The sequence below is a fragment of the Saimiri boliviensis genome, chromosome 14, assembly GCF_048565385.1.
Source record: "Saimiri boliviensis isolate mSaiBol1 chromosome 14, mSaiBol1.pri, whole genome shotgun sequence".
NCBI lineage: Eukaryota > Metazoa > Chordata > Mammalia > Primates > Cebidae > Saimiri > Saimiri boliviensis.
In genome coordinates, this window is record NC_133462.1 from 6,570,927 (window position 1) to 6,674,371 (window position 103,445).

The 103,445-nt window shown below is 45.8% G+C and overlaps 4 protein-coding genes and 1 pseudogene across 11 annotated transcripts; 2 read left to right on the forward strand and 3 right to left on the reverse strand.

Annotated features, from left to right (window-relative positions):
* The first annotated feature begins 9,761 nt into the window (after positions 1 to 9,761).
* LOC101041421 (sialic acid-binding Ig-like lectin 14) lies at positions 9,762 to 14,209 on the forward strand. 4 transcript variants are annotated; one of them, XM_074386019.1, is made up of 8 exons: positions 9,762 to 9,844; positions 9,926 to 10,306; positions 10,499 to 10,786; positions 11,135 to 11,233; positions 12,945 to 13,202; positions 13,312 to 13,447; positions 13,571 to 13,770; positions 14,130 to 14,209. In XM_074386019.1, exons 1-7 carry the CDS (start codon positions 9,808 to 9,810, stop codon positions 13,611 to 13,613), a joined length of 1,242 nt encoding a protein of 413 aa, XP_074242120.1. In that variant the 5' UTR covers positions 9,762 to 9,807; the 3' UTR covers positions 13,614 to 13,770; positions 14,130 to 14,209. The 4 variants fall into 4 exon arrangements, with proteins under 4 accessions (XP_074242120.1, XP_010330421.2, XP_074242121.1 ...); XM_010332119.3 differs by having other exon boundaries at positions 11,180 to 11,233; XM_074386020.1 differs by lacking the exon at positions 13,571 to 13,770.
* An 89-nt stretch (positions 14,210 to 14,298) lies between these two features.
* Positions 14,299 to 45,711, forward strand: LOC120360098 (sialic acid-binding Ig-like lectin 5). Of its 2 annotated transcripts, XM_074386018.1 has the most exons (10): positions 21,429 to 21,518; positions 23,675 to 28,463; positions 28,545 to 28,925; positions 29,119 to 29,406; positions 29,720 to 29,758; positions 31,102 to 31,359; positions 31,447 to 31,731; positions 31,944 to 32,043; positions 33,622 to 33,703; positions 44,814 to 45,711. In XM_074386018.1, the coding sequence occupies exons 2-10, from the start codon at positions 28,427 to 28,429 to the stop codon at positions 45,003 to 45,005; spliced, it is 1,662 nt and encodes a 553-aa protein (XP_074242119.1). In that variant the 5' UTR covers positions 21,429 to 21,518; positions 23,675 to 28,426; the 3' UTR covers positions 45,006 to 45,711. The 2 variants fall into 2 exon arrangements, with proteins under 2 accessions (XP_039322035.2, XP_074242119.1); XM_039466101.2 differs by lacking the exon at positions 23,675 to 28,463 and having other exon boundaries at positions 14,299 to 21,518.
* Positions 45,712 to 54,196: 8,485 nt separating this feature from the next.
* LOC104650304 (cytoplasmic tRNA 2-thiolation protein 1 pseudogene) lies at positions 54,197 to 54,750 on the reverse strand (annotated as a pseudogene).
* A 6,320-nt stretch (positions 54,751 to 61,070) lies between these two features.
* Positions 61,071 to 73,252, reverse strand: ZNF175 (zinc finger protein 175). Of its 3 annotated transcripts, XM_074386015.1 has the most exons (4): positions 69,935 to 73,252; positions 68,038 to 68,164; positions 67,676 to 67,771; positions 61,071 to 64,165 (listed from the first exon to the last, which is right to left on the reverse strand). In XM_074386015.1, exons 1-4 carry the CDS (start codon positions 70,070 to 70,072, stop codon positions 62,640 to 62,642), a joined length of 1,887 nt encoding a protein of 628 aa, XP_074242116.1. In that variant the 5' UTR covers positions 70,073 to 73,252; the 3' UTR covers positions 61,071 to 62,639. The 3 variants fall into 3 exon arrangements, with proteins under 3 accessions (XP_074242116.1, XP_074242118.1, XP_074242117.1); XM_074386017.1 differs by having other exon boundaries at positions 67,676 to 68,164; positions 71,272 to 73,252; XM_074386016.1 differs by having other exon boundaries at positions 61,071 to 68,164; positions 71,272 to 73,252.
* A 13,876-nt stretch (positions 73,253 to 87,128) lies between these two features.
* Positions 87,129 to 97,624, reverse strand: CEACAM18 (CEA cell adhesion molecule 18). 2 transcript variants are annotated; one of them, XM_010332142.3, is made up of 7 exons: positions 97,445 to 97,624; positions 95,565 to 95,912; positions 93,953 to 94,225; positions 92,058 to 92,333; positions 90,497 to 90,632; positions 87,496 to 87,556; positions 87,129 to 87,208 (listed from the first exon to the last, which is right to left on the reverse strand). In XM_010332142.3, exons 1-6 carry the CDS (start codon positions 97,494 to 97,496, stop codon positions 87,538 to 87,540), a joined length of 1,104 nt encoding a protein of 367 aa, XP_010330444.3. In that variant the 5' UTR covers positions 97,497 to 97,624; the 3' UTR covers positions 87,129 to 87,208; positions 87,496 to 87,537. The 2 variants fall into 2 exon arrangements, 1 of the variants encoding a protein (XP_010330444.3); XR_012513760.1 differs by having other exon boundaries at positions 87,173 to 87,208; positions 87,496 to 90,632.
* Between the last annotated feature and the right edge of the window lie 5,821 nt (positions 97,625 to 103,445).

Below are 103,445 nucleotides of genomic sequence, written 5' to 3' on the forward strand. Positions count from 1 at the left end.
ATATATATATATATATATATATATATATTTTTTTTTTGAGACAGGATCTCGCTCTGTGACCCAGGCTGGAGTGTAGTGGCACGATCTCGGCTCACTGCAACCTCTGCCTCCCATGTTCAAGCGATTTCAGCTAGAGGAATTTTTATTTCATGGCTCAGTGCATCTATTTTCCCGGGAGTTACACAATCAAGCCTCAACAAGAGGAGGGCAGTTAGAGTACATCAGTAGGTCTGGGGTAAACAATGGGGGTGGCTTTACCCTGTAATGGTTTGGTGGCTCACACCTGTAATCCTGTAGTGGATTACAGGATTCATTAATCCTGGCTCACCCTGTAATGATTATGATGGCTCACACCTGTAATCCCAGGGCTTTAAGAGACTGAGATGGAGGATCGGTTGGGCCCAGGAGTTTGAGACCCACCTGGGCAATACAGTGAGCCTCCATTTCTACAGAAAAAAAAAAATTAGCTGGGCATGGTGGCACATACCAGTGGTCCTTACTACTCAAGAGGCTGAGCCGGAGGGAGGATCGCTTGAACCCAGGGGTGGGAGGCTACAGTGAGCTATGATTGTGCCATCGAACTCTAGTCTGGGGGACAGAGCAAGACCTCGTCTCAAATGACAACAACAGAAAGATAAACAATGGGGTAAGATGTTGACAAAGCTTTGTCAGTATACTTGTTCTGGCCTCAGCACGGGGGAGACCCTGGCACTTGGTGGGGAATGTAGCATAGTTACGAGGGGCAGCTCCTGCTTCCTCAGGCTGACTGCTGTCTGGTGGGCATGCAAGATAGTTATGTCAAGAGAAGTTAGGCATTCAGATTACTGGGAGAGAGCGCCACATTTTAAACTGTGACCCGTGAATTTAAAATATTTTTTTAAATGGCTGAGCGCCGTGGTGGCTTGCACCTGTAATTCCAGCACTTTGGGAAGCTCAGGCAGGAGGATCGCTTGAGTCCAGGCTGCAACGAGCTGTGCTTATGCCACTGCCCTGAAGCCTGGGCAACAGAGCGAGACTGTTTCTTAAAAAAAAAAAAAAATTAAAACACTGTCTATATAGTTCATGAATACAACTATGAACTAGAATTCTATAGGTAAACGGTGCTGGAGTTACTGTATTTATGTTGCATGGACTTCCAGTTATGCTGAATAGTGAAAATTAAACACTTTTTCCCTAAGGTCAACAAAACCAAGGATGTCTATTATTACCATTTTCATGCAACACTGTAATAAAACTCCTAGAAGGTGCAATGAAGCAGGAAGACTAAGAGGCACGGTGATTGGGAAGGAAGAAATAAAACATCATGGTTTTCAGTGACAAGGTAACATACCTCGAAAATCCAAACTATCCTCTAATCTGATATTACTATGAGAATTTCGCAGAGCAGCTGCATCCAAAGTCAGCACACAGAAATCGTTTCTATATGTCTGGTAGCAACTATCAGAAAATTTAATTTAAGATACAGTATCTTTAAGGGTTCCAAGACCTCTACACTGAAAGCTAGAGAATGTTGTTGAGAGGAATTAAAGTCTCAAATAATGGTGAGCTATACCATCCTGAGGAATTAGAACATTTGATAATCTTTTAAAATTTTTATTTGATTTTTTGAAACGGAGCCTCACTCTGTCGCGAGGCTGGAGTGCAGCAGCATGATCTCGGCTGACTGCAACCTGCACCTCCCACGTTCAAGCGATCATCCTGCCTCAGCCTCCAGGTATAGCTGGGGTTCCAGGCACACACCACCATGCCTGGCTAATTTTTGTATTTTTAGTAGAGCCAGGGTTTCACCATGTTGGTCAGGCTGGTCTTAAACTCCTGACTTCAAGTGATCCACCCGCCTCAGCCTCCAAAGTGCTGGAATTACAGGCGTGAGCCACCGCGCCTGGCCAGAACATTTGATCATTTAAAGAAATCCATTCTTTCCCAGCCCAGTTGCTGAGGCCTGGGAGTGCTCAGGGCTTTTCCTTCCTAGGCCCATCTTGTTATTGTGGGTCCTGGTTACCCTAGAACGCGGGCTGTCTCCTGTTCCGAGTCATGAAGCCGATATGTGAACCTGGCAGTGAGTATGAAGCAGGGCAGGCTACATTCAACAGCTACAGGATTGGGGAAATGGGAGCTGGGCTTACAAACCAGCTTCTCCGTTGCTGAGAACTGGGAAGTTACAGATATAGGGTATCTTTCATGAAGGGGCTGGACGTTAAGAGCAAGGGGAAGAATATTCGTGTTTTGTCTTGGGAAGGGATGAAGATTTTCTTGGAATCAAGGAGCCACCTCTTTTTTGGTCTCTTTAGGTCGTTGTCATGGTGATGGTCAACTGTCATGGCACCAGTGCGCGTGCCATTTAGCGTAAAACTGGGACATAATGAAGCTAGTTTCTTCAGAGGTCGAGTAATTTGCTTAAGAAGGAACCTCAGACCACAGATATCTGTTTCCTAAAAATAAGCAGAGTTAAAGCTGAGGGAAGATTTGCCTATGGGCTACACACGGTGGCTCATACCTAAAATCCCAGCATTTTGGGAGGCCGAGGTGGGAGGATTGCTTGAGGCCAGGAGTCTGGACCAGCCTGGGCAGTATGGCAAGACCCCGTCTCTACAAAAAATTTAAATAAATTAGCCGAGTGTGGTGGCATGCACCTGTGGTCCCACCTGCTTGGGAGGCTCAGGTGGAAGTATCACTTGGGTCCAGGAGATCGAGGCTGTAGTGAGCTGTGTTTGCACCGTTGCACTGCAGCCTAGGCAACAGAGTGAGACCCTGTCTCAAAACAAAAGCAAACAACAAAACAAAATAAAGAAATTTAGCTATGTCACATAGGCATTGCCTTGGGCAACAAAAGCATGATGGGGCTTCAGCTAAGTCACATAGTCACTGCAATGGTAACAGTGGCGTTTTGGCAGGGTATGAAGAGCAGTTTGCCGTCAGCCACGCACGCCAGACATTCTTCATTTCTGTTAGTGTCTTTGATTTCTGGCACTTCCTCTTTTTTTTTTTTTTTTTTTTTTTTGAGACAGGGTCTTGCTCTGTCTCCCAGGCTAGAGTGCATTAGCTTGATCTTGGCTCACTGCAACCTCCACCTCCTGGATTCAAGTGATTCTCCTGCCTCAGCCTCCCGAGTAGCTGGGATTACAGGTGCCTGCCACCACGCTGTAGGAAGCGCTGCTTCCTTCTGGAACCTTCAGGGGAGAATCCTTTTTCTTGCCCTTTTCAGCTTCTAGAGGCCTCGTGCACTCCGTGGCTGCGGCCCCTTCCTCCGTCACTCTGATCTCTGCTTCCATCATCATTTAGTCTTTCTGTATCAAATCTCCCTCTGCCTGTCTTTTAGGGAGCCCAGCAGTTACATTTAAGTTCCACTTAGGTAATTCAAATTGGTCTCCGCATCTTGAGATTCTTAATTACACCATCAAAGTCTCTTTTGTCACAGAAGGTCACATCGTTATATTTTTAATAGACATGATTGTTATATTTTTAATAGGCATGGGGTTTCACGGTGTTGGCCCAGCTAGTCTCGAATTCGTGAGCTCACGCAATCTGCCCACCTTCGCCTCTCAAAGTGCTGGGATTACGCGAGCCACTGCTTCTGGTTGCCTTGCAGTTATTTTATTGAAATCCAGGTGTGATGCGTGGAGGAAGAGGAGAGGGGAGCAGGCCTTCAGCGTAAGGTTTTATGTTAACCTGGAGAGGAGTTGGACTTATTTTCTGGGACCCTAAGCGCCTGACTTCAGATTTCTCTAGTGTCTTTGTTTTTGTTTCCTCTGTTGACTTTGGACGTCCCTAAGAATTATTCCTCAGATAAAATCTGCAGTGCGCATCCCTTTCCATCTGTCATCCACTGTTATTTTATTAGAACCTTGCTGGTGTGGGCAAAGGGAAGAATTCTACAATCTTATATGTTTGTTTCCTATGGCATCAATAAATTACTGCATAGTTTGTGGCTTCAAGCCACACAAACGTGGCCAGGCGTGGTGGCTCATGCGTGTAATTAAACAACACACATGTGGCTCGGCGTGGTGGCTCACTTTGGGAGGCCAAGGAGAGCGAATCATTTGAGGTCAGGAGTTCAAGACTGGCCTGACCCACATGGTGAAATCCCGCTTCTACTAAAAATACAAAAATTAGGCCGGGCGCGGTGGCTCATGCCTGTAATCCCAGCACTTTGGGAGGCCGAGGCAGGTGAATCATGGGATTAAGAGATCAAGACCATCCTGGTCAACATGGTGAAACCCCTTCTCTACTAAAAATACAAAACATTAGCTGGGCATGGTGGCACGTGACTGTAATCCCAGCTACTCAGGAGGTTGAGGCAGGAGAATTGCCTGAACCCAGGAGGCGGAGGTTGTGGTGAGCCAAGATCGCATCATTGCACTCCAGCCTGGGTAATAAGAGCGAAACTCTGTCTCAAAAAAAAACAAAAACAAAAACAAAAAAAAAAAACAAAAATTAGCCAGGCGTGGTGGCACGCACCTGTAGTCCCAGTTACTTGAGAGACTGAGGCAAGTTCTGAATCGCTTGAACCTGGGAGGCGGAGGCTGCAGTCAGCCGAGATGGCCCCACTGCACTCCAGCCTAAGAAACAGAGTGAGACTCAGTCTCAAGGAAAAACAACCAACCAAGCCAACAAAAACCCACAAATGTGTTTCATTCCGGAGGTCAAAAGTGCTAAATCAGTTTTGCTGGGCTAATACCGAGGGGTCAGTAGCACTGCTTCCTTCTCGAGCCTTCATGGGAGAATCCTTTTTCTTGCCCTTTTCAAGAGGTCTCGTGTGCTCCGTGGCTACGGCCCCTCCCTCCGTCACTCCGATCTCTGCTTCCATCATCATTTGGTCTTCTCCTCTTTTGTATCACATCTCCCTCTGCCTGTCTTTTAGGCACCCCTGCAGTTCCATTTAAGTTCCACTTAGGTAATTCAAATGGATCTCCCCATCTTGAGATCCTTAATTAAACCATCAAAGTCTCTTTTGCCATGGAAGGTGACATTCACAGGTTCTAGGAATTACGGTCTGCATAGCTTTGCAATTCATTAGGAAACATGCTGTGATTAAATATCAGTCTTTGAGGGGGCCTGTGTCTGGTTATAGCCTTCACAGTGATTCTCAGCTTCTCTCCGTTCATTTCAGGTGAGACAGGAAGTCTAGAATGCGCTGTGCTGGATCCAGGAGGAAATGCCTTTTTTTTTTTTTTTGAGAATGAGGTAATTCCAGGGCAGGGTCTCCTCCAGCCTAGAGAGGCTTCTGGCCTCTTCGTCACTGACTGGGGCAGCAGCCAGAGGGTGGGAGGGAGAGTGGGGTTTTCTGCACTCGACTTTCATTCCCCTGGACAGAGCCTGGGGGTGTGCAGAAAGAGTGTGACCACGAACCCTGTACCTTCCCCTCCACCTGGTGCGTAGTCTGACTCTGATCCTCAGGTCCAGGAAACCCCAAATTCAAGTTCTCCACATTCAGAATTCCTGAAGGGCACGTGTGACTTTGGTGCTCTGGTTCCGTCTCTTGGTTCCTGCCATCTCTTACAGTTTTGACTGAAAATTCTTCTCTCTCATCAGAACTTCCATGGTTTTAAGATGTGCATTAATTATCTTCCCTGTATTTTTAGTTATTTTCAGTGGGAAAGTGAGTCTGATATCCAGATCACAGAAGCCCTGGAGATGGTGTCTGTCCCTTTTTCACTTAAACTCATGCCCTGGCCGGGCATGGTGGCTCACAGCTGTAATCCCAGCACTTTGGGAGGCTGAGGCAGGAGGATCACTGGAGCCTAGGAGTTCGAGACTAGCCTGTGTCACATAGTGGAACCTTCATCTTTACTTTAAAAAAAAATTAGCCAGGCATGGTGGTGTGCACTTGTAGTCCCAGCTACTCAAGTGACTGAGGTGAGTCTCACTTGAGCCTGGGAAGTTGAGGCCGCAGTGAGCTATGACTGCACCATGCACTCCAGCCTGGGTGACAGCTAGAGCCTGTCTTAAATACATATGTACGCACGTATGTACATACATACACACACATGTACATACGTATACACAAGTACATGCATACGTACATACATACACACACCAGTACATACATATGTACATGCATGCATACATACATGCATACGTACATACATACGTACATACATGCATACGTACTCTCATGCCCTTTGTGATGTCGCTCAGGCTCACAGCTGCAGACACTCTCTGAACATGAATGACTCCACTTTTCTCTCCAGCCAGAACTTTTTCCCGAATTCCAGACCCACAGATCTAACCCTTTCCTTTTCTCTCCACTTGTATGTCTAATAAGCTCATCTAACCCGACACGTCCCAAGTGGAGCTCCCGATTCTTCTCTTCAAGTCTGTTCCTCTTCTGGCAATGGCAGCTTCAAGCCTGCAGCTGCTCGGGTGGAAAACACTGGCATTATCTGTGGCCCTGTTCCCTCTCTTCCCATGTGTGTCTGATCTGTTGACAAATACCGTTAACTCCCCCTCTTCTCACCGCCTCCACTGCGTCCTGGCAGACCTGAGCACCCTCCTCTCACATCCCAAGCATTGCAACAGCTCAGCAGAGTCTGGTCTCAGGAAAGCAAGCAGAGTGATCAGGTAAAAACAAACAAAATCCTGCCCCTTCTCTGTTCAACCCTTGTCATCACACTTTGCTCAGTGTCATGGTTAATTTTAAGTCTCCACTTGACAGGGCCATACAGTGTCCTGGCATTTGCTCAAATACTGTTCTGAGTGTTCCTGTGAGGGTGTTTTGGGGATGAGATTAACATAAATCAGTAGACTTGGCTGGGTGTGGTGGCTTACACCTGTAATGCACTTTGGGAGGCTGAGGCGGGCAGATCATGAGGTCAAGAGATCGAGACCATCCTGGCTAACACTGTGAAGCCTCATCTCTACTAAAAATACAAAACATTAGCTGGGCGTGGTGACATGCGCCTGTAGTCCCAGCTACTCGGAAGGCCGAGACAGGAGAATGGCTTGAACCCGGGAGGCAGAAGTTGCGGTAAGCCGAGATTGCGCCATTGCACGCCAGCCTGGGCAACAAGAGTGAAATGCCATCTCAAAAACATTTTTTAAAAAAATAAACAAATCAGTAGACTTTGAGTAAAGCAAGTTGTCCTCCTCAGGATGGGTGAGCCTTGACCAGTCAGTCGAAGGCCTGGCTAGAGCAAAGAGGCTGGCCATCCTATGAGGAAGGGGAACTCCTTTTGCCTCGCTACCTACAAGCCTGGACCTGAGTGTCCTCCTGCTTTTGGACTTGAGCTGAAACTTCGGCTCTTCCTGGATCTCCAGGCTGGAAGCTTGTGGGCCGGAGCTACAGTTTCAGCTCTCCCAGGTCTCCAGCTTGCTAACTGAGGATCTTGGGACTTGTCTGCTTCCATAATTGTTTGAGCCAATTTCTTTTAATAAATACACCCACACCCACACCCACACCCACTCAGCCCCCACAACAGCACACACACCCCACAACTGGTTCTGTTTTTCTGGAGAACCCTGGCGGATACACTCAGCAGAAGTCAAGTTTTTGTTTGTTTGAAAGCGGGTACTGCTTAGTAACCGACCAGATTAGAAAAGTCATCGTGGTAGACACCTTAGTTTATTCTTCTAAGAAGCCTGTTGATCGGGTCCTCCCTGTTGCCAGCATCTCCGCCTTCTACAAAATGGGTGGTCTCTTTCCTCATTCTTCCTTGTGGAGAGCATAATCTGAAGGGCCACAGAAAGTTATTTGCTTCTTCAAAGCATTTTCCAGCAGCACAGATCTCATGAATCAGATCATCCTGGCAGATGATGCTATATTTACATATTTATCAAACATTCAAAGCCTTATCTGTCAAAGCAATTTGCTTCTGATTGATTTTGTCATAACCACACTTGTGGATTAGTTCATGTACTGACTTCAGGTTTGGGGCCCCCACGTATATGTGGTTCTGCCCTCCTCAGAGCATGTTAATTGATCCTTTGTTGAGCCTCACAAAGGTCCTATTGGAGAGTCGACGAAGGAGCAGCTGCAACAGCTTTTGGGCCTCTAGGCTCACACCATTGAAACCTGATCCTGATGACAAAGGCCAGTCTGGGTTCTGCAGGTGCATAGACCCTGCCAGCTTTTCTTGCCATCCCCGCTTTCAAATTTCAGTTCTGTGCATCTGCCTGTATTCCCTGGGATAGCGCTTAGCTTTTTCCGAGATACGCTTCCTCCTTGTCTGTCGAAACATCTTTTGGGCAAACTTCCTTCTCAGGTGCATGATCTTCAGCCCTGTGAAATGCCTTAACTTTTTCTTAAGGGTTTCTGGCCCAGCAGGAACCTTCTTCTTCCTTTCTTTGACAGCCTCCTGGGCCTAGCTGGACAAGAGAAAAGTGAAGTTCTTTTGACAGCTCCCACATCTCTTCATGATCAGACCCAGGACACCTCCCAGACCTTCCCTCCTCCCACGTTCCCCACTGATCACTTCTGCATGCTGCCATGTGGCTGTTTTCCAAGCACACCACGTGTGTTTCTAGCTTGGGACTTTTAAACGTACCATTCCCTTGGATTGGACCCGCCTTTGCCCAGATACCAGTGGACTCATCCCCACATGCCCTTCGCATCTTTGCTCAAATGTCGTCTCTTCCAAGTGCCCCCCAAGCCATGTCGTAAAACATTTTATCAGGCCCAATGATTCCTCTTCTGTGTGCCTGTTTTTTTTTTTTTTTTTCCTTAGACTATATCATTCTTCAGCAGACTGTGTATTTTAATTTCATATTAAATGTCTGTCTTCCCACTAGGATTTTTATTATTTTCTTTTTCTTTCTTTTTTTTTTTTTTAACTGCTCTTCGCGGAGCAGGGGTGCCCTGGGCATTGTGCCCAGAGGAGTCCCCACTAGGATTTTCGACTTACCTTCTCAATCGAAGAATGTATCCTTTGCTGTATCTCCAGCTCCTAAAACAGGGGGCCTGGTGCACCACAGGGACCCCTGAAGCATCGGTTGAATGGGTGAGTTCTCAGGGCCAGGCACTGTCCTAAGCACTTTACACAGGAGACCTCACTGAATCCCCACACAGCAACTCTAGTCTGGTCTGTATTTTTCAGCTAAGCACACTGAGGCACAGAGAGGGTAGGTAACTTTTGTAAAGTCCAACAGCTGGTAGGTGATGGGTCTGGCTCCACACTGGGCATTGCATGTCCTCAACTTCTGAATTTCAAGTGCCTGGCTCACGTGCCTCACCTGGCTGTCAGCACCAGGGCTGGGGTGTGACGCTGCCTGGGACAGGGACAGTGGTGAGATCAGGGACCCAAATCCAAGGGGTGGTGGGAACCAAAGGACCCGGTCATGTCCACCTGACGTGTTTGTCCCTGAGAACTTGGCTTCCCTCTGGAAGGAGGAAACTCTTCCCCACCTGAAACCCCCAGCCTGTGCTACCCTTACCACCGCACCTACCATGTCATAAAGAATTTATTCTCCCATCTCTCTGGGGGTCTAGAGGCCCTGACTCCCAGGGAACTGGCCAGGGGGCGTTCTCCTTCCTGTGTAGACAACAGGAAAGTGCACAAGGAAAGTGCTCCAGCTAAGGGACTTGGGTCCTCAGGAGTCTAGACTTACAAGTCTGGACAAGCCGCTCTGGGGACCTCCGTATCTTCACCTGTGGTGTCCAGTGGGGGTGGGAGGAGGATGGTTTCCCAGCCTCTGCTTCACCCGACAGCACGTGGTGCTCAAGTTCCCCTTCTGGGAATGACCACAGCTCTCACTCAACCACCGGCTTCCTGTTGGGGCTTTCTCAGCCCCACCCCACATTTGGACATTTGGGGCGTTTCGTTCCCTGACAGAGGGGTCTGGGACCCAGCTGGGGCCCCGGCGGAGGCAGACATGCTGCCCCTGCTGCTGCTGGCCCTGCTGTGGGGGGGTGAGTGAGCTGAGGGAGGAGGAACAGCCACGGGGGTGAGGAGGGGGCTGGAGCCGAAGCTGAGCCTCTGTGTCCCCCCAGGGTCCCTGCAGGACAAGGCAGGGTATGAGCTGCGAGTGCAGAAGTCGGCGACGGTGCAGGAGGGCCTGTGCGTCCTGGTGCCCTGCTCCTTCTCTTACCCGGGGGACTCCTCGAATTCCTATCATCCACTCTACGTCTACTGGTTCCGGGAGGGGGAGAACGTATACCATGGTGCTCCTGTGGCGACAAACCACCCACACAGAACTACGAAGCAAGAGACCCGGGGCCGGTTCCATCTCCTTGGGGACGTCCGGAAGAATGTCTGCTCCCTGAAAATAGAAGGTGCCAGAATGGAGGACACGGGAAACTATTTATTCCGCATGGAGAGAGGAAAGGCAAGATATACCTACGAAGAGAATAAGCTGAACTTGGAGGTGACAGGTATGGAGGGGCCCTAGGAGAAGATCCTGGACGTGGAGACCCCGAATGAGAACAGGGACGGGACTTGGGCAGGGGCGGTTGGAGGAGGCGCAGGACTCGGGGCAGCTCGGGGCCTGAGGCCTGGCCACTGTCAGGGCCACACCGTGCGTCCCCACGCCCTGGGGCCCAGGCGTCTCCCTGTCTCCTCCTCAGCCCTGAAACCCGACATCCACTTTCTGGAGCCCCTGGAGTCCGGCCGCCCCACGAGGCTGAACTGCAGCCTTCCAGGATCCTGCGAAGCGGGACGGCCTCTCACATTCTCCTGGACGGGCGATGCCCTCAGCCTCCTGCGCCCGGAGACCACCCGCTCCCCGGTGCTTACCTTCACTCCGAGGCCCAAGGACCACGGCACCAACCTCACCTGTCAGGTGAAACTCCGAGGAGCTGAGGTGACTGGAGCTGAGGTGACCACGCAGAGAACTGTCCAGCTCAATGTCTCCTGTGAGTGGTGGTGGGGACACAGCTGGGTCCCCAAGGGCAGTGGGAGTGAGGGGCGTGTGTGGTGTGTGTGTGCATGTGTGTGTGTGTGTGCGTGTGCATGTGTGTGTGTGCGCATGTGTGTGTGGTGTGTGGTGTGTGGGGTGTGTGCGTGCGTGTGTGTCTGTGTGCATGTGTGTGCGCATGTGTGTGTGTGCGTGTGTGTGTGTGTGCGCATGTGTGTGTGTGCATGTGTGTGTGTGCATGTAGAAGAGAGAGAAGGATAACCTGGGAAAACTGGTGTGTGGGCAGGAAGGACAGCCGTCCCCACCTATTGGGCCCCTCTTTGTGTACCTCCCGGGCCCACGCCAGTCCCACTCGTCACCTCTGAAGCTGGGGCTGTGTCTTTCTACCCAGATGCTCCACAGAACCTCGCCATCCGCATCTTTTTCAGAAATGGCACAGGCACAGGTAGGAAAGACCCTCTTCCCTCTGGGGCTGTGATGGGCGCCTTCTATAAGCTCAGGGTTCAGCAGTGGGAGAGGAGACCCTCCCTCAGCCCTCTGTCCCGAACCCCCCAATCCCAGTCACCAAGATCTTGCATGAACAGACCTAGTACTGCTTTTGGCTTCTCCCTTTTCTCCGCTCTGCTTCTCAAATTTATATTTTTCATTGTGATAAAATACGCGTAGCACAGAATTTGTCATCTTAGCCATTTTAGAGAGTGCAGTTCAGCAGTGTTAAGTCTGTTACATTGTTGCAAACCAAACTGCAGAGCTCTCTTTATCTTGCAAAAGTGAAACTCTGCACCCATTAAACAGCAACTTTCCACTTCCCCCTCTTGCCACCAGGCACCCAGCATTTTAATTTCTGTCTCTGTGAGTTCAAGTAGTGAGGACACACTGTTCCCTTTTCTTGAATGACTGCCTGCCCGCAAGTCCTCTGATGCACGCCCTGCTTCGTCTCTATCTGATCGTCCTTGGTGGGAGCCTTCAACGTTCTCACCTCCCAGAGCTCTGCCCCGGAGCCCTGTTCGCCCTCCACATTCCTGCGTGATCCAATCTCTCCTTGACGCTGTCCTGATGCCTCCCGCGACTTTACATCCAGCCCTTTCTCTGAGGCACAGATCCGCACATTTAGCTGCCTCCCTCGGACGCCTCTCAGCTACTCCTTCCCTCTAGATCCCCGGGCTGTTCTGGACCGTGCTCTAGACAGCGCCCTTTCCCACCAGCTGCTCCGCGAGTCCGCAAGTCTTGAGACCTTCACTCCACCCACCATCACTTCCCTCCTCTTCCCCTTGGTTCCAGGCCCAGCTCGAGTCTCGTGCTCAACCTGGCCCATTGCCCCAGCCTCCTCCCGTCCCACTTCCCTGCATTCGGGGACCTTCTTGGCTCCAGCAGGATTTGTCTAGGTCCAGCGCTCACTCTGTGTCCCCTACTCACAGCCCCCTACCGCTTTCCAGGATAAAGCCCGAGGCCCTCAACCTGGCACCCAAGGCTCCAAAAGATCTGAGTCTGCTTCCTCTACCACCATTATCGTGTCTTGGGAGCTCCGGGTCCTCCCTGCCAGGTTGCAGAGACAGGAGCCTCCTCCTGGTCTGCCAGGCTGTCTCAGTTCTCAGCACATCTGCACCTGAGCTGCCCATCCGCTTCTCCTTAATGTGAGAACGCCTCATCTCTCCTTTCTCCGTTCAGGCCCCTTCTTTCTGATAGCCTGACCTGATCACCAAGTCCTCACCCCTTCGCCGATGGCTAGTCCATTCACAGCACTCACCACATGGTCTTGGTTTTTTTTTTTTTTTTTTTTTTTTTTTTAAACGGAGTTTTGCTCTTGTTGCCCGGGCTGGAGTGCAACGGCGCGATCTCGGCCCACTGCAACCTCTGCCTCCCGGGTTCAAGTGATTCTCCTGCCTCAGCCTCCTGAGTAGCTGGGATGACAGGCATGCACCAGCACACCCAGCTAAATTTGTATTTTTAGTAGAGACAGGGTTTCCCCATGTTGGTCAGGTTGGTCTCGAACTCCCGACCTCAGGTGATCTGCCCGCCTCAGCCTCCCAAAGTGCTGGGATTACAGGTGAGAGCCACCGCGCTCGGCCGGTCTTTCTTCTTGCAGCTCAGCGGGAGGAGTCAGGGAGAATCGGGCCTCTCAGCTCCACTGAGCGGGCCATGAATCTCTTTCCCAGCCCTGCAGATCCTGAGCACTGGCATGTCACTGCCCATCCTGGAAGGCCAGTCCCTGTTCCTCGTCTGCACAGTTGACAGCAACCCCCGTGCCTCGCTGAGCTGGTTCCGGGAGGGAAAAGCCCTGGATCCCTCCCAGACCTCAGTAGCTGGGACCCTGGAGCTACCTGACATAGGGGCTGGAGATGGCGGGGAATTCACCTGTCGGGCTGGGCACCCGCTGGGCTCCCAGCAGCTGTCCTTCATCCTTTCTGTGCAGAGTGAGTTGCAGGGCAGGTGCTGAGGGTGGAGGGCCGGATCAGGTATTCAGGTCGGTGGGAGGGACTGAGGCCTGGGACCAGCGTCTTACCTTCTTCTCCTTTCTCCCAGGAAGCCCCTCTTCCTGCATGTGTGTGCCTGAGAAACAGGACGGCTCCTGGCCCCTCGTCCTCACCCTGATCCGGGGTGCTCTCATGGGGGCTGGCTTCCTCCTCACCTACGGCCTCACCTGGATCTACTACACCAGGTAAGCAGGCCCGCTTCTCTCCAGGAAGCTCCTGAGTGCCGGGTGCGGCTAAGCTGACCTGCCCCACCTGGAATCAGAACTGGAGTGGCCGGCGCTGATGTGAGGCCTGTGTTGGCTCCGCAGGTGTGGAGGTCCCCAGGGGAGCAGGGCAGAGAGGCCGGACTGAGCCCCTCCTGCTCAAGACAGAAGCGAGGCGTGAACACCCAGCCCTGCAGGACAGACGCAGGACATCACTGTCAGCTTCCTTCTGGAAGCTTGCATCCCACTGACTACCCCTGTTTTCCTGCCTGCCCCATACCCCATCTACTTATCCCCCTCTGCCTGTGAGTCCTGCCCCACCACACCTGCACCCCATCCCCTCCCCACCCACCCTTCTCTTCCCTCTCCATCCCCAGTTCTGTGAAGGGAACGAACTTTCAGTCTTATAACCCCAGTATCCAAAAGTTACCTCTGTGTGTGTCTGTGTGTGCGTGTGCGTATGCGTGTGCGTGTGTGTGTGTGTGTTTGAGACAGTGTTGCTCTGTTGCTCAGGCTGGAGTGCAGTGGTGCCATTTCCATTCACTGCGACCTCCACCTCCTGGGTGCGAGCGGTTCTCCTGCCTCAGCCTCCCTAGTAGCTAGAATTACAGGTGCCCACCACTGTACCTGGCTGATTATTTTATTTTATTTCATTTTATTTTAGTAGAGCTGGAGTTTCACCATGTTGGCCAGGCTGATCTTGAACTCCTGACCTCAAGCAATCCACCGCCTTGGCCTCCCAAAGTGCTGGGATTACAGGCATGAGCCTCGGTGCCTGACCACCAAAAGTCACCTTCTTAACACTTGAGTTTCTGGTCTCCTCACCTTCCCTATCCATGGAGGCACGGACACACAGCATTCGGTTTCCACTTGAAACCCTACCTCGTTGTGATTGTTTATAATACAGTTATTATAAGATAAGTAAAACTTTTATGAAGCAATACAACATAATTGATTTTACTCTTTAATGCCTCTGTTTGTAGAGAAAAAATGTCTTAATCTATTCTTTGTCAGATGTCTTAATCTATTCTTTGTCATCAAAGGCTGTCGTGTTTATTCATTTTTTGAGGATGCATAATTTAAATAGAAGAAAACATGCAAATGTAAACAGTACAACTAGGCCAGTCGTGGTAGCCCACACTGGTAATTCCAGCTACTTGGGAGGCCGAGGGGGGAGAATCACCCGATCCCAGCAGGTCCAGGCTGCCGTGAGCTATGGTTGCGCCACTGCACTCCAGCCTGGGCAACAGAGCGAGACCCTCTCTCTTAAAATACATAAGCCAATAAAGAGTACAACTAGATTAACTTTTACATATGTACACCCTCTTGCTTCCACCACCCAGCCTCAACATGTAGATTCTTCCCAGCCTCCCCACAAATGGGTCTCTGTGCCCTTCCCAGTACAAAGCCTCCATCGTGGGTCCCACCGTTCTCTCTTCTGTCCGTATAGATTTGTATTTTCAGGTTTTGTGCACCATATAACTGGAATCAAACATTATATATGCTTTAGAGTCTGGCTTCATTTCTTCAGTATGGTTTTCCTGGTTTATCCATGCTGTTACGTGTATCAATAGCTCATTTTTCGTTTTGGTATTTATTGTTTTTGCTTTTCATATCATCCAGTCAGCTTTCTATATCCACTGGTTCTGCAGCTGCAGATTCAACCAACTACAGATGGAAAATGCAACACTATTTTTGGGATATGCAGGATCTGCAACTGCAGAGGATCAATTTTTTGTATCTGCAGCTTCTGCAAGGCCAGCTTCAAGACCTGAGCGTCCTCGCTTGAGGTCGGAGCTCAAGACCAGCCTGGCCAACATGGTGAAACCCTGTCTCTACTAAAAACAAACAAACAAAAAATAGCAGGGTGTGGTGGCACATGCCTGTAATCCCAGCCACCTGGGAGGCTGAGGCAGGAGAATCAGTTGAACCCAGGAGGTGGAGGTTGCAGTGAGGTGAGATTGCACCACTGCACTCCAGCCTGGGCAACAAAGCAAGACCCCATCTCAGAAAACAACAATAACAACAACAACAACAACAACAAAAAAACAAAAAAAACCCCAAAAAAACAGACTTAAATATTCAGTTTCCCTTGGACACCAATGGATGACTAAATTCTATGTGTGAATATATCTCCTGTTGCTTTTTCAATTTTAATTATTGTAATCTCTTTGAGGTGATATTTTCTTATATTTTTGTATTTTAATTTGCATTTCCCTAATAATAATATTGAGCACCTTTTCCTATGTTTACTGGCAATTTGAATATCTTTCATGAAATGCTTGTTCTGATCCCTGCTCATTTAAAAATAAAAAATGGGCTTTTTCTTCGTATATATATGTAGCGATATATATATATGTGTATCTGAAGATATAAATATGTATATGTATATATATATACAAATGTATATATATATACATATATATATATAAATCTATATACATATATATATATATATTTTTGGTTCCTTGTTCTGGATATGAGTCCTTTAAATTGTGCTGCTTTTCCTACTTGTCACTCTTTTTTTTTTTTGGATAAGCAAGAGTATTTAATTTTTAGGAAATCCCATTTGTCCATCTTTTCATGGATATATAGTACTTTGGCAGTCCGAATTGTGAAATCTTTGCATGTACCAATATCTTAAAGATCTAATCAAATATTTTTCCCATTAATTTAATTTTAAAATTATATTGTAAAATTAATTTTTTTGTATATTTTGATGAGATTTAATGGATATATATATTTGTTTAACCACCATCACCCCCACAACAATCAAAATACAAAATGGGCCAAGTGTGATAGCTTACGCCTGTAATCCCAGCACTTTGGGAGGCCGAGGCAGGCAGATCACTTGAGGTCAGGAGTTTGAGACCAGCCTGGCCAACACGGTGAAACTCCATCTCTACTAAAAATACAAATGTTAGCCAGGCGTGGTGGCAGACACCTGTAATCCCAGCTAGTCAGGAGGCTGAGGCAGGAGAATTGCTTGAACCTGGGAGGCGGAGGTTGCAGTGAGCCGAGATCGTGCCATTGCACTCCAGCCTGAGCAATGGAGTAAAACTCCATCTCAAGAGAAAACAACAAAATGATTTCATCATCCCCAATATTTCTTCATGCTATTCATTGACAGTCACACTGTCCAGCCAGTCTTCACTTCTGGCAAACACTGATCTGTCCTGCATAACTAATTTTGTCTTTTTGAGAACGGAGTCAACAGAGTGGAACCTTTTGAGACTTGCTTATTTGCACTCAGCGTGATGCTTTTTTTTTTTTTTTTTTTTTTTTTTTTGAGACGGAGTTTCGCTCTTGTTACCCAGGCTGGAGTGCAATGGCGCGATCCCGGCTCACCGCAACCTCTGCCTCCTGGGTTCAGGCGATTCTCCTGCCTCAGCCTCCTGAGTAGCTGGGATTACAGGCACGCGCCACCATGCCCAGCTAATTTTTTGTATTTTAAGTAGAGAAGGGGTTTCACCATGTCAACCAGGATGGTCTCAATCTCTCGACCTCGTGATCCACCCACCTCGGCCTCCCAAAGTGCTGGGATTACAGGCTTGAGCCACCGCGCCCGGCCGATGCTTTTGAGAGTGATTATAGTCCATTCCTCTTTACTGCCGATAATGTTTTATATACACGTTCTATATTTACCCATCCAGCCACTGAGAGACATTTGGGATGTTTCCAGATTTTGGTGATCACGAATAATGCTGCCACAAACATTCATGTGCCAGTTTTGACATGAACATATGTTTTCATTTCTCTTGCATAGATTCCTAAAAGGAGGATTGCCAGGCTATAGGCTAAGTTTATATTTAATTTCATAGGGAGCTCTCAAACTGTTTTTCAAAGAGGTCATACTGTTTTGCATCACCACCAACAATGTATGAGAGTTCCAGTGGCTCTGTGGCATCACGTACAGTTGATATTGTCACTGTTTCAGACATACTAATAAGTGTGTCATGTTATCCCCTTGTGGTTTTAATTCACATTTTCGTAATTTGCACTGGTTAGGACATTCAATATGATGTTGAGTAAGAGCAGTGAAAGTAGACATTCTTGTCTTGTTACAGATCTTTGCAGGGGCTAGGGGAAAAATGAACATTCAGTTTTCCACCATTAAATAAGATGTTAGCTGTAGATTCTCTTTAGCTACCCATCCGCAAATTGAAGTTCCCCTCCGTTCCTAATCTTATAAGAGTGTTTCCCTTATCATGAATGGATATGGAATTTTGTTAAATGCTTTTCTATGTGAGTTGATATGATCTTGTAATTTTCTTCTTTCAACTCTTCGTATGGTTAATTACATTAATAGATTCAAAACAGGCTTGCAAATCCAGGATAAACCCGAACTTGGTGGCAGTGTATCCCTCTCTTTAGGTATTGCTGCATTCTATTGATTAATTTTAAGAATATTTTGGTATCTGTGTTTATAATAGAAATTGGTTGGTAGGTGGGGTTTTTGGAGTATTTCTGTCTAGTTTTGGCATCAGGATGATGCTGGTTTCATAAAATGAGTTGGAAAGTGTTCCCTCCACTTTGATTTTCCAGAAAAGATTATGCAGAATTGGTGTTATTTCTTCTATGAATGTTTGGTAGTTTTCCTGAGTGAAAGCATCTGGGCATGGAGGTTTATTTTTTCAGAAGGGTTTAAGCTATGAAATCAAATTATTTAACAGGTCTAGAACTTGTCACGTGATTTATTTCAACTTAAATTTTGGTAGTTTGTGATTTTTTTCTGGAATTGGTCCATTTTATCTAAGTGCTGTTAAATTTATGTGCATAGAGGCACTTACAGTAGTCCCTTGTTATCTTTTCAATACCTGTGGGGTGTGTAGTGATTTGATATTGATGATTTGTATCTTTTAACCTTGTAAATCTTATTAAGCTCACTGATTTTTAAGGTACCAATATTTGCATTGTATTCGTTTATTTTTTAAATTAAATAACAGAAATTTACTTTCTTGCATGCAGTTCTTTTTGTTTGTTTTTGTTTTGTTTTTGAGACATAGTCTCCCTCTTTCACCCAGGCTGGAGTGCAGGGTTGCCATCTCGGCTCACTTCAACCTCCACCTCCTGAGTTCAAGCAATTATTGAGCCTCACCCTTCCAGAGGGTTGGGATTACAGGCACGAGTCGTCCCCCCAGGCCACACTTTCTCACAGTTCAGAGGCTGAAAGTCCAACAAGACCAAGGTGTTGGCAGGGTTGGTTTCTTCTGAGATCTCTCCTTGGCTTGTAGATAGCTGCTTCCTCCCTGTGTCTTCACATGGCCTTCCTGCTCTTTTCCATTCATGGCTTCAAAAGTGATTTTCTGTTTTTGTTATTGATTACTACTTTAACTTTATTAGGTTTTCCTTCTGTTTGCTTAGGGTTTGTTTTGTTTTTCATTTTCAATGATGTAGAATCTTAATTATTGAATTGAGACCTTTCTTTTTCTTAATTCCTGATTTCTAAGCATTGAATGCTACACACTGAATTACCATTAACCCAGAACCAGTTCCTTCCTCTCCCATCAGACATCAGGTCTGATGAGCAGCTTGCACATTCCTTATTGGACATGAATATCGTTAGTTTGTTAGATGGCGTTGGGAACAATTTATGTCTTTCAGTGTTACACACTTTACCAGCACTGGACATCTTCAGATATCTAAAAGGTTTCCAATTTGGAGAGTGTGTAATAGCATTTGGCTAATGGTTTGAACTTAAGTTTACCCACTTGCTAATGAGATCGAGTACTTCTTCATCCATTTTGTTGGAGCTGGATATTATTTTTATGAGGGATTGCTTTAAGTCTTTGGTTCCCTTCATGTCTCTACCAAATTTAGGATGTTTTGGACGTTTTATTCAAATATTTTTGTCTGTTCCATTCTATTTTTCCTTTTTCTTCAGGCCTCCAATTACAAATAGTTAGACTTATTTGTATTGTCTCACAGGTCCCTCGATCTCTGTTCCCTATTATTTAAAATTTTTTTTCTCTGTTTTTACAGGTTGAATAATTTTCATTATCTGTCTTCACATTAACTGAATCTTTCTTCCGTTATCCATTTCCTGCTATTAAGCTCAACCTGTTAACTTTAAAATTTTAGATGCTGTATTGCAGTTTTCAGTTTCAAAATTTTTATTTGCCCTTTTAAAATAAATACGTTCTATATCATGGCTCAGATTTCCTATGCCTTTATTCATTAGGATTTCCCCTTTACTGTGTGTTGTTACCTTCAGATAGGTCCTATTTTCCTGTGTTTTCACATGTTGAGTAGCTTTGGATTGGATCCTGTTCTTTAGGTTATGTTGTGGAGACTCTGCAACAAGTTATATTCTTTTAGAGTATTTTTGTTAAGCAGACAAATACTTTGGTTCAAGTAGAATTGCAGACTATTCCTTGCCTGTGATGGATGATGGCTCAAGTCTCATAGCAACTCTGTCATCTCTACTTGCAACATTTGTGGTATGACCTGCACATACATGGTTCTGAGGTCAGTCAGAGACATGGAAAGCACTTATACTCAGAAGCCAGAGTTCCTTTAACCTAGCTCTCTCCTTTCCAGAATTCTCACCTCATGTCCCAGTGTTCCTAGTTGCCCTGGGCTTCAGCCCTCGTTTCTCAGTCCAGAAAGATGGAAGGAGTTCTATGAGAATTTTAGTGGCCCATTTCTGCATTGCAACACTGGCCTACCATTGGAATAAAGCTATTAATTTCTTGCTGGTCCCTTTCCCCAAATTTTGACTCCCTCCAAGATCTATTTTCTTTTATCCCATTTCCCAAGTAGTTTTTTTTCCCCATTCAAAGCTTCTAACTTGTAAGGATTTATTTTGTTTGTTTTATTTTGTTGTGGGGGGTTCACTCTGCTAGGAGCTTACTCCTTCATAATAAAAGCACTACTCTTCTTTCATTTTGGAGGATAATTTTCCAACATTTAGAATTCTAGCTTTGCATTTTTTAAAAAAAAACCTTTGGGAGATGTCATTCCACTTGGCGGGGGCGATGAGTTTCTCATGAAAATTCAGTCATCGCTTTCTTTTTGTGTTTCTACCTAAGGTAATATCTGTTTATGTCCTGCTGCTTTTATAATTTCTTCATTCTTTTTAACGAATTTAACTTTTATATACTTCGGATATTTTTCTTTTCTTTCTTTCTTTCTTTTTTTTTTTTTTGAAACGGAGTTTCACTCTTGTTACCCAGGCTGGAGTGCAATGGTGCAGTCTCGGCTCACTGCAACCTCTTCCTCCTGGGTTCAGGCAATTCTCCTGCCTCAGCCTCCTGAGTAGCTGGGATTACAGGCACGCGCCACCATGCCCAGCTAATTTTTTGCATTTTTAGTAGAGACGGGGTTTCACTATGTTGACCAGAATGGTCTTGATCTCTTGACCTCGTGATCCACCCCCCTCGGCCTCCCAAAGTGCTGGGATTAGAGGCTTGAGCCACCGCGCCCGGCCGGTATTTTTCTTTTAATTTTCGTAAGTGCATGCAGCAAAGAGCGTGCGATATTTACTTCTTTTCTATATGCTTTAACTCTTGATGTACTCTATTTAGGCTATAATAGAAATATTTTCCTAAAATTTATACGTTGAAAATTTTAAACCTCGAGGTGATGGTATTAAGAGGTGGACCTTTTGGGAAGTGATTAATCCATAATGGTGCCATCCTCATGAATGGGATTAGTGTCCTCAGAAAAGAAATAGAAGGAAGTGTGTTTTCCTCTTCTGCCATGTGAGGTTACCACAAAAATATACTATCTGGGAAGGAGAGAATTCTCTCCAGACACTGAATCCACTGGCTCCTTGATCTTGGACTTCCCAGCCTTCAAAATGATGAGAAAATTCTGTTGTTTATAAATTTCCCAGTCTAAGGTATTTTGGTATAGTGGCCCAAATGGACTAAAACAATTTATCTTTTCCATCCTATGTTTTTCCCCCTCTTTATCGTTTGGGTAATCTTTGTCGGAGGAGATAGCTTGGACCACCACAGTAGAAAATATGGCAAAGTGAAAGAGGCAGTTCCTGCTCGTCCCCAGTTCATCACTGTCATAAGGGGAGTGCCAGATCTCCCAATTTTGAAAGGTAAGTTCAGTAAGTTTGTATTATTTTAATACTCAATATCAAAATATTGAAAACTAATTTATAATTTCCAACACATAAATATTTATATAATTTTATACACAGTAATAATTATAGGAATGCAGATCAAAACCATTATGAGATACCACTTCATACACATTAGAATGACCACCATTAAAAAACAAAACCAAATATTGGTACCAAATACCAAATATTGGTGATAATACCAAATATTGGTGAAGATTTGTAGACAATGAAACCCATGTGCATTGCTGGTGGGATGTAAAATGGTGCAATCTCTATGGAAGGTGGCATGAAAATTCCTCAAAAAATGAAGCATGTAATTACTATATAGTTCAGCAGTTCCACAATTCTACTTCTGAGTAGATACCACAAAGAATTGAAAGCAGGGAGTCTGATATTTATACACCCATGTTCATGCAGCGTTATTTACAATAGCCAAAACATGGAAGCAACCTAAATGTCTATTAATGGATAAATGAATAAACAAAATGTAGTATGCATCAGATAAAATCTTATTCAGCTTTAAGAATGAAGTTCTAACAAATGCTTTAACGTGAATGACTTTGAAGATATTATGCTAGGTGAAGTAAACCAGATAGAAAAGGACAGATGTCATATGAGCATACTTACATGAGATACCCAGAGTAGTCAAATTCATAGATGCACATTGCCCCTGGCAAGCATCATGCTACTTTCTGTATGTATGAATTTGACTACTCTAGGTATCTCATGTAAGTATGCTCATATGACATTTTAAGGTATAAACCAGTAGTTCCCAAATATTGCATCCTGTTCAGATTTTAATATCCCCAGAAAGTAACTGGATCTTCCATGCTTAATAATCACAGAGAACCCAAAGCTGCCAACTTACTGCAATATATGGGAGAGTTTTTGAGGGTGATGGGTGATTGCCATATGCAAGCTGGTATCCCTTCCCCAAACATGACAACAAAGACTTCTTTCCTGCCTACCCCAGCACTTTGTACAAATATATTTTGGGTAGCACTCTTCATTCAAGGTTTGGGAGCAGCAGAAAGGAATAGCCCTTCAGGATAAGAAGTAGGTTAAATTGGATGCTAGACGTCATGTTGCAAAAATTCACCAATCATCCCCACCACAGAAACTCTTTCACTGCATTTTCTCTCTTATCACCATGTTGTTGAGTCCAAGAGATCATGCCCCGAATCCTCAAATCATTGCCACTCAATCTATAACTTTTAAAAATGCTTTCCCTATCCTCCACAAGGGGGAGCCTTAATGTTCATGTTTCTTTTTTTCAATCCAGTATCGTTTTAGCTTCCTCTTCACCTCATCCTGCAAAACTTGATACATCCAAAATTACCCTTAGTAATTTCATGTTGTTTGAATTTCACCTGAGTAAAAAATATTATCACTAGTTTGATTCGAAAACAAGGTAGTGATAAAACAAACTATATACACACTTCTCTCTTGAGGCAAACTCTGCAGCCCTTCTTGAATGTGAAAATGGTTCTTTCCCCCAATTCTCTATTTTGTCTTACTTTACTTTTATTAGGATGGGCATTGTGTCCCTGAGGCGGCCCAGCCTGGCATCTTCCTTGCCCTTGGGGCCCAGCTTTCCTGCTAGAGGTTGTGGGGAAATTTCCTCTTCTGACTTTCTGTCTATATCTTGTGGCTTCTGTTTGCAATTTCCTCTCCCCTCACCCCATCCGTTTTTAGCTTTTAATAGCACAGAGGATGGGGGTTGGGAGAATGGGTCCCTGGGCAATCTCTGGGATCTCCAGCTTGGGAGGTGCCTCTAGTGTGGAGTGGAACAAATGCCAGAAAGGACCAGGGGGTGGGAGGCTTGGGGCTGGCACTACAGGTATCTCTGTCTCTCACCCAAGGAAACAAGTGACCTAATGCTCTGTACGTTCTCCTCACCTGGGGTCCTGGAATGTTAAAACTCAGTGTAGCCAGGCACATGGTAACTGTGTTCTAGTGGTCATACAGGAGAGGGTGAGAGTAATAAATATAGTTCCCAAGATCAATGTCACCTCCTCCTCAGTTGCCCCCAGGACAATAACTCTTCTCTGAGTACTGGGGGATTCCAGATGGGAGTCAGTGGGAGATGTATCTTAAAAGGATGTGGTATAACATATACCTTTTACCTACAGAGTCACTGTGAGAGTGACGGGGGTGAAAATTCTCCAAGAGCGAGCAACTTTGGAGACCAGGGTGGGACCACACATGGAGTTAGGATGAAATCTCCTGTTACTCACTGCTTGGAAGGGACCTTGGAGCCCAATGGAGAGGAACCACCCATTACCATCTCTCAAAAAGGTGCTGCCTTCTCCTCTCAGGGACCTGAGACCCAGGACGGCTACCTCACTCTTTGTCTCGGTGGTCACCTTTACTTCTGGGCTTCAGGTGCTCTGCAGGGGCCCTTCAGCTTTCCCCTTTCAAAGCCAGAGAAACATGGAGAGAACCAGCCTCCTTAGCATGGCTTGTGGGAGCTGGGGTAAGATGTCAAGGTCCTGGGGAGACAAGACCTTTGAGAGGTAGAGCTCAGGTTCTGGACCAGGGGCCAAGTTTTCAGTCTTTCTCTTTATAAAGTGTTACTTATGTTTTGCTCAGACATCCCTTCCTACCTCAAGTTCATGATGGTTTCCTGCTGTATTATCTTTCAACAGCTCTATTGTTTTCTCTGTCATATTTAGGTCTTCAAGCTACCTGTACTTGGTTTTGATGCATGAGCTGGGGGTGAAATTTCATTGCAAACTTACTGCAGACTTGATTGCATTAAGTTTTCCCATATATATTTTTGAAAAGTTGGCCAGACACAGTGGCTCACACCTGTAATCCCAGCATTTTTGGGAGGCTGAGGTGAGAGGATTGCTTGAGCCCACGGGTTTGAGACCAACCTGGGCAACATAGTGAGACCCTCTCTCTACAAAAAATTTAAAAATTAGCCAAGCATGATGGTGCATCCCTGTAGTCTCAGCTACTCGGGAGGCTGAGATGGGAGGATCAACTGAGCCCAGAGAAATAGAGGTTGTGGTGAGCCCTGATCACACACACCATCGTACTCCATCCAAGGTGACAGAGACACTGACACAAAAAAAATTTAATTAAATGAAAAACAAAAATAAATAAAAAGAAAAATGTATTGTTTGCCACTTCCTCAATCACACATGATGTTTCCTGCGGTTGAGGTCTATTTCTACGTACTCAATTTTTTTTTTTTTGCTTGGTCAGTGCATAATGGTCTTTTTTTTTTTTTTTTTTGAGACAACCTCTCACTCAGTCACCCTGGATGGAGTGCAGCGGCGAAATCTTGGCTCATTGCAGTCTCCACCTCCTGGGCTCAAACGAACCTTCCACCTCAGTCTCCTAAGTAGTTGAGACTACAAGCATGAGCCACCATGCCCAGCTAATTCTTGTTGTTTTTTTTTTTTTTGTACAGATAGGGTTTCACCATGTTGCCCAGGCTGGTCTTGAATTTCTGGGCTCAAGTAATCCTCCTGCCTTGGTCTCCCAAAGTGCTGACATTCAGGTGTAAACCACTGAAATGGGCATAGTTTTTCAACATTTTAAAAAATGTGAGACAGTCTCGCTCTGTCACCCTAGATGAAATGCAGTGGCACAATTGGAAAAGCAGCTACCAGGGGCCTGAGGGGAAATCTTGAGAAATGCCAACAGTCAGAGTGGAATCCAGGGCAGTAGGGCTTCTGGTAGAGGGGAGAGCTTGGGGTTTCCCCAGTCCTCTGAGGTCAGGAAGTCCTTCTTGTTATCTGCCCTCAGTCCCTACAGCTGCATCAGACACCTCAGGCTGGGCCATAGGGGCAGAGGAGAGAGGGAGGTCAAGGGCTCTTCTGCCATCTGGGTGCCCTGGGGGGTCTTCCCTTGGAAGATTGTGGTTAGGATGCCAGAATGGAAAGGAGCCCTGATTTCTCTCTCTCTCTCTCTCTCTCTCTCTCTCTCTCTCTCTCTCTCTTCGAGATGGAGTCTCACTCTGTCAACCAGGCTGGAGTGCAGTGGCTCGATCTCAGCTCACTGCAACCTCCACTTCCTGGGTTCAAGCAGTTCTCGTGCCTCAGCCTCCCAAGCAGCTGGGATTACAGGCACATGCCACCACGCCCAGCTAATTTTTGTTATTATTATTATTTTTTTAGCAGAGACAGAGTTTCACCATGTTGGTCAGGTTGCTCTTGAACTCCTGACCTTAAGTGATCCACCTGCCTTGGCCTCCTAAAGTGCTGGGATTACAGACATGAGCCACTGTGCCCAGCCTGATATGGTCATATGTTCTATAATGTTATGATACATCTTGATATCTGGCAGAGCTATTCATTTTTCTTCATGGTTGTCTTGACCATACTTGAACATTTCTACTTCAGTATGAATTTTATAATAGAGTTATCAAGTTGCACAAAAATCACCCAGAGGATTGTATGACATGTTTCTCCGACACTGAAGATTGTTGGGTAAAATTGACGTTCATACAATATTGTTCTCAAACTCATCAACATGTCCTCTTTTTTGATTAATTTACATCTTTAATGTCCTTCAGTGCAGATTTATAATTTCCTCCATAGAGATGACATATGTATTTTTGTTAGCTAACTCTCTAATAGTTAGACATATTCAATATATTCAAAAATGTTATAACATAATTTTTTATATTGATAAATTATATAATAATTGTTGAAGCTATTGTCAATGGCATATTTTACAAAATTCCATTTTTATTTATTACTGTGATGTGGAAATACAACTGATTTTATAATTTGGTTAATCTATGGCAGTCTTGCAAATATTTTATTAGGGCTTCAAATGTGTCTGTATATACATTTGGATTATTCCATATATGCAATCATGTCATTGATAAAGATCTCTCTTACAATTTCATTGTAATTGCTGTACCATTTACTGATTTTTATTGCCTTATTATGTTAGCACTGGAAGCTATTTCATTAGATATAGGATGTTTGCTGAAGACACCCTTTATCTTGTTAGGGAAATTCTCTAAAGAGAATTTCTAGTTGGTTATGAATTATATCATAAAGGGATTTGAAATCACCCAATGCTCATTTATTCATCTCTTGAGATTTAATCAGTTAAGGGCTGACGTAAAAACAGAAGCCATATATGTATTTTAACGGAGGGAATTTAATATAAAGATAAAAAATGTTATGTTCCTACATAATCGAGTCTTTATCTTTAGATCCTACTAGATAGGATAGAAGGAGAAGGTGGTATTTCTTCTGGCATGATTGGTTGAAATTTGTTTTGGTCATGGATAGTTTAAGAAACTGTCTTTACTCTCACAACACGTTGGAAACAGGTATTCAGTGCCGTAAAAAAAAAAAACTAGCACTGAGACAAAGGACCTTTCAGCAATGCAATTTTTACTTCCTGGACCGCAGGAAGGGGACTCTGACTAGCCATCTTGTCACAAAAGTACAATCAACAAAGGAAAGGCAGACAAATTTATCCCTTACGCATTTGGGGTTGTCCTTACTGCTGGGTCTGCTCTCCATTGATTGGAGCCAGACTTCACAATCTAAACTAAAACCCAACTGGATAATAACTTAAAACTTTTCTAAACAGGCAAAAGCAAAGGAGAGCTGGGACATGCCTTTGAGCACGTCCAGCACAGATTATCCTGGTTAAAGTACAAGGACATAGAATGTACTATGTGCCTGTAAGCGTGGCATGTCTAACAGCTACAGAGGACGGGGCTTAACGAAGAGTTATTAGCACACTTAGGATTTGTTGTTTAACAAGAAAGGAAACTTAAAAGAGGAACGTTTTTACTTCCCACACACATTAATAGGAATGTCTAACATATTTTAAGATCATTGTTCATTTTTGGGAACTGTTATGAAATTTCTTTTATAAAAGAGCAGTAACAATGAAGGTTATTTCCACACATTGCTTGGGCCCCTCCTGAGATCCGAAAAGTGGACCCTGCAAGGGAGGGCACTGAAGACTGAGCTTCATCAGCCTCGTGGTGGCAAATTTGCTTCTGGAGCTCCGTAATAGGGCTTTAGAAGGGGTTTGTGTTTCACTGCCGTCCCGCAAGACCCTAAGTTCCATCAAGACCCAAACTGGACTGTTCCGTGTGCCAAAACGCCACTTAACATAAGAGTGCTTCAGCTCTCTCATGTTCGGACTCCCCACTGAATTTGGGTCCAAAAAAAATTGTTTTTCCAGCACTTTTGAACTTTATTTTTTAAAGACAGGGTTTCACTCTGTTGCCCAGACTGGAATGATTATGTCTCACAGCAACCTCAAACTCCTGGGCTCAGGGAATCTTCCTATTTCAGTGCCCTGAGGAGCCGAGACTATAGATGTGCCACCACACTGGCTAATAGTTATTTTTTGTAGTGATGGGGTCTTGCTGTGTAGCCCAGGCTGGTCTCAGACTCCTGGGCTCAAACAGTCCTCCCTCAGCCTCCCAAAGTGCTGGGATTGAAGGCATGAGCTACCATACCTGGTCACTTTGAACATTTTAAAGCAAAGTAAAATTATACATATCCAGAATGTTTCATGGTTTTCAGCTGGAGGGTGGTTCTGACATCTCACCTCATCTCCAGGACACGCCCTCGTCTCTCTTTTAGTTCTACATTCACTCCCTTGGGGATCTCACTTGTCATTTGAGGGATCCCCACCTGGACAAGCCTCCCATCTCCGGGGACCTCAGTATCTCCAGCTGCAGTGTCTAGAGGGGGTGGGAGCAGGATGGCTTCCCAGCCCCCACCTCACCCTAACAGCACCTCAAGTTCCCCTTCTGGGCATGGCCACAGCTCTCACTCACCCACTGGCTTCCTGTCCGGGCTTCCTCAGCCCCATGCCATGTTTGGGGCGTTTCCTTTCCTGACAGAGGGCCCTGGGACCCAGCTGGGGCCCCGGCGGAGGCAGACATGCTGCCCCTGCTGCTGCTGGCCCTGCTGTGGGGGGGTGAGTGAGCTGAGGGAGGAGGAACAGCCACGGGGGTGGGGAGGGGGCTGGAGCCGAAGCTGAGCCTCTGTGTCCCCCCAGGGTCCCTGCAGGACAAGGCAGGGTATGAGCTGCGAGTGCAGAAGTCGGCGACGGTGCAGGAGGGCCTGTGCGTCCTGGTGCCCTGCTCCTTCTCTTACCCGGGGGACTCCTCGAATTCCTATCATCCACTCTACGTCTACTGGTTCCGGGAGGGGGAGAACGTATACCATGGTGCTCCTGTGGCGACAAACCACCCACACAGAACTACGAAGCAAGAGACCCGGGGCCGATTCCACCTCCTTGGGGACGTCCGGAAGAATGTCTGCTCCCTGAAAATAGAAGATGCCAGAATGGAGGACACGGGAAACTATTTATTCCGCATGGAGAGAGGAAAGGCAAGATATACCTACGAAGAGAATAAGCTGAACTTGGAGGTGACAGGTATGGAGGGGCCCTAGGAGAGGATCCTGGGTTGTGGAGACCCCGAATGAGAACAGGGACGGGACTTGGGCAGGGGCGGTTGGAGGAGGCGCAGGACTTGGGGCAGCTCGGGGCCTGAGGCCTGGCCACTGTCAGGGCCACACCGTGCGTCCCCACGCCCTGGGGCCCAGGCGTCTCCCTGTCTCCTCCTCAGCCCTGAAACCCGACATCCACTTTCTGGAGCCTCTGGAGTCCGGCCGCCCCACAAGGCTGAACTGCAGCCTTCCAGGATCCTGCGAAGCGGGACGGCCTCTCACATTTTCCTGGACGGGCGATGCCCTCAGCCTCCTGCACCCCGAGACCACCCGCTCCCCGGTTCTTACCTTCACTCCGAGGCCCAAGGACCACGGCACCAACCTCACCTGTCAGGTGAAACTCCGAGGAGCTGAGGTGACCGGAGCTGAGGTGACCACGCAGAGAACTGTCCAGCTCAATGTCTCCTGTGAGTGGTGGTGGGGACACAGCTGGGTCCCCAAGGGCAGTGGGAGTGAGGGGCGTGTGTGGTGTGTGTGTGCATGTGTGTGTGTGTGTGTGTGCGTGTGTGTGTGTAAGGAAGAGGGAGAGAGAGACGAAACAATAACTTGAGAAACCTTGTGTGTGGATCTGAGCCTCGGGATCTGGGGGGCGGGCAGGGAGTGCGCCAGAACAATCTTCCCCACTTGCTGGGTTTCTGTGGCCCCTCTTTGGGTGCCTCCAGGGCCCATGTCCATCTCACTCCTCAATCCTGAAGCCAAGTTTCTATCTTTTTATCCCAGATGCTCCACAGAACATCATCATCTACAGGAATGGCATAGGTAGGAAAGACCCTCTCCTCTCTGAAGCTGGGACCTGCCTCTGGGTCCGTCTCTGAGCAGAGGTAGAGAATCAGAGCTTGAACGGAATCCGATTTGGGAAGAGTGAGAATGAGAATTACCACTCTCTGGCTTCCTACTTCTGTGAGCACCAGGTGCAGGCACACACACACACACACATGCACATACACCACACATGCACATACACATACAATACACATGCACATATGCTCATACACCACACACGCACACACATGCACATACACCACACATGGTCATACACCACACACACACGTGCACATACACCACACCACACACACACATGCACATACACCACACCACACACACATACACACACACACACACCCCACATGCACACACGTGAATATACACCACACATGCACACACATGCACATACACCACACCACACACACATGCACACACACCACACATGGTCATACACCACACACACACACGTGCGCATACACCACCCCACACCCACACATGCACATACACCACACACGCACACATATGCTTATACACCACACACACAAACATGCACTTACACCACATATGCACATATGCTCATACACCACATGCGCACGTATATACCACACATGCACACATACTCATATACTGCGCACACACACATGCACATACACCACACACATACGCATACACCACACACGCACACATACTCATACACCGCACACAGACATGCACATATACCACATATGCATACATACTCATATACTGCACACACACACGTGCACAAACACACGCACACATATTCACCACACACACACAGATGCACATACACCACACATGCACACATACACACATGCACATACACACGTGCACACACACAGGTGTACACTCATGCACTCTGCTCAAAGCGGTGAACAGACTTTCCACCCCTCCCATCTCCCACCCTCCTGTGGTCTGGTTCTTCCCACAGTCACCAAGGATCAATCGATGCCCCCCTCATCCCAGTCAGCCCAGCTCTGTGGTTCTTTTCGTCTCACCCTTCAGGAAACTCCAGCATCCTTAGTCTTAATTCCCGCTGCATTAGCAGACTGTATTACCCAACATCACGACGGGGTCTGACCTTTCTCCACCTCAGTCCAGGCGTATACCAGTGAGATGCTGAGCCTCCTCTGGAGACATGAGACTCAGATACTTTTGATCCATTTCCTGAGTGTGCAAAGGCCCAGCCTTTGAATCAGGATGGAACCAGCGTGGGCCAGGGGAGGAGAGGGAAGTCCTGGATCCTGGGAAGGAGGGAAGGATGGGGACCGTTGGCCTCCCTGGCCCCATCTCTCTCCCTCTCTCTCTCTTCCCCAAAGCCCTAGAGATCCTGCAAAACACCTCGTTCCTTCCGGTCCTGGAGGGTCAGGCTCTGCAGCTGCTCTGTGATGCTGACAGCAACCCCCCTGCACACCTGAGCTGGTTCCAGGGCTCCCCTGCCCCGAACGCCACCCCCATCTCCAATACTCGGATCTTGGAGCTTCCTCGAGTAGGGTCTGCAGAGGAAGGAGGCTTCACCTGTCGCGCTCAGCACCCGCTGGGCTCCTTGCAAATTTTTCTGAATCTCTCAGTTTGCTGTGAGTGTGGGGGCAGCTGGAGCAGGAACTGCATGGCGTTAGAGAAGTAAGAGGCTCCCTGCTGAGTCCGGTCCTCCCTCCCCACAGATTCCCCACAGCTGCTGGGCCCCTCTTGCTCCTGGGAGGCTGATGGTCTACACTGCAGCTGCTCCTTCAGAGCCCAGCCGGTCCCTTCTGTGCACTGGTGGCTCGGGGAAGAGCTGCTGGAGGGGAACAGCAGCCAGGCCTCCTTCAAGGTCAACTCCAGCTCGGCCAGGCCCTGGGCCAACAGCTCCCTGATCCTCCACGGGGGGTTCAACTCCAGCCTCAAAGTCAGCTGCAAGGCCTGGAACATCTATGGGTCCCAGAGTGGCTTCGTTCTGCTGCTGCCAGGTCAGGGGGTATATTTCAGAGGGCAGGGGCCTGAGGGGAGGGGCATGGGTCCCAGAGTGATGGAAGTGGGAGAGAGAGGCTGGACTGGTGCTGGGAGGACATGGTTCTTCATCTCCTGGCTGAGTAGGGGCCTGGAGCAAGTTGCCCAGGTGGTGGGAGGACAAGAGTCTCAGTCCTAGGAGCGAGTTATTGCATGACCCTCTTTTCTGCAGGGAGATCAAACCTCGGGGCACGGGTGGTTCCTGCAGCCCTTGGAGGTGCTGGTGTCATGGCCCTGTTCTCTCTCTGTCTGTGCCTCCTCTTCTTTTTAATGTAAGTCTGGATCCCAGGTAAGGGACAGGGTGGTGTTGGTAGGGAGTAGGAGAGACTGAATCTCAGAAACGCAGAGCTGAGGCCATAGGTGGTGATGTGTGCTTATGGTCCCAGATGCTCTGGAGGCTGAGGCAGGAGGATCGCTTGATCCTAGAGGTTGGGGCTGCAGTGAGCTGGAATTGTGCCGCTGCACTCCACCCCGGGCCACAGAGCAAGAGACCCTGTCTTAAAAGAAAAACAAAACAAAACAGAAAGCAGAACTGAGTAGATGCAGAGAGGCTTTTTCTTCTTTCTCTTTCTCTTCCCTTCCTCTCTTCTTCCCTCCCTTCCTCCCTCTCTTCCTCCCTTCTTTCTTTTCCTTTCTTTTCTTTTCCGTAGCTTTATTGAGATACACATTTTGTACGATTCTTACACTTAGTGTACAAGTCAATGGCTTTAAGTATATTGACAGAGTTGCGCATCCATCACCAACATCAATTTTAGAACTTTTTCGTTAGCCTAAAGTGAAACACAAAGATATAAAGAAACTTTGCACCCCTTAGCTGTCGTTCCCCCAGCCCTAACCTATTCTCGGTCTCTGTGGGTTTGTCTGTCCTGAAGTTGCAGTTGTATTTCATGTGAACGGAATCGTACGCTATGGGGTCCTTTGTGGCTGGCTTCTTTCACTCAGCGTGGCGTTTTCAAGGTTCACCCACGTTGTAGCATGTATTGCTACTTTATTCCTTTTTGTTTCCAAATAACATTCCATTGTATAAATGGAATACATTGGATTTGTCCATTTAGCCATTGATGGGCATTTGGGTTGCCTTTCTTCTTGGCTATAATGCATAACACTGCTGTGACCATTCCTGCATATGTTTTTGTGTATAAGGTGGGTATTTATGATGGAAATTCAGTCCATGGCCACCCTGACCAAATCCTTGGTCATCTAAGAGGATGGAACTCTCACTCCCACCTCAGGAATGTCTCCGAGTTCAGTTCCGGGCGGGACCTGGATGCCTCTCTTGTCCTTTTCTCTTTCTTTTCTCTTTTCTTCTCTTTCTTTCTTTTCCTTCCTTCATTCCTTCCTTCCTTCCTTCCTTCCTTCCTTCCTTCCTTCTTTCCCTCCCTCCCTCCCTCCTCTCTCTCTTTCTTTCTTTTTTATTATACTTTAAGTTCTGGGGTACATGTGCAGATCGTGCAGGATTGTTACATAGGTATACACATGCCACGGTGGTTTGCTGCATCCATACCCCCGTCACCTACATTAGGTATTTCTCCTGTTATAAATGGGATGTAATTAAACTTTAGAGCTTCTGCACAGCAAAAGAAACTATCATTAGAGTGAACCGGCAACCAATGGAATGGGGAAAAAGTTTTGCGATCTACCCATCTGACAAAGGGCTCATATCCAGAATCTACAAAGAACTTAAACAAATTTACAAGAAAAAAAAAACAAACCGCTCCATCAATAAGTGGGTGAAGGATATGAACAGACACTTTTCCATGGTCATTTTCACCATCTTGACGGGGGATGGGGCAGCCTGGTAACCCGTGCCTCAGTGGTCCCAGCTGCACTGTGTTGGTCTCTTTCCTTAGAATGAAAGCCCGCAGGAAGCACGCAGCCGGGAGATCAGAGAGAATAAGTGACGAAGACCCCGTTATGGGTACAGTCGCCTGGGTGAGTGGTTTAGGGATCCTCTCATGTTCATGTCCACTCAGAAAGTCTGGGCTGAGCTCCTCAGCATCCCACCAAACCCACTCCTCCCTCATCACCTGGGAGTTCTCTCTTGTTCTCCCCTTTCATATCCCGGGGCCAGGAAAATCATTATGTCCCGTCCAACCTTCTTTCATTTTTTTCAAAATGGAGTTTCACTCTTGTTACCCAGGCTGGAGTACAATGGTGCGATCTTGGCTCGCTACAACCTCCACCTCCCAGGTTCAAGAGATTCTCCTGCATCAGCCTCCCAAGTAGCTGGAATTACAGGTGTGCACCACCACGCCTGACTAATTTTGGATTTTTAGTAGAGACGGGGTTTTGCCATGTTAGGCAGGTCTTGAACTCCTGACCTCAGGTGATCCACCTGCCTCAGCCTCCCAAAGTGCTGGGATTACAGACATGAATTACCATGCCTGACCACCAACTTTATTACTAAAAGTAAAACTAACCTGTCCTCTGCTCATCTTCCCACCCCACCTCTACTGACCTCAGAACCCGCCTCACCTCCTCCCTGCCTCCATCTCTCATTCTAAACATGAGGCTGCCAGAACCATCTCCTCAAAACTATTACTTCTCAGCCAGCCTGGAGCTCAATGTTGTTTGTTCCCATTACTTAGAGAATCAGGGCCATGTTCCTTGTCCCACAGGGGCCACTTCAGCCTGCTTCCTGACCTCTGATTCTGCCCTTTGGCCTGGCCACGCTGGCTTCCTGTCTCCGTACAGACTTGCTGTCTTACAACTTTGAGCCCTTGCAAGTACAGTTTCTTCCACTCTGCCTTCCCCATTTCCCCCAGACTACCTCATCCAATCCTTCCAGCTCTAATCTCAGTATCTGCCACTCTGGGAAAACCTCGTCATTTCCATTCCCATTGACATCTGCCCCTTCTCTTCCGTGTTTTCAGCCCTACACGTATCCGTGTCCCCATCACACATCACCCCTGCCTTTACCTGTCTCCACCCCCTCATCATATCTGTGGAATTCTTGAAGGACAGGGCCTGGGGCTTCTTCAGCTCCTGCGGTTTTTTCTCACGCCGTTTCTGCCCAGCATGTCTCCTCTCCTCTTTTATAAAATTGGTCTAGTGTTGTCCCAGATGGAATTACCCAAAATGCTTAGTTCATGACCAAGCTGTTATCATTCGAACAAGCCTCATTTACCGTACTTCTTCATTTTTGTTCCTAATACGATAAAGAAATGCCAACCCACCATCCAACCTAAGACCTAACACGTTGATGACAACTTACATCCACCTGTGCTCCTCCCCGATCCATTCCCAGTAACTACGGTTGTGAATCTTGTCTTCCTAGCGTTGTCACATATATGTAGATTTAACATAGACCACTATTTAGTTTTAATTGCTTATGAATCTGCAGAGGGTATCGTGTTCCATGCATACTTATCGGACTTGCTTTGTAGACTCAGTGTTGTATTATGATTTAGCCAATTGAAGTTGCAGTTGTATTGACTTTTTCTGCTTATAATATATATATACTTTTTGAGATGGAGTCTGACTCCATCGCCCAGGCTGGAGTGCAGTGGTGCAGTCTTGGCTCATTGCAGCCTCTGCCTCCTGGGTTCACGCAGTTCTGCCTCAATCTCCTGAGTAGCTGGGATCAAGGCATGTACCACCGTGCAAGGCTCCTTTTTGTATTTTTGGTAGAGATGGGATTTTTCCATGTTGACCAGGCTGCTCTCAAACTCCTGACCTCAAATGACCCACCTGCCTTGTCCTCCTAAAGTGCTGGGATTACAGGTGTGACCACTTAAAATATTTTATTTGATGATTGTATCTATTACCTAACCACATACTGATGAATGCACATTTGAATTGTTTCCATCTGAGCCATTCTGAACATTCTTATTCCTGTCTCATTGTATCAACACGCGAGAGTTTTTCTTTAGCACTACCTAAATAAAGATTGAGTTGCCAAGTCACTGGGCATGTGAATGGGCGTCTTTACAAGATCATAAAAAATGGCTTTCCAAAGCCATTGTATCCATTTATTTATACTTATCTATGCCTAGGAGATCTTGTTGATCTGCAATCTCTCCAGCACTTGCTCTCCTCAGTTTTCTCAATTTTGGGGGTTATTTAAATATCTCTGTATGGTATTGATTTGCATTTCCTTGGTTAGCAATGAAGATGAAATCTCTCTCTCTGTTTTCGTCGGCATAAGCGCACATCCTCTGTCAAATGTCTGGTCACATCTGGATCCCATTTTCCTATTGGGTGTTTGACTTTTTCTGATTGAATTTGTTGGAGGGCTTTATACATTTTTACACTACTTTTCTCATTATATGTGTTATAAATATTTTCTCCAAATGTGGAGCTTGTCTTCGCTACTTCTTCTTTTATTTTTTTAGACAAAGTCTCACTCTGTCACCCAGGCTGGAGTGTAGTGGGGTAATCTCAGGTCACTGCAACCTCCACCTCCCAGGTTCAAGCGATTCTCTTGTCTTAGTCTCCCAAGTCGCTGGGATTACAGGCATCCACCACCATGCCCGGCTACTTTTTGTATTTTTAGTAGAGATGGGGTTTCACCATATTTGCCAGGCTGGCCTCAAACTCCTGATCTCAGGTGATCCTCCTATCTCGGCCTCACAAAGTTCTGACATTATAGGTGTGAGCCACCATGCCCGGCCTTGTCTTCACTTCTTAAAGTGATCTTCAATGAACATAAGTTCTTAGTTGTAATATAATCATATTCACAATTCCTTTTTTTCTACTGAATACCTTTTCGGTCTCATTTTAAAAAAATTTCTCCCATCCAGGCCGGGCGCGGTGGCTCAAGCCTGTAATCCCAGCACTTTGGGAGGCCGAGGCGGGTGGATCACGAGGTCGAGAGATCGAGACCATCCCGGTCAACATAGTGAAACCCCGTCTCTACTAAAAATACAAAAAATTAGCTGGGCATGGTGGCACATGCCTGTAATCCCAGCTACTCGGGAGGCTGAGGCAGGAGAATTGCCTGAACCCAGGAGGCGGAGGTTGCGGTGAGCCGAGATCGCGCCATTGCACTCCAGCCTGGGTAACAAGAGCGAAACTCTGTCTCAAAAAAAAAAAAAAAAAAAAAAAAAAAAAAAAAAATTTCTCCCATCCTAAGATTAGAAAGATATTCAAATATAGTATCTACTAAAAGTTTTATGTTTTTCTTTTTAATTTTTTTTAATTTTTTAATGTTGTGGGTATATATTAGGTGTATATATTTATGGGGCACATGAGCTGTCTTAATACAGGCATGCAGTGTGAAATAAACACATGAAGAATGGGGTACCCAGCCCCTCAAGCATTGATCCGTTGAGTTGCAAACAATCCAGAAGCACCCTAACTGTCCCTCAATAGATGAATGGATAGAGAAAACGTGGTGCCCATACACCATGGAGTACTATTCAGCCATAAAAAGGAATGAGATCCTGTCATTTGCAACAACATGCGTAGAACTGGAGATCATTATGTTAAGTGAAATAAGCCAGGCATAGAAAGACAAACTTTGCATGTTTTCACATATCTGGGGGATCTAAAAGTTTAAAAAAATGGAACTGATGGACATAGAGAGTGTGCTTTCTTTTGATGTTTAAGTACTCAGTGTACCTAGGGTTGATTTTTGTGTGTGGTGTGTAGTGTTGATCCATATACGTTTCTCCTTCATTTCTGAACAGTCCTCCTTCCTTCTCCATTGAGCTCCATGCCAATTCTGCCATGTTTTAAAATTCTACACATATCTGTGAGTCTCTTTCTGTGGCCTCTATTCTGTTCCAATAGTCAGTTTTACTGTCTCTAAGTCATCACTGTCTATAAATTCAAAAATAAGTTCTGATATTGAGTACAGCAAAACCCCTTCCTTAATCTCCTTCACTGGTATCTTGACTATGCTTGGCCCTTTATTTTTCACTTAAATGTTAGCATCAGGTTGTCAAATTCCAAAAAATACATTGACTCTATAGCTCAATCTGGAAAGAATTTGTTTACAAATTCATGCCTTCTTATCCACGACAGTAACAGTAGATCTCTCCCTTTAAATCTTAAGTGGGTTGTTTTTTGTTTTTTGTTTTTTGTGTTTTTTTTTTTTGTTTTTGTTTTTTTAAGACGAAGTCTCTGTTGCCAGGCTGGAGTGCAATGGCGCGATCTTGGCTCACTGCAACCTCCGCCTCCCGGGTTCATGCAATTCTCCTGCCTCAGCCTCCTGATTATCTAGGAATACAGGTGCACACCACCATGCCCAGCTAATTTTTGTATTTTTAGTAGAGACTGGGTTTCGCCATGTTGGCCAGGCTGGATCTGCGCACCTCAGTCTCCCAAAGTGCTGAGATTACAGGCATGAGCCACCGCACCTGGCCCTTTAAGAGATATGTAGCGTTTCTTCACATAGGTCTTACACATCTTTTGTAATTTTTCTTCCTAAATACCAGTTTTTGTGGCTATTGTAAATGCTATCTTTTAAAAGTGCATTTTCTGATTCCCTATCAGAATGCACTTCATTTAAAAATAGATGGGGTTGAATTTTTTGTAATTAAAAAAAATCACAAGTTGATTTTTCATGTGTCCTTTAGAATCTTCTTGCTTTGGTAGCAGGAGAATTCTTAGATCTTATTTATAAGCCTGCTGATCTCTTCTTTTTCAGAAATATAGATGCCATCTGAAAAATCAGTGATATTCCCGTTTTTTGTTTTTTTTTTTCTTTTTTTGAGACGGAGTTTCGCTCTTGTTACCCAGGCTGGAGTGCAATGGCGCCATCTCGGCTCACCGCAACCTCCGCCTCCTGGGTTCAGGCGATTTTCCTGCCTCAGCCTCCTGAGTAGCTGGGATTACAGGCACGTGCCACCATGCCCAGCTAATTTTTTGTATTTTTAGTAGAGACAGGGTTTCACCATGTTGACCAGGATGGTCTCGATCTCTTGACCTTGTGATCCCCCTGCCTCGGCCTCCCAAAGTGCTGGGATTACCGGCTTGAGCCACCGCGCCCGGCAATATTCCTATTTTTAAGTGTCCTGGCTTTTGCTGAGTCAAAGCAGCTGGATTTGACGCAAATGTAATGCTATTTTCTTCAAGAATCAACTCATCCTTTTGGGCTTCAGGTACTGAACAAGAAATACCTATCCTCCTGTATACTCTGCAGATGCATTTTTCTTCTAAGAGATTTCAGATGTCAACAAATGACGCGCTGTCCTGAATCATCAGTTTCATGAGGAAGTGAGGACATGCAAACCTAACCTCATCTGGCAGCGGAAGTCTATGTAGCACCTCAGGCTTGGGGCCGTCTACAGAGGGTTTGAATAATAACCAGTTACTTTTCATTTCCCCACCATTAGGCAACACAGAACTTCTCCTTTTTCTTTCCTTCATTGTTGGGGTTGAATGTATAGGCTGAGTTCCTCTAGGGGCTTCACGCTTCACTATAACTGCTCATCTCTTCATAGTGACACCCACCTCCTCTGGGGTATCAGCTGTCTGGATTTAGAGAATTGTCTTAATTCTTTTGGCAAATGCAGCAAATGAAGCTCAAGTACATTTTTAATTGATTTCATATCTTTCCAACTTGCTAAGCTCCCTTATTAGTTCAAATAACTCAAATAACTTGTATATAAAAAAAGAGACCACAATTAATATCTTGAAGGTATTTCAACTTATTTTTAAAAAAAGAGAGAAAGAAATTGAAGTATTTTAAATAAATTTCTTTTTCAATTAAAAAAAAAAATCACAAATTAGGCCAGGTTTGGTGGCACATGCCCATAATCCCAGAACTTTGGGAGGCTGAGGCAGGAGGATCTCTTGAGGCCAGGAGTTTGAGGCCAGGGGGTAACATCGTGAGACTCCCTCCCATCTCTACAAAAAGAAAAAAAAAAATCACAAATTGGTCTTGGGTATTATTTAGAATCTTTTGGGATTTCAAATTAGATAATTGTATCATCTGCAAAATAATAGCCTATTTCTTCCCTTTGTCCCTAAGCCCTTTCTTCCTTTTTCTTGTTTCAGTGTGCTGGGTGAGACGGTAGTGAAAGTTGAATAGATATGGTGACCCTGGGCATCTTTTGCTACTGCTGATTTTGAAGGAAATGCACCCAATATCCTCCACTTAACTTGGTTTTTGTTAACTTTCATCAGGTTAAAGAAGTTCCTTTCTATCACTAAATAAGTTTTTATCATAAATTTCTGTTGTATTTTTTGAATGCATCTACTGAGAGGATGTTTTTCTCCTTCAGCTGTAACGATGAGGCATGACAGCTAAAGATTTTCTAATATGAAACTACTCTTGCATTCCTGGGAGAAGCCCATATTGTTCAAGGCATGTTTTTTAAATACCCCGATAGGTTCAGTTCGATGATCTTTTGCATCTGTACGCATGGGTCAAATATACCTGCCATTTTCCTTGTTCCTCCTATTTCTTTTGTTTCGGCATCAAGATAATATCAAGAAATTGGAGATTAGTCTCTTTTTCTATTATTTGGAAGAGTGTGTATAAAATTGAAATGACTTGTTTCCTGAATGATTGATAGGTGTCACTTATCAAACGACCTGGGCCTCGTGGTGTTGCTATGTGCAAGTTTCCTCATGTAATCATTTTATGTATTCTTCAGCGAGCTTTATTCTAGAGACGTGTTCATTTCACCTAAGTTTTATATATTTTTTTGACAAAAGGATATGGGTGGCATTCTCTTGTCTTTATTTGTTTTTGCCAAGATTACTTCCCATTTTAAAAATATTCCTGACATCAGTTATTTGTGACGTCTTTCTTTTTTTTTCTAGCTGAATCTTTTTAATTGCTTTCCCTATTTTATTATCAGTTTCAAGGAACCAACTTTTGAGATTGTAGAATGTTCTCACTGTGTCTTTGTTTTCTATTTTATTGATTTTTACTCTCATTTTCTCAGCACTTCCTTCTACTTGTTTTGGTTGATTCTGATGATTTTGATAAATAGTTAAGCTGGATACTTAGTTTGTTAGTGTATATCTCATTCTCTATAAAAAGTAGTCAGGGATAAATTTCTTCAAGAACGTAATTTTTATTCCATTCCACAAATTTTGATATTTATTATTTAAATAGCATTCAGTTATGGATATTGTTTAAAAAATTGTGATTTCTTCTTTGAATCTTAAATTATTTGACATTAAAAATTCCACAGGTATGAAGATTTTAAACATTCTTCATAATTAAATTTGAAGTAGATGCTTTCTGGTCAGAATACCTGGTTCTATGATATCTATTTTAAAAATTTGTTGAGACTTGATCTGTGGCCTGTACATAATGAATTTTCTTAAAAAAAATACACACCTACACGTTTTGCTGAGGTATTTTGACACCTTTCTCTCCCACACTTACCACAGATTTCCTGTATTTCTTTCTCTTTGTCTCTTTTTATTTGAATTCTTCCTCCCAGTGGGTTTTCAATTTGGGTTCCTCAAGGCTTCTGAAGATTTAAATCCCTGAAAATTTATTTTATGCCTTTATATTTGAATTTTATTTGGCAGGATATAAATTCTAGAATTAAAGCGATTTTTCTTTGGTGCTTTAAACTCCACTCCACTGTTTCTTTCATCTAGTATTGCTGTTAAGACATCTTATGTCATTCTTTTTTTTTTTTTTTTGAGACGGAGTTTCGCTCTTGTTACCCAGGGTGGAGTGCAATGGTGCGATCTTGGCTCACCGCAACCTCCACCTCCTGGGTTTAGGCAATTCTCCTGCCTCAGCCTCCTGAGTAGCTGGATTACAGGCATGCGCCACCATGCCCAGCTAATTTTTTTGTATTTTTAGTAGAGACGGGGTTTCACCATGTTGACCAGAATGGTCTCGATCTCTTGACCTCGTGATCCACCCGACTCGGCCTCCCAAAGTGCTGGGATTACAGGCTTGAGCCACTGCGCCCGGCCTTTCTATTTCTTTTTTATCTTACTTGAAAATTATTATTATCTAAATGTTAAAGTGGGTTTTTTTTTTTTTTTTTTTTTTTTGGACAGTCTCACTGTATTGCTTAGGATAGAATGCAGTAGCACAATCTCAACTCACTGCAACCTCTGCCTCCTGAGTTCAAGTGATTCTCGTGCCTCAGCCTCCCGAGTAGCTGGGATTACGGGCACATATCATCATGCCTGGCTAATTTTTGTATTTTTTTTAGAGCCAGGGTTTTGACATGTTGGCCAAGCTAGTTTGAACTCCTGACCTCAAGTGATCTGCCCACCTTGGCCTCTCAAAGTGCTGGGATTACAGGTGTGAGCCACCATGCTCAGCCATAGTTTTCTATTTCTATCTTCCAGAAACAAATAATATAAAGACAAGACCTTGGAGAAGCTAATGAACCTCCTTGGGTTTTTTGTTTTGTTTTGTTGTCTCTTATGGAAATAGGGCAATTAATATGCTAGTATCTGTCTCAGATTGTTACAAGGAGTGTTTAGTAAAGTCACAAGCTCACAGGGAACTCACTTATATTACTTTTCCTTCTGTCTAACAAGGAACTACATGAAGGGGAAGTATTTGGGTGGTTTCAGTTCACTTTTTGTCCTCATTTACAAGAACAGCATCTATCCCATAGCAAGCACTGGGCAAAGAGTTACCAAGTGACGGGATGAACATATTGCATTATCCTATTTATTAATCTGAGCTGTACCTTGTCTTTCAATTGTCAATGTAACCCTTTTTATTTCAATACCGCAAACTTATTGATAGACATATGTCTTTATTTCTTCCTTGGGCTGCATAATGCTGGTGTGCATAGCCACCTTTTCATTTTATTTCATCTTTCTTGCACATAATATAGGCAACTCTCTCCAGAAAGTCTATTTTTTTTCTGACACAATGATGCCATTTTCCCCCTAACTCTGGAGTCCTTTTAAAAAACTTCATGGCTGGGTATGGTGGCTCACGCCAGTAATCCCAGCACATCAGAAGGCCAAGGTGGGCCAGTCAGTTAGCCCAGGAGTTTGAGACAAACCTGGGTAACATGTCAAAACCCCATCTCTACAAAAATCAAATCAAAACAAAACAAAACAAAAATTAGCTTGGGAGTGGTGGTGTGCCTGTGGTCTCAGCTACTCAGGAAGTTGAGGTGAGAGGATTGCTTCAACCAGGGACGGGAGGTTGCGGTGAGACAAGATCAAACCACTGCACTCCAGCCTGGATGACAGAGTGAGACTCTGTCTCAGAAAGAAAATTTCTGAGTTACTATTTGAAGGCTCATTGCTTTCAAGATGCTTTTCCATAGCATGATGAGTAGGGATGTGAATGAAGGTGGGCGAAGGAAGAAATTACTTACTCATGTCTGGGCACCATCTTTGTTGGGGGACTTAGGATCAGTTCCATTTTGTTTCTGTTTTGTGGGAGCCAGGTCCAGGATCAGAATTGCTGTCTCTCTTCTGGTTTGCACGTAAGATACCTTGTAATATATGCTGCTGGTAGACATTTGCTTCATCTATAACCGTCTCCTCCTAGCAGGCCACAGGCTGCCTAGGTCAGGATCTATGTCTGATTTCTCACACTGTACGTGCCCAGGACCTGAAACAGGGGAGACAGGACTGGGTTGGAATCCTGGCCTCACCATGTGTTAGATGAATAACCCTGGGTAAGCTACTTAACCTCTCTCCACCTCAGTTTCTTTTTGTGTAAGGTGGGGATAATTAGAGTATCTTTCATACTCTTACGATTTTTTTTTGTGATGATTCAGTGTGGTTAGTAAGTCCTCAATAAGATCTAATCAATCACAGTTTTACAAAATTTTGAAAGAATGAGTGAATAGTTGAGTTCACAGGAAATGCATATGGACAGGTGGGGCCAGGATTTGAACCCAGCTCTGTGTGCCCTGTGCCAGGTCCTGGGCACGTACAGTGTGAGAAATTAGACATAGACCCTGACCTAGGCAGCCCATGGCCTGCTAGGAGGAGTGGATTATAAAAGGATGAATTGATAAATGTCATATCAGCCCAACTTCCCCATGGGAACCATTTGCTGTATTTTCCTCTAATTCGGTGTTGAGGTCTCTCTCTGGGAGTGGTCATAAACTCTGGCCCTGCCTTGAATAGGAACCCCAGGGATTTGGTCATGATGTTCACAATGTGACTTTCACAGAATACTCCTTTATCCTGGCACACAGCCTGCTGCGTAAGTGCCCAGCCTGTGACCAGATGTCCCTTGCACAGGAATCTTGTTTATCCTGGCAGATGCCTGTAGGTAACCCCTCATCTGGGCACCAAGGAAGGAGAGCTAAGCAGATCCCCAGTTCTCCTTCCTTGGTGCCCAGATGGAAGGTTACCCACAGATGCCCTTGCGGCTCTCATATGACCTGTGTCCAGTTTATTCCTACCAAGACGGTTATTCTCTAGGAGAGCCTTGACCAGAAGAGAAGTTAGGTTCAGGTATGTCAGTCGGGTGGGACACAGAAGAGACAACACAACGACACACATAAAATAACAGAAGCAGTTTATTACTCACAGGTCCCAGAGAGAAGCTGGCATAGCAAGCCTCGAAGGGCAAATGGAAAGGAGAGAATGGACAAGGATACCAGTGGTCATCTAGTGGTAGGGAAGGAGAGAGGGAGAGGGAGGAAGGGAGGGAGGGAAACGGGGGGGGGGAGAGAGAGAGAGAGAGAGAGAGAGAGAGAGACAGACAGACAGACAGACAGACAGACAGACAAAAGCCTTAGTAGCCAAAGCCTTAATTAGAGTCCAGGGGATTACCCAAGCAGGCTTCCCACAGGTAGTTCTAACTGGGGGTTTAGAGCTGGCAGGCAGGAGTTCTGCAGAGCCACACTGTGACTGACAGGTCACCACCAGATATCTGTGCAGCCCATGAGGGACACAGGAGTCAGGATACCAGTGAGTTGAGTAGGTTGCATCTGTATGCGCCACAGGGAGATGGTCATAGGAGGTGGTTGTATAAGGCAGACATCTGGATTAACCACCTTGGGCAACTGGGAGGAGGTAGAGACTGGAAATTGTGTCCATGTGACTAAGCCCTGCTTCTGGCATGAGAAAGTCCAACCTATGGTCAAAATAAATCCCAAGGTAACATAAAAATATAAGAATGCATTATACTATGCCTGCCTCTTTATTCCTACGGTGACACCTTTCCTTCCCCTTTACTCAGGGTTCCAGGAAGAAGCCTTGGCCAGACAGTCCTGGAGACCAAGCGTCTCCTACTGAGGATGCCCCTTCTGTGGGGGAAATACAGGAGCTCCATTATGCCTCCCTCAGCTTTTCCGAGATGAACTTGAGGGAGCCTATGGACCAGGAGTCTCCAAGCAGCACAGAGTACTCAGAGATCAAGACAAGCAAGTGAGGACTCACCCAGAGCTCAGTCCTGGCCGGGGGAACCACAGCCTGTCTGGGAGAAAGGACAGAAGTCAGGGACCACTTGCTGAAGCACCAAGAGCCCTTGTGACAATGCTAACATTAACTGATGTGTACGTGCTCCAAGCAGAGCAGAAAGAAGACAGATGATGGAATTAGACAGGTGGGCTCAAATCTGGGCCCTGGCACTGTCATCAGGCAATTCACTGCATCCCTCTGTGCCTCAGTTTCCCACTCTGTAAATCAGAGATCATGCATCTTACCTCAAGGGTTGTTGTGACCATTAAAGAAATCCACACTGGAAATCAGTCAACATGGGTCCTGACACTAGGCGGGTCCTCAGTGCTTGCTGGTCTCTCTTCCTTAAACAGGAAGTTCTCTCAAGGCTGGGGATGACCAGGCACAGAAAACAGGGCAGCAATATGTTGGTGTCAGTCCGCTTCCCAGAACTCTTCAAAGACTCCTTAGGAAAGGACACACACAGAAAATAAAATATAACATGGGATATTTATGTTAAATATAATTGGATAAATGCTTCAGTTAAAAACAGAGTCCACTTGGATGGATTCCAAGTTTATAATCTTTACAATACATACATGTAAAGTACAAGGATAGAGAAGGTCAAAAGTGAAAGTATATTATGCCAACATTAATAAAAGGAAAGCTGGTGTGGTCCTATTTGGCCATACAAAATACACATTACTATCTTGTTCCATTTGTACGAATGCTTAAAGCAATTATTCTTGCTTAAGAATATATACACAGGTATTATGCTTATGGGCAAAGGCAGGGAAAAAAGGTAATCCCAAAGATCAGTAATGTGGTAACTCATAAGGAAGGTCGAGGAGGGTGGGAAATGGAGGGGTTCTAAGGTTTCCAGGGTGCCCACATGTTCTATTTCTCAGCATAAGAGATGATTACATAGTATGAATGGTAAGTTTATTTTTGGTAACACAAATATAGAAAAATATTGCAGACTAGGAAATGTCTGGTGTTCTGATAGTCATCTTTTCTTAAAATTTTTGAAGAAAAAATAATTTTCTTTAGAAGATTATGACAAAAAGTTAATAAAATCATCCTTCTTACCAAAAATCTTGATAGATTTGACAACATCAAAACTGAAACTATCACCAGGCTCAGTGGCTCATGCCTGTAATCTCAACATTTTGAGAAGTGAGGCAGAAGGATCACCAGGTGTCTGAGACCAGCCTGGCAACATAGTGAGACCCTGTCTCTACCAAAAGAAAAAAAAAGTTAGTGGGCATGGAGGCACATGTGTGTGGTCCTAGCTGCTTGGAAGGCTGAGGTGGGAGGATCACTTGGGCCCAGGAATTAAGAACAGCCTGGGCAACATAGTAAGATCCCACCTCTACAAAAAATAAAAATTAGTTGGGCATGGTGGCAGGTGCCTGTGGTCCCAGCTCTAAGGAGATGGGAGGATCCCTTGTGCCTTGGAGGTTGAGACTGCAGTGAGTGAGATCACAACACTGCAGTGCAGCATGGGCGACAGAGTGAGACTTTCTCTCTCTCTCTCTCTCTCTCTCTCTCTCTCTCTCTCCCCCCTCTCTCCATATATATATGTGTATGTATGTATGTATATGCATCAATAATGTGAAACCCGTGAAGTCAATTATACATCCAGTCTGTTTTCCCCTCTGTCAAATGAGAATTATTAACGAAATCTCTCTTAGGTTGGTTATAATGAGGCATACATAGAAAAGCACAGCCCTGAGTCTGGAACTTGGGGAGCTTCAGTGAATGTCCATCTCTTTCCTAAACCCTTATCCGAGAGGAGATCCAGGCATGGACTTGCTATTTAAAGCGTGGTCCAAGAACCAGCAACAGCAGCATAATCTGGAACCTCAGAAAAATACCTTGTTCTTCTTTGTCCCTTAGCCAGGCCAGCACCATGATTCAAAGGAATGATCCTTAGGCCAACAAGCGGAGTGAGAGGAAAAGCACAGCAGTAAGTCCTTTTCCCTGACCTCTTTTTCCCAAAAGGGACCCAGCCTTTTCGAAGCCTCTCAGACTTAGGTGCCCCGCTGGACTACAGCTCAGAACCTTGTGCCTGTGAATTTGTGTCCACGGCAGAGTTGGGAGCTTCCCGAACTCAGAGCACAGTTACAGTGCAGAACCATGGACAGAGCCAACCCAGGGCTGGTTCCCCAAATCGGCCATGGTGGATGGAGCGCCCCCTGGGGGTAGAACGCTGGCCTGTCTCAAATGCAGAGGTAAGAAGGTTGGAGAGTAGAGTTGGTGACATCCTGTTCCGCAGGACAGAGGTGCTGGTCAGAGGGCATCCAAGCTCCTCTGCAGTCTTCCTATGAAGGCCCCCTCATTTTAGGGAAGAGAAGACAGCTTTAGAGAGAGAGTGCATTTCTCATAGGCCACTGGGATCCTTGCCTCTCCGGACTGACTCTGCCCTCACTCCTTCCAGGAAACCTTCTCTGTGGCAGGCTCCATCTCGTCCTCCCTTCCTTTTCCAGTGGGTTGATAATTTACTCTTGCTTTGAATCCCTTATTTGTCCTGTCATGGTATTCTGAACAACAGAACATGATACGTGATCCTTTTCCATACCTGACTCTGTGCAAATCCTGAATCAGCTCAAATGAAGGAATGAAGTATCTATCAGAAGGCTGGTTGTGAAGTTATATTTGGAGCTGAGGGGTCGCAGAAACAAATTCCAAGCTTTCCTTCATTCTACATGAATGGTAAGTCTTTATACTGGGAATAGGATCCTGGGGCCTCAGTGGACCACAGGATGGAGAAGGTTGTCATGAAGGACAGAACAGGCAAAGCAATGTCAGAGTTAAATGGATGTGTATTAAGAAGGAAGAGATCTGATAAATACTGTGAAGATGGGAGGCCTATGGGGCTGAAGGAACTGTTGAGAAGTCAAAACTCACTCTGAAGGTGTGAGTTAAGGGCTTAGCAGAAACCCGAGAATAAGCGGGGAGAGATATAAAAATTCAATGACTTTCTAAACTCAAATTGACACCAGAAAAACCACAGACATCACATCCAGGTCTGACGCTGGAGCCAGGTCCTCAGTTCTGAGTCACAGTCTCAGACCTTGCAGGTGAGTTTCAGTTCAGCCATCCCTTCTTATGACTTCTTGTGTGATCAGGACTAGGGGGTGAAGGGGCAGAAGAAGATTGTTTCATGGATCCTGGACTCTTCTGGTCTGAGAGAGGTCTCCAAGAGTTCTAAGTGAACAGAGAAGAGTAGGGGCATGTCCCATTCATGTTCTGAGGAGGGGTAGGAATGGACACCTTGAGGAAGCAACATCTGAGTGAGGAACGAGATGGCAGGGTCCACTGAACAGGTTATCAGTAGGCCTGGGGTGAAAGGAGGTCAGCCTTCACTTCCCTGGTAGTTGTTTGAGTGAAGAGGACTCCTAATAGAGAGAGGAACTTGGAGCAACTCAATCCAGGAAAAGTCTCTAGAAAAGTCTCTAGCTGTCCTCTTTCTGCAGCTGCCTTGATCTCTAGACAGAACAGACTTATCAGGTGCGTCAGGAGTCATCCCAGACTCACCATCCTCCAACCTCAAGATGCTGCCGTTGCTCCTGCTGTGTATGTGCAGGGGTAAGAGGACCGCAGGAAATGTGACTTCACAGAAGGTCCTTGGTCTTCATTTTGGGGTACAGCTTGGAGAAATACGCAGGATAGAATCTGTGGGTCTGAGATCTGAAGATGTGGTACAGGACAAAGCACCTCTGTATCCTCAGGCTTTGACTTCCATCTTGAAATTTTTGTGCTTACTCTAGAATACCCTGTCTTCTGGTTTGTGGAAGGGGTCAACATTTCCTATTTCCACAAACAGGTTAGGTCAAAAGCTGCAGAAGAGGCATCACAAACTATAGGCTGATTCCACCTCCTTGGAGACCTCCGGACCAACTCTTCACTGAGCAACAGAGATGCCAAGAAGGAGGGGAGCAAGACATTTTTCCCTCATGAGGAGAAGGCTTCTTGTGAGATAGTGCCACAAATAGAAAACATAACCTCTGAAGGTGAATGAAGGGTAGAGTAGGGCCCTCATCCAAAGAGTTGGGTTGGGGAAGGCATGAAGGACCCTAAGCTGAGAGCAGAGGAGCCAGCTCAGGGGCTGATGCAGAGGCCACTGCTGGTACCATACCCGCCTCTAGGCTCCAGGTCCTCCGTCTCCCCCAACCCAGTGCTGACCCAGATACCTGACATTCACATCCTAGGTATGCTGGAGTCTGAGTGCAAGGAGGATCTGACTTCCCCATGCCAGACACTGCTGAGGATATAGGACACCCAACAACTGTTACTGGCAACGGGTCACCCTGAGACACACCTCCCACCACTCACCCACCCACACTTACTGTGGTTTGATGATCAAAAGAGCTTGCACCTTGCACCTTGCACCCTCCTCACTCCAGGATCCCCAGATAGAATCAGATTCAGTTCGTGGCTGTTGGTTCTGGAAAGGGGCCATCCTCACCTGGATGCTCCACTACCAAACATAACAGAGTCTAAATTTTAAAGAAGAAGGCAATGGCAAACCTACCTTCTCCGAGACCTCCAAACTCACAACTGGCCCCCAAGCATGACAGGTGCCCAGAGGTGGAACACAGGAACACCTAAGCTCTCTGTAAGTACGACAGGTATGGAGCTGGCTCTAGGAAAGGATATGGTGGGCGGAGTTTGTGGGGCCCAGAGTAACAAGGGCATGGGGACTCCTGACTCACCTGTTGGATAATATTCCCAGTGTTGCCAAGAACACAGAGAAAGCAATCCTGGGGTGTATTTCAGAGAAAGCAATCCTGGGGGGTATCTCATGAGTTGGGGGCAGTTTTGCTGATCCAAAAAAAAAATAAAATTAAATTAAATAAGGCCCATGGGGAGCTCCTCAGTGGATGTCATCCTAGAACTGTGGAGGCAGTGGCACTAGAAGAAGAAGGCTCGGCAAATTCTCAGGTGAGATTAGTTTAGGTGACATGATTCTGATGGTGACTGGCCAGGTCATTTCAAATAAACTTTCCTCATGGAAATTTTTTTTTGAAAGCCTAAAAAAGTTGATAAAATTTTCGAAATGTTTTGTGTAATGGAGAGAAAATAAAAGGCTTGAAAGAAGTAGGAAGCCAAGGCCGGGCGCAGTGGCTCAAGCCTGTAATCCCAGCACTTTGGGAGGCCGAGGCAGGCGGATCACGAGGTCAAGAGATCGAGACCATCCTGGTCAACATGGTGAAACCCCATCTCTACTAAAAATACAAAAAATTAGCTGGGCGTGGTGGTGTGCGCCTGTAGTCCCAGCTACTTGGGAGGCTGAGGCGGAAGAATTGCTTGAACCCAGGAGGCGGAAGTTGCAGTGAGCCAAGATTGTGCCACTGCTCTCCAGCCTGGTGCCTGGTGACAGAGTGAGACTCTGTCTCAAAAAAAAAAAAAAAAAAAAAAAAAGAAAAGAAGTAGGAAGCCAAGACAGATGAGCCAATTATTTGGCGACACCATTTTTCCTGAAACAGGTTGCTGATTCCAAGCAGACACTGAGAAGCTAAGCAGAATGTTGGAGTCTCATAGGGACAGAATGATAAATGTTATGGCTGAGGGCTTGCCAAGGAAAATGGGCCCTGGTAAACACTGCAGTGCTGTGGTTGGGACCTTGTAGAGTAAAGAAGAGCTGGAACTAGATGATATCTCATAAGGATGAAAGCCAGACCAAATGTCCTCAATATCTGATCAAACTGAAGACGTCTGCTTACCACAAGCAAGAGTAAACATGCCCTGAAAAAGATAACGTGACTCAGGGTTTAAAATTATCTCTGTAGGTTTTCACCACTGCAGCAGACAAGAGTGTGGCCAGGGAAACAGCCACCAAGAGTTTTATGAGAATAAGGGGCTCACTAGAGGAACTAGAACTTAATGCAAATGTGGCAGACCTGGAAAGTGACGCTTTGGAGAAAGCAGGATGACCGTGAGAGCATCATTAAGCAGTTCAATTGAAGACAAGGTGTGGGTGGGCTTGCGGGGATATATGAAAAGCCAAGCATGTCCCCTGTTACCATGGGACCTCAAAGGGGGATGTCACAGAAAGTTCTCCGGAAAACTGTTGCCTATGTAGCTACTGCCTCTGTAAGCACGCAGCCAAGCAGGTGGCGGTAGACTTGAGGCTGGTGTTGGTCATCTCCAGGGCTGGCAATTGGGAAGATGACCTACACGTGGACCATAGTAGGGAAAACTGCCTAATACATTATGCCGTTTTATAGTTGTTTACAGGAGGAGGGTAAGTCTGATACTAGTTACTCCATTCTGCCTGGTTCTTTATGATTATTCATCACATTCAGTTTTAACCGTTCTTTTAAAAATGTAATCATCCGTCTTCACGCTACTAAGATATACCTGAAAGAGAGAAATTTTTTTAAAAGTATCAAATACAATGGTGAAATTCTGCATTTTAGCATCTATTTTCGTATGATGACAATTAAAGTCCATACCTAAAATTCATATCTAGAACACCTGCAATCACATCTGGGCTCTTGACGCCCAGCCTCTTGGTATTCAACCATTTTGTCATCTCTCCTGGCATGCTTGTTAAACTTTTTAATTTTTAATTGATTTTCCAGGAGTTTGTTTGAAAAACTAGAGATTTTCTGGAACTCTGAAACTTTCTTCCTCTGAATTCTAGAATAACCTAGAATAGCACTGCACAGTGGAATTTTCTGATGATGCAAACATTCTTTCTGCATTGTTCAATATGGTGGTGTGGAGCACTTGAAAAGTATTTCAGGTGACTGAGGATTTAATCCTTAATCTTAATTAATTTAAAGGTAAATTGGCTCATGTGGCTAGGGCTACCCTATTTTTGCTTTCTGGCAAGTAGAATAGAGGCAGATCCTTTAATCCAGCCCCAGATTGAGTGAGTTTGAAGATGGATTTTACTTTTAATTTGTAACCTTTCTTGAGTCCTAACTAAAGGTTTGGGGTGTTTACTGGGCCTTTCCTTATCAGATCTGGAACATCAAATTCGGTTTAGCCAGTTTCATCAGACTGCTGAGCAAAGTCGAAGCATGTTGGGCTCACCTCAATGATCTTCCCTTCCTTCCAGGATGTTGGTGCCTCAAGTCCTGTCTACCTCGGTAGCCCCAGGCTTCATGATCTATTTGTATTTATTTAATTTTATTATTTTTTTTTTTAGAGACAGGGTCTCGGTATGTTGCTCAGGCTGGCCTCAGACTCGTGGGCTCAAGTGATCCTCCCATGATGGCCTCCCAAAGTGCTGGGATTACTCTGGCCACCACGACTTCTGTCTCTAGCTCCAACCGTGACACTGCGAAAGCTCAGCTCAGGTTCCCATCGTCCTAGTTTCTGCTGTCTGCTAGCCTCCTTAGCCTTTTGAACCCTCAGGGAGAATGAGCTTCCCTTTTCTCTGGGATCCTGGGCGCAACTTGGTAGCCCGCCAATGTCATCAGATTGTTTTTGTCCGGGCCGGATCCCCGGGCGTCCCCGGCGTCGCCTCCTCGTCCAGCCCCCGGCGGCCCTTGCCGATGGCCAGGCGGGGCCGGCCGCGGTTCAGGCCGTCCAGGAGCGCGCAGGCCTGGCAGAGCGCGCGGCTGGCCAGAGGGAGACTGGGAGGGAGACCCATGGAGACCCAGGGCACAGTGGGACCGCCAGGACCCAGAGAGAGACCGGGAGAGGAGCGCGGACCATGGAAGCCCAGGACACAGTGGAGCTCCAGGACTCAAGAGAGAGAGGGGCAGGGAGAGGGGAAGAGGTACGATGGGGGAAACCCTGCCATGGAGACTCCCGGGCACCATAGAGCAGCCAGATGGAGACTGGAGGTGGAAAGGAGACTTGAAGGGAACACAGATAAGCTCCTTGAGCGCCCCCTCATTTGCCCTCCACCTACTGTATACCAGGCCCTTCACTAGCTGTCCTTCCACATAGGGAGCAAAAGTGCTTTCGCTGCAAACCGCATTTCAGCCTCAGTTAAAACTGTATTTCAGACTACACAAGAGAAAAAAGGGCCATTTAATGAGGATTCTCAAGAGCGCGGTTGACAGTGCCACTGGGAATACAGATCACCGGATTTAAGAAAGGCCAGGAAGAAAGTTAGTGGATACGTAACACACCAGTCACCATAAAATTTAAGTGGAAACCATCCTTATTCTGCATCTTATCTTATACTTGAGTCTGTAATTATGTCATTAAAACCTGACAAGTGCTACTAAGGAAAATTACACAGAATGTGTGGATTTCTGTCAGCGGGGTCCTAGTGACAGGGAAAAGGTGGGGATTAAGGAAACCTTTCCTGAGTGAAATGAAACCCAAAAGCTCAGTGAAGAACCAGGTGAAGAATGAATTGGAGTCTGTATTTCAGATTGGCTTGGTCTCTTGTGCATCATCGTAACAGCAACATTTACATAATGTTTACTGTTTTTCAGCCTCTACTCTAAGTGCTGTATATATAAAACTCATTTAATTCCCAACTTGAGGCCCCAGATGTCATTAAAATCCCCATTTTACAAAGGATGAAACGGAGCTTAGGTAATTTTGCTCTAGGCTGCACTGCTTGTGTCTGGTAGTCAATGGACGATAATTACTTATTGAAGTAATCACTGGGAGAAAATAAGAGTTAATCAGAGAGAAACCTCTAAAGAGAAGGGGTTAAGAGAGACCGTAGGGTTTCAGACTGTATGGCTTATGATGGGAGACGTTTCTTCACATCTCTCGCTTTGTGACGGGAGATACAAAGGAAGTCATTTCTCTCTACTAAAAATACAAAAATTAGCCGCGCATGGTGGCAGGCACCTGTAATCCCAGCTACTCAGGGGACTGAGGCAGGAGAATCGCTTGAACCTGTGGGACGGAGGCTGCGGTGAGTCGATTGCGCCACTGCGCTCCAGCCTGGGCGGCGGAGTGAGACTCCGTCTAAAAATAATAATAATAATAGCAGAGGACTCCAGCGTTAGCTCCTCCAGGGTAGCCCCTCTATTTGCCAATGTGTGTACTAAGATGATGGCAGAGACGCTGAGGCCAAAAGTCTGCCCTGCTCCATCCTAGGGAGGAACACGTACTACCCAAAGGAGCCTTCAGAGGGCTGCGGCCCCAAGTAGGAGGATGCTCATGTATTTCCCCAGTTGCTTTCTGGGATCCTTCCGCTAAGCCACGCCCAGGGTCTCCTCTCCGGCTTCTGGAGCATGCGCCCCAGTCCCCCTTTCAGGCCCGCCCCTCGTCCGCGCATGCTCCCCACTCCCTCCACCGCACTGACCTGCGGCCGCGCTTGTTCTCAGCGGTCGCGTTGTTAGTGGCTCCCGCGCGGCCCGCAGCTTATTCCGGCGCCCCGCGCCGCAGCTCCCCACAGAAGGTGCAGCAGTAGCGGCTGCGGCCGGAGCCTGCTGTGCTGCTGCCACGGCGTCGTCAGGCCCCTGAAGAGATCCTCGTACGCCAAGATGGTGAGCGGCAGCTCCCAGCGCGCCGCCTGGCGACGCGTCCCGGTAGCCGCCCTCGTCGATTGCCACGAGCTGCAGTGAGATGCCCAGGCGCAGCACCAGCGCGCGCAGCACGTGCACCAGCACCGTGGAGTCCTTGCCGCCCCAGGCGCCCACAGCCACCACCGCGCCGGGCGGCAGCAGGCGGCCCGCGAGCACCGCGTGCAGCACCTCGGCCTTGAAGGCGGCGCGGAAGCAGGTACCGTACGGAGCTTGGCCCGAGCACTGACGGCGGAGGGCGGCGCGTGCAGCGTGGCAGGAGGCACACTACGAGGTGGGCATTGCGGGAGGGGTCAGAGGAGGCGGGTTACTTGTGGATTCCGGATTGCAGCGTCACTGCCTTTGAGGAGTTCCCTGGATAGCACCCCTGCGTGGAATAGACTAGGGGCAGCTGTGCACAGCTGCTCCTAGCGCTGGGGACACTGCCTCCAGGAAGGAGTGCACTAGGCCGGTCCAGTCCGCTTTCCGTCTGCGCCTGCGCAGGCACCAGCGCGGCGCGGGAGTTCTTTGCCAGTGGTGGTTCGATGCTCTCAGTGTAAAGATGCGATGGACTTGTTTTATTTTTTATTTTATTTTTTCCAGATTTTCTGCTGTTGTGGGAATATGGCAAGAGTTTAAGGGGGCGGAGAAAGGGATTAGGAGTGTGAAAAGGGAAGATCGGCGCTAAGCACGTTCCTAGGATTGGGCCGCGTCTCAGGAATGCAGAGTAGGCTTTTGCGCGCCTTGGAGCCGTGGGAGAAGACGCATGCCCAGGTGGAGGGTCAAGGCTGTGGGGTCTCTGTGCATGCACGGAGCTGAAAGGTAGCAGTTTCAGATAAACACGCGTGCCCGATTATCGGGACGTGGACATGGTGAACAGTTATGCACAATCCTCGGTCCGACACAAACGCCCACCCGCCCACCCCCCGCCAGGTGGAGGCCAGGATGGAGGGCAGGTAAGACCCGTGAGGCAAGCTCCCAAAACCAAGGAACGGAGCAGTCTTCCCACTTGCTCCCCATATCCAAGCCCTCAACCTCCTTCCAACGCCCCCCTTCCCGAAACTGCTCTTTCCTCTATAGTCTGAAATCTTGTCTCTACTCCTGTGAGGCCATTGATAAGGAAGATTGAGAGGGAAGGGTGATGGTAGACACACCTTGCGCGTCTTGTGACCACCTCAAGCGTTGACCTTTGGTCGTTGGAACTTATTCATTTGTTAATCCTTTACCTATGTGCCAGGCCCTTTGACCCGCTGGCCAGATGCACTGGGACGCAGGTGTATCCAGCCTGGTCCAGAGATAAGGATGATAAATCTTAATGTGGAGGTATCAGATGTTAAGGGCTGCAGGAGCCCAGAGGTTACAAGTGCTGCAAGCCAGGACATGTGAAAACAACAGCGATTAAGCCATTAGCTTGTGCCAGACGCTGTGCCCTGCACTTTCCACCCGTCGTCTCAGGTTCTTCGTCTGTAAAATGGAGATAATAATAGTATCTCCCTCAAAGTTTGAAGATTAGTGGAAAGTGTTTAGAACAGTACTCTACTAAACAATAACACTTATTATTTTCATCTCATTTAACCCTCATAATCAAGGGTGGCTTCCTTTACTGAGGTAGGCCTAATTTTTACTTTAAAGCAAGCAAGGGTAAGAGTTTCAAAACGTCAGACGTCCTAAACATAATGTTAGTCAGTGGTTCCCAGCTGGGGCGGGTAGGAGTGATGTGGTCTCCCAGGGAAGACAAATTACATCTGCAAAGATCCTATTTCTGAACATAAGGCCACATTTTAAAGTAGACAAGAATTTTCGGGAGACGATATTCAACCCAGTACCACTGAGTTGTGGGGTAGGCAGGTCTCTGACCACTGGAGGACTCTGCCCCTTCAGATGGCCTCTTGAAAGTGATCATTCCAGAGAACCTGACAATGGAGAAGGTGGTAGAGAAGAACCCACTGGTGAAGCTGGGAGGCCAATACCAGCCACCAGACTGCTGGGCACAGCACCACACAGCGGTAGTGGTGCCCTGCTGTGGGCAAGTCCAGCACCTGAAGTACCTGCTTTTCCACCTGCACACCTTCCTGCAGAGCCAGCAACTATACTACACCATCTAGGTGGTGAACCAGTCAAGGCAGGACTGGGAGGGGCAGAGGTAAGAGGACAGAAGGGTCCCAGCATGGTAGGGTTGAAGTTGGCACTTTTTTTTTTTTTTTTTTTTTTTTTTGAGACAGAATCTTGTTCAGTCACCCAGGTTGGAGTGCAGTGGCAAGATCCTGGGTTACTGCAACCTCTGCGTCCTGGGTTCAATCGATTCTTCTGCCTCAGCCTCCCAAGTAGCTGGGGCTACAGGCACATGCGACCACACCCAAATAATTTTTGTGTTTTTAGTAGAGTGGGAGTTTCACCATATTGGCCAAACTGGTCTCGAACTCCTGACCTCATGATCCACTTGCCTTGGCCTCCCAAAGTGCTGGGATTACGGGCGTGAGCCGTTGCGCCTGGCCTGAAGTTGGGACTCTGTAAGGTGATAGTGGTCTGGGTTGGATATTGTCTGGGGGGCTTAGTTTGTGAGTCAAGAAGAACTTGAAGTAGAGGATGTTGGAGCCAAGGACTGTAGGTTTGGTCTAGACTTGCCAACTCTGAGATTGGCTTAAAAGGCTGTCTGAGGCAAAGGCTCAGTCCTGCCGAGTGTGGGGCTCCTTGAGACCAGGGTTGCCCAGATTTTACGGCAAACCTAAGGGGCAAGTTAAAATACTGGATTTGGGGACAGTTACGGGATTGTTTAAATCCTAGCCTTGCCTATTACTAGCTGTTTTGTCTGAGTGTGGAATCATTCATTCATTCAGTCATTCAGCATGCTGTTATTCAGTATAACTGTATGAACTTGGAGCACTTATGTTCTGTGCCACAGTTTTCATTCACCATAAAGATGATAATAACACCTCCGTTGTTACATTATCGGAAGGAGTCATACCAAATGGAATGCCTTATATTAACCAATGTAAGACAGTTAGGCCAATGCCTAGCACATAGTAGGTACTCAATAAGCGATTTCAATTATGGTGATTATGAATGGCGATGGTGATGATTTTGAGAATGATGGTGGTAGTGCTGCTGCTGACGTGATGACGGTAGTGATGTTGATGGTGATACTCAAGGTGGTGGTGGTGGTGGTGATGTTAGTAATGATATGGTGATGTTAATGAAGGCGGTCATGATAATGATTAAAGTAATGGTGATAGCCGGGCGCGGTGGCTCAAGCCTGTAATCCCAGCACTTTGGGAGGCCGAGGCGGGTGGATCACGAGGTCGAGAGATCGAGACCATCCTGGTCAACATGGTGAAACCCCGTCTCTACTAAAAATACAAAAAATTAGCTGGGCACCGTGGCACGTGCCTGTAATCCCAGCTACTCAGGAGGCTGAGGCAGGAGAATTGCCTGAACCCAGGAGGCGGAGGTTGCGGTGAGCCGAGATCGCGCCATTGCACTCCAGCCTGGGCAACAAGAGCAAAACTCCGTCTCAAAAAAAAAAAAAAAAAAAAGTAATGGTGATGATGGTGGTAACAATAGTGGAGGTGAGGTGATTATGTTGACAGCGTTGAAGATGATGAAGGCAGTGATGTGATAATGACGGCAATGTTGATTATAATGATGAATAGTGATGATGGTGATGATGATGAAAAAATAATGATGATAGACGAAGGGGAGGGGGAGATGCAAACCCCATAGGGATTCCTGGGCTTCTGAGCCAGTCTTTATCTAGTAGGAGCCGAAACAGAGACAGAGGTGGTCCCTTATCATCCCTAACCTCTGCCTCTCTTCGATGGCCCCTCAGAGGTGATGATCCTCGAGAACACTGCAGATGGCCAGAGAAGGGAAGCCGAGATGCTGAAGTTACTGACTTTGACTTGGATGAGGGTGGGAAATACAAGAGCAGTTTCTCAGGGGAGTAACCTTTGCATTGCATCGTCCTTGACAAGTCTGGGTTTTCCAACTACACAGTGGGAAAGAGAAGGCATTCAAGGTGGGGGAATGGCACTTGAGAAGGCGAAAGAAGATTGGCCTAGTAGGTAGGGGAACGCTGCTGCCTGATGGTGAAGACAGCTCTGAGCATCTGTGTCCACCCCCGGTAAACAACATTGCCTTCGATCAGGACAGGCTATGCAACGTGGGGTTCTGGGAGGCTATGCAGGAGAAGGACTGGGACTGTGTCTTCTTTCATGATGTAAGCCTCCTAGAAGAGGACCACAACGTCTACACCTGTGACATCTTCCCTGCCCATGTGTCTGTGGCCATTGACAAGTTCAACTACAAGTAGGTGGAGGGAGGGGACCTCCTGTGGGGGACTATCGGCCAGGCCTTGCCTTTCCTTGCATCTCACCCCACCTATCTGTGCAGTGAGGTTAAAGTCAGGTGTCCATCCCTTGGTCCCTAGGGCTGAGGTAGGGAGGGAGTGTGTGATGGGACATGGAGAAACCCTTACAGATGGTGAAGAAACTTCCTTTGAGACATAGGTGTCAAGTGGGGGTGGGGGTGGTTATTGACAGAAGACTCAGAAGATGTACTTAATCAAGTGGTGAACTGAGAGGTTGTTTTGGGGTTCAGAGGAGGGGAACATGGGCGAGGTGTGACTGGGGGTGAGGAAGGAGCTATTCTAGGGTTCTGGGGAGAAGGGGCCATCAACACAGTCACAAGATGGCCCTGCCAGATGACTTAGAAGAGGGGATGTCCTAAGAGTCAGGTGAGGGCCATCCCAAGGGTCAATGGGTTACCCTGGGGTCAGAAAAAGGGACATCCTAGGGTAAAGATGGGACTGTCACAGGGGTCAGGGGAGAGGTCATCACAGGGTAAGTGGAAAAGGGCCACCTAGAAACAGACCTTGTAGAACGTGCTTCCGACTTTCTGCTTCTGTAGTCTTCCCAATCCAGGCCACCTTGGAGGGGTGTTTGCCCTGCGCCCCATTCACTACCTGAAGATGAATGGCTTTTCCAACAGGTAGTGGGGCCGGGATGATGATGACGACAACATTGCTGCTAGGTGGGAGGCCCTGCTCCGAGGAGCCCAGCAGAAGGGGCTGCAGGTCCTGACACGATGAGGCAGGTATGGGCCACCCTGGACCGCAGGGAACACGGGCTACCCTGGACTGGAGGGCTTGCCTGTGGCATGGGGACCCTGTCAGAGACAGATGTTTGGCCTCCATGCCCTCCCATGTCCCTGAAAGGGTATAACTAAGCAGGATGCTCCTCTCCCGGCCCCACTTTCTCTTCCGACACTACCATATGCCGGAGGGGCTCCCAGAGTGGGATCCCCAGGTGATGCTTAGGAATAGGGGAGGCCCAGCTCTGAGAAGGGAGGCACCTCCCAAGGAGTCTTTGGAACCTCTAACCGGTGTATCTACACTGTAGGCTCAAGTTTTTACAATACCTGTCTGGGGCCCTGCTACCTTCCTCCCTGCAACTGAATAGGGTGCCACTCCCAGGACCCAGGTGCACGCTGTTTCCCCCCACACCAAGTAATACCCCTCACCCCCATGGAGAGGCCTCTGAGGCCTTTCTACCCCACACTAGTCACATCTATGGCTGGCCAGCCCTTGCGCCTGGACTCCCCAGGTGTCACTATTCCACTTTTCTCAGGAGGTGGGACATGGTGACTGATACTACACCCCTGGACAGGGAGAAGCCAGTTAGACACAGAACAGATTTGCTCTCCAGAGCCCAGCACAGGCTCAGGCCTGTGCCTGTTCCTGACTAGCTGTGCAGGCCCCTGTCAACATTGAAGGGATACGGAGACTAAAGCTATGGGTGCCCGTCTCTAACACTCTCCCTTTTCTGGAAAGAACTTCCAGCTGACTGGAATCTCCCACTGCAGTCCCACGCCCATCCCATGCCCAGCACAAGGGAACCCAGGCAGTCTCAGGGATACAAGGTCCCACTAAAATTCATCAGCACTTGGTCTGCCTGTGCAGTTCCAAGGACTTAACACATACCCACTTCTCACATCAAATGCATGGGGGTTGGGTACTATCACAGTCTCCCTTTGTAGGCGAGAAATCTTTTGTAGATGAGACCAAATAACTAGCTGAGCAGATGTAGAGGGTAGAGAGTGGAGCCAGGAATAAATACATAAGCCTGGCTCCTGAGCCTGTGCCCTTAAAAGATTATGCTGGTCTGCTTCTCAGAAATATCTGTAACAGTCCTCTCTCTCTCTCTCTCTCTCTCTCTCTCTCTCTCTCTTTTTTTTTTTTTTAGCAAAAAAAAGTGTGTGTATGTGTGTGGAGGGGAAATAAGTAATCAAAACTGGGAATGGCTAAATAAATTATGGCAGGTCAACCTCATGGAATATGTGTGTGTGCAATCCATCATAGATTACAGAATGAAAAAAAACATGCACATACATGTAAGAGATCTGAGTTTTATAAATCAAGGAAAGAGTCCTTCCACAGGTAGATAATTATGAGCATAGTAATATATGTGTATGCGTGTGTGTTTGTATCAAGTGTTGGCAAACATTTTCTGTCAAGAGCCAGAGAGTAAATCTTGGGGGTCATCTGATCTCTACCAAAACTACTCAGTTCTGCCAATGGAGCATGAAATCAGCCCAGAGAGTACATGTCCAAATGAACATGGTCTGTATTCCAGTAAAATTTTATTTAAAACAAAACAAAACAAAACAAAAAAACAGTTGGTAGGCCATAGTTGGCTAATGGCCACAGTTTGTTGACTCCTGGTGTGTATGTTTAGGGGCCTGTGTAAAAATATGAACCAGACTAATGGGTGGCACTGATTATGCAGAGACTTGAAACAGACTAAAGGTTGGCACTGGTTATTTATGGAGAGGCTCACTATAGATGATAGAGATGGAAAGGGAGGGCCAAGCTGAGCTCATCCTAAAAGAAGAGAAAAGCTCTAATATAAAGATCAGTAAACATTATAGAACCTCATTTATGCATTTACCAAAAAATGTACTTTCATGTGTATGTATAATAAAGGAGTTAATCATTATTGATACAATCTCATGATAGAAATATTCAATAAGGAATATTTTTTAATATAAACAATTAGATTAGATTCTTTTAAGAAATAACTGTAATCTACCTACACCTGCTATGCAGTGAATTCTGCAGCAAACCCCACTGCACTGAGGGCATACATATATACATATACATATATACATATGCATATATACACATATGCTGACCTGACCATATACGTATATACACACACAGATACATAAATATACATACATACAGGTTGGGTATCCCTAATCTGAAAACTGAAAATCTGAAACTTTTTGAGCTCTCACATGACACTCAAAGGAAATGCTAATTGGAGCATTTCATCTGGATTTTCAGATCAGGGATGCTCAACCAATAAATATAATGCAAATATTCCAAAATCTGTAAGTATCTGAATGCTTCTGACCCCAGGCATTTTGGAGAAGGGGTATATGATATATATGGTTATATACATGAAGCACACACACACATAATATTGTCCTGTTATTACGCTGTTGGCACTTTAGAACTATTGATATCCCACAATAAACAGGGTTATTATTAATATAATTTCCTGCAAACTTTACTTCTGGTAACAACCTGCTTGTACCATTCTTTACAGAAAGGCTTTTCTCAATGCATTAGTCCGGGTTTCTTCTCAGGATGAAAATTTATAATCCTTAATGAGGCCAGTGCTAAGAAGGACATTTCTGCTTATTATTTTTTCAGTAATTTCTCTCACATAAAATAAAGTGTGAGTTTGTCATGTGTTCACACATGCAGTGCATTCCTAGAGTTTTTCTGAAGCATGAATTCAGTAACATACAATTAGACCCAATTCTGAGATTTTCTCTTATTCAAGAAACTTAGGGAGTATATTTATGAATATGCTGATGAACTAGGAATTCATTTCTTGGTAAAGCCCTTCACAGAATAACTGCATTTGTAAGATTTGTCTCTGGTATGAGTTGTTTGATGTTTATTGAAATTTGATCTGTTGTTGAAGGCCTTTCCACATTGAGAACACACGTAAGGTCTTTCTCCTGTGTGAATTCGCTGATGCACCTTGAGTTGTGGTTTCCTACTGATCAATTTCCCACAGTCAGGGCATTCATAAGGTTTCTCTCCAATGTTGAGTTCTTTGATGGGTAATCAATTCTGATTTCTGGAGAACAGCCTTCCCACATTTGTAGCAGACAAAAGGTCTCTACCTAGTGTGAGTTATTTGATGTTTATGGAAATTTGACCTGCCATTGAAGGCCTTCCCGCAATCGGTGCACACATAGGGTTTCTCTCCTGTGTGGATTCGCTGATGCTCTTTGAATTGCGACTTAGAAGTGAAGGCTTTTCCACATTCGCTGCATTTGTAAGGCTTCTCTCCGGTGTGAATTCTCTGATGCATGTTGAGTATTGACTTCTGATTGAAGGCTTTGCCACATTCACCACATACATGGTGTCTTTCTCCAGTATGAATTTTCTGGTGTATATTCAGGTGTGACTTTTGGGTGAAGGTTTTTCCACAGTCACTGCATTCATAAGGTTTCTCCCCTGTATGAATTCGATGATGTATATCAAGTTGTGACTTGGAAATGAAGGATTTTCCACAGTTGTGGCACTGATAAGGTTTTTCTCCTGTGTGGCTTCTTTGATGGACAGTCAGGTGTGCCTTCTGGATGAAGGCCTGCCCGCATTCAATACACATGTAGGACTTCTGCCCTGAGTGGATTCTCTGGTGCAAGCTGAGTGTTGACTTCTGGGTAAAGGCTTTCCCACAGTCACTGCATGCATACTGTCTCTCACCAGTATGAATTTTCTGATGTATAATGAGGGTTGAGTTTTGGGAGAAGCTTTTGCCACATTCACTGCATTCATAGAGTTTTTCTCTACTGTGAGTTCTCTGATGTCTGAAGAGAGATAACATCTGGAAAAAGGCTTTTCCACAGTCATGGCATTTATAGGGCTTCTTTCTAGTGTGAGTTTTCTGGTGTGTAACCAATTCTGATCTCTGAATAAAGACCTTCCCACATTCTTTGCATATATAGGGTATATCACCTGTATGATCTGTCAGATATACACTGAGTTTTACTTGTGGGGTGAAGGCTTTTCCACATTTGCCACATTCATGGAAGTTTCCTACACTATGAATTCTCTGCTGGGCAAAGAGGTGTGACTTCTGGGTGAATTTCTTCCCACATTCAGAACATCCATCTTGTTTCTTCTGAGTATGAATTTGATGTTGTGTGAGTGACTGTTTATAGCCACAGACTTTTCTACACTGATTACCTTTGCAAAATGTCTCTCCTGTATTGCAAGCATCAGAAGAGCTGTGACTGAATAGCTGACCAGATCCAACAACTTCATTAAGTTGTTTTGTGTCATTGTTTTCATTCTGACCATTCACTTCTAGGTTCAGCTTCAAACTTGTTGTAAATAGGCAACATTTCTGAGGTGGTTTTTGTGAAGAAACAAGGTGGGGCTTCGTGTGAACCATTTTCCCTCGGTCCTTATATTCACGATTGCTTTCTGTGTTTAATGTTTTCTTGTTGAAGAAAGCGCTGTGACTCGTGGGTTGAATTTGATTTTGCTCATCTCGCTTTCTATGGTCAGCACCCAGCCTCTGTTCTTCTAAAATGGAATACCACGAACCATTTGTTGTGGACTCACCTACCATATCCTTTTGAAATGACGCTTTCTTAGAAATCTGTTGTGGGATTTCAAGCCCAAACTCCCCTTCTGAAAGGAGAAAGAGAAGATGAAATAGACACAGTGAACAGGAAAGAAGAGACATTGTATAAGCTGATTGACAATGAACACAAGGAAATTGCTGAGCCATGTAATAATGGTGCTAATGATGTTGACAATGAGCAGAAACATACAGCCTTTATTATATGCTGAGCACTTATCTACATAGCACTTAGCATGTGCCAGGCAATGGCTACATGGCATACACATACTCATTTAATCTGCATAATGACCTCAGGAGGTAGCAATGATGTGTGTTCCTGTTTTACAAAGAAAAGGAAGCACATAATGGTTATGTAACTGGCCAAGATCACTTTGCTAAACTGTGGGCATTAGATTTGAACAACCTGTAAACACTTACACAAGCAGTCTAGACACCCAGATCTAGTCGAATAAGTAGGGGATAAAACAAGAATGTTGCAGGGCACCATCTCTGGACAGCCAAGACTTGAAGGATGGGGCTCAGCGTGTAGGTGTTCATTAACTTGCAGAGACAAATCCTCACCAGTCTCCCTACTTTATCTTACTTGTAAGAAACAATGCCAAGCCCATCAGCCCTGTATATCCTCCTGAAAACTATTAAAGCTTCACCTGTCTTGACATGGTCAACCAGTGAAAGAATGACTATGCCCCAACTCTCCATGAAGTTACAGTTTTTTTTTTCCATGAACTTAAGAATACACCCATATCCCCAGAAAGCTATTCTGAAAAACTGGACAAGCAACCTCTTCCTCAGAATTTGTTTCACTCTTCTTCCATGGAAATTAATTGTTCTTTGTTAGAACTTTTGACTTTATGCTATCAAATATGCCTTTTTTAGTTTTTTTTCCCCCAAGAATAGAAGTCCCTGATCATCTTGTGCATTTTACTAGTATAGTGCAAAAAACACACTAGGTTCTCAATAAAAATAATAGTTACTAAATTTTACTATTACTTTTCTATCAGATTTTAATACTAAGTATGACATCACATGTAGTTTCTTTTTTCTTTCAGTCACTTAAGCTGTATCCCAGACTCTTATCCTATCAGAAAACTCAATCATCTTTCATTCTTTAAAAAAAAAAAAAGGACAATTTTAATCTTTATTGTTAACTTCTTATGGTAACAAAAACTGTGTAATATTAAATGGACCATCTTACCCATTTTGTATTGTACAGTTCAGTAGTGCTACGTGTATTCACCCTATTGTGCAACAGATCTCCAAAACTTTTACATCTTGCAAAACTGAAATGCTGTACCCATTAAACAATTCTCCCTTTCCCCTGTCCCTCATCCTTGGGCAGCCACAGTCTTATTCTGTTTCTGTGAATTGACTGCTCAAGTTACCTCATATAAGTAGAATGGTACATTTGGATTTTTTGTGTCTAGCTTATTTCACTTACCATGATGATAAGATTCATCCACACTGCAGCATGTTTCATAATTCCCTTCCTTTTTAAGGCTGAATAATATTTCTTTGTACATATAGACCTTATTTTGTTTACTAGTTCATTGGTCAATTGACAGTTCTACTTTCTGGATATTGTGAATAGTGCTGCTATGAACAAGAGTGTACAAACAGCTGTTTGGGTCCTTGCTTTCAATTCTTTTGTGTATCTAACCAAAAGTGGAGTTCCTGGATCATATAGTAATTTTATGTTTAATTTCTGAGGAATCACCATACTATTTTCCATAGGATTACACCATTTTACATTCCCACTAGCAATACACAAGGATTCCAGTATCTCTATATCCTTGCCAACACGTGTTACTCTGTTTTTTTTTTTAATAGTAGGCATTCTAATGATTGTAAAGGGATATCACACAGTGACTTTGATTTGCATCTCCCACATAATTAGTGATGTTGAGCCTTTTTTCCTATTATTGGCCACTTGTATATCATCTTTGAAGAAATCTCTATTCACATCCTTTTCCCACTTATTAAAACAGGTTATTTGTTTTCTATTTAATTTTTCACTCTTAAATAGCAATTTTACCCACATAAGGGGAGTCATTTATATTGGCAGTCTTCCACTGTGTCCCCAAGCAGAGATCTGAAACATTTTTAACTTCTCACTTCATTCAGGTCATAAAAATCTTGCTGAACCTGATAACACTTAAATTACTGCCCAAAATGTTCAATGTAAACCATCAGAACTGTACTGAAAAGCTTTTCCATAACTCTTCAACACAGCCTAACAATGCTGATTGCAAAAAAAAAAAAAAGTTCCAGTTTGGGCCGGGCGCGGTGGCTCAAGCCTGTAATCCCAGCACTTTGGGAGGCCGAGGCGGGTGGATCACGAGGTCAAGAGATCAAGACCATCCTGGTCAACATGGTGAAACCCTGTCTCTACTAAAAATACAAAAAATTAGCTGGGCATGGTGGCACGTGCCTGTAATCCCAGCTACTCAGGAGGCTGAGGCAGGAGAATTGCCTGAACCCAGGGGGCGGAGGTTGTGGTGAGCCAAGATCGCGCCATTGCACTCCAGCCTGGGTAACAAGAGCGAAACTCCGTCTCAAAAAAAAACAGTTCCAGTTTTTTCTCAAATCCAAGCACACTCTCATGTCTTCTATTCCCATTAATCTTGCTTCATCTGCTTCTTTGTTTCAATTCAAAATGGCTTTGTGGATCAGTTACAGGTACTGTGTCCTTAAAATTCCCAATGTCACTCCACCTCTAGGTTGACATCATTTTTTCTGAACTTCACAAGCATTTGCTATCCATGTTTCCCATTTTGATACACTTACTTTTTGAGTAGCCTTCCATGAAATAGACACGATTCATGCACAAAGGCTAATGCTTTTAACATTTAATGCCACTGTCCTCTCCAAATACAATCTCTTTTCTTTTGAATTTATCTCAGCAGATATTTAAAGCATCCTTTAAAAATAGTGTGAAATATTCTCTTCTGCTTATTTTCAGAAAATCAGTAATTTCTGTATCCTAAATATAAAATATAAAATATAAAAATCCTAATGCTCTATCTTAAATGTATAAAATGTATATTTTATAAGATATAAATATAAAAAATCCTAATGCTGTATCTTAAATGTATCTTAAATCAGATAACAGATATGAAGAGAGGCTGCCCCACCATTCAGTTATTAGAAAAGTAACACTTAATGAAACAGCCCTTTCACCCATCAGTAGGGCTATAAATTCACCAATTTTGTTAATGCCTAGTGCTAGCAAGCGAGATGCGCAAATGCAGATCCTTGTGCATAGCACATGGGACTGGTGCAGTCCCATCAGGAGAGCAATATGGTTGACTTAGTCAAGTATACTTACCTCCATGATCAGGCAGTCCCATTCCTGAGTATTCACCTCTGGGAAATTCTTAAGGCACCCGCTATAGGACATTTAGAATTTTGTAGAACATTTACAGTGTTTGCTTAGAAACTGGGAGTAGGAGGCAACCTATGGGTCACCACTTGTGGAATGGAGGGAATGGAAAAGTATGGTAGATTGGTAATGGTTTCCTGTAAAGATACCTACATTTGCCTGGGTACGAGTTACTCACCTTGACACTTCTGACGTGAGAGTTCAGCCTCCTCCATACAAGGCTCCTTTTCTTTTAGCCTTCTGAAGATGACATCTGGGTTGGGAATCTGATACCCTGTTAATTAGAAAGGATACTGGATTTAGGTGTGGCTTCTTCAGTTTTAGAGGCCATTCAGTGAAGCTTTACATTGGCTCATTAGAAAAGTCAACATATTCCATGGGGCACAAAATAATACTAAAAGGTGCCCCAAAGAAACAAACAATCCAGGACAAGCCAAGGCAAAAGTCATGACATACTTTGATATCTCACTGCGTTCTGCAACTGGGAGGAAGGAAATCTCAATAGGATCCAGCCAAGATTCCCAGCTCAGTTGTGCTCACCCACTGAGAAGAGGTGGCTATAGAGCTCCAGCATCACGTCCTGGTACAGGCGTTTCTGGGCAGGGTCCAACTGTTGCCACTCCTCTCTGCTGAAGTCCATGGTCACGTCCTCAAATGACACTGATGCCTGTAATAATGTAACCAACATTTTAAAAATCATCAAGATGCTTTACATTGTTTTTATACTAAGTTTTCAGAAGTCAGCATATATTTTATACTTGAAGCACATCTCATTGTGAACCAGCCACATTCAAGGGCTCAATAGCTACATGTGGCCGGGCGTGGTAGCTCAAGCCTGTAATCCCAGCACTTTGGGAGGCCGAGGCGGGTGGATCACGAGGTCAAGAGATCAAGACCATCCTGGTCAACATGGTGAAACCCCGTCTCTACTAAAAATACAAAAAATTAGCTGGGCATTGTGGCGTGTGCCTGTAATCCCAGCTACTCAGGAGGCTGAGGCAGGAGAATTGCCTGAACCCAGGAGGCGGAGGTTGCAGTGAGCCAAGATCGCGCCATTGCACTCCAGCCTGGGTAACAAGAGCGAAACTCCGTCTCAAAAAAAAAAAAAAAAAAAAAAAAAAAAAGCTACATGTGGTGAGTGGCCACATTACTGGACAGCACAGATCTAGATTTAAATACCAGTTCAGAACAGATGTTGGGCATATACCCAGGGGTGGAATTCTGGGTCATAGCAAAAACATGTTCATCTTTAGTAGAACATTGGAAATCATTTTCCAAATTGGCTGTACCAATGTACTTGCTCACCAGCAGCACATGAAATCTTTCTGATTGCTCTGTATCCTCACCTACATGTGGTATTATCAGTGTTGGTAACTGGATGCATTTTGGTGGGGCATGGTAGTTAACTGGCATTTGCCAGATGACTAATGAAGCTGAGCATCTTTCCATGTTTACCAGCCTACTCAAGCAACTCTCTTCTTCACTTTTCTGTTGGACTAAAAAATACTTTTACTCAATTTTTTTTTTTTTTTTTGAGACAGGCTCTCACTCTATTGCCCAAGCTGGATTGCAGTGGCAAGAGTACAGCTCACTGCAACCTCTGCCTCTCAGACTCAAGCGATCCTCCTGCCTCAGTCTCCTAGGGATTTGGGACCACAGGTGTACACTATTATATCCAGCTAATTTTTTTTTTTTTTTTTTTTTTTTTTGAGATGGAGACTTGCTCTGTTGCCCAGGCTGGAGTGCTGGAGTGCAGTGGCATGATCTTGGCTCACTGTAGCCTCTGCCTCCTGGGTTCAAGTCATTCTCCTGCCTTAGCCTCCCAAGTAGCTAGGATTACAGGTGTGATTCACCATGCACACCTGGGGGTGAAAGAGTATGAGGAAGTAGGTAAAAGCAAACCTTTTAATGACATGTTTCTTAATTAATTAACATGTTAATTAACAATCCAAGAAGGAGCAATATAAGCATGTCACTAAAAGATTAGGAGGTAATTGCCAAAAGAATTAGCTAAAAATGTAAAAAGTGAATGCCTGGGAGGAGCTGGAACTTGTATAAAAATATAGCAAGTGACGGCTCTTTGAAAAGATGACAGGCTTCACAAAACCACCTGATCCTCTTTTCTATTTCAAATAAAACTAAAACCTTTCAAAGGAAAAAGTTACAAAAGTATTTACAAGCATATGCAACAAGGACCTTAGGTTATTACTATATGAGAACTCTTTAAAAATCCAGAGGCTAAGCCAAACCAAAATATAAATCAAAAGATAAGAAAAAGTAACCCACTAAAGACAAGTAATTGACCAATAAAATGATGAAAAAAATCCCGTTTGTTAACAAAGTAATGCAAATTCAAACACTATACTTTTTCCCCATCAAATTAGAAAAGATAAAAATAAAAAAAATAGTATTGCCCAGAGCAGCTGGAAATATGCACCACGAAGAGAAGGCAATGTGGCTGGGACTCGGATAGATTCTGACATGAATTCAGACACTGATGGAAGATCTGAATTAGTGACAGCAGTATTGACTCAAATGACAAACTGGCAGGCCAAGCAGAAAAATAATTTTTCATTGTTAAAAGAAGGGAAAAACCTTATATTGAACAACACATGTCCTAAAACACTAGATGTTCTGAACATGCAAGTTGACCAACATCAATGCAAATAAATGTACATTTGCACTGCTGTCGCAAAGACTTAGACAATTTCATGTTTTAAACTTGTTTTGTCTTGAGACAGGGTCTCACTCTGCTGCCCAGGCTAGAGTGTAGCATCACCATCACAGCTCATTGCAGCCTCTACCTCCCCAGGCTCAGGTGATCCTCCCATGTCAGCCTTCTGAGTAGCTGGGATACAGGTGCATGCCACCACACCTGGCCAGTTTTTGTACTTTTGTAGAGACAGGAGTCTTGCCATGTTGCCCAGGCTGGTCTCAAATTCCTGGGCTCAAGTGATCTGCCTGCCTCGGCCTCCCAAAGTGCTGGGATTACAGGCATGAGCCACTGTACCCTGCCTAAACTTGTATGTTTCAGATTTTCTTTTAAGAATGACTTTTAAATGTTAAATATTTGGGGTATTTACAATGTTGAAAACGATTTATACGTGCAATTCATTGTGTTAATGTTCCCTTCTTTTTGCACTTTCTACTATCAAATGTTTCTAGCAGGTTGAGATGATTTTAACAGGTTACTGAAACATACCATCTTCTGATTTCTTGTTCCCAAATCCTGCCTATTTCTCTCTGTAGGCAATCTGGAAACACTATTTTCCAGTATTTTTTATTCACCTTTTTAAACAGGAAAAACCACATGGTTCTAAAAAACCTGTTCTCACTCTGCCTCTCTGTGACTATTAAAACTATAAAGGAAGGAGATTTTTCTGCACCTTATGAGAACAGGCCCCATAGATCAAGCAAGGAATCTGGTGGGGACCACTTGAAATTCTTCAGAGACCCAATGGTGGATGAAGGAGTGGAGCCAGTGCTTAGCAGGAAAGAGTCAGCTCTTCCATTCTGTGACTGGGGTTTCCGATCAGACCAGGGATCACAGTTTATTCTTTTTCGACCCAAGGCGAGCACTGTACTATCCTCTTTTATCAGCCAGTTCATGGTTTCCTCTAAAACACAGATAGCCTATGAATGTGGAAACATCACCCTCTGTGGTCCTTGGCAAGAAAATCAAGACTGACTCATGAACAGGGAGCCCAGAGCCTGCTGCATCCTGTGTCTGCCCTCATGTTCTGGAGAACTGTCCCCAGGGCTGCTCCTACTTACCTCAAAAGATCCATCCTGGTCCTCTGGACCCAAGACCTGAGGCTTTTGGGAAAAATTCACATCAGCAGGCATCTCCACTCTGGGCTTCTACTCTTGGTCTCTCTTACTGACAACTCCACTTTTCCTAGGAGCCAGAAGCTGTATAGGTGTTTGGATTCTCTAACCAGGGACAGTCCAGAGAGGTGTGCTGGGCTGTGAAGGGAGATCCTGCAGCCTCAATGACGTGGCCCGACCTGGAGGTTCTGCAGCCTGGAGGAAGCCTTGGAAAAGCAATGACTACATGGTCACTCATTCTACATTCACTCCACAGATATTTCTTGAGGGCAGTGAGGTGAAGTCACTGTGTCAGACATTGGAATAGACAAAGTTCAGTGGAGTCCAACTCTAGTTATTAGGGTTAGAAATGAAGACTGAGTCTGGACTAAATGATGAGTTTATTGCAGCTTTGCTACCTTTTCACTGTGAGAATATGAAAATATTAATTTAGTTTTAGTTTCCAAAATGAGAATACAGGTATTTATCACAGGTGTTGGGAAATTTATGCAAGATGAAGCTTGTCAGGTCCTCAGTGCCTGCCTGGCAAGTGGTAAATATGAATAAAAATAAGCAAGTTGTCAATTTCATTTCACACAACCCTGTCAGCTAAATATAATAGGCTTTATGATACCCATTTTGGGGATGAGGATAATGAGGCTGTGTGCTGTTACATAATTTGCCTGACGGGTAGTCAGTCTGCAAATGGAAAAACAGGGAATCAGCCCTACATCTGCCTTGTTCTAAACTGTACACTGTCCCCACTAGCTCATGTACCCATACGTGGCCAGCTCCCAGAAACACCATTTCCTCCTCCTGTTGCCTTCATAGAGCCCAGGCTGGGAGGTGGCTGTGTCAGCCATACCTATTCTGAGCTTCTGGACTTCTCAGTCCCCATCCATAGCACACCACAGAGCTCAGTATCTTCTGACAAAGCTAAAACATAAAATCACTGTGTTAATCCCCACCTTGACCCAGACAATTTGCAGATATGCATCAGGGCCTCCAGTCACCATTTCTTGCCTGTCCACACGAGTTGCCCCCACTACACCTGAATGCCATCTCTGACAGCACTGACTTTCAGAAATCCCTAAAGAGTGGACCACAGGACTTACCAAAAGTTACAAAATGCCTTCCAGTCACTGAGATGGCCCAGGCTTCCGAAATCATTATTGCCCTGATAGCCAAGAAATGTTTCCCAGGGAGTACAATTCTCTGGTTTCCACAAAACGACAAATAATCCCAAACACAAGGGTCCAAATGAAATGCCCCAATAAGAAACCATCATCATCTGCTCAGCTGTCAATTACTGATCCTTACCATGTCCAAGGGACCCAAGAAGCAGCCAACACTGACCCACCCACCAATCCCTGAAGGACCCCAATACTGCTAGAAAGCAGTGCAGTCACCCTCACAAATCCCCATCATTGACCCCTAGGTCTCCAGTCAACTGGTTGCCATAGGCTACCCCTGGCAACCCCACTCTACTGATTCCTATAGGTCCCCCATCACTGGTCCCCTAAGAGTGTTACAGTGTGATCCTCAAAGTCCTCCAACCCCTGAAGTTCTTGGCTCCCAATCTATCACTGACTCCCCTAGTCCCAGGGACAGTGAATCCCTTCCCTGAACGTCCTCCAGCGCCATCTGCAAAGGCGCTCTTAAAGACGCACTTCACTGTCCTCACGTCAGCCAGTTTCGTGGACCAATGTAAAATCCGATATTAAAGTACACTTAGCATTTAAGTTACAAAAACACTTATATACAAGCAGAAAATAAGCAAGAAAAGAGGGATAATTAACAGGCTCATTATCCAACTAAAATTAGCAAACCCTTCTTACTCCACGGCATCCATCACCCACCCCAGAAATCTGTCGCTCAGTCAAAAATCTCCAGTCACTTCCCAGCCCCGTCTTCACCCAAGAAATCCCTTCCCCACGCACCCCCCGCTCCCAACAAGCCTCTCGTCACTCACCCCAAGCCGGCTTCCCCTCCCTGACTCTATGGAACCCCTGCTGCTAATGTTCCCAATCACTTCAGCGTCCCTTAAGCGACAGAGGCTTAGATCTGCGTAACGGAAGTGAAATGGCCGCTCCAGGGTACTTCCGGTTTGGGTTAGAGTCCCTTGAGGTTTAATGCAGCCACTGTTGAACCGAGCGCATGCCCAGTAACACTTTTGAAGCTACAATCGGCCAACAGTTATCATGACGTATAATGGCATACTTTTATTCCGTGGTTCATTCTTCAGAAACTTCGTCGGGATAACGGCATGGCCGCACCCATGCAGATTAGGATATTGGAGGCCGCCATCTTCAAAGGACTTTAATTCCGTACAGCCGAGAAGGGCAAATGGAATGTTACAGATAAAAGTTTTGGGACCCACAGTGGCAGGGGACCTATTCAGTACGTGTGTATATTTATTTCGAGAAGAAACTGACAGTATGTATCTGAAAAATACTTTTTCTCTATATTTTTCCCTCTAAAGACTTTTTTTTTTTTAATTACTAAACAACTCACTGTCTTTAATAGCACTTTTGAAAATGTTATCTTTATGAAAATGTTGTCTTTGTTATCCTTACACGGTTGCTCTCTGGATGAACCTATTGATGAAGTTAGCTATCAAGAGACCACTTGAAGAGAGAATTTAGGGCTCTTGGGACACTTTATTTGAAGAAAGGAGAATGAAACAATACAGGTTAAAGGAAAAAAAAAACAGTTACTGAGAACAATGTCAGCCAGCCCAACTGAGCAGAGGTTTATTCTTTATCTGGTTGATTTTCCACTAAACAAAAATGTATTCTAAAAGGTGGGCAATAGTAATCATAAAATTTTTAAAAATTGGCTGATTAGTGGGAAGTGGGAGGTGGGGCTATGTGAGGATCTGAAGGTGAAGAACCGTCTCTCTCTTTTTTTGCTGTTATTGCACAGGCTGGAGTGTGCAATGGCGGGATCTCAGCTCACCGCAACCTCCGCCTCACAGGTTCAAGCAATTCTCCTGCCTTAGCCTCCCAAGTAGCTGGGATTACAGGCATGCGCCACCACGCCTAGCTAATTTTGTATTTTTAGTAGAGATGGGGTTTCTCTACTAAACCTATGTTGGTCAGGCTGGTCTCGAACTGCAGACCCAAGGTGATCCTCCCGCCTCAGTCTCCTAAAGTGCTGCATTTTTTTTTTTGAAAAATAATAATTTAAATATATTGCTTTAGGTGTTTGTGTCATTTTGTAGTTACCGATTTTATATTCGGTGTTCCCGATTTTACATTCTGTGTTCCGAGCTTCTGCCACCCCATCTCTGCAAGCCATCGTGTTACTTTTAATTACTTTATACCTCATTTTCAGTCAACTGAAATCATAAAATAAGATTGTTTAGGCGATGAAGCCTTTTTTGAACACGGTTCCAGGAATAGTTCAGTTTTCACAATTAGTATTTGTTACACGAAGCATGAAGCCTGCTTTCATTTTTAAAAATCAATTATATAATTTACTCTAAACAAACAGTGTAAAAGCAACAAAACACTTCCCTTCACTGTATGAGAAAGTGTAATGTTTTAAGTTACTAAGAAATTCCCTGGATTTAGAACTTTTAAATTTTCTCCCTTATAAATCAGAGACTATTCTTTGCTGTATTATAGGTTTTACCCTAGAGCTTTGGTACATTTTATTTTTAAAAAAGGAAAATGCAGAGAGTGAAAATTGAGATAGAGGTAAAAGACTTTGAGTACAATAGCTGAGCATGTGTATGTTCAGGCAAATAAAGAAGTCCCTCCACTGGGACATCTGTATTATGTGTAGGATGAGGGGTAACTGCCCCCTCATACTCTTAGTGGGGCAGGCATACCCTAAGGTGACCCCTGTTGAGTCACACCTTGTATAAATCCCTCCCTTTGAGTGCAAATGGAACCTAAGATTTCCTTCTAGCCAACAGAATATAGTAAAAGTTATGGGACTCATCTCTATTATTAGATCATGATATTAAAATCTATGGGAACTTGAACATCATCTACAAATACTGGAAACATTTCTCAGTTTCTAATTTTTACGTTTCTGGCTTATCTTTCGGGTTTTACTTTATTGACTATAACCTCTCTAATAACATCAGATAATAGTGGTGACAGTGTGCATTCTTGTCTTGTTCCTGATTCAAATGAGGATGCTCCTCAATTTTTCTTATTTAGGATGAGATTTGGTGAAGGTTTTAATAGATATCTTTTATCATATGCATGGTAGTTCTAGTTGCTTCACTGCCTGAACAATACTTAGTATTGTTAGTCTCTTTAATTTTGTATGTTTTAGTGAGTATCTCGTAGTGGTATCTAATAGCAATTTTAATTTGCATTTCCCAGATCAAGCATTTTTTCAAATGCTGAATGATTACTCATTTATCCTCTTTGCTGAAGCACCTCTTCAAAATTTCCACCTATTTTTCATTGGATTTTAAGATTATTGTATTGTGAGAATTTTTTATGTATTCTAAAAATAAGTCTTTGAGAGATATACCTGTTACAAACGTTTCTTTCCAGTCTGTGGTTACTTTTTTACTTCATCTATTCTCTTCTAATTTTCAGAAGTTTTAAAATTCGATTATGACATTCTAGAAGAGTTTTTTTAAGATTGGAGTTGGCTGTTACTCAAGAAGACATACAAAACTTTCTGACTCTGAATCTTCATATCTCTTGTATAGATAAAAGTCAAAAAAGAAAAAAAATTCTGGCTCTTGAAACTTGAATAAAGCGCTTCAAAATTAAAGTGCTTCAAAAAATAAAGACAAAAAAATCTTATGTAGATGAAAGTCAAAAAAGAAAAACAATTCTGATTCTTGAAACTTAAAGTGCTTCAAAATTAAACTGCTTCAAAAAACAAAGACAACTGATTGCAGCTTATGAGGACTTCAGCATTTCAAATGCTCCACTTTAAAGCCGTGCCAACCATGCCAAGAACTCTCTTCCTGGCCAACTTCAAACCAGTCTACTGCCTGCATGACTCAATGCCTTGTTAAATAATGATTTCAACAAAACGCCTGCACTCAAAATCTTTCCCCCTGGAAATCAAAGAAAGTAAACAACCAACAGCATTAAAAGAAACTTCACCCCAAAAATATAGTATTTAACAGACCCATTCTGTATTCAGAAATGCAACTGTTTATCACCTTCATTTATAGCTGAGGAATATATGCTTGCTCACTGACTCAAATGAACCATTTATTTCATATGTCTTATTTTAAGCAAACCTATTCTAAGACATTTGGGAAAAAGGAGTTTCATTGTTCTGAGATATAAAATTAGAAAACAAAATACAAATTAATGTTGTGATATGCATCACAAGAAATTGGATGCTAAGGAAAGGTATTGAAGTTTCCCCAAAGTTCAATTATTGATCTGTTCAAGTCGATCCAATATTAAGATTCTAAGAACATCATTCTCATTCCTTCGTATTCTGATACTGCACTTTCCTCAGAAGCAGAGGAAGAGGAGCCCTTGGAAACTGTTTGTGGCCTGAAGACAAACTTCGGGCAAGTCTAAAAAAGTGAGATTCTTAGTCTGCTTAGGGTTTATGTGGGGAAATGGCTGAGGGCTTTGGCTGGAGGAACGAAGGTCACCGACAGGTTTTAATCAGGGCTGTGATCTCCCTTATGCTTGTGTCTAAAATGACTCTCCAAACTGCCAATTAACAAAACTGGAAAAATTAATAATTCCTGAAGTTACAGAGGCAATGGTAACTCTTACTCAAGATTGGGGAAATGGACACTGTTTCAGCCATTCTCTCAAACTCCTGGCCTCAAGCAATCCTCCCCTCTTGTCCTCCCAAAGTGCTAGGATTACAGGTATGAGCCACTGTGCATGGCCTGTTACAGCCATTTTTGAAAGCCGTTTGTAAATATGCATCATAGTCTTGCAAACATATTACTTTCCTTTGAAAAGGTGATCCAGTTTCTGCTAAAAATGTCTTCTAAGGAAATAATCAGAAATTATATTTTTACACAAGTCACACTTGTTACTTGAATTCAGTCACAGTAGAAGTGTTTGCAGAAATTGACAAATACTGTCCATCAGGCTTGATTGATCATTGTACTGATTGTCTACACTTGATATAGTGATGGAGAAAATGCTAATAATGCAACTTAAAAGATGTTAATATCACCGGGCATGGTGGTTCACGCCAGCACTTTGGGAGGCCGAGGCGGGTGGATCACGAGGTCAAGAGATCGAGACCGTCTTGGTCAACATGGTGAAACCCCGTCTCTACTAAAAATACACACACAAAAAAACTAGCTGGGCATGGTGGCGCGTGCCTGTAATCCCAGCTACTCAGGAGGCTGAGACAGGAGAATTGCCTGAACCCGGGAGGCAGAGGTTGCAGTGAGCTGAGATTGCGCCATTGCACTCCAGCCTGGGTAACGAGAGTGAAACTCTATCTCAAAAAAAAAAAAAAAAAAAAAAAAAAAAAAGGCCAGGCGCGGTGGCTCAAGCCTGTAATCCCAGCACTTTGGGAGGCCGAGGCGGGTGAATCACGAGGTCAAGAGATCGAGACCATCCTGGTCAACATGGTGAAACCCCGTCTCTACTAAAAATACAAAAAATTAGCTGGGCATGGTGGCTCGTGCCTGTAATCCCAGCTACTCAGAAGGCTGAGGCAGAAGAATTGCCTGAACCCAGGAGGCGGAGGTTGCGGTGAGCCGAGATCGCGCCATTGCACTCCAGCCTGGGTAACAAGAGCGAAACTCCGTCTCAAAAAAAAAAAAAAAAAAAAAGTTAATATCTGCAGTCATTACATTGTAAACAGCACAAAAATTTAGAAAATGTTCTACTAGTGTGGACATGCCAAACCTCTTATCTGATTCAGCAGAGTTTACTCCTGACACTGACAAAAGAATAAAACCCCGCCATACATCTCATTATTTGTTTCATCTTTCTCCTTAATGTAAATTAAAACATCAACAGCATTTATAACTATACAGTGTACTGTTCATCAATTGCCATTGTAAGTTAGCTAAAGTTGCAAGAGTTCAGAAAAATCAGTGAAAGCATTCTGTGAGAATCACTTGACTGTGAAATGTACAATAAAACATATAGTACATTTTCTTATTATTGAGAAGCTGTGTGCTACACATGCTTTATGTCAGTAAAATTTATAATGAATATGTATTTTTGGAAATCCAGTGGCTAAATATTTCTCAGCACGCTTCTGCCCCAATTTCATGTCTCTCTTGAGTAAAGAATGGCCTTCATGTGTGGAAGGGGAAGGAGTGGGGAGGAGAAAGACTATTCTACTGGGATCTTTCTCACTTACCCCCATACCAGGTGTTACCCACCAGCATAGGGTGAGTGGTGCTCTTAGGAAAATCAACTCCGTGGTACTGCTAGTCTGCCCCTACCCAGCTGAGTGTGGAATGTCAAGTTGCATATGTTCACATTGAAGAGTTAATTTGCACATATGGGAACAGTGCATGCCAATTATATTACGAGTGGGTAATTAATATTCTCTACAGTTTTTTTTAACATCTTGAGCCCCAAATAAAAAATAGCCTCAGAAGTGCCAGTCAAACTCCTCAGGCGTTGAGGGAGGAATTTGCATCTTCACCTGTTAGGGCCAGCTCCTTTACTGGATCCTGTTACAGCAGCCAGCAAACCCCTTCGTCTATTCTCATCCTGGAAACCATAGCTCCTCTGTCACTAGCAGGACTGGTTCTCTGTAATCCCATGTCTTCTTGAATAGGGGGTGTATTCTTGATGTGGTCATCTTTCTTTACTATTAATGCCATTTCTGGGGACAGGTCAATGTGGTGCCATTTCTGGGACAGGTCAAAAGTGCTCAGTACCTGTTGAACGAATGGGTAGTTGATGTCCAGACTCAGGTAGGAGAGGGCAGAAGAGGGTGTTCGGTTGAAACTCATTTAGGATCAAGCTAAACACAGATTATCTGGCCCAGAAGGATCCTATGCTGATAACTGGAAGTGAACTCTGTGGCTTCCTATAACCACAAGCCAGAGAGGTTTCAGGAAGGCAGCCCATAAGCCAGATGTCTACTGGGAGGAGGCAGGATGAGGAAGCAAGATGTGTGGTCTTAGTGGATGTGGGGACAGATGAAAAACTGGGTAAAGCATGAAAGAGGGATGTCAGGAGCTGCTGCAACAGCAGCAAGTGGAGAAATTTGAGCCCTCATACACAGCCCCTGGGAGTGTAAACACATTCTGTAGCTGCAGAAAACCACTTGGCAATTTCTTGATAAGTTAAACTAAACATTGACTTCTCATATCAACTAGCAATGACATTCCTTGGAATATATCCCAGAAAATTTAAAACGAATGTCCAAACAAAAACTTGGGCACACATTTGTGATTTGACAATGTTCTTGCTTATTTCTGTGTTGAGACATGACTGTAGAGTGTTGCTGTTCGTGTCTTGACCATCATGGTAACAGAGTATCCTTCTCTGGGGCTGACGTCCTCTGAAACAATGAACAACTGGAGTTTCAACAAAGCCTGGCTGTGGGTGCCAGGCCAGCTGTGGCACATCAGGGCTGTGTTATTCTTTCTAAAAGGAACACTTGAAAAACACTGGGGTAAGAACAGATGGGGCTGGAGAAGCCAACAGGCATCAGATCACTGACAGCCTGGGCATTGACAAAAAGAACTGGATGTTTATTTTGGAAAACTAATAATTCACAGAGTGTTCAATCACACTCACACACCAATGAGTAATTATTATATCCAGTAATAAAGTGCTGCACTTGCAAACTTTTTCCTCACTAAAATTGGGGTGATTCCAAGTTTCTCCTCTGGTAATAGGTAGTCTCCTGCTTGCCTTGTAACGTGCCGATGTTGAGGGTGCCTGGGTGGAAATCATTTGAGAATAATGCTGTACTGTTGAAGGGCTTTATATTTTGGGGCGAGTGGGTTTGGGGTGAGGAAACTGGGGTGACCGTGGTGACTTCATTTTTTGCTTTAATGTGATTCCTCTGGAAGAGATTTGGTTCCATCGAGGTGCAGTTAAAAGTAACCTTTTGGAGAGTACTGTCTGCAAATGTGTCCAGAGCCTGTGCTTCCCCTGGGCTCTTCTCCTCTGCAGCACCATGGACAGCGCGAACTCCTGTGCCTAGGGCTGGGCGGTGGCGCCTGCGCTGCGGGTGGAGCGCTGTCTCGGGGCCCCGTCCTGAACTGTTACACAGCTGGAGTGGGAGGAACCCGGGATCAGGTCTGGAACCCAAAGGACACAGTGATGCGGGTCATGGAAGATCCAGATCCCCCTTCTCCTTGACAAAACCTCCTGGGCTCCCTCGGCGTCTCAGTTGCAGCCACTCCTGGGCGCTCCATTCTCGCTGGGACCCTGGCCCTCGCCCCTCCCTCCTCAGGACTCGGTCCTCAGGTCACACCTGCATCCCCCAGGGTGGGATCCTGCCAGACCCCCGCCTCTCCCTCCCGCACCTCTCACCGTCCCGACTCTTCCTCCCAGCGCCCACCTGTGCCCTTGTGCAGTTCCGGGGTCTGGAGCCTGGGTGGGGCTTCCCAAGCCCGTCCGTGTGGCATTAAGGATGAAGAGCAGGCGCGCACCTTCTGCAGAATGAAAAAGAGGCGGTGGGGAGCCTAGGGAGCTGGTTTTGGAGGGGAGAAGCTCAGGGAAAACCCGAACCTTCTCAGGCGAGAAGACAATTGTGAGGCTGACCAGAAACGAGTCCCGGGGCCCCAGGCAGCCTCTCCAGTCCTGCCTGACCGAGGCTGGGAGGGCGGCTGGGACAGGAAAAGCTTGGAGCCGGTGGAGCGACACTGGCCTCGCTGGAGAAGGGGACGTGGTGAGGAGACCACAGAAACCACAGGAACTCAGAAAAGTGATGAAGGGGTGATGAGAGGGAGTAGCGTGGTTTGTAGAATCAGGAAGGCGTTTTTGAGGAGACGGCCTCTGAGCTGAAACAGGGAGATGGGGCTGCCTTGGGGAGAGCATTCCTGCAGGAGGGACTTGCAAGAGCCATGCACCTGGTGAAGGGACAGTCTGAGAAACTTGGTGCGCACGCGCTCAGGGAGTGCAGACCCACAGTGAGGGGTGAGGTGCCTCTGGTGAGGTCAGCGGGGCTGTGTCCTGTGCAGCCTGGTAGATGGGGAGTGCTAAGATTTTCTTCCACATAAGATGAGCAGCCATGGAAATGTTTTAGCAAGAGAGGGATCGGTCTGATTGGTGTTTTAACAAAGTCCCTGGATGCTGCTTGGGAGGGCACTGTGGTAGGAGAGGAGGGTCAGCCCAGGCCCTGGCATCCTGTAGATGAGGAAGAATGGTAGTTGAACCTGCATGGGCATTCTCAGTTGGAGACATGTTTAATTCTCACAGTGGGTAGGGGAGGGAGCTCCTGGCATCTGGTGAGGAGAGGCCAGGGAAGATGCTTAACATCTGCAATGCATTCTGTGCACCTGAAGGCTTAACATCACGTAGAAGCCACCAAGTCTTAGGGCTTGCACCCTCTGAAGCAACGGCCCGAGCTGTACCTGGGCTTCTTTGAGCCACAGCTGAAAATCCATATTTGTTAAACAACATCTCCTCCCTTTCCCTCCCATCCTCCTCTCCCTCATGCAGCCCCAGAAACCACCAATTTTACTTTCTTTCCCTATGAATTTGACTACTCTAGATACATCATATAAATGAAATCATACAGTGTCTCTCACCTTGTGATTAGATGATTGACTTAACATATATCCTCAAGGTTCACCCATGTTGTAAGGTGTCACAGGATATCCTTCTTTTTTTTTTTTTTTTTGAGACGGAGTTTCGCTCTTGTTACCCAGGCTGGAGTGCAATGGCACGATCTCGGCTCACCGCAACCTCCGCCTCCTGGGTTCAGGCAATTCTTCTGCCTCAGCCGCCTGAGTAGCTGGGATTACAGGCACGCACCACCATGCCCAGCTAATTTTTTGTATTTTTATTAGAGATGGGGTTTCACCATGTTGACCAGGATGGTCTCGATCTCTTGACCTCGTGATCCACCCGCCTCGGCCTCCCAAAGTGCTGGGATTACAGGCATGAGCCACCGCGCCCAGCCGGATATCCTTTTATCCTTTTTTTTAAAGGGTAATTAATACTCCGTTGTCTGTATATTCACCACATGTTCTTTTTTTAAAATATATATATATTTTATTGTACTTTAGGTTCTGGTGTACATGTGCAAAACATGCAGGATTGTTGCATAGGTACCTACATGGCAGTGTGGTTTGCTGCCTCCATCCCCCTGTCACCTATATCTGGCATTTCTCCCCATGTTACCCCTTCCCAACCTCCCTACACTCCCGCTGTCCATCCCCTGTTCCCCACAACAGACCTCAGGGTGTGATGCTCCCCTCCTTGTGTTCACGTGTTCTCATTGTTCAACACCCACCTATGTGTGAAAACATGCGGTGTTTGATTTTCTGTTCTTGTGTCAGTTTGCTGAGAATGATGGTTTCCAGATTCATTCATGTCCTACAAAGGACGTGAACTCATCGATTTTTATGGCAGCATAGTATTCCATGGTGTATATGTGCCACATTTTCCTTGTCCCGTCTATCATTGATGGGCACTTGGCTTGGTTCCAGGTCTTTGCTATTATAAACAGTGCCACAATGAACATACATGTGCATGTGTCTTTATAATCCTTTGGATTATAAATCATTGTATTATAAATCAGTAATGGGATTGCTGGGTCAAATGGAATTTCTATTTCTAGGTCCTTGAGGAATCACCACATTGTTTTCCACAATGGTTGAACTAATTCACACTCCCACTAACAGTGTAAAAGCGTTCCTATTTCTCCGCATCCTCTCCAGCACCTGTTGTCTCCAGATTTTTTAATGATTGCCATTCTAACTGGTGTGAGATGGTATCTTAATGCAGTTTTGATTTGCATTTCTCTAATGACCAGTGATGATGAGCGTTTTTTTCGTATGTTTATTGGCCTCATAAATGTCTTCTTTTGAAGTGCCTGTTCATGTCCTTCACCCACTTTTGAATGGGTTTGTTTTTTTCTTGTAAATCTGTTTTAGTTCTTTGTAGATTCTGGATATTAGCGCTTTGTCAGGTGGGTAGATTGCAAAACTTTTTTCCCTATTCTGTTGGTTGCTGGTTCACTCTAATGATTGTTTCTTTTGCTGTACAGAAGCTCTGGAGTTTAATTAGATCCCATTTGTCTATTTTGACTTTTGTTGCCAATGCTTTTGGTGTTTTAGTCATGAAGTCCTTCCTTGCCTATGCCTAAGTCCCGAAAGGTTTTGCCTAGGTTTTCTTCTAGTGTTTTTATGGTGTTAGGCCTTATGTTTAAGTCTTTAATCCATCTGGATTTAATTTTAGTGTAAGGTGTCAGAAAGGGGTCCAGTTTCTGCTTTCTGCACATGACTATCCAGTTTTCCAACACCATTTGTTAAACAGCGAATGCTTTCTCCATTGCTTGTTTTTGTCAGGATTGTCAAAGATCAGATGGTTGTAGATGTGTGGCATTGCATCTGAGGTCTCTGTTCTGTTCCATTGTTCTGTATCTCTGTTTTGGTACCAGTACCATCCTGTTCCGATTACTGTAGCCTTGTAGCATAGTTTGAAGTCAGGTAGCGTGATGCCACCAACTTTGTTCTTTTTGCTTAGAATTGTCTTGGCTATTTGGGCTCTTTTTTGGTTCCATATGAAGTTTAAGGTGGTTTTTTCCAGTCCTGTGAAGAGGGTCATAGGTAGCTTGATGGGGGTAGTGTTGAATCTATAAATTACTTTGGGCAGTATGGCCATTTTTTATTCTCCTGACCATGAGCATGGAAAGTTTTTCCATCTGTTTGTGTCCTTTTTTATTTCCTTGAGCAGTGGTTTGTAGTTCTCCTTGAAGAGGTCCTTTACATCCTTTGTTGGTTGTATTCCTAGGTATTTTATTCTCTTTGTAGCAATTGTGAATGACAGTTCATTCTTGATTTGGTGTCTTTAAGTCTGTTATCAGTGTATAGGAATGCTCGTGATTGCTGCACATTAATTTTGTATCCTGAGACTTTGCTGAAGTTGCTTATCAGTGAGCCACTGCACTCCAGCCTGGGTGACAGAGCGAGACTCTTTCTCAAAAAAAAAGAGAGAAAGATAGGGGGTGGGGGAAGAGAAGTTTAAATAGAATAGGTTGCATTTTGTGTGCCTTTGGACAAGAATGTGTGGGTTTGAAGTATACTATTGGATCAAGGACTATAGTCAGGAGAGGGGAGTGGGCTGGGTGTAAATTTGGAAGTCGTCAGCCTATTGATGGCATGAAGTCTACAGAGCAGATGAGATCATAAAACAAAAGTAAAAAAGGAGAGCTTAGAGCCGCTCTGATATTTAGGGTCAGGGAGACGTGGTGCATCTGGCGAAAGAGCTGCCAAGAAGGTGAATGGACCCAGAAAGAACAACGTCCAGTGGTCAAGTCAAGAAGCGCTTCTGTGTAGGGAGGGTGAGCAGTTAGGTCCTCTGCTGCTGCAAAGTCCAGGAAGGAGAAGACTGCAAGGTGGACATCTGGACTCAGCCAAGCTGAGGTCGCGGTGACCTTGATAATAGCAGTGCTGAGATGTGGTATGTGTGTGCGACAGTTCCATAGAGCATCTGCTGTGCAGGGGAGCAGCAGGGAAAGGCAGAGATGAAGGAGGAGCCTCCCAGGCAGCCTCTGTCGCTCTCTGCTGTGTGAGTCTGTATTAGTTTCCTGTGGCTGCTGTGGCAAATGACCACACATTTCCTGGCTTCAAACAACATACGTAGATTAACTTAAAATTTTGACAGTCAGAAGCCCAAAATGGGTGTCACTGGGCTAAAATCGAGGCATTGGCCATCAGGGTCAGTTCTTTCTGGAAGATCCAGGGGGTGATGCACTTTCTCACCTTTTCCAGCTTCTTGAGGTGCCTGCATTCCTTGGCTCAAGTCCCTCCCTCTGTCTGCAAAGCACGCAGCCTGGCATCTTCCAGTCTTTCTATTATACCCTCTTCCTTTGACTTGTAAGGATCCCTGTGATTCCACTGGACCCACCCAAGTAATCCAGGAAAATCTCCCCATCTCAATGTCTTTAACCTGAGTCCACCTGTAAAGTCCCTTTAGACATGTCAGGTAACAGATCCACAGGTTCCATGGGGTTGGGGCATGGACATTTTGGAGGGGCCATTATTCTTCCTATGACAGGGATATAATTTCTTTGACTGACTTGTCTTCCCCACACCACCAAACTGAGAGCTTCCCAAGGGCAGGTGCCACGTCTGAATCAAGGCCCCATAGTTCTCTCTCACTTGCCCTCTTTCTGCTCATCTTATCATAATTCACACATAGATATGACAGTCATTTATTGCTACCTCCTTCAATTAAACAGTGAGCTGCAGGAGGCCAGGGCCCACGTCTTCCATGTCCACCACGGTCCATCTAAAACCGCCTCAGGGCCTCACACACAGGGGGCCTCCGCAGGAGGCCAGGCTTTGGGCTCAGAAGGAACCAACTGCATTGGGTCCTGGTGTAAGAGGGAGTTTGTGCAGAGTACTTACCATTTCTACCTCAGTTTTCAAATTTGTAAAATAGAGACAGTATAATATCTTACTATGGGCCGGGCGCGGAGGCTTATGCCGGTAATCGCAGCATAAGAGAGGCTGAGGTAGGCAGATCACGAGGTCAGGAGATCGGGACCATCCTGGCTAACATGGTGAAACTCAGTCTCTACTAAAAACACAAAAAATTAGCCAGGTATGGTGGCGCGTGCCTGTAGTCTCTCCTACTCAGGAGGCTGAGGCAGGAGAATCGCTTGACCCCGGAAGACGGTGAGCTGGGTTGGCACCACTGCACTCCAGCCTGGGCAAGAGAGCGAGACTCCATCTCAAAAAAAACAAATACTATGGAGTTGTTGTCGGAAGTTAATCAGATAAGTAAACACCAAATATGGTGATAATTGAGTACTAAGTATTAGATGAAGGTATGAAAGAGATTTCAGCAAACTGCTCATGGGTTGAATGGAGGAACTCCTGGGTCTCTTTCCTGGACTCTCTCTGGCACCTGCTGGCCCCACTGCTCTACTCTGACTCCCTTCTCTCTCTCTATTTAGGGACCCCTAATTGAATCCCAGGCAGATGACAGCCCCCCACACCAGGCTTCCTCAGCCATGGCCGCCCCCTCCTCAGAGGCAGGAGGCATCCGCTATGCATCCCTCAGTTTCCATAATGTGAGGCCCTCAGTATCCACAGAGACAGGAGGCTGCTGGCAATGAGTACTTGGAGATAAAGACCCTTTAAAGTGAGAAACTACAGAAACTCGGGCCAGTTTGAGGATTCACAACCCCTCCAGCAAAGGAGTCCTGGGCTGATTCCTGTGGAATTAACAGCCCTCCATGCTATGCAACAGGACATCAGAGCTTCTTCCTCCTGTCGGATTGAAAATGCTTGCCTGATGGCCAACCTCTCCCTTTACCCATCCAATCAATCACTCGCCCCGGCCTCTGGTGCCCACCATTCTCTTTACTTCTCTGAGGTCGACTATTTTAGGTTCCAGATATAGTGAGATCGTAGGATATTTGTGTCTCTCTGTTCCTGGCTTATTTCACTCAACATAACAACCTCTAGGTTCATCCACGTTGTTCCAAATAACAGAATGATGTATTTGGATTAGCTGAATATTTCAAAATAGCTAAAAGAGAGGAGTTTAAATGTTGTCACCAAAGAAAAGTGAATATTTGAGCTGACAGATGTGCTCATCATGCCGACTTAATGGTTCCACGGTGCCTCCGGATGCAGAAACCTCACTGGAGCTGTTCAGGTTACTCAGCTACTCAGAGCAGAGCTGGAATTTAATCCCTGCCTGATTCTGAGGTCTCTTCTCTCACCCAGCACTCAGTGAAGCAACCAATGAGTGGGGACCCCTTGGCCTTAAGTTTGCAGCGTTGCTGTTGATTCCATGGGTGAATATCTGAAAAGCTGGAAGCACAGGAGCTGAGGGAGGAAGTGCCGTGGAATTAGAGCCCAGCTTTGCGCATGGCCCGCCCTGGCCTGCACCCCACTGGCCAGCTCTGATTGGCAGATGGAGCGCCCAATGGTCACACTGCTCATGACGTCATCCCCCAGTCCCAGGCCGGGTCTGCAGACCTCCCATCAGAACCTCCATCTCCAGACCTTGATGTGATTTGGCTGAGTCCCTCTCTTGTCAGTCACCTCCAAAGAGACCCTGGGCCCTTTCCAGCCTTGCTGACCCCAGCCCTTCTCCATCACCCTCTCCTCACCTGTTTGCCCGCTGGTCTTGTCCTCAGGCCTGAGAGGGACACTCAAGTGGCCCGATTTGTCCTATGGGGAGAAATCAGGGAAGAAGTCACATCTCAGATCTCTAAGAAACACGGGAGAATCCTGGGTAGAGAGAGGTGAAGGGGCCCAGCTACCCAGCAAGCCCAAGCCCAAACCCAGTCCCTCCCCACGTGGGACCCTATGGAGGAGATGGTCTGGGGGCTTCACCTCTGCACTGAGAGTTCTCAACATCCCATACTCCTAAAGATTTCCAAGGGCACTGGAGGAAGGTGCCATTGTTTGGGGAAAAGAGGCTGGGTGAAGCTGAGGAAGGAGAGGGCACTGCTGGTCTAATTACCAGGGGTAACAATAACGATGAAGGTAGTAATTTATTTCACACTGATTCTATGCCAGGCACTTGTAGCTTATGACAGGGTTACCTTTAGCCCTCCCAACAGCCAAGCAAGACAGATACATTGACCCCATTTGTAGATGAAGACATGAGGGTCCAGAAAGGTAAAGTTACTTGCCCCAGGTTACACAGCCAGAACAGAACAGAGGCCAATATTCCCAACCTGGCTTCTCTGACTCCCAGACCCCTGCTCTCATACCAGATTGGAGGTCTCAGACCATAGAGACCATGGCACCCTTGAGAGGAATGGTACAGTGACATGGTGTAGGTTTTTTGGCTGTGAGGAGGTTGTTCTGTCAGACCAGGGGGATCCTTCCAGGTGGTGGAAGATGAGGTGATTCAGATCCACTCTTTGAAACCCTCTTGAACTTTCTCGAGTTAATCACAATCCGTTTGGAATTGCACGTTGAATAATATGATGGCATTAATAATAATATCTGAGATTTTATGAAGTGGTTACTATGTACCAACCCTTGTTCCAAGGCATTTACCAGAAGAGCTTACTTTATCCCCATAGGAGATATCCCTGTGAGGTTGAAACCAGTATTGATCCCATTTTGCACACGGGAAGTAAAGCACACACAGGCTTGAATGCCTGCTATGTCACTGGATGGTCAACATTATAGGCTCTTTGGTGAAGGGACCACGTCATAATCATAAATAGGCTCAATATCTAAATACTAAGATCATTTCACATGTATCTTCTAAAGTCTTTAGATAACATGTTAGTGAAGACCCATACATGGAGGCTGTGTGTCTCTTCTGCTCCACCTTGCCCTACCGTTTATTCTAGGAAATGCCACTTCTGTGTCTTTTGGGTGGTATCCAGATCCAGTCACGGTTAAAATCTGAGTAACTGCAAGGTGATCTTTGAGGGAGGGAGAAGGGGAGCGGGTGTGACTGCTGAAGGGAGGGTCTAGATCGTGGTAGCTGGGAGAGCAGCTTGTTCATCTTTTGCTCATCAGAGGCCCAAGAATAAAGCCAGGAGCTTGGTGAAATATGGGGTGACTGAGAAACCAAATGAGGAACAAGTGAATGAGTCACTGAGGTTGACTTAATGGAGACATCCAAAGTGAAACCTTGGAGGTCTCCATCAATGGCTTTGAACACCAGGATAGAAACCCCTGGAAACTTTTCGTCTGAAGAAATTCAAGTGGAAGGAGGATCATTATGTACAGAGGCACTAAAGCCCACTCTACTTTTAGGACTCACAAAAATGTTTCAGTTTCTTCTAAAATCAGAAGAAAAAAGCTAGATAAAACCCACCCTATAACTTATACATGTTTATATCAACAGAGAGGTAAAATATAGTTTTTAGTATTTTTATAGGGGAGGGGCCCACAAAAGCAAATGGAGTCTATTTACGGGAACAAGGAGGGAGCCTGGAGGCCTGTCCACACGAGTTCCCTTCCCCACTCCAAACTCTGGCACCTTCGTAACCCTTCTGAAGAATGTGGTTCCAGGTCTAGGAGGGACCTGCCCCCAGGGAGGATTTGCTCTAAGGCAGGTGGCCACTCCTGCTCAGCTGAATTCTCTGAGACCTTGTGTCTTGAGACCTCCCTTGAAGACTGGCCAACAGCCCTGCATTTCCAAGACCTTGCTGACCTCCCAGGCTCCTGTTTCTGCCATTGACCTGAACCTCCCCCAGGTCATGGCCACTCTCTCAGTCTGCTTTTGCAATCCCCTTTTCTCTGCTGTTCCCTGAATATGAGAATTCTGTTTCCGCTCTGAACTCTGTTCTCTTCCCATGCATTGGAGTTCCTGGGGTTGCCTCCCATGTGATCTTTGTAGTGTCTAGAGACATTTTTGGTTTCCTGAACTGGGGTGTTGGTGGTAGTTACTACTACCGTCTAACCGGTAATGGCCGGGATGCTGCTAAATGTCCTACAAGGCACAGAACCGCCTTACTGCCTCCCCTTCCTCGTCAGAGAATGATGGTCCCAATATTAATAGTACTGAAGTTGAGAGACTCTGGTCTACTTTATGCTGAGAACACTGCAAGTCCCTTTATCCTCCAAGACGTGTCTCTAACCCCCACATCACCCTTCAGGCAGGAGTTGCTCCTTGCATTCTTCAGGTGGGCTGAGGATGAGCTATGAGAAGTGACCTACCCAAGGTAGCCTAGCCTACAGGTAGCAGAGCTAGGGTTTGAACCCAGACCCTAACCATCCCACCACTCAATCTCTTCTCCCCGCATAGTCGACTGCTGATACCTATTTCCCCAACTTCACTTTGTAGCAAGGGACAACTATGTCCCAGGAATTGACATGCACACTTCTCATTTTTTTACCCGTCCCTCTAGGTAAACCTTAATGTCCATTTGTAAACACAAAGAAACTTCTAAAGAGAAGGGAAGTTGCTGGATGAAACCCCACAGCTATTTAGAAGCATGGCTGGCTGTATACCTTCCCTTGCTCCCATCAGCTTCAGGTCCTGGAAGCTGAGCCATCTGCCCCAGATGATCCCTGACAACCCAGTTCCTGGCTTATCCCTTCCCCTCTGGCTCTGCCTCCCGCTCTGGAGGGAGGTCTGGCCCCTGAGGCCCAGCAACCAACCAACACCGCACCCTTGACCCAGAGCAATGAGGGCACCTGTTTGAGTAGCAGTTGATCAGAACGTGGATCAGGACTCCACAGAGGTAGACGCCAGCCGCCACTGTCCACCCGATGAGGAGCACCACTGTGGGTTCCGAGATGGAGAACTCTTTGTGGACAACAGGTAAGATCTCTGGAAGAAGAGGACACTGGGGGTCAGGACCACGACTCACCCATTCATGTGTTCACTCATCTCTTCACTCAACCACATACCTGTTCTCCAAAGATTTGTCAGCATCTATTAACAGCAAAGCACTCTTCCCAGTACTAGGGATTCAGCAGCCAACAAAACAAACTCCCTGCACCCATGGGGCTGACATTCGAGCTGGGAAGTGGACAGAGGACAATGAAGCAAAGAGATGTCTCAACTGCAGGCAGCCATAAGTGAATAAAGAAGAATAAACCCTCGTAAGGAGAGAGACAGTGACTGGAAGGGGGTGACACAGTGTCATTAACTCATTGCACAAATGTTCACTGAGCACCACCTATATGCTAGGCACTGTGCCAAGCACTGAGGACAAATGGCAAACAAAAATCTCACCCAGCGTCTGCCCTCCTGGAGCTCAGAGTCCAGGGGAAGAGAAGAACGTGAACATATGACTTGGAGGGCTGCATGCACACATCGTTTCTGGTGCATAGTAGGTGCTGACAAAGTGGTGCGATGTGGCGGAAGTCTGCAGACCACATCCTGTAACGTTTCCTGGACTTTCTTGCACAGTTTTATTTTACTCTCATGGCACCCTTTTCATGCAGGGATTCTTATCCTTTCATTGCAGTTGAGGAAACTGAGTGTCAAAATGATGGAGCTGCTTGTCCCGGGTTCCTGGAGATGGGCAGCAGCAGAGTGGGGATCTGGACCCAGAACCTTGTGCTGCAGAGCCCAGCATTCACCTGCGCCATTCCTCTGCTCTCTCCTCGAGCACGTCAGTCTCTCTCCCTGATACAGAGGATTTGCTGAGAAGATGCTTTCCCCATTTACAAACTCACTCCCAAGCCAGGTTTCTGACGCCATGGCCATGCTAAATCTCTGCCCCCCTCCACCCGTCCCATCCCTGCATCTTTTTAGTTCCTCATCTTGGAGCAGCTGAGGGGAGCAGTTGAGGGTACAGGCTGTGGGTTCAGCCCGCCTGAACTTGAATGCCACTCTTCCATGGGTTATGGAGCGATGAAGCCTTGAATAAAACACTCAGACTCCATGGGGCTCAGTTTTCCCCCCTGTAAAATGGAGGTGATGCTAATCACATGCACTTAGTCCATGGAGAGATGGTGAAGGTCATGCAGGTTAGAACGAAGGCAGCACACAGTAAGTGCTCAGCCAATGTCTGCCACTCTTATCCCCCTGGGAGCCACCCTGGCTCTGATCTGAGGACTCCAGAGGATTCACACAGGAGGCAGCTTTGAACCCAGACCTCAGAGGACGGGGAGATTTCACCCAGAAGTTGTGATCATGGCATGGTAGGGTGGAGGTGACACTCCTGAGGGTGGGCACTGCCTAGCAGGGCATGGAGGCAGGGAGATGTGCAGAGCATGAGCCAGGAGGGGGAGCTGCTGCACTCACCGGGGGCCTGGATCCTAAAGTCCCCATAGAAGGTCAACTGTGTCACAGGGTTCTCCACGATGCATCGGTAACTGCCCATCTGCTCCCAGGCCAGACTTGAGAGATTCACTGTTGCATCTGAGACATTCAGGAGGGAACCGTTGTGGATCCAGCGGTGCTTGAGAGCCGGCAAAGAACGGGCGACACATTCCATTTCCACCTGGGAGCCGATCTCAGCTTTCATGATGCCATTAAACGCATATGGATTGCTCCTCAGCAGCACATCGTCGGGCCCATCTGTAGAGACAGGGCAGGAGGCCCAGGGCTGTGGTTCTGACCCTTCGGGGGTCCCATCTCATGCAGAACTTCCCCAGCCAGGAGGTTCCACACAGCACATCTCAAGCTGACCCCTAGACCCACGCCAGGCAAGGCAGTTGTGTCAACAATAATAACCAGAGGAGCGTCTTCCATAATGAAGGGACTACTGGGAGCCACCCCATGGTTCCCTTCACATTGTAAGAAAACTGTAATCCCAGCACTTTGGGAGGCCGAGGCGGGTGGATCACCTGAGGTCAGGAGTTCAAGACCAGCCTGACCAACTTGGAGAAACCCCATCTCTACTAAAAATACAAAATTAGCTGGCAGTAGTGGCACATGCCTGTAATCCCAGCTACTCGGGAGGCTGAGGCAGGGGAATCACTTGAACCAGGGAGGCAGAGGTTGCAGTGAGTCGAGATCACGACATTGCACTCCAGCCTGGGCAACAAGAGTGAAACTCTGTCTCAAAACAACAACAACAACAACAACAAAAAACTGGTGGAGAAAAAGCAATCACAAGGGCCTACTGTGTGCCAGGCACTGTTCTAAGCCCTGTGCCTGTCCCCACATTTGTTGAATTCCCAGAACAACCCATGTGACTAGTTAACACTATTGACCCATTTTATTGGTGGGAAAAAATGAGGCTCAGCTGAAGAGGCATAGGACTTTATGACTCCAACTAATAGAGAAAGATCGAGCCAGTCTCAGGGCCCAGGAGCCACCACCCTGAGCAGCTGCAGCCTCTGGACCCTGGGTCTTGGTTCCAAGACTGACCTGTAAACAGCTGTGTGGAGGTCAGCAATTGTTCACCCCTCAACCCAAGCTTCCACGGGATGGGGGCCATAGCCTGTGCTTTAGGAAATCTGACAGACCACTAGAGGGTTCCGGATGTAAAAGTGATTTTAAATGTTTGATTATGTTTTTCAGTTGAAAGATTAGAAGAGTTTATTAAACTCCGTGAGCAGTCCTGGAACACTGGAAAGAATCTAAGTGTGGATGCATTTATAAGTCCAATGTATTAGATTTACAAGAGCTGTCTGAGAACTTGTGGGGGTCTTTTTGGGTTGTGAACTTGCCCGGGTAGGCAGCTGAAGGACTATAAAGAAAAAAGAATGTATGGAATGCATAAATTTAAATAAAACTTTTAAGGGAGCGTAGTCTGTTCAATTTCAGTGAAAGAGAGTGATGGTGAGTATACTAAATTTAGGAGAAAAGAAAGAAATTGATGAGCAGAATTTGAAGGCTCGAGGGCTTGAAAACTTAATAAATTGAACATCAATTTAAGAAGCAATCATTGTAGTAGTCCCCTCTTTACACAAAAGCAGACCTCCACAAAGGCACACTGACAGTTTCTAATCTTAGAAATGGAGATTGGAGTCCCCATTTCAAACTCAAGTGTACCATGGTACTGAGTAGCGAGGACAGCTCCTGAGTCCACAGGGCTCAAGAGCTTGAGCTGATTCCAACCCAGATCAAGCGGACTGCAGGCTGGCACAGGATGTCCCCTCTCTCCAGCTCGACGTGTGCTAACCCATTCGTATCCCCAGAAGACCTTGAGCCCACTCCTGGCTTCAGTCCTGGAAGCCCAGACCACTCACAAGACACAGTCAGAGAGATGACTTCGCTCTTCTGGAAGATGTCTGGGAAACTCTCTATCGCACACTGAAGAGTTCTCTCAGTACGCCTAATCCTGAGGATGACGAGGGTCTTGCCATCTGGGGAAATTCTCATCCGGTCACTGCTAGATATGGGTCCATAATTCACATACCACGTGATGTTGGTGGCATTGGTATGGCAATTGGCAGCCACGGAATCCAAGTTCTCTACCAGGGAGGTGGCGTTGACTGAGAGGCTCGGATTACTTTCCAACTCTGAGAGAAGCAGGAAGGAGAAGACAGTCAGAAGTGGGATCTGCTTCCCCAAGCTCTACTCCTCTCCAGGGGACTTCTGGGCATGATGGAGAGACGCTAAGAGCTGTTAGATAAGATCTGGCATCCTGGCAAGGGAGCTGAGAAGGGCAGAGAAGTAGGCACAGGGCAATGAGGCTGCCGAGGTGTGGGCCTTTGCTGTGGTGTCTGCTGCCGTCATGGTGAGCTCTTGGCGTGAACATGTGGACTAATCATTGTTTCTGAACCCCCAAGCCAGGACCCTCGTCCAGGAGCCGTGAGAGGCTCTGAGTGAGAGGTGGCATTTGGCTACACAATACTGCTCCATTATTGGAGTCCCATTCACTTCACGGATACTCCAGCGCTGCAACAGACCACAGTGGTAGATTCCTCCCCACTCTACAATTGAGGAAACTGAGGAACACAGAGGGAACACAAATGAGGTTTGTAATTGCAGCCACTGTCAAATATAGGACTGCTTGTCTCCCACCTCTATCCTCCCCTCCCCGTCAAAGCCCCCAGGAGCTGTCCATGGTACACAGGATTCCAGGGCTGCTCCCTGATTTCCACTCCTGGTGTCATGCCCTGTGTCCTCTCCTTTTCTCAAGTGTGAGGGGGACCCAGGAGCTGCTTCTAACCTGTGGAATATGACAAAGGCCAATGAATGTCACTCCCATCATTACCTGATGGCATGTAAGCCTCTGTCCTAGCAGACACTCCAGCTGGCCTTGAAGACACAAAACAGCCATGGTGTGAAAAGCCAGTGGGCACAGCCACGTGGCAGGGATTTCAACAGCTTCTAGGACTGTCCAAGGGTCCTAGAGACCAAGGGTCTCTGTCCAACAACCAGTAAGCAGCCTGCTGGGCCCTCAGTCCCACAGCCACAAGGAAATAAATTGAGCCAGCATCCTGAGTGAACCCGGAGGCATTCTTCCCTAGTTAAGCCTCCAGGTGAGACCACAGCCCTGGCCAAAGCCTTGTGAGACTCAGAGTAGAAGCCTCAGCTCAGCTACACCCGGTGTTTTGATTCAGCCATGTACCTGGGCTGTGGGCCCCCTGGAAATGATGCAATAATGAAAGGGTACTGTTTTAAGCTGTTAAATGTGTGGCTCTTTGTTATGGAGCAGTAGAAAGCTGATAAATACACTGATAATCAATTCCAATACTTTGAAGGTAGTGAACATCCCCCGCCTGCCGAGGCTCCTGTTGTCATGCAGAGGTGGGTGAGGGAGGGGAACAGGGTGATCTCTGAGCATTCACACTCCCAGGGCTGCCATGTCTAGCTCTCCTTGGGAGTCAGGAAGTGGGGCACCTGCTCACCCACCTACAACCTCCAGCCAGCCGGTTGCTCTTTGGGTCTCATTGCTGGCAACCACTCGAATGGTGTAGTTTCCTGTGTCATTTAATGCAGTCGGCCTGATCACCAGGTCGCCTTCCGTGTTCACCCTCTCCCTGCCAGTGTACATGGGCCCAGGCTGCCGGGTACTGGGCAGTTTGTAGTTCATAATCATGTTTCCCATGCTGTCGTTCGCACCCCGGTACCAGCTGTATTCCTGGACATCCTCGGGGACGTTGTCCACGGCAAGGATAGTCAAATATCCCTTTATCCCCAGTATTTGGGTGATGAAGATTTGGCCAGAGGCCTGGCAGATCCCGCAGGCCAGCAGACTGGCTGAGGAAGACAAGGAGAAAAGACACAGAGAGATCAACACCGTCCAGGGAACGATTCCCAGAAACACTAGAGAACCAGGCAAGAATTTCTGGTTCCTGGTAGAGTCCCCAGCCTGTCCCCTCCTGTGCCTCCCCTCAGCCCCTGCCCTGGTCCGTTTTATCCTTATCTTCTCCCAAGCCCTCCTCTCTGGCCATGTAGTCTCCAATCCATTCTCAAGTGACAGTTATTTAAATCTTAATGAGCCCAAGTTGTGCCTCTGCTCTCCTCTGCTCAAGCACCTTCTGTGGCTCCCCGGTGCTCTTAGGATAAAGTCCAAACTCTTAGGTGGGCATATGAGACACTCTCAGCCAGAGTTGGTATTTGTGACTCATCTAGCCTCCTTGTGGAGCTCACCTACCCCATCCTGTTTAGTTATTCACTCATGTATCTATGTAGTTATGTGTCAGAAGATATGACTGCCATGCTGTATGCCCCGGGCCTAAACGTAGCTCTCTTGGTGCACCACACCTCCTCCTAACTCCAGGCTTCGCACAAGCTGTTCCCCATTCCTGGCACACTGACTCCTCCCCCCCTCTTCATCTGCTGACTCACATCTACTAATCACTCAGGTCTCAGCTTGGATGTCTCCTCCACCTCAGCCTGGGTCAGGTGTCCCCTCTGAGCTCCCCCAGCTCCTCCTGGGCTCCCCCAATCCCAGCCTTGACTTCTGGGGGTCCTCAGAGTCCGGTCACATATCTATATCTTGCCCTGGACTATGGGCTCCAGGAGGGCAGGGCTGCCCTGTCTCAGTCACCACTGAGTCCCCAGCACTCCTAAGCACAGGCTGAACACCAGGGGAGCTCAGTGATGACTGGGTGAGAAACACTCCCCTGAGATTGTCCACGTGTCTTTGACTTTGCATCTAAATTCACTGGAGTGGGTGTGAATGGAGGTGGGAGCCTGTTACCACATATGACACGGAAGGTGTCCACTGCCCTCTGAATCCCAAGTCTGAGCCGTGTGGAGGAGGCAGAGATGCCTGAGCCTCCGGTGCCAGGCCTCATGTGCAGACACTGGACCTGTTCAAGGACAGTACATGTGGTAAAGCAGGACAGTCATGTTCTTTGGCGGCACAGAGCGTCCGGGGCAAAGGTGAGGGGCTGGGAAGGGATCTGGCCTGAGAGGTGGGGAAGGGGATGGGGCCGATTGGGGCACCCGGTGGGACATGAGTGCAGGGAGGTGAGGGTGAAGGTTCCTGGGCATGGATAGAAATGCAGGGTGAGTGTGCGTGTGTGTGTGTGTGTGTGTGTGTGTGTGACACCACATCTGTGGGTCTGTACAGGGCTGTGTCTAGGGGCACGCTGTGCCCAGGTGTGTGAGCTCATGAAAGTCCTGCTGAGGCTCCTACCCCCTCCCCTCTCCCCCATCCCTGCTCTGGGAGTTTCTGGCTGTGCCCCTGGATGGGGATGGTCCCAGCCCACTCCTCCCCACGCTGCTCTCAGCTGCCCTTCCCTCAGTCCCAGGAAGCTCATCCATCATCCAGCGTCTCTTACCCACGAGGAAGAACTCCCTCCACAGGCTCCCTCTGGGTCTGGAAAGGTCCATGAGTTGCCTGGGGTCCTCCAGGACGAGGAGGGGTCCCTCCAGAGACGCAGTCGCCTCCTCTGCTCCCTCACAGACCTGTTTCCTGGCACAGAGGCTGCCAATCTCCCAGCCCTCGGATCCGCCTTTCCTCCCCAGGGTGGACTCTGACCAGCAGGGGTGGGGCCTAGGGAGGACCTTATCTTTATGGCCTATGGTGCCTATGGCTGCCAATCTCCCGGCCCTCGGATCCGCCTTTCCTCCCCAGGGTGGACTCTGACCAGCAGGGGTGGGGCCTAGGGAGGACCTTATCTTTATGGCCTATGGTGCCTTGAGTTCATTATTTGTTTACTTATTTTTTTATTGCATTTTAGGTTTTGGGGTACATGTGAAGAACATGCAAGATTGTTGCATGGGTACACATGTGGCAGTGTGATTTGCTACCTTCCTCCCCTTCACCTATATCTGGCATTTCTCCCCCTGCTCTCTCTCCCCAACTCCCCACCCCTTGCTATCCCTCCCCTATTTCCCCCAAACAGACCCCAGTGTATAGTGCTCCCCTCCCCGTGTCCATGTGTTCTCATTGTTCAACACCTGCCTATGAGTGAGAACATTTGGTGTTTGATTTTCTGCTCTTGTGTCAGTTTGCTGAGAATGATGGTTTCCAGGTTCATCCATGTCCCTACAAAGGACACGAACTCATCGTTTTTGATGGCTGCATAATATTCCATGGTGTATATGTACCATATTTTCCCTGTCCAGTCTATCATCGATGGGCATTTGGGTTGGTTCCAGGTCTTTGCTATTGTAAACAGTGCTGCAATGAACATTCGTGTGCACGTGTCCTTATAGTAGAACGATTTATAATCCTTTGGATATATACCCAGTAATGGGATTGCTGGGTCAAATGGGATTTCTATTTTTAGGTCATTGAGGAATTGCCACACTGCCTTCCACAATGGTTGAACTACTTTACACTCCCACCAACAGTGTAAGAGTGTTCCTATTTCTCCACATCCTCTCCAGCATCTGTTGTCTCCAGATTTTTTAATGATCGCCATTCTAACAGGCGTGAGATGGTATCTCAATGTAGTTTTGATTTGCATTTCTCTAATGACCAGTGATGAGCATTATCTCATGTTTGTTGGCCTCATGTATGTCTTCTTTTGTAAAGTGTCTGTTCATACCCTTTGCCCACTTTTGAATGGGCTTGTTTGTTTTTTTTCTTGTAGATCTGTTTTAGTTCTTTGTAAATTCTGGATATCAGCCCCTTGTCAGATGGGTAGACAAAAATTGTTTCCCATTCTGTCGGTTGCCAATTCACTCTAATCACCGTTTCTTTTGCTGTGCAGAAGCTGTGGAGTTTGATTAGGTCCCATTTGTCTATTTTGGCTTTTGTTCCCAATGCTTTTGGTGTTTTGGTCATGAAGTCCTTGCCTACACCTATGTCCTAAATGGTTTTGCCTAGATTTTCTTCTAGGGTTTTTACGGTGTTAGGTCTTATGTTAAGTCTTTAATCCATCTGGAGTTAATTTTAGTGTAAGGTATCAGGAAGGGGTCCAGTTTCTGTTTTCTGCTCATGGCTAGCCAGTTTTCCCAACACCGTTTATTAAACAGGGAATCCTTTCCCCATTGCTTGTTTTTTTCAGGTTTGTCAAAGATTGGATGGTTGTAGATATGTTGTGTTGCCTCCGAGGCCTCTGTTCTGTTCCATTGGTCTCTATCTCTGTTTTGGTACCAGTACCATGCTGTTTTGATTCCTGTAGCCTTGTAGTATAGTTTGAAGTCCAGTAGTGTGATGCCTCCTGCTTTGTTCTTTTTGCTTAGGATTGACTTGGCTATGCGGGCTCTCTTTTGGTTCTATATGAAGTTTAAGGTGGGTTTTTCCAGTTCTGTGAAGAGGGTCATTGGTAGCTTGATGGGAATAGCATTGAATCTGTAAATTACTTTGGGCAGTATGGCCATTTTCACGATATTGATTCTTCCTAACCATGAACATGGAATGTTTCTCCATCTGTTTGTATCCTCTCTTACTTCTTTGAGCAGTGGCTTGTAGTTCTCCTTGAAGAGGTTCTTTACGTTCCTTGTTAGTTGTATTCCTAGGTATTTTAGTCTCTTTGTAGCAATTGTGAATGGCAGTTCGTTCTTGATTTGGCTCTCTTTAAGTCTGTTATTGATGTATAGGAATGCTTGTGATTTTTGCACATTGATTTTGTATAGTGAGACTTTGCTGAAGTTGCTTATCAGTTTCAGGAGATTTTGGGCTGAGACGATGGGGTCTTTTAGATATACAATCATGTCGTCTGCAAATAGAGACAATTTGACTTCCTCCTTTCCTATTTGAATACGCTTTATTTCTTCTTCTTGCCTGATTGCTCTGGCTAGAACTTCCAATACTATATTGAATAGGAGTGGTGAGAGAGGGCATCCTTGTCTAGTGCCAGATTTCAAAGGGAATGCTTCTAGTTTTTGTCCATTCAGTATGATATTGGCTGTTTGTTTGTCGTAAATAGCTTTTATTATTTTGAAATACGTTCCGTCAATACCTAGTTTATTGAGGTTTTTAGCATAAAGGGCTGTTGAATATTGTCAAAGGCCTTCTCTGCATCAATTGAGATAATCATGTGGTTTTTGTCTTTGGTTCTGTTTATGTGGTGAATTACGTATATAGACTTGCGTATATTGAACCAGCCTTGCATCCCTGGGATGAAGCCTACTTGATCATGCTGGATAAGCTTTTTGATGTGCTTTTGCAATCGGCTTGCCAGTATTTTATTGAAGATTTTTGCATCTATATTCATCATGGATATTAGCCTGAAGTTTTCTTTTCTTGTTGAGTCTCTGTCGGGTTTTGGTATCAGGATGATGTTTGTCTCATAAAATGATTTGGGAAGGATTCCCTCTTTTTGGATTATTTGGAATAGTTTCAGAAGGAATGGTACCAGCTCCTCTTTGTATGTCTGGTAGAATTCGGCTGTGAACCCATCTGGACCTGGGCTTTTTTTGGGTGGAAGGCTCTTAATTGCTGCCTCAACTTCAGACCTTGTTATGTTTTCTATGTGTCTTTTCAGTTTGGGTATGTCATAGCTGGCATACGCATGCACATACGAATCGCTTTTATTGTAGCAGAATTATATCATTAAATTTTTGTTTTTCTCAGGGCTTTTCAAATGTTAAACCCAAGTTCAGTCAGAGTAAGGTGAATATGCACCTCTGGGTGTCTACTGGTTTATAAAATATCTCTGAAGTTTCTTTTGTACCCTGAAAACCCATATGAATATTTGCAGCCTACAGCCAAACATACATATTAGTTTTAATAGGAAAATAATGCACTCATTACCACTGATGTTAGTTAATTGACCTGCCTCAGTATTCAAGTATAAACGGTGCCTCTGAAATATATACAAAGTGAGTCTCTGGCTTTAGCTCCTCTGAAACATTCCCCACATTCTGCCTCAGGTCCTGGACTCCTGTGGGAGAAGCACAGCTTTGCACCATCACTGTTAATTATTCATGACTGCATAGTATTCCACTGGATTGGATATGGGTTGAGTTATTCAACCAGTCCTCTGTATGCAATCATTTAGGTTCTTTCAATTTTTTTTTTTTTTTTTGAGACAGAGTCTCACTCTGTCCTCCAGGCTGGAGGGCAGTGGTGTGATCTAGGCTCACTGTAACCTCCGCCCCCTGAGTTCAAGTGATTCTCATGCCTCAGCCTCCAGAGTAGCAGGGATTACAAGTGTGTGCCACCACATTGGGCTAATTTTTTTATTTTTATTTTTAGTAGAGACGGGGGATTTTGCCATGTTGACCAGGCTGGTCTTCAACTCCTGAGCTCAAGCGATCCATTTGCTTCGGCATCCCAGAGTGTTGGGATTACAGGCATGAGCCACTGGGCCAGGCCAGGTTCTTTCAATTAAAAATACAATTATTAGCCAAGTACGGTGGCTCAAGCCTGTAATCCCAGCACTTTGGGAGGCTGAGGCAGGCAGATCATGAGGTCAAGAGATCGAGACCATCCTGGCCAACATAGTGAAACCCTGTCTCTACGAAAAATACAAAAATCAGCTGGGCATAGTGGTGTGTGCCTGTAGTCCCAGCTATTTGGGTGGCTGAAGCAGGAGAATCTCCTGAACCTGGGAGGTGGATGTTGCAGTGAGTCGAGATCACGCCACTGCACTCCAGCCTGGTGACAGAGTGAGGCTCTGTCTAAACAAAACAAACAAACAAACAAAAACAAAAAACAAAAACAAAAAAAACAATATTTTAGAGCAGTTTTAGGCTTACACCAAAATTGAGCAGAAGGAACAGAGGTTTTTCATAAATCACCTACCCTCCCACGTGCACAGCCACCTCCGTTATCAACATCCCCACTTCCAGAGTGGTACATTCATTGCATTTGATGAGCCCACATTGATACAATATTAGCACCCAAGGCCCAGAGTTTAAATGAGTGTTCACTTTTTAAAAACACAACAGCATGAACAGCTTTTGCCTAGTCCCATTTGTAGATCCGTAATGGATCCTAGAGGTGAACCTGCATAGAAGGGAACTGAACCCTAAAATAGAGGTCTGGCCCTTACTCTCAGCTACTGGGAGGGAACTCTAAGCCCCTGAATGTCTCACCTGATAGGAGTGTCTTTCTTATCTGAGAACGTTGGACCTCATCAAATAGTCTAATATGGCTGATGGTAGGGGGTTTGGGTCATTGTTATCAGCTCTATCTCTAGAGCAGCTGAAGCTAACGTCAGCCATATGAACAGCCATCCCTGTCTACATGGCAAAGTCACAATAAAAACCCTGGACATAAAGGCTTAGGTGAGTGTCCCTGGCTGGCGATGCTCTATGCATGTTGCCACATGTCATGTCAAGAGGAGTTACTGCTGTCTGCAATTCTACTGGGAGGGGATAATTGGAAACTCCCCATTTGGAATTCCCTGGACTCTGCCCCATGCTCTTCTCTTGGCTGACTTTAATCGGTTTCCTTTTGCTCTAATGAGATATGACATGAGAATAACAGCTTTCAGTGAGTTCTGTGAGTCCTGCTAGTGAACCGTCAAAACTGAAGGTGGTTGGGGACCCCTGAACGTGCAGCTGAAGTTAGAAATGAGGGTGATCTTGTGCACAGCTCCCTAGTTACTGAGAACTGCTGGGTCAAAAGCTGCGCAGGCTGTTTGCAGAGAGTGTGGTTAAGAGGGGAGATTCCTGGTCACACTGCCTGGTTTGAATCTAATGCTGCCACTTACCTGCCGTGTCATCTCAGCTAAGTTGCCTCCCTCCCCTAAGCTTCACTTTCTACACCTGAAAAATGGGGATATTACCTTAGACAATTCACACAGAAACAGAAAACCAGTACCACATGTTCTCACTTATAAGTGGCATTTAAATGATGAGAATACATGGACACATACAGGGGAACATCAGACACTGGGGCCTACTTGAGAGTGGAGAGCGAGAGGAGGGAGAGGAGCAGAAAAGATAACTATTGGGTACTAGGCTTGGTACCTGGGTGATAACTATTGGGTACTAGGCTTGGTACCTGGGTGATAACTATTGGGTACTAGGCTTGGTACCTGGGTGATAACTATTGGGTACTAGGCTTGGTACCTGGGTGATGAACAAATCTGTACAACAAACCTCCATAACATGAGTTTACCTGTATAACAAATGAATGAACAAATGAACGAACGAATGAATGAATGGGTGAATGGCTACCACCCACACTGCACCTGGGGTTCTTCTTCCTTTCGCTGTCCCAGATACTCCCACAGACCCTCCAGGATCCTACATCCTGCAGGACTGACTTCCTCATGATTCTAGATGAGGCTGTGACTCTCTGGGGCCAGACCAGGAGTGACCAGTTCCGAGGTATACACAGTGGTACACAAAAAAGCACCTCAGGGTAGGAGGACCTTAGCCCCTCATGGGTGTCCCATGCCTCAGATGTCCCGAGAGGTCCTAGTCCAGGCTCCG

Excerpts from the sequence above, each read along its gene's own strand:
- LOC101041421 (XM_074386019.1), top strand. The coding sequence starts at position 9,808 with ATGCTGCCCCTGCTGCTGCTGGCCCTGCTGTGGGGGG. Across the intron at positions 11,234-12,944 it reads CAGAAATGGCACAGGCACAG|CCCTGCAGATCCTGAGCACT; the intron begins GTAGGAAAGACC and ends TCTCTTTCCCAG. Across the intron at positions 13,203-13,311 it reads CTTCATCCTTTCTGTGCAGA|GAAGCCCCTCTTCCTGCATG; the intron begins GTGAGTTGCAGG and ends CCTTTCTCCCAG.
- CEACAM18 (XM_010332142.3), bottom strand. The coding sequence starts at position 97,496 with ATGGACCTTTCCAGACCCAGAGGGAGCCTGTGGAGGGAGTTCTTCCTC. Across the intron at positions 95,913-97,444 it reads GAGGGAGTTCTTCCTCGTGG|CCAGTCTGCTGGCCTGCGGG; the intron begins GTAAGAGACGCT and ends TGTCTTCCTCAG. Across the intron at positions 94,226-95,564 it reads CGGCTGGCTGGAGGTTGTAG|AGTTGGAAAGTAATCCGAGC; the intron begins GTGGGTGAGCAG and ends TGCTTCTCTCAG.
- ZNF175 (XM_074386015.1), bottom strand. The coding sequence starts at position 70,072 with ATGAAAAATTATTTTTCTGCTTGGCCTGCCAGTTTGTCATTTGAGTCA. Across the intron at positions 67,772-68,037 it reads TAGCCACCTCTTCTCAGTGG|GGTATCAGATTCCCAACCCA; the intron begins GTGAGCACAACT and ends TCTAATTAACAG. Across the intron at positions 64,166-67,675 it reads CTCACGTCAGAAGTGTCAAG|AAGGGGAGTTTGGGCTTGAA; the intron begins GTGAGTAACTCG and ends TTCTCCTTTCAG.
- LOC120360098 (XM_039466101.2), top strand. The coding sequence starts at position 21,362 with ATGTTTTTCCCCCTCTTTATCGTTTGGGTAATCTTTGTCGGAGGAGAT. Across the intron at positions 21,519-28,544 it reads AGATCTCCCAATTTTGAAAG|GGTCCCTGCAGGACAAGGCA; the intron begins GTAAGTTCAGTA and ends GTGTCCCCCCAG. Across the intron at positions 32,044-33,621 it reads TGCCTCCTCTTCTTTTTAAT|AATGAAAGCCCGCAGGAAGC; the intron begins GTAAGTCTGGAT and ends CTCTTTCCTTAG.